General features: G+C 45.7%; 1 protein-coding gene across 2 annotated transcripts; it reads left to right on the forward strand.

The window, feature by feature from the left end:
* The first annotated feature begins 13,378 nt into the window (after positions 1-13,378).
* On the forward strand, positions 13,379-87,395 carry Dcun1d4 (defective in cullin neddylation 1 domain containing 4). 2 transcript variants are annotated; one of them, XM_057772370.1, is made up of 11 exons: positions 13,379-13,509; positions 38,674-38,744; positions 38,916-38,955; positions 47,446-47,560; positions 50,173-50,264; positions 59,711-59,781; positions 63,124-63,215; positions 71,875-71,983; positions 82,177-82,281; positions 83,994-84,096; positions 84,268-87,395. In XM_057772370.1, exons 1-11 carry the CDS (start codon positions 13,485-13,487, stop codon positions 84,321-84,323), a joined length of 879 nt encoding a protein of 292 aa, XP_057628353.1. In that variant the 5' UTR covers positions 13,379-13,484; the 3' UTR covers positions 84,324-87,395. The 2 variants fall into 2 exon arrangements, with proteins under 2 accessions (XP_057628353.1, XP_057628354.1); XM_057772371.1 differs by lacking the exons at positions 38,674-38,744; positions 38,916-38,955 and having other exon boundaries at positions 13,425-13,509.
* Positions 87,396-116,143: the final 28,748 nt, after the last annotated feature.

Here is a 116,143-nt window from a genome sequence, read left to right on the forward strand (position 1 = left end):
CAATTGCTGAAAATGTGGATTCTTAAATTGGATTTGATGGTCTAGATTTGGGGCAGGTGGTGCAGGGACTTCCCTGTTGAGGAATACTAGCACAGCTGTCTGGTGAGAAGAATGTACTTTAGTGTTGTTGGGTGGTAGTGGCACACGCCTCTAATCCCAGCACTTGGGAGGGAGGCAGACGCAGGTAGATCTCTGAGTTCGAGGCCAGCCTGGTCTACAGAATGAGTTCCAAACAGGGATACACAAAGAAACCCTGTCTTGAAACCCTACTGCCCCTCACCCACACAAAGACTTTCAGTGTTAATATGAGGGAGAAGACAAGACCTCAGAACTTTCTTTTAACACTTGGAGAGAAAGGCTTGATAAATAATTTCAGGTGATCTAAGAGTGCCATTTCCTTTACATAAAGCTGACTGACAGGAAGAAAGCAGAATGAATTGTGTATCTCAGAGTGCATGACCACTCGGCGAACAGAGCACAGTTGTGAGCGCATGCGGGTAAAGGGAAGAATGGAGGGAAAGAAACTGAAGCAATATTGTCATAGGAAGACACTCTTGATTGCATCTGGTCACAGCAAATGCTGTCAGTATATTCTAAATTATCTGCTTTATCAAGTATTTTTATTGAGGTGAGATTCACATAACACTAAACTGGCTGGCTGTTTGAAAGCAAACATTAGGCGTTTCCTGAGGTTGTGCAGTTAGCACCAACTTATAGCTCAGAAATATTTCAGCACCGTGATGAAAACCTCTCAAAGCAGCTCCTTCCAGTACTTTCTCTCTGTAGTTCCTTCCAGCCACCACAGCCTCTGCCTCGGTGGGTTTCCCGTTCTGAATATCTCCCCAGAGGTCCATCATACCATGTGTGACCTTGTCTGCCTGGCTTTTTTCCCTTAGCGGGTGTTTCCGAAGGTTTCCCTAGTCCAGCATGGATCCATGCACAATTCATTCTCTTTTATGCTAGTGATGTCCTACTTAAGGGCAGATTGGTTGATTGATTTGTTTGTTTGTTTTTATTTACCCATCTGAAAACATTTGGGATTTTTTTTTTTTGGCTATTTTGAACTGTGCATTGTTTGTGTGCAGGTACCTGTTGAGAGTTTTTTTTTTCTTTTTCCTCTCTCTCTCTCTCTCTCTCTCTCTCTCTCTCTCTCTTTGAGTACACCTCAGACCAGAGTGGCTGGGTCAGATGGTAAGTTTGTGTATAATTTTATTTTATTTTTTATTTTTTTAAAAGATTTATTTATTTATTAATTATGTATACAGCGTTTTCCCTACATATATGCTGCAGACCAGAAGAGGGCACGAGATCTCATTACAGATGGTTGTGAGCTACCATGTGGTTGCTGGGAACTGAACTCAGGACCTCTGGAAGAACAGTCAGTGCTCTTAACCTCTGAGCCATCTCTCCAGCCCTATAATTTTATTTTAAAAAGAAATGTCAAATTATTTCCCAGAGTGGCTGAAGCATTTTATACTGAATCGGAAGTAGAGAAAGATTTAAATTTCCCCACACCTGACAGCTGTTATTTATTAGCTTTTAGCTACAGTCATCCTCTGAGGAATGTGCCGCTCCTTGTGGTTTTGATTTACCTCTCCCTGAAAACTAATGGCCAGTATTTGATTTGCTTGTTGATAATTTGTATTTATTATTTGGGGAAATGTTTATTTGAGACTTTTGTCCATTTTAAAATTTGTGGGTTTTTTTTGATGTGGTTACATTGTAAGAGTTGTGTGTGTGTATGTGTGTAGGTGGTGTTGCTGTGGATTGAAGCATTGAGTGCATCCTTTCTCTCTCCATTTAATTTTGAGGTAGGAGCTCACAAAGTTGTCCAGGCTGTCCTTGAATTTGTGTTTCTCCCGCCTCAGCCTCCCCGGTAGCCTGATTACAGGCCAGCTACTACACCAGGTCTGGATGCCAGGCCTTTGACAGATATGATTTGTATATATTTTCTTTCAATCTGTGAGTAATTCTAATTATTTTAGATAGATTTAATATCATCCTTATTCTACAACAAACTCACTCTATTGCATTCTGATATTCTTTGTTCTTTGTTTAATTTAACTGTATCTGTCTATTCTTTGAGAATTTCATACATGTGTACAATGCATTCCCATCATAACTGCACATTCTGGTGGACGAACTGGTTAGGGCCAGCCACAAATACATGAAAACTAAAGTTATAATTTCCTCCTTTAAAATTTTTTTTTATGTGTGCTGGTGTTTTGCCTGCATGTGTCTGTGTGAAGGTGCCAAATCCCGTGGAACTGGAGTTATAGACAATTGTGAGCTGCCATGTGGGTGCTCGGAATTGAACCCAGGCCCTCCAGAAGAGCAGCCAGCACTCTTACCCACCAACGCCCCTCTCCAGCCCCTGTAATTCCCTCCTTCTTAATCCTAGTAAATGCAGGAAACAAGTTGCTCACTGGAATCTGTTTTGGAATGCATAAGTGGAAAAAGAAAAAAAAGGAGATTCATAATTGCTTTTCTAGAACAAACGTCCAGATTCTTTTTTTTAGAAAAGGGGGGGGATTTGCGAGAGGTGGTGGTTCACACCTTCAATCCCAGCACTCAGAGAGTGGTGGTCTTTCCCTAAAGCTGGAGTTCTAGTAGTTGGTTGCTGGGAGCCCACAGAAGGAATCGACGCTTCGCCTATTTTTAAAATTCCAGGGAAGGAAGCTGATTGGCCCAGCTGAGGTTACAAGCTCTCTGGAGTTGGGGCGGGGCTTCTTGGTTTGAGTCCCCTCACCGTGGCTTTGTTTAGAGTGCTGCAATTTCTGCAAAGAAGAGTCCTTCCGAGTAAAAGATGGGGTGTTCTAAACAGCAACTATTGGTGTCCCCCATCTACGCCTCTGCAGGCGGCGCTGGAAGCTTCTGGGTCCTTGTTTCCACCCGGACATGGCGGGGAGAGAGCTCTCTGAGCTCAAGTCCAACGTGGCTCAGGCCCCTCGTTCCATCCCCTTTGTCCTGGTTCTGTTATGAGGCAAAATTCTGTTCCAGTGTTTACAGGCGATCCGTGCATAAAATCATGACTGTGAGCAGCGTTGGTCAAGCAAGGCTTAATGGAGGTGAGGGCAGGGAGAAGAACAAGGGGTGTGCGTGTGGAGGGGGCGGTGCTGGAGGAAGTACAGATTTCTTACCTGATCCCTGCTTTCCCCCAACCTAGTTTACCCGAGAACAGCAAGCCTGTCATCCACAAGGGGCTGAGGAAATGAGACATTGGAAAGGTAAGGTCTGACAGGCGCTAGTTGGTCGAAACAGCCATCCATAGCCCCTTTAGTGCTCAATCTAACTGGCACCCTGTAGGTCTGTACTCTGCTGGGAGTGGATGGCGCTAAAGTAGCCAGAACCCAGGTTCTGTATGAGGAAGCCTTCTAATCGGAAGTGAAATAGCAGAGATAGTGAAGAGTCAAGGTTTATTTGGTGCCTGGTCCCTCTGTTCTGGTCCGTGATTGGTTGGCTTGTTGTTTTGGGCCTGTGGTAAGGCAGCACACCACGGTAGGAGCTCCTAGCCAGCCGCAAACACTCCCATTGCAGGGAACACACAAGGTAAAGGAGGAATTGGAGTCCTACAGCCCTCTTCAAGACCACGCCAGCTCCTCCAGGACCCAACTGTGTCTAACTGAGGATTTAGCCTTTACATCATGGGCTTTTGGGGGTAGAGAGGCATCCCGGATTCAGAGGAAAGCAGGGGAGGAGGGCAGCGGAAAGGAAGTGTCTCCGCCTTGCAATGTTAAGCTGCAAGAGACTCTCTGTTCCTGTAACCAGCCCCAGCATCTTCCTAGAATCATTAAAGTTGGACCGCCTTGGATCTTGTCTGTTCATGCTCCAATTCTCCAACCTCCCCCTCCCCTCACCCACCCATGGCTCTCCTCCAGGCTGTTGTTCAAGCTCATTGTATCCTTTTCAACACAGATAGGGAGCCCTGAAGCTTGCCTTCACTCACTGAGGGTGCAGTCAGCAATACAGGTCAAGCTGGGAAAGCCATTGGCCAGGTATCCTGGCACCTGAAAGGGGAACTGGGAAGGGCAGAAGCTCACAGGTAGGAGGATGGGGGCACAGGTCTGCCCATGCCCCTTCTGAGACAACAGGACTGCTTTGAGTCCCACTTTAGATCTGCTCAGCTGCTTGACAAGGACGGTAGGAAAGGCTTCTGTCCTGGACCAGAGATGTATCTGTGATTCTTGTCAACACTTGATTGGGGGCAGAGAATGGGTTCCCCCCAAGGACTGTGCTCAGTGTGTCTGTCTACCAGGGCTAGAGGAACAGACGCAGACCTATCCATTTTGTACACAGAGACTACTCTTTTGTTTCCCAACTGCTCAGCCCCAAATAATCACACAGAAACTATATTAATTACAACACTACTTGACCTATTAGCTCAGGCTTCTTATTAACTAACTCTTATATCTTAAATCAACCCATTTCTATTCACCTTTGTATTGCCACAAGGCTGTGGTTTTCTGAAAATTTCTAGGTCCTTCTCCTTTGGCAGCTACATGGTATCTCTCTGACTCCGCCTACTCTCTCTCTCTCTCTCTCTCTCTCTCTCTCTCTCTCAGCCTGGCTATATTCTGCCCTGCTACAGGCCGACACAGCTTCTTTATTAAGCAACGGTAAAAAATAAAACATATTCATAGCATGCAGAGGGGAATCTCATATCACATCCATGTTCCAGGGCACCGAGTAGGTTTTAAGGGTGAACAAGCATTCCCTACCTAAAATATTGTGGAGAGAAATGATACAGTAATGGCGGAAAAAAGATATCACCAGAGGCAAGCCTGCTGGGTTTACTTCTCCAAGCACAACACTGCATTGCTGTGTGCCTTTGGAAAAGTTACTTTATCTCTCTGTGCTTTAGTCTCCTCCTTTGTGAAATGGCTTGTACAAAAGGACTTACTTCTCAGGACTGTTTGTGGGAGTCATTGAGTTAACATGGGGGTTCAGAACAGTACCTGGCACTAAGTGAGCAGTGAGCTGTTTAGTAATATTGCTGTCCCCAAAGCTGTTATCTGTGGTATCTTGGGAAGCTCTGCAAAGCTGAAGTTACAGAATGTAGAGTTTGTGGTGTTAGAGCTTTGGAGCCAGAACAAGTGACGAGGTGGAAGGATACAGATGACAACATGGGCCAGTGTGGGTCAAGGCTGGGTTCAGGGCAAATGGCTATAACTGCCTGGCAGGGACAGGCCAGGGAGGCATCCTTGTGCTACTGGCTTTGGGGGAGGGGCCAGGAGTTGACCTGGGGTCCTGGAGCCAGCAGCCATTGGATGCCGCAGAAGGCAGGAGAACTGCAGATGGAGGACACAGAGCCTGGGTAAGGTGGCCTCAGAAAAGGTCACACTGGCTGGGGCCCAAAGCAGTTCCTTTATTAACCAATGATATTCACAGCATAAGGAGGGGAATCCCACATCAAGAAAAAACTGGAATGAGATGAAGTCTATTCTTGTCATTTCTGTCCCAAAGAGCAAGTCTCCTCTTACCCGGTGCCCAGGCTCTTCCCACTGAAGGTGCTGGCAAGAGCCCTTTACCCTATCCTTCAGCCTTGTCTCCCAGCCTTACCCCCTAGCCTTGTCCCCCAGCCTTGCCCCCCAGCATTGCCCCCCAGCATTGCCCTTCTTGCTCCCCAGTCTTGCCCTCTAGCCTTGTTCCTCAGCCTTCCTCCCCAGCCTGCAAGCTGCTGCCTTTACCTACCAACTCCCCAGCAAAATTCTTGTTACTCGAGTGCAGGAATCACTGTCCACAGTGCTCAGGCGGAAAGCTAACAGAAAGGAATTAACCCCACCCTGACAGAATTACAGATTGCCACCAACTGTGCCTGAAGCTTCTGGACTTCAAGAAGGTAACAAATGTCTATTCTAATCTAGGCATTCTTTTCTTCTTCTTCTTCGTCTTCCTGAGACGTCGTCTCCCTCTGGTTGTCCTGAAATTCCTTCTGCAGACCAAGCTGGCCTTGAACTCAAAGAGATCAACCCACCTCTGCCTCTCTGGTGCTGGAATTGAAAGTTTGCACGTTATGCCTTGCTTGATGAAGTTATTCTTCTTTTTTATTTTTTATTGATATTTATTGAGCTCTACATTTTTCTCTGCTCCCCTCCCTGCCTCTCTCCTCCCTCTTCAATCCTCCCCCAAGGTCCCTATACTCCCAATTTACTCAGGAGATCTTGTCTTTTTATACTTTCTACTTCCCATGTAGATTAGATCTATGTAAGCCTCTTAGTGTCCTCATTGTTGTCTAAGTTCTCTGGGATTGTGGTTTGTAGGCTGGCTTTTTTTGCTTTATGTTTACAAACCACCTATGAGTGAGTACATGTGATAATTGTCTTTCTGTGTCTGGGTTACCTCACTCAAAATAATGTTTTCTAGTGATGTAGGTATTCTTTTTTTTTTTTTTTTTTTTTTTTTTGGTTTTTCGAGACGGTTTCTCTGTGGCTTTGGAACTTTGGAACCTGTCCTGGAACTAGCTCTTGTAGACCAGGCTAGATGTAGGTATTCTTAATGGAAGACGGTGACGGGGTGATTATGGCTGGGTTTTATACCTTTGATAGAGAGTTATCAATGACTCTGAATAGGGCCTGAGAACCCCCAAATGCTAAGGACATTGCCCCAGCCTATCTTGGCTAAGGCAAGAAACTAAAGTAGCAGGTAAATATCTGGGCTCGTTGAAGGAAATAGCCTTCAGGGAGATCAATGAGTTCTGTTGTAGGTGAGCAGGCCCGCATTTGGACTACACAGGCATGTCTGCGTGTTCTGTTCCAAGTTTGGAACCACTGATTTTTCTGGAGTGTAGAGGAAGCTTGGCTTTCCTCCCAGCAACATGGCCCCCGTGGTGGTTTGTAGGTAGCAGCATCCACTGTGGGGGCGTGTGTGGTTGGAGGCGAGAAGAGACTAAGGCAGCTTCATCCTGGTTGTAGGTGAGATTGGAATCTGCTGAGTCAGGGGTTTGGGCATCCTGCATGCCAGAGCTTTCTAGAACAGGAAGTTCTTACCCGTAGTGTAGTATCACCAAGAGAGTGAGCATATATTTTCAAAGCTCCTGCACTCGTCTCCACCTTCCCCCTTTCCTACTGCAGTCTGCCTTCTCCATCCAGTCTCCCAGAATGCTTCACTCTGCCATAATGAGATGCTCGGCTGCTGCGCGGCCACTGAGATCTGGAGATGGATGGGGTCTCCTGTACTGCCCTGAGAGGGACGTTAAAAAGACATTGTATTCATGAAAGCCGGCTAGAGGAGGCAGAGGGATGGAGAGCCTGACAACACACAGAAGCCATTGTCCAAGGAAAATAGTTATTCTTTCTGCCCATCTCCTGCTAGCTGCAGTAATTGAAGACATGTTATATTCATGGAAGTCACCACAAGGGTCAGGCATTGTTTAGACTGAATTGGAAAATTATTCCTTCTGAGATTGAATTAAATGCAACATCATTAGGACTTGATTAGCTCAATGTGGAGTAAGGAGAGAAAATCCAATTCAGAGACTACGTGGTAAGGAATGAATCCGTTTTTTATTCAAACCCTATTAATTCCCTAGGCAGGTGTAATCTCAAAGTAAAAGGTCCTGGGTAGAAAGGAAGCAGCCAGCTTAAGCACCTCATATCTGCTTTAGAAAAAAAAAAAAACAACAACAACAACAACAAAAAAAAACCAGTTAGTTAAAAAGGTCTATGAATGCAACCTGATAGTTGTGTGACAAGAAATCTTGGAAGTTAGAAATATTTAAAAAAAATTAAATGAGAATTCCTTTATTGCTACTAGAGGCAAAACAAATTCATCCAGCCCAACGGAACCTGGATGTTCAGTCTAATCGGAAGATTCTCAGTGCTGTTAAAGGATCCTTGAGATTCCTGCTTCATCTAGAAAGATTTTAGTTGAAATTATTCTTGAGCTGGGAAGTAGCTGACTGTACCTCCGAGCCATGCTTCAGGTCACCATGGAAAGAGGTCCCAAGCAGTGGGAGCTCAGATCCTTCTTCTTCCTTCACTCCTCTAGTCCTAGAGGTTATTTTATAGACGTGACCCTGTCACCCTTAACTACTCCTTGATGAAATTATTCCTGTTTTTTATAGATGAAGGAACTGAAACCCAGCCAATCTGGTGTATTGATTTTCCTTTTAGATAAGCCCTTGCTATGTAGTCCATGCTGGCCTTATCATCCTCCTGCCTCAGTGTCTGACTGCCATCGAACTTGGTTCTCAGCTAAGCTGAGTGTGCTCATTTGATGCTTATGAATGGTAGGGTCTGCCTAAATCCAACTTGGCTCATGGGCATTTACTTTCCCTTCCAGTTTACCGATTATGGGGGTCTAAAGCAGGACTGAGAAGGAAGCTAGGTGCTTTAGTGTGTGTCTGTAATCTCAACACTGGGAAGGTGGTGTCAGGTGAATCCCTGTGACTTAGCCTTTCTAGGTGATCAACAGGTTCAGTATGACAAACTATTTAAAAAAAATATTGTGGAGAACAATTAAGGAAGGCATTTGATAGCACCCTCTGGCTTCTACACATGTGCACTCAAGTGCGTGCTTTTACACACATACGCACGCACACACGTGCACACACAGAGTGATGTTAGTAACTGTGGCTCTCAAGGAAAAGTAATTTCTTCAAAGTACAAAGAAGAGAAATTATTCATTATGGGAACACAGTATGAGTCTCTAGTCATAGAAAATCTTCTAGAATGTACTACAATTGGCTTTTTTTGGATGCCTACTTTCTATACTTCTGTGTGAATTCCCAATATGAGCACAACTTTTTCTTGATTAGGCAAACGTTTGCATCTTCTGTCACAGTAGGCTGTGTTGGTGGCTTGTCCCAGTGAGCATGATCTTGCGTCCCTTTCTCTACCTTCACTGTGCATTTTAGAAGCTAGAGAAGAAAGAACGCAGGTATCCCTGTTAAGTATTTGTTGTTGTCATAAAGAGTGGACCAAAAGCAACTTGGGAAGAAAAAGGTTTATTTGGTATTCATATCTCAGTCATCTAGGAAATCCAAGGCAGGAACTTTGAGGTAGGCTCTGAACCCAGGTATCTTAGAGTCATGATGATTACTGGCTTCCTCCCCATGGAGGAACCAAGAACATGGTTCCAGGGATGGCGTCACCCCAGTGGGCTGGGTTCTGCTTCATCAATCATTAATCAAGAAGATGCTTCACAGACATGACCACAGGCCAATCTGATGAAGGCAAGCCCTCAAAGACATTCTTCTCCCTTTCTCAAGTAACTTTAGTATGCGTCATGTTGCCAAAATCCAACCACCACAACAAGTAATTAAACATAGTGACTCTCCAGCGAGGGACTATCTAGCTAAGGAGAAAAGAGAAAGATGGTAAGAGAATCAACCTGTGACGGAATGTGACGGGTGCTGCAGCCATGTCAACAACCTCACCATTTCTTAGGGGACATTCACTGGGCTTGTGTTCTAGGACCCAGAGTCTAAAGTGTCAACCATTATTACAAGATTGGGCCATGGTATGCCAAGTATTATAAACAACTACAGAGTCAATTGTTTTGTTTTTTGTTTTTCGAGATGGTTTCTCTGTGTATCTTTGGAGCCTGTCCTGGAACTCACTCTGCAGGCCAGGCTGGCCTTGAACTCACAGACATCTGCCTGTCTCTGCTTCCCAAGTGTTGGGATTAAAGGCTTGCACTACCACCATCCGGCTTGTTTGCACTATTTGAAGAAAATGACAAAAGTGATCCCAGGCAAAAATATCTAGTGAGGAGCAGATTTGATGGGTCTTAACAATTCTGTGTGTTAATTAAAAAAAAAGTCTTTAGAAGATATGTTATAAATACTTACCTTTTATTTTTATTCTGTGTCTGTGTGTGACTGTGTGTATGCATGCTCCCCTCCCCCAGGAGGGGCAGAGGATCCCCAGATCTGAGTTAAGAAGCTATTATGAGCTGCCTGACATGGGTGCTAGGAACTGAACTTAGTTCTTTGCAAAAATAATACTCTTTCTTAACCACCGAGGCACCTCTCCAGCTTCTCATTTTGAGGATGTATTATAGATACAATGGTGGCTCACGAGAAGCGTCAATTAAAGTGTATTTTAAGCTGGCGTTCCGCTAACATCAGTTCTATGAGTTACCTGCTGCTTGTGACTTTGAGGAACTCAAGTGTCCTGCCCTCTATGAATACATTTAAATTTTTATTCAGTTTCATTTTCATATCCTTAATACTCACTTAGCCTATTTTTGATAACTTGTGGAGTTCACGTACTTTCTCTGGAATCAAAGGATACATTAATTCCTCCATGCTATGTTTCCTTTCTTCCTCCAAACCTCACCAGGGACACATTTGTTTATCGACTAATCTAAGCAGGTCCAATTCTATTCCCGTCTCCCGGGCTAAGCTGTTTTCCATTCCATAGCCCAAACCTAGCACACATGGGACACGCATATCTATTGGGATTTGTGCTATTAAGAGCAAAGTTTAAAGCCAAAAATGTGTGCTCTTCTTGCTCTCACTGGACTTCCATGTCAAATTCTCATCTAGGCTTCAGTTCCTAATGGATGTTATGGAAATCAATACTATATAACTAACAAAATAGGAAGTTGCTGATTAAAGACTCAGTGACTTGCTCATATTGTTTTAAATCTGTAACCAAGCGCAATGAAGTGACATGCTGCACTCCCAAGTCTTTCTATCCCAGTCCCCAAGACACTCAATTATTCTCCCCTGGGATTTGAATTTAAAAGTTATTATTTCAGGAAACATCTCTACAGGGACCTTGTTATTTGGGAATGTTACCGAATGAGAAAAAAAAATTAAAATAACATAATATATTGAAAGATTCCTCACTGGATATCATGAGAAGGTCATATTCCACATATGAAGAATAGAGTTTGGATTAGCCTGGTAGAACTTTCAGGTGGGAGGGGACAGTAACCTCTTGGAAATCTGAGGTGTTCTCTCATTGGAGCAGTAGGTAGACAGGAGCTGGAAGCTTGAGGGGTTTTTGTTTTGTTTTGTTTTTCAAGACAGGGTTTCTCTGTAGCTTTGGAGCCTGTCCTGGAACTAGCTCTTGTAGACCAGGCTGGCCTCAAACTCACAGAGATCCACCTGCCTCTGCCTCCTGAGCGCCTGGATTAAAGGCATGTGCATCACCACCTGGCAGGAAACTTTTAAATACTGCTTTGTTCTTGTCCAACCGGATGAGTAGGATTAGATACTTAACCCCTTTCAAGTTCAAGTCTCATATTCTTATAAAGAGGAAGTTGGACTTGGTAATCTCCACAGTTCTGATATCAATTTCTTGATTCGTCATCATCTAGTTAACTCGTAGGGACAGCGTGTCAGTGTCCAGTCTTGGAAGCCATTGAACTAGGTGTTGGAGAACTGCAAACGTAGCTCTAACAAGCTCCCTGACCGTGGAGAGTTATCACCTTGTGGGTGGTTGAATTGTCACAGAGCGTCATGTAGTTGTATTCGTGAGACTTACGGAGCAGTGAGGCCCAGCTGACTAAGAGTGTTGCCTCTCAGTTCTCAGGCTCTAGCTGACTCACTATTGTCATCTGAGTAAATTAAATCTGCATTATACTTGAAAATAGTTAGATTAACCCTACTGGTATGTAAGCTGGAAAACAGCAAAAGTTGTGAGTTCTACAGATTTTTTCCTCCCCGAGATTGTATGCATGAGTCAAGGAAGAGTTGAGAGCTAGGGAGAAAGCAAACTGGTAGGCCTTTTAGAGCTGATCACACAACAATAAAGTTTGCTGCAGATAAATCAAGATAGAAAATTGATAGCTAAAATAAGTCAAGGGCTTATTTTAATTTAGAAGTACCAAGAAGCAAACCCTTTTCTGTGTGAAACAATATGGGAAGCAAAACTCAAGCGCATACAAATATACACACAAAATTTCAGAAGCATGAGTAAACTAATTCTTGATTCTTTAGATTAGACTGAAGTCAGAGATGGAATAACGACACAGGAACATTACTGAGAGTCAGCACTTCTTTATTACAGGGGTCCCCTACATAGGGCTCCACAGATACTCTCCTTTGTCTATGAGGCTGTCTTGTTAACGGGACCCAAAAGGATGCTCTATGAAGGATTCATGTCTTCAGGTGTAATTCTGAGATTCTGCAATTTGATGAAGTGGCTTTTATGCATTTGAGTGATAAATATGAGAGATAAAATTGTAGGGATGCCATCTATTACAAAGAAGTTGGGGATGATGATGGAGCTTGTCACAACTAGAGTGATGAAGAGGACAAGGACTCTCAGCTGACTTGCCCTTGTAAGGTCTGTCCTGATTTCAGAACCCTGCAGCTCAAAAGTCTAGGCTGTAGAATTCCGAATCCTAACGCCCTACCCCTTTGTTATCTTTGGTCATGTCAACCAGTCTCCGTGGCTGGACCTACAGAATGTCTAGGCTGTGGTGGGGTAAGGGTTATGGGAGGTGTGGAAGTGGAGTGTTTGGGGGTGGGGCAGCCTTCCACGAACATCTCTAAACATTATTACATTACCATAGAGATTGTGAAGAACTGATTTTCAAGTACTGAAAAACGCAGAACGGAACTTAAAAAAAATATACAGAATTTTGCTTTAGGACTCCTAAGGACTAGAACCCCATTAATGCTTCCCTCTGCCAAACAACAGCGGTCCACTTTCCGGCCAGGCTAGACTTAGGTTTCTTAGACTAACAATCTGGGGACCTGGCTTGCCCGGGTGCCAGGCTGAACCCAGAGCCTAATGTGGCACTGGGTTTTTCTCTCTGTTTGGACCGCAGAGGTGTCTGACGGACAATGCCTGCAGCACCAAATCTTTGGCGCAAGCAACGCGTGACTCTGAAAAAGAAGCGTTATTTCCAAAGTTGGGGATAGAAAGCTTGTGGAATAAAAGGGAGGGTTTAGTTCGAAATGAAGAAGCGGAGATTTTCCTTTTTTCTAATTTCCTACAATGGGAAATGACTGATGAGAACCGGCGCGAGCCGGACGCTGGCAGTAGCAGGATCGGGCCGGTCTCTTAGGGAGAACTGGTCCCGGTGGTCCCAAGCGTGGCCCCAGGTCACTCCGCCTGCTTTGTTTCGGACTCTTTACCGGGCTCAGGGTTGGTCTCCCGCTCCAAAGATCCGCCCGCCACAGGGCGGGGCTTCAGGGTCAAGGTGGACCAATTTCCCAGCCTCGCCCCTCCACGCGCTTTCGGACCCAGAGATGACTGACAGCTGCTGGGTCCAACCTGCGGCTCCATAGCGTGGCCTCCGCCAGGGGCGGTCGGAGGCGAGGCGCCGGGGCCAATCGCATTGCAGACTAGGGGGCGGGGCCTTCTTGCCAGCTCCAGGCGGGCGCAACCAGCCTCCTTCGGTCAAATGAGAACCGGAGAGGGGCGGTCCCCCGGTTGGGGTCCAGCCAATGAGGAAGGCGGGATGGGCGGGCCGGAGTGGCAGCCGCCGGTCCTCTGCTGCGAGCTAAGGTTTGGAGAGTCGGTGGGGGGACCGCGAGTGGAGCGCGGGAGCCCGGGCGGCGAGCGGGTGTGAGCTGCCCGAAAATGCACTCGGATGCTGCAGCTGTCAGTGAGTAGCGCAGCGCCAGCGGGCCGGATGCGGGCCCGCATACCCCGTCCGCTCCCGTCCTCCCCTCTCCGCCTCTCGGGTCCCGATTGAGCTGGAGTCCCTGGTCCAGGAGCGGGCTGATTCCCTCCTGGAGCCCGAGGGCCGTGACGCCGCGGGCGGCTGGGGCGGGGGCAGGGGCGGCGGGGAGGGGGTGGGGATTGGCTGGCTTTGCGCGGTGGGGGAAGGGGGGGGACATGCTCTGAAGGCCGGGGGCCGAGAGTCTGTGGTGCATGGAGGTGGAGACGGTGGCGGGCGCTGGCAGCTGGGGCCGGGGGTGGCACGGGCGGGCAGGGAGCGGGCCTTGGTCTGGGTGCAGGGTGAGGCTTGCGGGGCCCGAGCGGTGCGGTCGGCCGGGCAAGGCGGGGGAGAGCGAGGGGAGCGGGGGCGGGGACAATGGGAAGGAGGGCTGGGGGCGGGGGCGGGAACAATGGGTGGGGAGCGGGGGCCGCGGCCAGGCCGGTGAGGGGCTGCAAGCTGATGTAACGGGGGGCACGGAGTGGCGGCACCGCGGTGGGATGGGATAGTTGAGGAGTCCGGTACACCGGACGGCGGCCGGGGGTGGCGAAAGGGCTTGGGGGCAGGTGTTGGGACGTTGGGGTCCCTAGAGAAGAGGATGGCGGATAGCGCTGCCATGCAGTTTAGGGACTGGAACAGGGGGCAGGGAGGTGTGTGGAGTGAGTTTGGAGGAAGAGGAGGTGGGGTGGGGTGGGGGAGTGGGGACTAGGAGGGCTGTCATTCCGGGTTCGGTGCTCACGGGGCGGAGTGGGGGGCGTTGGACTGTGCACTGGGGGAGGTGCTTCCTCTCGGGAGGGGCCAGGTCCTGCTTAGGAGGGGACCGCCCTGAGCCTGGGGGTGCGCGGAGGGGAGGGGGCGGGGCCGGGTACCCGGGAGGTGTCCCGAGGCTGGCAGTGGCCACCGCGTTTGAGGAGCGGCGGCGAGCGAGGTCAGCGCGGGCTGGGGTTGTGGGACCGGGAGGCGGGGCAGGGACGCCGTCTGCAAGCTGACCCAGCCCGGTGGGGTCCTGGAGACGTGGTGAGGGGGCCAAGCATAAGGGGGTGTTGGGGTCCTCGGCGGTCCGTAGGTTTGGCAGTATGTGACGCAGTTGTCTTAATTTCTGGCCATCAGGTGTGGAGGCTGATGAGTCAGGACCCGCTACCCTGTATGAAGGGCGGGTTCGGAGGCTCAGCACCTTGCCTGCAGGAAGCCACCTCGGCCCGAAGCACCTGGAGGGCGCTTTTGGGGTTTCCTTTAGGGTCTGGCTCCTGGAGCCGGTGTGAAGGGAAAGGCAGGCTCGCGGAATTCTGGGACTTGTAGTCCCAGCCGCGCCGGGCCGCGGTTGGGTTGGGTGCACGTGGGTAACTGTGGAAACGAGTCCCAGAATGCAGCGCGCCCCTTGGAGCCTCCCTGCTTGGCTAACTCGTGCTTTATGCCGCGGACATCCTATGCGTTCTCTCCGGGGTTCCTTGGGACAGTGTCCGTCGCAGAGGGAGAGCCCAGGCCAAACCCTGGCCCTTTTCTGAGTTAATTATTTTTCCCTGCATCTGATACCCTTGCGGAGCGAATGCTTAGTCTTGAACCATCCTGCACACACTTCGTTCTAACGCAACGTTTAGCGTGGAGCATTTAGAGTGGAGTCAGCGTATGGAAGCCTAGGGTGAAGTGTACAGCCTTACATAAGTATGGGAACTAAGTAGAGACATGTATATCCTTTAAGAAGAAAATACAGAGAACTGTACTGGTATTTCGTGGGCTGTTTGGTTTGCCCAAGAATTAGGGGATTTTTTCTTTTTTAAGTGAATTGAGAAGAACAGCTTAATGAAATTTGGGGTTGAAATAGTCTCATGCCCGAACCTGAAATGAACCCCTAAAGGTGAACAAAGGGAAAGTATGATGTCTTCCGCTTTTAAGTAAGTGCAAAGCAAATGAGGCTATTGTTTGCTCCTTAGCTGCCCAGATTGTAAAGATTTTACCTCTTGGCTGTTACAGGTCTCTGAGTTTGTTGACTTAAAGCCACCACATCCTTGTAAAAGGACACTGCTCATTCCTGACTGCCCAGACCCAAGTAATCACACAGAGACTATAATAATCACAACATTGTTTGACCAATGACCCAGGCGTATTTCTAGCTAGCTCTTACATCTTAAATTAACCCATTTCCATTAATCTGTCTATCACCATGAAACTGTGGCTTACTGGGTAAGGCTCTGTTCTGGCCTCTGTCTCCTTTGACAGCTATATGGCACCTCTCTGACTCCGCCTACTCTCTCTCTATATATCTCTTCCAGCCTGGCTATATTCTGCCCTGCCATAGACCAAAGCAGCTTTATTCATTAACCAATAAAAGCAACACAAGTACGGAAGGACATCCCACATCACATTCTTTGCCGGTTCTTTTTAGTGATCACTCCCAAATCTAATGTAGGGGCTATAAGATTGGCTCAAACGTGACCAATTATTTTTGTATGGTGAATCAGATATTGTGAAACTGTTGATAATAGTTAACAGAGGGGTCTTTTAATGACCGAATGATATACATCTTGCAGACAAGTTTTAAGATTTAGAAATCACTTAACATGGTTAAGACAGTCCTAAACTTGCGTATATATTTCACAATGTTTGTAAAATTTTGTTATTATTTTGTTATGTTTATGTATGTGTGTATGTGTGCAGATGCCATGGAGATCAGAAGGGGGCATGGGATTCTTTAGAACTGGAGTTACAGGCCGTGACTGTTGTGAGCTGCCCAACATGAGTGCTGGGAATGGAACTCAGGCCCTCTGCAAGAGCAGTAAACACTCTTTACCGCTGAGCTGTTTCTCCAGCCCTTCCAGGATGGCTTCTAAAATAATCTGAGAGACTGGTTAGTGTGTGATGCTTTGAGGAAGCAATTTATGTCTCTCCTGTTTTGACTATATTGGCAAAATCTCTCAGAAAATTCTTGTAATATGTGTGTGTATGGAAATTTTTTCCAAAAAGTATTTAATCTTGGGATTTGCTCTTGCCAAATCATAAGGCCAAAAAAATGCATGAGATCTATAACCGTCTTCAAAATTTAAGGAAAGTATTAGTCTGCATTTCTTTTATTTTCATTTGTTCCATTGTATCCTGAAGGACAAATGCTCTTTCCACACATTTTCTTCATCCAGTCCACAAGCCCAAAGCCCTAGGCAGTGTCGAGCCTGCACTGTCCACTCTAGTTTTGGGGGACCTTTGCTCTTTGGCTCTTGGCTAGGTCCTAATTTTTCTTTTGGATTTTGCTCTGCATTAAAACAGTTAAAATATTTTATCAATTTTTTTTCTCTTTTGTATCAGAAAGGATTTTTGGGGGGGCAAGGAGGGGAAGGTAGTTGTTTTAATCAGGGTTCTAGAGTAACAGAATGTACAGAATGAATTTCAAGGGAATTTATTAGAGTGACTTACAGGCTGTGGTCCTGCTAATCCAACAATGGCTGTCTATGTGCAGAAAGTCCCAGAATCTAGTAACTGCTCAGTCGCTGAGGCTGGAAGTCTCAGCTGGTCTTCGGTATCTATCCTGAAGAAGTAGGCACTAATGATGGTGAAGTAATGGACGTTGTTGGCAAGAACAAGCAGGTGAAGGCCAAAAAGTTCTTCCTTCTATGTCCTTTTGTAGGCTTCCAGCAGAAGGCATGCCCAGATTAAATCTCCAGCCCAGAAGTGTCTTCCAACTTCAAAGATCCAGATTAGATATGGATCTTCCCACTTCAAAGTAAGCAAAATCCCTTACAAATTAAGCAAAATCTCTCATAGACGTGCCCCTCCATTTTGAATTTTAGTTAATTCCAGATGTAGTCAAGTTGACAACCAAGAGGAGCCATCCCAGTATTCTTTCTACCGTGCCAAAGAGCAAAGCTCTCCCGTCCTTCTGTGGACATTGACGCTTCTTTCCCCTTCCTGGGCTCGCAAAGGTGCTTGATAGCATCCTATTTTTCTTCAAACTTACCATATCTCCTCTGTTGTTATCTTGAGCTACTGTAACTTCCTTCCTTCTTGTTTTTTAGTCTCATCTTAATCACCGTCATGGGCATACTCATAATTGTAGCTAATAATTAATAGCTGGTAATCTTGCTGACACAGCAGCAAACCGCCGTCTGTCAGAAACCTGGTTCTTCCTGGCCTGTCAGTGTGCCTTCGATAAGCACTGACTCCAGGGACATCTAGACTTCGGGTTGTGCCAAGGTGCGTCCATATATCAGATGGAGGCTGTTTATTTGGCCTAGTTCTGTAGTTAGGCCAGGCAAGAGGAAACCAGCACTGGTTGATTTTGTACATTTGGTTCATGAAGCCGCAGTAATTTTAGTCACCCTCGTTGGAGCCTTAGATACTTCTCATCTTTTTTTCCTGTTTGGTAGTAGAAGGGAGAGTGTGTTTTCAATACTTATTTTGTTACTGTGACCACATTTTTGAGAAAAGCAACTTGAGGAAGGAAGTTTTTTTTTTTTTTTTCTGGCTCACAGGTTTGATTGTATCTATAGCGAGGAGAGATGATTTGCCATTTTTATCTATAGTGAAGAGAGATGATAGCCATTGTAGGGGTCACTTTTCTTCTTTTTTTGCAGTTCATTCATGGACCCAGCCTATGGGAAGGTGCTGCCCACAATCGTAGTGGGTCTTCCTTCTTCTATTAAACCCTCTGAAAAATGCCCTCACAGAGATTCCACAGTGTGTCCCTTAGGTGATGTCAAATCCAGGGAAGCTAGCGAGAAGATAAATGACCGCGAGCGGTATCTCTTTCTATCTCTACAGTTATCCTCTCTTCCCAACTCTTTGCTAATGTCTTGGGTCTGACCAAGACTTTTTTTCTGGTAACCAGTGGTCCTGTGTGAGCTTAGCCTGTGCTGCATTGGTCTCTCACCAGTTGAATCATCTTGGCTTTTAGTATATGTGCTGCAGAAGCAAGCACAGATAATCTTGGCTTTTAATATTTGCTTTCCTGCTCAAAAACTCTGAGGGCTTCCAGGTGCTCGGTTAAGTATGGCCTCCTCAGAACAAGAACTCAGGAGAGTTCAAGAAAGGCAGATGAATCTCTCTGAGTTCGAGGCTAGCCTGGTCTATAGAGTGAGTGTCACGACAGCTGGGGCTACACAGAGAAACCCTGTCTCGAAAGCAAAACAAAGTAATTGAAAGGTACCTAGTGGTATAACATGGCTTTTGTAGTTGAAGTTTGGCTCCTCCTCCCTGCCTGCCCTCAGAGCACATGACAATAAGGGGCCGGGACAATATTATAGTCCCTGAGACCCATTGCCAATGACCTACTTCCTCCAGAGGTTCCATAGGTTTTACAACCTACCAAATACTACCACTCCCTGGGCACCAAACATTTGTGATATGAACCTTTTGGGGGCATTTCATATTCAAACCATAATACAGCTATATGTAACACTTAATTTTGATTGAAGAGTGTCTAGTTTGGAGAGATTGACATGTGTTAGGGACTAGCGAAAGTCTGTTTGGGACAGAAGGTTGGAGCTGTCACCAGGTTTGTTTGGGAGATAGGCTGGTGTTAGTTTGATTTTGTATTTTTCTGTCTTATGAACCTACCCTGGTATTAAGGCTTTATTTCTTCATGAAATAAAGCGAAATAGTGAGCCAGGGGTTGGAGGGCTCAGTGGTTAAGAACACTGGCTGCTTTTTTACAAAGGACCTGGGTTTGGTTCCCAGCACCCACATAGTGGCTAATCACAGTCTGCAATTCCAGTTCCAGAGGATCTGACACCCTCTTTGGCTTCTGAGGGCACCAGACACACACATGCACAGACATACATGCAGGTAAAACATGCATGCACATAAAAACAGGACAGTGCGGTGAGATTATTAGCCCATCCTCCCTCCTGGGGTCCAGTGTGTAAGCTAAAGCTAAAGGTGACAGGCAAGGACTCGGCTTGAGAGCCTGAGTTGGTATTAATGGCTTCCTGCAGTTTGTTCTTACTGTGAAATTCAGGTTATAAGTACTCTTGAGAATTATTATTTTAAGAACGCATTTTTTTTTTTGTAATGAAATACTGATGGCTTGTTTTATTTTTTTTTCTTGCTGATTTTTTTTATTAATTAATTAATTTAATTATTAAAGATTTCTGCCTCTTCCCCGCCACCACCTCCCATTCCCTCCCCCTCCCCCAATCAAGTCTTCCTTCCTCCTCAGCCCAAAGAGTAAGCAGGTTTCTCTGCCCTGTGGGAGGTCCAAGGACCACCCACCTCCATCCAGGTCTATTAAGGTGAGCATCCAAACTACCTGGGCTCCCACAAAGCCATTACATGCAATAGGATCAAGAACCCATTGCCATTGTTAAGAACGCATTTTTAAAAAAATGTGTCTTAGGAAGAAAAACACTGAAATGAATTTTAAGTGGGATTGTGTGCTTTAGTGTCTGTCACAGGGCAGTTTTAGTGCCAAGGACATTTATTTATTTATTTATTTATTTATTTATTCTGGAGTGCCAAGGACATACATTTATTTATTTATTTATTTATTTATTTATTTATTTATTTATTCTGGAGTGTCCATGATTCTGCAGAGTGCCTATTACCTGAGGTTTGGATTGCTTTTCTTTTAATTAGAAACGAGTTATTGTCACTTAGAAAGTTGTTTTTGAAACTAGTGACTGTTTAGAATAAAACACAAGATGATAAGAAAAAGACCCCTCCTCCTGGGTGGCACTACTTCTTGGTGTGTGTGTGTGTGTGTGTGTGTGTGTGTGTGTTTAGTGTTGAAATGGGAGCGGCGGGGCTGCTTCCCACCGCCACCCGGCTAACTTTACCCGAAATAATTACACGGAAACTGTATTCTTTTAACCACTGCTTGGCCCATTAGCTCCAGCCTCTTATTGGCTAGCTCTTACATATTGATCTAACCCATTTCTAATATTCTGTGTAGCACCACGAGCTGGCTTACCAGGAAAGATCTTAACCTGCATCTGTCTGGAGTGAGAGAATCATGGCGACTCACTGACTCGGCTTCTTTCTCCCAGCATCCTGTTCTGTCTACTCCGCCTACCTAATTTTCTGTCCTATTAAAGGGCTAAGGCAGTTTCTTTATTTAACCAATGAAATTAACTCCTCCATCATTTTAGGGGGGTAGGTTGTTTTTTGTGGATTCTTTTTTTCAGGAATGTCTAGCAAAGCTTTCTCTATCTGCTGCTTATATCTGCAAGGCTTGCAGATCAGGGAGCCATGCAGCCTGACAGGGACAGCCTGTCTTTCCTAGAGGGCTGTGCCTCTTCCCTGGTGAGGGAGCTTTACCTTAGCTGTGAACTGATGGTGGTACCCCTCCCTCCTCTCTACAACCTGAAGGCAGGAGGTCAGCAAAGGAAAGAAAGCCTGGGGAGAACCATTGTGATGGGTCCTCGGCCAAGGGCTCTGTTGGTTTCAGAGGCTGGTCCCAGCCCTGGGCCTGCCTGAGGAATCTCGCCATGTGCCTGTGGGGGTTCTTTTGGTTGTGTGGTTGGTTGGCAAGCCTGGCTTTCTAGTTTTCCAAGTGAGTCTAGTGCTATATTTAAAGCCTGAACCCAAACAAAATGAATACTTTTCTGTTTAAACTCGCCACAGTTGGTTTCCAGTGCTGGCAACTCAGACATAGCCCTGTCGGTGGTCAGTTAACCTGGCAGAGGCTCTGAAGAGGAGTGGTGGACTCCTTTCAGTGGATCTGCCCGCAGGCTCCACTTAGAGGTGACCAAAGACTGACCGAAGGGTTCATGTAATGTCACTTGTAGGTGATGGAAGCCAGCATTGTAGTGTTCAGGACTCTGGATGTCACCTGGAGCCATGTACTCCTGTCCCCAGTGGCGGCCAGCCACTTTTGTCTCTGAGAAAACCAGTTCAGAAGGTGGGACACGCAGAAGCTGGCCCTTAATTCCTTGTGAATATTCTGATTCGAGAATTCTAACTGGAAATATTTGCGGGTTTTTTTTTGGGGTGGGGTATTTTGTTTAGCCAGAAATAATCTTGATAGTTCTAATTGTTCCTGGTCAACTTTATTGAGGTTATAATTTGCATATTATGAAATTATGGCCATATAAGTATATAGTTGGGTAGACTGGTAAGCAAAGACCCTGGCAGAGCGACTAGTAAACCAAGATACAGAATATATTCATCACTCCAACAGCCTCTCTATGTCACGCCCACCACCTAGACCCCACCCCAGATACTTGGCTCTTCAGATGTGTCTCTGGTCTCCTTCATGTTGATGCTTAGTTATTTTTCTTTTCATGGACATATTACAGCATCACACACCGAGTTAAAGGAAAGTGTCCATGCTGTGTGAACTGTGCAGGTCAAGATTGGTGCTTTCACTGCAGGGATGATTCCTCCACAGGTTGCCCAGTGGGTTGCTTTTCTGCAGCCCAGTGACACGCCACGCCACTGTTCGCTCTTGGATGTCTTGGTGTCTTCCCATTGCTTTGTGGAAGGCGGTCTGGGAAGTGGGAAAGGGCTTGGCAGGTGCCAACCCTCGAGTCAGACTGTTTGGACTCACGCTCTTGCTGTGCCACTTACGGTTTGTAAGATTGTGGGCGAGTTACCCCGCTCTTTGTGCTCAGAGATTTCACATTTAGAAACTGCCTTCCCATTTAGGCAGAGGGCGGTGGCGCACACCTTTAAGCCCAGCAGTCGAGAGGCAGAGGCAGGTGGATCTCTGAGTGCAAGACTAGCCTTGTGTACAGAGTGAGTTCTGGAACAGCCAAAGCTACAGAGAGAAACCCTGTCTTAAAAACCTAAAAAAAAAAAAAAAACCATGCCATCTTCGGGGGCATGGTGCTGTTGTCGCCAGGTGTGTTCACCAGGTGTGAATATCGAGGACCTACTGTGCACAAGGCCCAGGTCTTCATTTGTCTGGAAGTTTTCATTCTGGTGTGGGTGAGGGGCAGATAGTAAGCAGGTCTGTTTTGTGGCGCTAAGTTGTGTAGAGAACAATAAAGCAGCAAAGGAAGCACGTGTGGGGGGTGAGGGCAGTGGGAAGAGAGGGACACAGCACACAGGCTCTCCGTGTGTGGCAGCCTGATCTGAGGAACAGCAAGGAGACTGGGATGCGGGGAGAAGAGATGAGAGAAACCTTCCCGAGGAACCTGTGCTGCACCCCCTCAGGTGCTTCTGTGGCTGTTGATTCGTGATGCTGGCCTCCTCGGTAGGCGTGGCATCAGAGAAGCCAAGGAGGAAAAGAGACATTCTGTTATTTGGGCGACTGATATGTCAGTCAGTTGTCCCCAGACCCTGCTGTAACAGACAAGGTCCCCTGGAGCCTGCTTCTCCAGAGAATGTGCAGGGGACAGAGGCAGTGGGCAGGTGAGGGATGAATGGCAGCTGCTGGGTTAGTGGCTGTCCACGGCGTTTGGGACCAGGAGGAGATGCACAGCTAGACTTCCTAGCAGGGTAGGAAGGGGCGGAGTTGCCCTGTCAGCTTAGCCTTTGGGGTTTCATTGGGAAAACAGTTCATGAGTGGGTGCGCTTGGGAGGACAGAGGGAGCGGGCAGACCTGTGGCAGCCCGGTGGGGGTGTGGGGATCCGAGTGCAGGAGAAGGTGAGGTTGCAGAGTGGGACCTGTGGATTGCCAGAGTGGACAGGAAGCAAGAGAGGGGAGGGGAGACAGGACACTGGGAAAGATATAAAGGGACTTGGGGGGGGGCGCTAAGGTCTCTTACCCGTGTTCTCCACTCCCACTCAGAGTAGATCTGCTGCACCCACATTTCACAGGTGAGGAAGCTAGAGTACAGGAAGGGTAACCTCAAGGTCGTGAAGCTTTTATACAGTGGCTTGAGATTTAACTGGGCGTTCTGGCTCCAGGTTGGGGTGCTCCACACTGCAGGTGGACGGGCCCCAGCATTGCATGCTTGTTTTAGCTGGGCGTTCTGGCTCCAGGGTCGGGGTGCTCCACACTGCAGGTGGACGGGCCCCAGCATTGCATGCTTGTTTTAGCTGGGCGTTCTGGCTCCAGGGTCGGGGTGCTCCACACTGCAGGTGGACGGGCCCCAGCATCACCTGTTTGCTTTTCAGTTCCGCCTCCGAGGGAGCATGCTGTCCTGGCCATTGATGGTCAGGTCAGTGCCCATTGGCACCTCAGAGTCTTCCTCTTGGGGTGACTTAGTGGGTAGGGTGCCTGAGGTCTTACAGCTTGCTCCTCTACACCCTTTTCTTGGCAAGGCCACTTGAAGTGGCAACAGGAACTTAACCCTGCTGGAGAACTGTGGCCCAGAAAAGTACTCTATACTCTTATTTGTGGTGGAAACAGTCTCAGTTGCTGAGATTTCATCTTAAATAGGTGTATGTGGAAATACTCTTGTGAGTTTTAGAATATAGGTGATCCCTAGCAACAGTGCAGAAAAAAGCCAGAAAAATGCGACTTTCCTTAGAGCCACTCAGTAGCTTTTATAATTAAGTTAGCCTCACCCCCACTTTTCATCTTAGGTCCTGCTTAAGTGCTTATCTTTAACATCTCTAAGATGCCATTCCCCAAACTATTCCATAGACTTCTTGTCCTGAGCAATTAAATGGGACAGGGTGGTTGTCGGTCAGTCCAGGGGTATTGTACTAATGGCCTTAAAGATCCATCCCCTTGTGATCCCCTCTGACTTGTCTTTCTGGCCGTTCTAGGTCCAGGCCAGGGCTTTTCCAGATCACGATAGGGGGAGGTGGAGTTGATGTGGAGTGTGGGCTGTGGAGCTGGCGTGGGCTGTGGAGCTGGTGTGCGGTGTAGGCAGTGGAGCTGGCGTGGGCTGTGGAGCTGGTGTGCGGTGTAGGCAGTGGAGCTGATGTGGGCAGTGGAGCTGGTGTGGGCAGTGGAGGTGGTGTGCGGTGTGGGCAGTGGAGGTGGTGTGCGGTGTGGGCAGTGGAGGTGGTGTGCGGTGTGGGCTGTGGAGCTGGCGTGGGCAGTGGAGCTGGCGTGGGCAGTGGAGCTGGTGTGGGCAGTGGAGCTGGTGTGCGGTGTGGGCAGTGGAGCTGGTGTGGGCAGTGGAGCTGGTGTGGGCAGTGGAGCTGGTGTGGGCAGTGGAGCTGGTGTGCGGTGTGGGCAGTGGAGCTGGTGTGGGCAGTGGAGCTGGTGTGCGGTGTGGGCAGTGGAGCTGGTGTGGGCAGTGGAGCTGGTGTGCGGTGTGGGCAGTGGAGCTGGTGTGGGCAGTGGAGCTGGTGTGGGCAGTGGAGCTGGTGTGGGCAGTGGAGCTGGTGTGCGGTGTGGGCAGTGGAGCTGGTGTGGGCAGTGGAGCTGGTGTGCGGTGTGGGCAGTGGAGCTGGTGTGGGCAGTGGAGCTGGTGTGCGGTGTGGGCAGTGCTCTGCCAGTGTGCATTGCACACCAGCTCACTGATGCCTCCAGGAGTCTATGGAGAGGATCCTGCCAATCTGGCTCAACAGATGCGGGAACTGAGGTACCATGAGTTAGGTTGGTGATATATGAGGTATCTCAGCTGGGACCCAGCAGTGGAGTTGGGACTCTGGCCTAGAATGTACCAGACCTGACATTCTTTCCTCTAAACCTGGCTCCTGCAACCTTATCAAGATTGAAGGGTACTTTGTCTCTGAATGACCCCATGGAACTGTGTTCTCAATGGTAGACAGGGTGAGGAGACAGAATCTGGAGTCTTTTGTACCTTGGCACATTGGGAACACAGCCAGCTAGTATGTCCTGAAGTGACCGGATCCTTTGAGATGGAAGTGGCGTGTGCAGACACTGGGTGCTGGGTGACACGCCTCCTCTTGGGGTGGCTGGTTGCTTCTGTCAGCCTCTTCCCTGGGTTCTGTGAGAGCGAGGGGGAAGGCGCCCGCCAACTGGATGCTTGGCTGGATTTAATTTTGGATCTTGTACTCTGCAAATGCAGTGACTGCTCGTCAGTATTCCTTCTGTAGCTCACTCCTTTGGCTTTTTGTCCAGTAGCGAGTGTGCGCCGAACAGATGAATGAAGTTAACACTTTCCTCCCTTGCCTGGCCCTCCCTGGGTCTCGACCCTTCTCCACAGGGCGCTGGGTTAGTCTTCTCTGCAGAGTCCTGGTCAGTGGAGAGGCGTTGGCTGCTGGCAGGTGATGGCTGAGTCAAGGTGCTGGGTGTTAAAATCCACTCCCCCATTTTCATTCATTGACTGGGTCAGACCCTGCTCCTCTGGGTGTCAGACCCTGCTTCCCTGAGTGTCAGACCCTGCTTCTTTTCTGGGTGTCAGTTCCTGTTCCTCTGGGTGTCAGACCCTGCTTCTCTGGGTGTCAGACCCTTTTCCCCTAGGCCTATAGGCTACTTGAGTGTTACTTACGTGGATAGCAAGCTGGGCTTGGTTTGACTCCGATGGGAGGAGGTTTAAAAGGTGCTGCCCCTCTGACTTGTAGCCAGCACCTAGTTGTCACCTACCGTGCCCCAGGCACCGCTCTCTAAGCATTTTAATTGTTGCAACGTCCTTGTAAGATGGGCACCACTAGCCGTTTAGTAGAAGAAGAAATGTCCACTTCTGGCAATGAAGGCCATGCAGTGTGGAACTGACTGTAACCTGGCTTTTGGGGTCTCCTACCTAGTTTTACAGCATGAGAAAGCCTTTTCACAGCACTGTTTTTCCTTTCCTTTCTTTTCCTCTCCTCTCCTATCCTCTCCTTCTCCTTCTCCTTCTTTTTTTTTTTTTTTTTTTGTAGCCCAGCTGTCCTGGAACTTGCTCTGTAGACCAGGCTGCCCTTGAATTTACAGAGATCCACCTGCCTCTGCCTCCTGAGTGATGGGATTAAAGGCGTGCACCGCCACTGCCTGGCTAACACATTACTGTGTTTTAATAATTTTGCCTTAAAAGTAAGAATGTGCAAATAACACACATGGAAGACCTGTGCCATCTCATACAGCCAATAACTTAATTTGTGTGTGAAGTTGTAAGTTGGAATTAGATCACTTAAAACATTTTGTGCTTAGTTTTCACAAGAGTATAGGCTTCATTTTTAGAAGACACCATATATCCCAAGCCATTTTGGAATGAATTTATTTTACTATAGTTTTTTAAAAAATTTCATAGTGTACTTTTCAAATCCTGTATCCTGTGTATCTCTGGGCTTAAGTTCTACTCAGTAATGACTTTTGATTCAACCTGCCTTCTGCCCAGCTCAGACTGGCCTTGATCTTGGGATCCTCCTGCCTCTGCCTCCTGAGTTCTGAGAGGGAGCAGCATTTTAAACAAGTTCAAGCCTCACCCTCAGCCACATACAAGTCTGCTTTGCCTTCAGAGCTGTGCATCTTGAATGCTCTGGTCACCTCTGCCCTCCTCAGCCTGCTGGGTGCTGGCCTCTGCTCTGTCACTGCTGTCTTAACGCTGTTGGCTGTGGTCTAAGATGTTCAGAATAAGCGAATCTGTAGAGCCAGGAAGGAGATTGGTGGTGGCCTCATGTTGAAGGGGAAGGGGACAAGTGAGGACTGGTGGTGAATGTGATAGAAATGTGGTGACAGCCGGATAACTCCCTGAACATGCTAAAGCCACTGCATTGGCTACCTCCGATGGTGGATGATGTGGAATGAGAACCGCATGTCAACAGAGCTGTTCAAATACCATCCCAACAGGTGGCGAGACCTGCGAGGAGGCCTGATCCTCCTGGAGGGTGACGGTCTGCTCTGGGTGGGGAGGTCAGAGACGAGGAGGACTTGCTCCGGTAGATAACTCAGGGAAGACAGCCGCTGGGCCTGTGAATTCCAGGTGTCAGGGAGGCAGAGGGCAGAGTAAATTGCAAGGCCCTGCAGTAGGGCGGTCTGCTCTGGGTGGGGAAGTCAGATATGAGGAGGGCATGCTCTAATAGATAAATAACTCAGGGAAGACAGCTGTTGGGTGTTGAATTACCTCGATTTGAGAAATAACCAGGCTAGCTAAAAGATAAAACAATTGCATTTTTATTTATTATAAGGGGTAAACTCACGAAACAGGAACGAGAAGTCCAAGCTCAGCTGTGTTGCCAGGAACCGCAGAGAGAGCACACTGGGGCCTTGTGGCATTTTTCTCCAGTCCCAGAAAGCCACACCCTAACTTGGTCCCACCTCTTAAAGATAATTGGTTGACAAAGATGCCCCATCAGTTGGGCCTGTGAATTCCAGGGGTCAGGGAGCAGAGGGCAGAGTAAATTTCAAGACTCAGCAGTAGGACATGACTTCAGTACTTGAGGAAGAGTGTGGTTGGAGCAATGGAATGATCCAGAAGGAACAAGACAGTCAAATGGGGCCTTGCATGGACTTGTGTTTCTAGAGGGAAGGAAGCCAGGTAACCTTAACAGTGGCTGTCACTGAGTTTCCTTCTATAACACTTAGAAGGTGGAGGTCCTTCCGTGTGTTGGCGTTGACCCCTGTGGGAGAGGCACAGCCCTGCACCGCATGGTCCCTGTGATGCAGTGATTTTGATGCCTTTCCTTCTGTTTTGCTTTTCTGGCAATACTGTGACTGTTATTCTGCTCTTACCCAGAGCTGCTCCCCCCTGCCCGCTCCCCTGCAGGGTCACCTCATGATTTTCATTGTCACAGAAAAGGCATTTATTGTGAGCACAGTGGCGTATTTAAGATGTTTGTACCTGAGAACGCTGCTTGCCGTTTGGCAGGCTGGAGTTTAGATAATAATCAGATACCTTTGTGAGTCTTCGACCAAGAGAACACGGCACACTTGAGATGTGAGCGACGCCGTCGTGCGCCTCTCCTGTGAAATGCCACAAATAACTGCTAGACAGTTGGACTGGCTTAGCACAGAGTAATAAACGGACCGCAAGACGGCGCGCGGGGGGGGGGGGGGGGGACGACACAGAATAGACATTATTTCTAAGCATTGAGTTTTTAAAACTGTATTTTTAATTTTAACTGACATAGTAATTGTACATGTTTTGAGGGTACAGCATGGCATTGTAGTGCATGTGTGTCATGAGTGGTGATCAGATCATGGAGTGATTAGCATGTCTGTCACCACAGACATACCATTCCCGTGGGCCTATTCAAAGTCCCTTTGACTGGGTAATTTGAAATATGCATGTATTTGTGGTCAAGCATATTGAGCCTCGTGTCCTATGTAACGCAAGAACTGATTTCCCTGGTGTGGCCTGCCCCAGACTCTTGAACCATCTCCTCTTCATTCTTCCCTCAGACCCTTGGTAGGCTCTGCTGACCAATATTCTGTACTTTCTGGAGCAGGATCTAATGCTGTAGTCCCCAGTGGCCTACTGCTTACAGTGTATACCTCATTAAGCTGGCCTGGAGCATGCTCTGAGGATAGGCTGGCTCTGGACTCCCACTAGTCCTCCTGTCTCTGCCTCTCAAGTGCCAGTATTATAGGTGCACACCACCATGCCTGACTTGGTCTTTGAGAAGAGCTTCTTAGCTTTTACACATACGTCTGAGACGACAGACATACCAGTCACCCTGATCTGATCAACACATTATGTATATGTTTTATGATGTCACATGGGACCTCCAAAACATGTCCAGTTGTTGCTATGTATCAGTTAAAACCAAGTGAAAATGCAGTATTTGTCTCTTTGTACCTTACTTCTCTCTAAATGCCCTCCAGTTCCATGTGTGTTGCTGCAGACGCCAGGGCTTCATTCTGTTGTTGCTGTATAGTGTTCCACCGCGTACATGGCTGTGTAGTGTTCCACCGTGTACATGGCTGTATAGTGTTCCACCACGTACATGGCTGTATAGTGTTCCACCGCGCACATGGCTGTGTAGTGTTCCACCGCGCACATGGCTGTGTAGTGTTCCACCGCGCACATGGCTGTGTAGTGTTCCACCGCGCACATGGCTGTGTAGTGTTCCACCTCGCACATGGCTGTGTAGTGTTCCACCGCGCACATGGCTGTGAAGTGTTCCACCGCGCACATGGCTGTGTAGTGTTCCACCGCGTACATGACTGTGTCGTGTTCCATCTCGTACATGCACCACGTTTTCTGCGTTCATCTGTTGCTGCATGCTGAGGCTGACTGCTTGCCTTAGTGAGCAGTGACCCATAAATATGCTGAGACCCCCTGTGTCCTTTTCCCTTCAGCCTCTCTATGTATACCCAGCAGTGAGGGCGCATCATATGGGGCTCCATTTCCTAATTTTTGAGGAGCCCCACACTGTTTCTTAATGGCTGTACTAATATATTTCCACTAGGAACATTTAAGAGTTTTCCACATCCCACACAGCAATGCTTGCTGTCTTTTGGATAATTCTTTTTTTTTTTTTTTTTTTAAGACAATGATTTCTCCGTGTAGCTCTGGCTGACCTGGAACTCACTCTGTAGACCAGGGTCTACCTCTGCCTCCCGAGTGCTGGGATTAAAGGTGTGTGCCACCACTGCCCGGCTGGATAATACTATTTTAACCTGGTGAGATAATGTCCCATTATGACTTTGAAAGGCATTGCTCTGGTTACTGATGTTGAACTTTTTCATTTTTCATGCATTTGTTACTCATTTGTCTTATTGCTTAAGAAATCTCTTGAGCCAATATCCATTCAGGTTGTTTGTCCATTTTTAAATCGTGTTTTTCTTGTTTGTTCTTCTTTTGCTGTTGGCATGTTTAAGATCATTCATGTCTTAAATTCCCAGGCAAGTGAAGAGGCTTGCAGACACTTTCTTCTCTTCTGTAGGTTGTCTCTTCCTGCATTGACTGTTTCCTTGCCTTGCAGACACTCTCTTCTTTTCTGTAGTTTGTCTCTTCCTCCATTGACTGTTTCCTTGCCTTGACTTTTCATTTGCCATTTGTCAACTTATGCTTTTGCTACCTTTTTTGTTTGTTTTTGGGTCCAAAAACATGTGTGCCCTGAAGCACTTTCCCTATTATTTTCATAGTAATTGCGTAATTTGGGGTATATGTTTAAGTCTTTGACCTATTTTGAATTGATTTTTAATTAATTAGTTAATCAATTTTTTTGTTTATTTGTTTTTGAGGTATGGTCTCACTATATAGCCCTGGGATCCTGAAACTCACTATATAGACCATGTGGGGCTCAAACTCACAGAGATCTACCTGCCTCAGCCTCCAGAGTACTGGGATTGGAGGCATATACAGGCCTTGATTTTTTTTTTAATCTCTCTCTCTCTCTCTCTCTCTCTCTCTCTCTCTCTCTCTCTCTCACACACACACACACACACACACACACACAGATTCATTCCTTTAAGTTCTGTGACTCTAGAGAATGCCAGAACATGCTATTTTGTTTACTGTTGCTTTGTAATTTCTTTGGTTTTTTGTTTTGTTTTTGTGTTTTCAAGACAGGGTTTCTTTGTATAGCCCTGGCTGCCTTGATCACTTTGTAGACCAGACTGGCCTGGAGCTCAGATACCCACCTGCCTCTGCCTCCCGAGTGCTGGGATTAAAAGCGTGTGCTACCACCCAGCTTTGTTCTGAAGTCAGGTATTAGAGCCTCGAGCTTTTTTTCCCTTTTTGCTTAGGAATTTTTTTGTTGTTCAGTCTTTTGTGAATTCCACACAGATTTTTAAACATTTTTTCTATTTTTGTGAAAGGTGTTAATATTTTAATAGGAATTGATTTGTATCTTGAGGCTGCTTTGGGTAGCAGTATATTTTAGCAATATTCTAGTCCATGAACATGGGGTATTTTTCTGTTTTATGTTCTCCCCAGTTTCACCAGGATTTTGCAATTTTCAGTGTAAATTATGGTTGATTTCCTTGCAGATATTGTGGTCTTTGTTGATGCTTTCTTGGTTCTTCCCAAACAGTGATGTTCTTGCTGTTGAATAAAGGCATTGCTCTTTGCATGCTGTTTTATACCCTGGAGCATCACTGAATTTATGAGATGTAACAACTATGGTATTAGTTATCTCTATGACCTGTCTGTCTCAGTCAGTTGAGCGATCAAATCTCTTGTCTGCACATGGATAACTTGGATACCTCCCTTGTTTTATATTTATTTTGTTCTCTTATGGCTCTGGTCCACTTTTTCCTTAAAAAGTTGGTGGAGTGTTTTCAGATTTAACCAGTTTTAATATTTTTTAATATTGAAATGATTTATGTACTTGATAACTAAGGCAGTATATTTTATGTGGAATGTGGTCTTATCTTCATAAGGAGGTGGAGTGGAGGAAGTAGCTGTGAGCTAGCAGTGTGTCTTAGTCAGCGGTCTATTGCTGTGAAGAGACACCATGACCGTGGCTACTCTTATAAAGGAAAAACATTTAATTGGGGCTGGCTTACAGTTCAAAGGTTTAGTCCATTATTATCTTGGTGTGACATGGGGGTGTGTAGGCAGACATGGTGCTGGAGCCTAGAGTCCTATGTCTTGATATGCATGCAACAGGAAGTGTCTGAGACTCTGGGCATGGTTGGAGCATATGTGAGACCTCGAAGCCCACCTCCACAGTGACACACTTCCTCCAAAAAGGCCACACCTACTCCAACAAAGCCATACTTCCTAATGGTATCACTCCCTTTATTCTATTTCCTAATCTGTTTATCTCCTTGAGTACAGGCCTTAGCTCCATTCCACTCTGGTGCTCCTTTTCCCTTGTTCAGCTTGCTCCTTTTCATTATAGATCTTCCTTAGAGTTAACACTGATAACCACACCACAGAGTCTATACTAGGCTGTTCTGAGATTTCCCCTGCTACAGGAATTAATCCAAAACTCTTCACTTAAGACTCAGACAAACTTTTCGGACAAGGCCACAGCAGCCACTTCCTTCACCAAAATATCACAAGAACAATCTTGAGGCAGCATGCTAAACACTTAAGCCAGCCGCTCACAGTCCAAATCACTCTTAACAACATTATCTCATGCTTTTACTGGTGTGACCCATTGAGCAGTGCTTAAAGCATACAGCTGCTTTTCTAATCCACAGTCCCAAGATCCTTTATCCTTCAAACAAAAGCATAGTCAAGCCTATCACAGCAATACCTCTGTCCCTGGTTCGAACTTCTTCCTCAGTTAGGGTTTCTGTTGCTGTGAAGAGACACCATGGCCACAGCAACTCTGTTAAAGGAAAACATTTAATTGGTTTACGTTTTTAGAGATTTAATCCATTTTCATCATGATGTGATATGGTAGCGTGCAGGCCTTCATGTCTGCATGGTGCTGGAGAAATAGTCAAGTGTTGTATATCTTGACTTTTCGGGCAACAGGAAGTGAACTGTCTCACTGGGTGTAGCTTGAGCATACATGAGACCTCAAAGCCCATTTCTACAGTGGCACACTTCCTCCAATGAGATCACACCTACTCCAACAAGGCCACACCTCCCAATAGTGCCATTCCTTTTGGGGGGCATTTTCTTTCAAACTACAACCACATGTGACTTATTCCCAGCTTGGCCAGTGCTACCATCTGGCCCGTTATCTGAGATAGTTAAAAGGAAAAGCCATCTCAGTTTGATCGCCTTTCCCCCGTGCATTCCAGTGAAGATTTATGTGCAGATCATTTCCTTGCTAAGGCGAATAAAGACTTCATATTGGCCTCATGAGGCCATGTGTTCTCTGAAGGAGTTAGCTAGCAGCAGTCAGTGCAGTAGATGGTACAGCAGGCATGCATGCCAGGCACTGGGAGCCTGGTGGCACCATGTGTAGCTTTGTGCCATGCTCATGTCAGCTTTCAGGTGAAGGTGTGGTAGATAAGTTGCCACTGGGTAGAGTTATGTCGTGTGTACCTGCTCCATCTGTATGCCCTCTGGCAGGAAAGTTGAGAACACAAAGTCTTGGGATGCTCCTTCTGAACTCTGAAGCAGGGTTCACAGGCTCATTACTTACCTTTCTCATGTCACTTGTCACATTTGAAGACGACTGGAAACACCCCCGACCATATCACAGTTTGTTAGCTCTGTACCTGCATTCATTCGCTGTCCTGAATCTTTGTTGAGCACTTTATACGAGCAGGTAGTGTTCTGGGTATTCGGAATACAGCAGAAGACCAGATCCTGGCTCTGGAGTCGAGACAGTTTATCAGCGTATGGTATGTGCCACAAATGTAGCAGGGAAGAGCAGAGTGTCCATGGTGGCAGAGCGCAGATGACATCCTGTCTGTTGGTCTACAAGATTGGGTTATTTAAATGACACACTTAAGTGTGAAGACACACCATGTTGTTCTTAGTGGGAGGAAGACTCAAGGCCAGGGAAGCATGTGCAAAGACTCTGAGGTATATGCGTGTGGTGTGCTCATGTACGCTTGTGGTGTGCTCGAGGACATGTGTGTGCTCATGGATGTGTGTGCTGTGCTCATAGATGGGTGTGCTGTGCTCGTGGACACATGGGGGTGTGTGTGGTGTGCTGGTGGGCACGTGTGGTATACTAGTAGACATTTGTGGTGTGCTCATGGATGCTTGTGCTGTGCTTGTGGGTACCTGGGTGTGTGTGGTATACTAGTGGACACTCGTGGCATGCTGGTGGACGGGTGTGGCATGCTCGCAGAGTGTCAGGAGATGGATCTATGAGCTGCGGATAAGGCGAGTGCGTGCTCTGGGCCCAGATACACTGCTGTCTTTGGCCTTGAACACCTTCCCTTTCCACTGTGGCTGAGGTGGGAGTGAGTTTAGTTTGCTCCACATGCTCTCTTATTATTCTCTGTTCTTCTGAAAGACAACCTCTTTCTATTGATTAGCATGTGCCTTTAATCCCAGCATTTGGGAGGCAGAGGCAGGAGGATCTCTGTGAGTTTCAGGCCATTCTGGTTTATATAGTGAGCTCCAGGCCAGCTAGGACAGTGTGTAGAGAGTTGGTGTTAAAAATCAAAAAGAAGGGCTCTTTTATCATGTTAATTATATGCATGTTTCTACACAGAGACCCATGTTTATCTCTTCCCTTCCATCCACTGCAGTCCTGCACAGTCTACTGTTGTAGCTGTTACACTATTTTACCCCAGGCATTGGCAGGCAGTGACCTAGGGGTCAAGTCCTACCCACCGCCTAGTTCCTACAAATGATATTTTGTTGGAAAACAGCCTCACTTTTTTGCTCATGTACCAGTTACCTGCACGGGAGCTGCAGTGGCCAAGTATGTGCACCACAGACCTATGGGATCCGCAAAGCCCCAGGTACATGCAGTCTGACCCTCAGCAGTTTCTCTGCCTCTGCTCCAGGCTTCATGCTCTTCCCTGTTTATTTCAGGCTGTTGCTTGGCAGAGCTAGCATCTTTGTTTTTAGAATTGCTTCCAAGTCTTCCTTTAGCCTGCTGTACTTTTTTTCCAGGGGTAGGAGATGGCTGTAGGGGTTGGGGTAAGGATGGCTGTGGGGTAAGGGATTGCTGTGGGGGTAAGGATGGCTGTGGGGTGGGGGTAAGGATGGCTGTGGGGGTAGGGATGGCTGTGGGGGTAAGGATGGCTGTGGGGTGGGGGTAAGGATGGCTGTGGTGTAAGGGATGGCTGTGGGGGTAGGGATGGCTGTGGGGGTAAGGATGGCTGTGGGGTGGGGGTAAGGATGGCTGTGGGGGTAAGAGGGTGGGGTAGGTGAAAAACTGCAGGACAGGCAGAATAGGAATTTGATTGCTTTTAATTTGTAGTTTACTGAAGGGAGAAGCCATTGCTTCATAATGTTGGCATTTTCCCTTCCAGAAATAACCATCTTTACAATTATGTTTTTCACTGAACATGACTGTTTCTGCATTTGTTTCACATTTTGGAGTTTATTCCTATGTGTATTATTGCTTTTTGATGCTATTATAATTGAGATATCTCAGTTATATTTTACAATTGGCATTATGGTAGAAAGGAAGGATTGTGTTTACTGTGCATTTAAATTGTTTCTCATCGTTACAGATATATAAAGTATTAGAAATTAAAGTGTTGTTTGATGGTTATGGCTGAACTTAACCCGAGATCACGTGATCCCTGATAGTGATGTGTCGGCGAGTGCTGCAGAGTTCTAATCTACAGTGGTTTAGTGGAGTGGTCTGAGCCCTCCCTTTCCTTTCATCTTGCACAGATCACAGCAAATGGTAATTAAATCAGACGACATTTTCATACCCAGTCAGCGTTTGTTGGTGGGTTTGAAAATACCCAGAAGATTATTTAGGTGATGTCTTCATCAGACGGGCTGTGCTGTGCAGAGCTGACTGTGGCCTTGCTGTGGACTGTAGAGGGGCGCCCATCACCTGCAGCCAGCCCACCCCGCTCGCTGTGCAGAGCCTTTGGATCCTGGAGAACAGTTGACTTAACCTTCCATTTATCCTTTGGAACTGAAAGAAGAGCCAGAGATTTTTATGAATCTGTTAGTGCTTTCCTGAATTTATTCTCTGTAAAGCGTTTGATCTTTACCCTGACATCTTTGCCTTAAGGATGTGAAATCTATTTTAGATTTCAAGGTCTATTACTTGCCCTGAGCTTGGAACAGATGAACCATAAATCTAGTATCTCTTAACCTCTGTGAATTTATCTTTTATTGCTATTTTTTCCTGCTAAATTCATGTCGTCTTACACTTTGAAACTAAAGGACTATTGGTTTTATTGGTTTCATCTGTTTTTCCTTTGCCTTTTTCAGTGCAGTGACAACCTAGTGTTGTGGTAGGAACTGGGTATGGAAATGGATACTTGACATGGCACGAGACTTGTGAAATGGACCCTTTTCTTGTCTTCAGTGAAGTGAGACACTTATATAGACTGTAACTGTGACCATTCCTGTGTCTCTCAGTGTGTGGAGATGTCCTGCCTCCACACCGCTATGTAGGTGTGCCTATACTTCTGTGCATATCAGTGCTGGTATGGGTTGAGCTGTGTCAGACCCCTTGCCGCAGTCACATAGTTCTGACTTCGGGGTCTTTGATAGGTCTTTGGAGTTATACCTACGTAAATAGAAACTATTTCCTGTGGCTTCTTGGTGTGGAGTTGGTAGTTTAAATTGAGTGCTCCAGGCATTTGTTTAGGGCCTGGCCCATCTTGGCATTGTGTAGGCAGCCAGTTGCTTGGTTTCATCGTTATAGCACTATACATGGTAACTTGTTTTAACTAAAACTGGTGGACTGGCGATTTGGACCAACTTCTAGACCCATGGTCGGGATATGAAGCACAGTGTTGCTTTTGGCTTACACCCCTGTGGACTGGGTTGAGTGGCGAGGGGAGAAGATGGGTGTGGAGTGGGAAGAGAAGGATTTGTGGGCTGGTGTGAAAGACACTCAGAAGCCAGGGCAGGTGTATTAGCATGACAGTGGGGTCTCCCTGTGAGGGTAACCTGCTTCTTCTCTCATGCAGCTTCCATCTGTAGTATAGGAAAGGGGAAGGTTGAACAACCTCGGTTTGTGTAGGCATGCTAATGCAAAATCTGGCGTGGGCTGAACAGCAGGTTAGTGAGGTGACATATGGTGGCCACAGGGATGTGTGCTACATGTGTGCTGACCTTTGACATGTCCTTTCTGCCTTCCCTTCTGTTGTCCTCAGTGACAAGACAGTCCATGGTCCAGCCTTGGTTTCCGGTTGGGGTGGGGAGCAAAGTGATAATGGAATGTATAGGCCTGCCTTCCTGCTCTAAACAGGATGCTGAGATGTTGTGTTGTGGGAGTTGTGTATTTCAGCTCCCCACTGCCTCTTGTAGGCCAGGTGAACACCGTTGTTTCTGGCTTGGAGACTCTGTCCATTTTTATTGAGATAAACATGAGGAGGTATGTGTACTGAGCACACACATGCACATATATACACTCTTCCCATGTGTGCTTTTCTGAGCCTTTCCTGTGCAGTGTGTGAAGTGGGTCATCTGGATTGACCCTGTGCCATTTACATCAAGCATGGCTGGCAGGTTCAAACAGTTAACAGGGGACTTAGCTTTTGTTTGTTTGTGTTTCTAAGATTGGGTCTTGGACATGGCCCCAGTGCGCTGGGATTTCAGGGGATCACCACCGTGCCTGGCCAGCAGTCCATCTTTCAGGTCTATTGCAGGTTCTAGACGGCAGCCGCTGCTCGAGCAGTGCAAGTGTGCATGTGTGTCATCTGTTCCTGTGCCCCCCTGTGCATGTTGGGGACATCTTGTTGCCTGGCTCCCAGCCCTGCAGGGCTTCCCGTGAAGGGATTCCTAGGGCAAGGGAGCCTTTTGACAGATTGAGAGTAGCGGCCCATGAGTCCAACCCAGGAGACAGCTCACAGGATCGCATCTGACCCTGGGAGTGCTCTGCAGCTGGTGCATGTCCCCAGTGAAGTGACTTAGAATGGTGTGACTCTGAGAGTGCCTCTTCTAGGCTACTTTTGGTCTAACACTTGTGATTGGAAAGAAATGGAATTAGTGTTAATCCTGCTATTTATAAAAATACTGATACTTTTTCAAATATCAAGTTATTAATAACCTTTCATCTCCTTTCTGTAGGCTGCATATCTGGACATACTTTATAAATCTTGTCTGCATGTGTGTGATGCTAGGGATTGACGTAGGACTTCATACGTGCTAGGTCAGGATCTACTGCCACTAGATCCTCGCCTATGCGAACGTTTGTGGGAGATTTCAAAGCCTGGTAGTGCACTGCGGTTGTTCTGTGCAGGTTCTGGCATGGAGCAGCCTCCGGAGTCTCTCATGCCTGCCATAGCGTGCAGTCCCCAAGTAGTTAGAGGTGGCACATGAATGCTCCTTAGCTTGGGGCCTGCTTCCTCAGGAGTGTGACTTTTCAATCTGTGGTGTTCTTTCCTGTTGCAGGGCCTGCAGGTCACTGCACACCACCTGTGCTCTGGAACTCCCCTCCCATAAGGCCATTCTTTTCTCTGTGTGTTTAAGGGAGGTGGAGGGGTAATGCCTGTGACAGCTGGTACTGTATAATCAGCCACAGAAGAAATATGCTGTAAGGTTGCAAAGTGCCGAATATTGGGACACCATTCTGTCATTTTTCTGTCTGCGAGTGTGCTTATCATAACAAAATTCCGGGGAAGGATGGGAAAGCGAGCCCATTTCCTCGGAGATCTGAGCCATTTTCGATTTGCATGGCTCCTTTGAGTTCCTGACATCATTTATATCTTCCAGGGAAATGCAGGTTGGCTGCTGGCAGGATTTCGCAGCTCCTTGCAGTCTTTTCTTTGTACCTTAGAGTTGACATGAACTCCCATGACCGTTAGCGTTTGGTTGCAGATGGGACTATAGGTCCGAGCTGGTTCTGGGGACTGAGTCAGTAGTTGCATTTGTTGTTTACCTGTAAGTATCCTGCTGCTCGAGGCACCGAAACAACTGCTTACGTTTACTTTTGAGCTTTTGAAATTTCTTACTGTCTGAGAACCAGCTAACACTGATTTCTTTTCTCCCTTTTCTTTTAAAGACTTTCAGCTGAACTCTCATCTCTCAACACTGGCAAACATTCATAAGATCTACCATACCCTTAACAAGCTAGTAAGTCAGTCTTTAAAGATACAGTTGCCAGCTTTGATGTGGCTGCTTTGTGCAAACGCTTTTGATAAAAGAATTTACGCTCTGGCTGTCAATCGCTTATGAGAATACTGAGTTTTCGTGCTTGCTGTAGGGTATGCAGTTTCTTGGTGTTAATGATCATGTTTCTTACAGAATCTGACAGAAGACGTTGGCCAAGACGATCACCAAACAGGTAAATGCAAACACTACTGACTTTTAAGTAAGGATGCTGAGGAATCATGGCGAAAGGGAAGCCGTGGCCACAGAGGCTTTGAGTTATCCACCTAGTGCCCTCGTTGTCACTGTTGAGGACCCCAGGTGAAAAGACAGCAGGGAGTCTGTCTCGAAGCTCTGGATTGTGCTAGCGCTCCATTTCCGCAGAGGGCCTGAAGATTCTTTTGTAGGTTTCAGGAGCAGTCCCTTTGCTCACGCGGAAAGGCACTGGTAACGCAGCCCAACGGTCTTCTTCAGTTGCACAGCTGAGGTGTTTGTGTCCTGTGGAGGTCCTGAGAGAATGACTGCTCCTGGGTATGGTGGGGAAGAAGGTTTACTGTAGATAAGAGGGAGAGCATAGCCAGAGGCATCTGGAAGGGTCTAGAGTGACCAGCTGACTGAAGTGGGCCATCACAGCAGAGAAGGGAGGAGAGAGGGACAGAGGGGAGCCAGGAGCAGAGGGCAAGAGGCCAACAAAGGGAGGTTATGGAGGAAAGAGCAGCTGAGGGAAGGACAGCCCAGCCCAGCCTCTGGGCTGCAGAAGTTTAGGGTAGGGAGGGTAGGGTAGGGTGTGACAGTGGATTCAGGGCCCGAGGGATGCTGGGAGAACCCGGTAGCCACTTTAATAGGCACCTCAGCCTTTTGTCCTGGATTTGAGACCTAACACCGAGGGTTCCTGAGTGGGAAAGTGAGCACCTGCTTCTTAAAGTTGTTCTCTAGACCTGTGGTTCTGAAGGAGGAAGTAGCATCATGCTCTCCTCACTTTAGCCTCTTCTGTAAGTTTGGGGTATGGGTTCAGTGTTTGCCCAGCTAACCGGCACCCAGCCCATGATGCAACTGACCAGGGCGCTGCCCCCTGAGAACCACTTCTCTAAGCTAGTCATTCTACAAACCAGGAGCATGCATGTGAACTACAGCTACAAAATTTGTGGCAGAAATGATTAAAATGTATTGTGAAATAGAAAAATTACTACAGTTCTAGGTTTGTGGATTCAGGCTGCTGCGACAGAATACCCAAGAGCAAGTGATTTATAGTCATGTATGACTCTAGGTTCCAGAGGCTGGAGAGCTAGTGACTTATAGTCATGTATGACTTTCGGTTCTAGAGGCTGGAGAGCTAGTGACTTACAGTCATGTATGACTCTCGGTTCTAGAGACTGGAGAGCTAGTGACTTATAGTCATGTATGACTCTCGTTAGAGGCTGGAGAGCTAGTGACTTATAGTCATGTATGACTCTCGGTTCTAGAGGCTGGAGAGCTAGTGACTTATAGTCATGTATGACTCTCGGTTCTAGATGCTGGAGAGGCAGGCGGCAGATCGCTGGTAGCCTTTTGCTGTGTTCTGTGTTCAGGAGAAGAGGCGCCTTGCAGGATCTTTTCATGAGGCGGTTCTCAGTCGTCAGGGTTTCAGCTTATGATACAGTCAGCCCCAAAGACCCCAGCTCTCCATCCCAGTACCCTGGGAAGTGGACATCAGCATTTGAATTTTGGAGGGTCACCTTCAGGCCAGAGCTTGTTGAAGAAATTTGAACGGCCCCAAAGTGAGTGGCGTGGAACTTGTTGGCTTTGGATTTCCGAGTCTACCTCTTTCCCTAGTCCTCTGTTGAATGTTGTTTTTCCCCAGATGTTTTTATGCATGTATACATGTTTGTGTTTTTTGAAACATCCGTAGTATTTAATTTTTCATTTAATGGTAGATTGTTGGCATGTAGACCTTACCCACATCGTCCTTCCAGATTGATTCAGAGCCGATTGAAATATAAGCATAGGAAGGAGCTTGAAGAAATAGTCTGTTGGAGTGCACTGACTTCACAGTACTCCCCGGGTCCAGACAGACACGCCTGCTGTGTACTGTACACCAGCCCATGATGGAGACAGCTTCCTGCTCTGCGGGGAGTGAGGTATCTCAGAGTAGCTGGGCTCTCTCTCTGCTCAGCTTCCTCTCTCTGCATCCCCAATTAGACCAGGCAGGGGAGGATGGGATGGGGAACAGACCGTGCCAGGTGTGTTGAGGAGGTCAGGGGCAAACATTTTCAGTAGCATGTTATAAAAGGATATGTTCTCTTTTGAAATTGCTGCTTAATTGTCCAATTCATGGACATATCATATGTTCTCCAGCCTCCTGATGAGTGTTTGTGCTTGGGTTTAACTCTCAGCTATTTTCAGTAATACTGGAATAATATCTCCAGGGTCAAGTTCATAATTAAGGAAAGAAACACAGCTTTCTACTTGAAGCTGTTGGTGGTCATGAAGATTTTTTTTTGACTTAACAGTTGGTGGTGTTGTTTTAGTTTTTAAAATAAGATTTTGTATTAGTAAGACTCTAAGATTGTCTTAGCTATGGTAACAACACATTTCTGATTTCTGAATATTATATAGTTAATTTTGGAGTTTAGATTTAAATGAGTAATGGTTATTATGGAAATTTCATATCTAAATGTTTAACTTAAAAATGACAATATAATAACTGTAGGTTTCAATTAAGGAAGGCGATGGAGGAAAGAGTGTTTGGTCCTGGTCCCCAGCTGTGTCTGAGGGCCTGGACAGTGTCGGTTGGTGCTCATGGTATGTGTGTGTGTACTCTGTGCATATGTGTGTGTGCTCATAGAGTGCATGCACACTCATGATGTGTGTGGGCATGTGTGCTCATGGAGTATATATATGTTCATAGGTTTTTGTGTGTATGCTATAGTGTGTATATATATGATATATGTGTGTGTGTGTATATATATATATATATATATATATATATATATATATATATATATATATGGTATGTGTATATATGTATACAGGGTATACATGTGCACAGAGGGGCCAGAGGTTGACATCAAGATGTCATCACTAGCTTCTCTACCCTATTTTTTTTTTTTTTTTTTTTTTTTTGAGATAGGGTTTCTTTGTAGCTTTGAAGCCTGTCCTGGAATTAGCTCCTGTAGACCAGGCTGGCCTCAAACTCACAGAGATCCTTCTGCCTCTACCTCCTGAGTGCTGGGATTAAAGGCATGCACCACCACTGCCCAGCTCTGTACCCACTGGTTTTGGCTAGCCTTGGTTGGCCAGCAAACACCCAGATCTGCCTGTCTGTCTGCTCCCCTGGGGCCAAGGTTACAGGCACATGCCACTGTGGTCATCTTTTTATGTGGGTGTTGGCAATCAAACTCAGGTCCTCATATTTGTAGGACAAGCACTTTACCCATCAAACCATATCCCTGGACCAGGGCTTATTTACTAGTCTGTTGCCACAGTTCCACATCTGGCTGTGGCATCTGTTGTGTTTCCTACTCTACAGCATACACTGTAAAACTTAGAGTGGAAAATGAGTGAGGCTTGGAGATGAGCAAGTGTGTTGTTTCTTTGAATGTCTTGGCCCAATAGGAGTCTGAGCACCTACCATACCATAAGCATTGTGTGCGGGAGATGCCAGAAGGTGGGGCGTCTCATCCCCTGCCTTGTGCTTCTGCTCTTCCACAAGGGAGCTAGGGAGGTGAGGGTGAGGAAATAGAGAATTGAGTTAACAAAAGAAAAACAGAGCAGGGAGCAAGTCAGAAAAGTGATTCTGCGTGCCAGAGTCAGGGTTCTTTAGAGATAAAAGGAATTCCTTTTGTCATAAATAGCAGGAAATTTTGTTCTTTTAAAAATTGCCAGTTTTGCCAGGCGGTGGGGGCACACGCCCTTAATCCCAGCCCTTGGGAGGCAATGGCAGGCGGATCTCTGTGAGTTCGAGGCCAGCCTGATCTACAGCGCGAGTTCCAGGACAGGCTTCAAAGCTACAGAGAAACTGTCTTGGAAAACTTAAAAGAAAAAAAATTACTAGTTTTATTTGAACAGGTAAATTCACCCATATGTTCAAGAAAATGAAATAAAGTCCTAGGTACTGGTGAGATGTCTATGTATTTGTCAGCTGACACTGCGAAGTCTCCGACATTGAGTGAACAGCGCAGCAAACTTCATGGAAACACTTGGTGGGGCACAGTGAGCTGCGTGCAGTGTTGTGACATGAGACAGTGCCGTGGAACAGCAGGCTCACCAGCGTGAACAAGGCAGATTGAGGTGTGCGTTTTGAATGTGTGGTTAAGTTTGGAAAGTCAGAAACAGCCTTTCCCTCCTTTGGGGATGTGTGGGAGGACTAGTAATTGGGCCCATGAGTTGGTGGATCTTATAAGAGATTAACTCTAGCAGGGACTCTTGCTGAGGCCGGTCAAGTAAAATGATCGCACGAAGCGGGAAAGACCTGCTCAGGCATCAGTTCAGAGTAGCATGCCAAATTAAACTGTTAGGAAAGCAGCAAGGTGGATAGATGATCCAGGTGACTTCAAGTTGCCATTAAAACTTGATTTTCTGGGACAATACTAAAATAGACCTATTGAAAAATGTCAATAGTATTTTAAACTGTTTAATATGGAAAGAAAGACTATATTAATTGAGTTAAATGAAAAGATAAAAAATAACTTGTTCTCTTAAAATACTCCCCCCAAAATGAATCCGAACATTCAGGTAAAAACCTTTATATACGATTGGGTTTTAAAGTTGTGTGTAGTGTGTGTGTGGTATGTGTATGTATGTGTGTGGTGTGTATATGTGGTGTGTAGTATGTGAATGTGTGTGTGTGTCCGTGTGTGTGTGTGTGTAAGGTGTATGTGTGGAGGCCAGAGAACTTCCTGGAATAGGTTCAAATTTTTTTTCCACCTTTATGTGAATTCGGGGGAGTCAGACTCAGGTTGCCGACTTTTGGTGACAAATCCCTTTACTGGATGCACCATCTTGCTGGCTCTAAATTTTATTTTTATTGTCTCTTTAATGATTATCTTAATGCCATACCATTTAGAAGAAACTTGTGTCTGTAGTTTAGCTTTCTGGAGGCTGAGCAGAAGGATCCAGGGTTCAAAGCCAGCTGGTGTGCTGGTCTGAGTAGAACATCTGCCTGGCTTGTGTGAGGTCGGGAGACCGCGCTGCCAGGCAGAGAGTGCTCTGTGACTGAAAGCCGCAGAGTTGTGGCCTTGAGTCCCCCACCTGAAATGCCAGGTGGACTGTAGCAAAGAGGACATAGGAGTTCTTGACTGTATTACATACTTTTGATTTTATTTCTGTAAAGATATAGTTAAATTAAGATAAAGTATATATTTAAGCTTCGGAGCCTAAATTTATTGAGATAAATGAATAAAACTTGTAGACCACTCATTTAGACTTAAGGATTTATTTTAAGAAGCACTGTATTGCCAGTAAACATGAAGTTAGCTTTGCTGACGAATGGGAGATGAGTTAGCCATGATGGTGTGTTCCAGGTATCTGGAAAAGTTCTGATTTTAGGCAGCTTGATTTGTACATATTGTAGGAACACATTTATTCAGTAAATACTTCATTGTCTGGAGAACTCAAAGTATTTCTTTACTATCATAAATTATTATATAGATGAATGAACTTAAAAAGAAACTATAAAGAAAGATGTACCTTTTTCCTTTCCTGTGTTGTTGTTGTTTTGACACAGTGTCTTGATCTTCAACTCGATTGGCCTTGAACTCTCTTAGGTAGCTAGTATTGGTCTTGCAACCTTTCTGCCTTAGCCTCCTGAGTGTTGTGTTGCAGTCCGAGGTGATAGGCATTGACCACTCCTGCCCAGGAAGCACGCGTGCCTGTGCGCTTTGCAAAGTCCTCGTAGGTTCTCTTGGCTGTGATCTGATGGGCAAGAGAAGCAAGAGAAGGAGCAGAGGAGGCCGGAAGCAGGTGTGCAGCAAAACCTGTGTATGTTATTGACTCAGGTCTTGTTGGGAAATTGTTCTTTTAAGTAAACATGCAAAACACTGCTTTTTCTGTAACCTGGAAAGCTCTCCCTGGGTCTGTGTCCTCCCTGCCTGTGCTGTGAAGCAGCTATGCAGGGGCAGACTTGTTGTCTTTGGAGAGGGTTGACATGGCTTATTTGTGGAAAATGGCTGGTAATGGTTACTATGCCAATACTTAGAACAGAGATTGGGGAAAAAATCATGTCTGTCTCTTAACTAGGAGAGAAAAGTGTTGAATAAAGTAAGGTTCCAAACTTGAGGAGATGAGTAAGGTCTACACAGATATGAGATATTGATGCATGAAACTTATAGAAGAAAGCAGTCCTTGGTAAGAAAATTAGTTGATGTAAGGTGTTTGTGTGCTTACCCAAGATGCCCTGCTGGTGAAAGCAGTCTTGGTGCTGCTGTTTCTAAAGAAGCTGGTGCTGAAGGAGCTAATAAATTACCTTTTATTGGAGGAGACATTATTTTCAAGTGCTCATTTCTCATGGACTGAGGAGATAAGTGCATTTTCCTGTGTTCTGTAAATACTGTGGGAGGGAGAGACTGCTGCCAGCCCAGATGCTCTTGGAAGGAACTGTCTGTCCCTCTGGTGTGTCCGTATCTAGGGTGACTGAAGCCCGCTTGCAGTGACAGGCATGTCTTAGTTCTGGACACTGTTTCGGGATCTATGACGAGGTAGTGCCAACATTTTCCTTCTGCAGGCCTACCCGAGGCATCAGTGAGCAAGGATAACATCATTATACATGCTGATCATCTGCAGGAGCTCAGGACACTGCAGTGTTTAAATGCTGGAGTTCACTAGTGTGGTTTGTGACCAGGGACACTTACCTGTAGGGAAGGTGAATGAGTGTGTGGGGTGGTAGGCACCCCCTCTTCACCCCCCACTCTTTCCCTCTTCTCTGCTGCCGTTGTGAGAGGTAGAAAGAACTCCGTGTCTCTGAGGAACCTTCCATTCTTGGACAGAAGATGTAGTTAGGCTCCAGGCAGGGTTTCCGGGTGTGATATGCCTAAGCCTCCTGGATATCAGGTTCTAGACTGAGGAAACAAGCAGACTCTGATGCCCAGGGACTGTGCAGTTCCGGCTCTGGGCTTGAGTCCATTTGGGACCCTGGAAGCATATCATCGAGGAAGTGCAGCAGGATGGTAGAAACCTAAAAGTGGGGTTTGGTTCCAGCTCACCATTGCTCACAGCAGGTTGTGACTGCGGCTGCTGACCACTCTTGCCCTGTCTCTCAAGCCTCCCAGTTGACTGTGATCTGACCTCGAGCCATCTTCCTAGTTCTTTACCAAATGTAGCTTGAGCCTTTGTTCCTCACGCTGTGGCCCCTATGTGGCCGTGGAGCCACTCCCGCACCCCAGACTCTCCTCTGGCTTCTGGGACATCATAGAGGCCGTTACCTTTCTTTCTTAGCCCTTTGATGGCTGCACTCCCTAGGGCTAGGAGTTATAGAGCTTGAGGTTGATAGTGACTGATAGTGGCTATGTCACCGACCACCAGTTCCCTACCCTACACATAGTGTGTGCCATCGGGTGTTTGTTGAATGGATGTTCATTCTCAAGAAAATTCTGAGAGGGCCAAAGAGAGAGAACACCTTTCCCATTCTTCAAATGATAAATGAAGAAGAGGCCTAAACTAGGCTAACAGTTGCCCAGACTACAGTTGAGTGTCCATCGAGTGCAGATTGCCAAGCCTAGCGTGCTTCCAGATGGATGTCCACAGCCTTTCAACTCAGGGGTGAGGAAAGAGGGCTGGAGGAATATGTGCAGTCGTTCTAGAGACTGTGGGAAGTCACCCAAAGCCTGCGCTGTGGTTTCTCCCAGCTGTTATGTAGAGAACTATCATTGCCCATCATGCACAGGGTTCTTGTGAGAACTAATTGGCATGTCTGGGGCACTTATGCCCAAATGGGGCATTTAATATCATCTAGTGATGGTTTAAGACAGTGTGCAGTGAGACTGCCCAGATTTTACCGTTTACTTCATTTCTCTCCTTCCTTCCTTTGCTGGGGTAGTAGTGCCTTCCTTCATAGTCCTTTTCATTAGGGGTGAGTTATGCAAGACTTATAAATAGAACAGGCAGCACCGTGTGTGTGTGTGTGTGTGTGTGTGTGTATTCCCACTGTTACTGAATATTGTCAAATTTTCATGTCCTTTTCTAAGTTACAGTTAGACAAACCCTGTCTGAAGTTGGCAGTCTTTTGCAAGTGACAGAAACAAGGACCAGTTACTATGAAACTTTGTTTTGAAGTCTGATTTCTGTCCACCCTCCCAGTCCCCCCCACCTCAATATCCCTTCAAGCCTGTGTTAGTACTGGTGTGCTGGTTAGTCTGCTTGCCGCATGAAGTGTGTGTATGTGTCGGCCAGACAATTTGTCTTGAAGGAGCGTTGACATGTAAGAAGCAGGGCATCTCAGTGACTTCTGTGTGCAATCTTTCCAGTAAAGCTCCCTCTAGGCAATGTGGGGTGGTGGGGAGTAGTCACTTGTGTAATGGCAAGGTTTATTTCTTGATAGAACGTTTTCTCAAAGAGGGGCTAAAAGTCATTTTCTCTCTGTAATGGTGTTGACTGATACCATCTAACCACTTCACAGGTAGGCAGGCCCCGGGGTTATTTATTTAGCAGTGACATTGTTTGGAAGTCGGTGTGTGCCATGCCTTAATTTTGTGTTGTGTGACTTTGTCCGTAGGAAGCCTGCGGTCCTGCAGTTCCTCAGACTGCTTTAGTAAAGTGATGCCGCCAAGGAAAAAGAGAAGACCTGCCTCTGGAGATGACCTATCTGCCAAGAAAAGCAGGCATGACAGGTAGAGTGCAGAGGCTGTCGATCCAGGTTCAGGGCGCGTGCATGGAGGTTACAGGTCTTCATGCAGTGAATGCAAGTGCTGACTGAAGTAGTCTTTGCTTCTGTGGGTGATGCTTCAAAGTGCAGTTATTTAAGGATGCTTATTGTATGTCTTGGTCTGTAGAACTTAAAAAGAAAACAGGCAATTTGAATTATTAGAAATTAGTTTTATCTTTTTTGGTATTTCAAGACAGGATTTCTCTGCGTAGCCCTGGCTGTCCTGTAACTGCCTCTGTAGACCAGGCTGGCCTTGAACTCACAGATTGGCCTCTGAGTGCTGGGATTAAAGCGTGGCCTTTAATTTTATCTTCATTATCCTCTGTAACCAGCGTGGCATCAGCTTCTTTACATGACGCCTGGATGGCAGAGCCTGGAAAGGCAGACCCTGGGGAAGCCGGTCCTTTGGAGAGGGTCTCACTAGCACAGCCATAGGACCGAGCGAGGCAGCTGTTCTGAGTGTCCTCACCCACCCAGCGCGCCAACCACTCGAAATTTCTTCTCATATTGCTGAGAATTTAATGAAAATGGAAAAACAAGGCTACTGAAATCACATTCAGACAAATCACGTATTACCTATGATGATGCCAAAGTCTGTTCAATGTTTTTCTTAGGTGTCTTTATTGTTTTGCCTTGATCTTAATAAGTAACTTTTTATTTAATCACATGACCAATCATATGTCTTTTCTCCTCTTTTCAATCGCTCCCTGTTCCCACTCTGGGTCATTTCATCATTTCACGAGTGGGCTGCATTCCGTCTTTAAACAGAGGGACTGGGATGATTTTTGTCTCTTTTCTTGCTGTGCTGCTTCATGTGTTACAGCTCATTTGGAGGAGCAGAGACAGTGAAAAGGAAAGCAATGCCACAGTTACTATCTCAGCAGAGATATAACTAACTGTTGTCAGAAGAGGGGTTCCTAAGACCCCCACCAGCTGTCTTCTGGCCAGTGTTTTTCAGGTTTATGAGGCTAAGTACCTTGCATCAGGGAACTGATAAATTCTCACACTCATGTAGCGTTCTGTGCTATAATTTTTTTTTTCAGTATAACTTGGTATGACACTAATGGACTATGAAAAAGCCATTTTAAAAGCTGGCAGCAGTTCAGGTGAAGCTTTTGAGTTTGATTCTTGGCCTTTTAAGAACTTAGTTTATATACTGTGAAGTTGCTACATTTTAAGTGGATAATTCAGTTTGTTTCTAGTGTTCACTGAGTTGGATAAGCTGTCACTACGATCCAGTGATGGACATTCCATCATCCCAGCCAGTCACTCCCAGCCCCAGGCCATCTTTCTACCTTATGGGATCGCCTTGATGGCTTCTTGTCTAAATGGCCTGGTTTCACTCCTTACAGTTAGCGTGATGTTTCTGAGGCTTGTCTGTATGATAATGGGCACCAGTGTTTTGTTTCTTTTAGCTGCTGCATTATTTTTCCATTGTATGGTCTTAGATAAATTTTATTTCTAGGGAATTCTTACCTGGTGCTGCTATTCGGGAGAACTACAGTTTTTTGATGAATTATCGGCTTGGAGCTAAGATAGGAATGCTCTGTTCCTTTCTCTTTGAGCCCCTGGTTGGTATCCACTGCATTTACATAGGAGAAGGAAGATTTGGGGTTTGTAGTTTCAATAACTTAGTACCGTCCAGCATGGTATCCTAGCATGATAGCTGCTGAAATTTTTGTCAGAGATCTGCACTGGCAGTCAGTCACTGTCTAGGCCATGGATCAGTGTTCATGAATAAATTTACTAAAATGGAGAATTGTCTATGCTCTTTATCTTATTATATAAATAAAAATTATTATCCACGAATGTTAATACATCTGTATATATGTGATTTGTTAAAATATATACACGTTTTGTAGCCAAGTCACACTTGAAGCTCCTGCCCCTGCCTGCTCCATGTGGGATGCTCCCCTCAGTCCTGTCACGAGATGCGGGGCTCCTGAGTTACAGAAGGCTGCTCTGCTTCGAAAGCCAGGCCTCCAGCGCAGGCTGCCCAGCACACTTAGGATGGGCCCCAGGAGCCGGGGAGCTGTTCTCCCTCTCCCAAGAGACTTTTTAAAGCCTTGCACCGGGATCAGTTTTGTTCTGGAAGCTTGGACATGAATTGATGTTTACCTTTATTTGCTTAATGCTTTCTAGAATAACTGACTATTGACAAGTTCCTCGTCAGTCTGTGCCTGGGCTTAACCCCATTTTCATGATGCAGAAATTAGGAGAATTTAATGGAGAGATAGGAGTAATTAGTGTTTTAAGGGTCCTTATGAATGCTTTATTTGACATGTTTTACTTAGAATCATCTCTAGTAACTACTAGTGAGGCAAGTTTATCAAGTAACTAATATATTTTATTCTTACTGATTGTTGATAAGTTAGTTGTATTCCTTACTGTTCAATTCTTTATTAAGATATGAAGATAGTTATGAAACTGCTTATGCTTGAAAAAGCAAAACCTTTAAAATGTATTTAAAATCCCGGGTGAGTAGATGTCTGTCTTATACCAAAACCTGCTATGGAAAGTACCTGCTACCCGAACTCAGTGTCTTCAATAATGTAAAACTGCTTTTTCAATTTGTAGCATGTATAGGAAGTATGAGTCCACGAGAATAAAGCCCGACGAAGAAACCTTCTCCAGTAAGCGGTGTCTGGAGTGGTTTTATGAGTACGCAGGTACGTAATGACCTGTGACGTGTAAAGCCGATCCTTAGGAAAATGGGAAGCATTTTAGAAGAGATTGCAGAACTCTAGAACATGGAGTTTTCAAATTGTGTGTGTGTGTGTGTGTGTGTGTGTGTGAGAGAGAGAGAGAGAGAGAGAGAGAGAGAGAGAGAGAGAGAGAGAGAGACTTTGTGTGGGGGTGGGGCATAGAGGCAGAACAGAAGCAAGGGATATAGTTGGAGCCAATCACCAAATATCCTATTTATAGCCAGCAGCTATAAATTCAGAACCCTTGGTAGGAACTGAAAAGATGAAGTACACTTGGGAGCAACCCTTCAGATTGCTACGAAACCTAGTCAGAATACTGATAATGGGTAATTACTTGGTTTGAGCATTGAAGTAAGCTTTGCTGTTTTGAACTTGGGATTTCCTTACATCGAGTGCCGCTATTCTGAAAGATCACCTGACAGAAACTGCGCTCTTGTGTAAAATGTCTTCGAATCTCGCTGCCTCTTTGCAGTTTCTGTCACCGGTTGGACAGCTCAGTGGCATCCTTGGCCTTGTGATCACTGCCTGCTGCTGACGGAGGGGAGGAAGGTCAGACAAAGTTCCGGCTGTGTGGTTTTCGACCTTTCAACTTTCTCCCCATGTTTTAGTCCTTTCCAATGTGACTGGTGAACTTCAGCACGATCCCCTTGACTGTCTCAGCAGCCCTCACCCGTTTTCTCGTCACGGGTCTTGGTTCCAGACATGTGTCTCTGGTTGTCTTACTTAGAACTAAGCAGATCAGCTCATGTGTGCCGTGCTCTGACATTATCCCCTCCTGCCCGCCGCTTAAAACATCTCAGTTGTCTCCAGGATACAAGGCCTGGCTCTGCTGTCCTCTGCTGGAATGTTCTTCTCTTTCCCCTCTGATAGTAACTGTTCTTTTTACTTCTTGCCGTATTTGCTGACCATGAAATCTGGGCTGGGGGCTCCTGAATTATGTTAACAACCTTACGGTCTTCCACAGGGCTTTGGTATACAATATAGGATCTGTGTTTTCCCTTGGTTGAGCTCTACCCTTTGCTCTCATGAGAGACTTGCTCTTCTCACCACAGAGACTGATCCGGGGCACCAGACTCTCCTGGGCTTTGCAGGCATATCCTGAGAAAAGAGCATGTTTCTTTCGGGTATGAACCCGCACAGGGCAGGTTGAAAGGATACAGCCCCTGCTCTTAGTGTTCACTCGTGTAGAGCCTTTGTGAAGTTGAAGTACCGCTGTACTTGTAGTGAGTTCCTCTTTCCTAGGTCCAGCTGGATTTTGTGTGCAGGGCATGGACACTGGGGCAGACACGTCATGGTATTGGAGTGTATCTATTTTCTACCTTCCTTAGAACATGAATCTTTGAAGACAAGTTTAATTTAATGTAAAAGTGGTTGACAGTTTCCATGGGCTCAGCAAAGGTCTGAGTGGATGAAGACATATTCTAATTCTCTCTCTCTCTCTGTTTTCTTTCTTTCTTTCTTTTTTTTTTTTTTTTTTTTTTTTTTTTGTTTGTTTTGAGACAGGGTTTCTCTGTGTAACAGCCCTGGCTGTCCTGGTACTTGTTCTGTAGATCTGACTGGTCTTGCCTGCCTCCACCTCCCAACTGCTGGGATTAGAGGTGTGTACCACCAAGGCCCGGCTGGTGTTCTGCATTCTTAATACATTAGGAAGATCTTTTGATTACCTATATTGATTCACATTTATTTCTTTGAAAATATGTTATAAAATTATGGAAATTTAAACAAAACCTAGCAGAGTAGCACAGCAGTTTTGGTGTATGTGCGTGTGTATGTGTGGTTTTTGTTTTGTTTTTTAAGAGGGCAAGATGGAATTGCCTTTTTGCTTGCTTTTCTTTGACTGTAGAAGGTGACATTTTGGAAATAAAAATAAAGACACCTTATTTAGGTTCCTTGGGGGTCACTCATCCTTTTAGAGTTTGTGTGGATGAGTTTATGTGTGTATTTAAGTCCCTTAGCCCTATCTCCCCATTGTTAGCCTTCTCTTCTTGTGTGCCTTATCAGTTGGAAAAATGGCTTCAGACTGGGAATGACCGCGAGTCCCAGTTGGCACCCTGTTCGCTTTGACTGTCTCAGACACAGAACTGGAAGTGCAGGTTGGGCACAGGCTCTGAGAGGCACCCGGTGGCCTTTGGTATGCGCTGTGGGATGTCTGTAGGAGAAGTCAGGAGGCTCCACGAGGATGACCTAAGAACAGATGTGCTGATTTGAGCTGAGGACAAATGCTGACTCCCCGCCTTTGAGGCATGGTAGGGCCTCAGGTAGAGTCGTTCACAGGGGTGACCTTTGGTCCTTTTCAGAGCCCCCGTTTCACCCACGGCCCAAAGCCAGCGTGGTTTAACACACGCTGGTGTGGAGTTTCTCACCTTTCCACGCCAGTGTAAACCCAGTTACTGATTCCAGAAGTTGGATGAATAAGCCCTGTCGTCTGGGACTTCACTGTGTCTGGTTGTAGGCTTATTCCCCATTCTAATTCAGAACCGTTCTCTTTGTCAAAATAGGATTGGCCAGGGCAGAGGCAGTGTTTAGTTTCAATTTCATCTGAAAATGGAAATGTTTACCTTTTCATTAGAATGAAAGTAGCCAATTTACATCAACAGTCTATCAGGTGTCTTCTAAATTACAGTCGATGTGAAAATAAGAAGTCGGAGTAACAGGGGTTTTTGTTTTTGTTTTAAACAGGACTCCAGTATAGCTCACATGTAGGTCATGTGATTTCTGTAGGCCATGATTGTAAGCCTTTAGGTTATTTTGAGTTAAGTTCTATAGTATTTGTCCTTTGATCTGTGAAAGCAGGATTAGAGACCAGAAGAGATGGTCACATAAGACATGGGCATTTATAAAAATGCTAACGTCTGGTTTTGGAAGATAGGTTAAAAGCTACCAAAGAGACCCAAGGAGAGCTTCTTTGCTGCAGTGGCATGTCCTGTATGGCCATGAGAATGCCAGTGTGATGGTCTTGGGGTATCATAAATAGGTATGTTTAGTTAGAGGCCCTGTTTAAAGGGGCAAGGGTCAGGGCATCACTTAGCTTTTTGACTTTTCTCCAAATCTGTCATTCCCAGTGTCTCTCCACCTCCTAGTGAGCCAGGGTATGCATAGCTTCTTATTGGAGATACAGATGCATTTGTTGTCCTGTCTCCCTCAGACTCTACTTTCAGAGTGCCCTGCCCAATCCAATGGTGTATATTCTTGGCGTAACTTTGCTTGACAAAAGTTATTTATTATCTTACTCTAGAGATGAATTGATAGATTTATTCGAAAATTCCATCAAAATCCCTCTGTTAGGGTTTCTTTTGCGTCGATACACATCATGACTGAAAGCAGCTTGGGGAGGAGCTTAAAACTCGCAGGTTACATTCCATCGCTGAGGGAAGTCAAGATAGGCACTCAAGGCGAGAACCTGGAGGCAAGAACTGATGCAGAGGCCTTGGAGTACGGCTTGCTCAGCCTGCCCAGGATTGGTACCGACAATAGTGAGCTAGGAGGAAATACAGAGAAACAACTAAAACTCAGGGCCATTTGAGGGGTAATATACGTACATGAAGGCGCTCTAGATGAAGTTGCCAAACAATGGGGGAGTCAAAGCCCACTGGCTGTCTCATGTCACCCAAGAAGCTTCCAGTCCAGTAATTAGATTGCATCTGATTGAGTTGTTGGCCACAGGCGTCTCATGGAAATCCCCAAACAACCCAGGCTGTTGCAAAACCTTAAGTTGTTCTCCACAAACTGATAACAAGGCCCCATTGCTCAAAACAACACCTAACATTGAACATGGAAAAGTCAAGCTGGTACCTACATAGAGCCTTCACTCCTACATTCTAGCATTTTTGGTACAGGAAGGTACTCTGCATGCTACCAAGAACACCATCCAGCCACAAACCCTGTGATAGTGATGTCCTGCCTGAAAGACACACTAGGGCAAAGATACACAAGGCCTATGGGATTAACCGGTTAGTATCTGATTTGATTTAAGGCCCACTCCATGAGGCAGAATGCACCCAACTCTGCTTAGTATGACAGAGAACTTGAGACTAAACACCTAGGGTAAAACCAAGTACTACTGTTCCTAAAAAAAAAAAAAAAAAAAAGAAAAGAAAAGGAACAATAAAATAGCTCCTAATGATATGCTGCTATATACTCATGGCTTCCTCCTGAAGCAGATGGGCTTAAATGTAGAAACCACAACCAGACAATGTTCAGAGAGTAAAAAGCCTAGGACATCCAGTCCTAAACAGGGAGTCTATCAAATCTCTGGCCTTGGGTCTCAGGGAACCCTGAGGAAGAGGAGACAGACAGAGGGGTTGGAGACCATCAGAAAAACCAGGCCCTCTTAAACCAGCATGATGAAAGCCCGTGTGAGCTCACAGAGACTAAAGTAGCACTCACAGGGCCTGCCTGGGCCTGCACCACATCCTTTGTGTGTATGCTGCGGCTTCCAGTTAGTGTTTTAATGGTGCTCCTGACTGCCAGTGAGTGGTCTCTATTTCCTGTGCCTTTTCATGGGCTCTTTTACTTCTGTTTGTTTTGTACAATTCCAATATGTCAGTGTTTGTTTAATCATATATTTTATTATATTAGTCTATTACAGTTTTTATGATATAAGACAGTTTTTAAATTTAAATACATTTTGATCATATTCTTCCCCTTCCCCAAGTCCTTCTAGATCCTTCCCCCTGCAACTTTTTTGTTCTTTCTCAAAAATAAAAAAAACCCCATACAATAATAAAATCTTTCAAAACCAAGAAAAAAAAAATAAAACTACACCCAAAAGAAACAAAGCACCAAACTAGGACCAAATAAAAGCATCCAAAAAAAAAAAAAAACTACAAAAACCAGTTGCTCCTGAGCATGAGGCCTCTCATTGAGTGACTCAAATACCCAGTGTCACTCTGGAGAAAATGGTTTAAGTGACAGTTCAGTTGTTAACCTTTACCCTAGTGGATAGGTTTTTACACATTCAGTCATTAAAGAAGATGTTCTATAGACTTGCCTCTATGTCCTATGGGGGCATTTCTCATTTAGGATTCCTTTTTCCCAAATGACTCTGGCTGTGTCAAGTTGACATAAAAATTAGCCAGCACACTCCCAGTGAGCAGTCTGCTCACAACTAGATTGAGAATGGTGTTAAATGGCAGAGTGATGAGTATATTTTAAGTAATATGTATTAAGAAGCTAATGTTTTACAATATTTAGAATGCTTTTGACAGTAAAGCATTATAATCTATATGGTGAATTCATAGTTTATAATACACAGACGTGTGTTTGTAGCTAATACAATGATCGTGTGTGCAAAGAGTTTGTAGAGTTGGGGTCATTTATGTCATCACTTGCAAACTTTTTTTTTTTGTAGGGGGTTCTTTTTTGTTGGTCCTGGCTGTCCTGGAACTTGCTATCTTGACCAGAGTGGCCCTTAACTCAACATAGAGTGCCTGTCTTTGTCTCTCGAGTGCCCCAGCTTGTGCTACCACACCCAGCTACAAGCTCCTGCTGCAGGATTTCTGTAGGGTTCATTTCTAGTGTGGCTAGCAGGCTAGTAAGTTGAAAACCATCATTTTTTTTTTTTTTTTTTTTTTTTTTTTTTTTTTTTTTATAAAAATGTGGACGATAGTGTCCAATTGGAGGCCCCAGAGGACCAAAGCAAGCAAGACACAGGGCAGGTGCATAGGTTCAGTGGTTGGTGTCAGTGGAAGTTTATTTTAAGGTCAGGTAGAATAGGAACTCGAGGAGAATGAAACAACAGATCCCAAGAGTATCTGTGGATAGCAGAAAGGCAGCTGTTCCTCAGAGCAACCCTTGTAGCAAAATGGGAATAACAGGCATTTCCTTAGGTCGTCTTCAGTCTTCCAGCCCCTGCGCGTTGGCAAGAATAAAGTCAGGGTCACAAGGACAAAACCTGAGTTTCAGGTAAAGGGAGAAAAGGCTTTAGAATCGTCTGCATTGTACATTTGCACGCACGCAGTGTGAAACCTAGGAGGATGGCCTACCTGGTAAGGAGAGGGAAACACAGCTTCCAGTTTTTATACTGTGTATCTTTTATACCTGGGTATTTTGTCATGTAAGTGCATTAATGTGTAATTCCTGTGGGAGTGCACACATGTAGACATGTGCACTCGAGCCTGATGCTCAGGTTCATCCTTTGGAGAGCAGCACTGTGTGCTTTTCCTGTGGCTTAGTCATTGTTCTGATGTTCTTCTGCCTTGGCAGGTGCAGGGCTGAGGCACCACTGCCCCCTTTGAATCCCAAGCATCGCCACAGTGCATGTCCTGTGACTTGTCTGATAAACGTTGCTTGATACAGACATAGGAAGATGATAGATTCTTCTGTACTCAGCGGCTTACTGGATCCAGGTGCAAAAGGAGATCGTGTGGTACTGAGATTGCTACTTCACTCATTGAGTAAACTCTGAGGTTGTAGGAAGAATAAATCAGTCTCACTCTTGAGCTTTTGGGGAAGGAAAGATGGCTGGCACTTTTGATTGCAGCTTCCCGAGTGGAGAAAACCATTCCCAGCGTTGCATGGAGTCACGATGGACATGGTTAATGTGGCCTGCAGGTGGAGTTGGGGGAGATTGTTTGGATTCACTCTCAATGGTTGAGTGAGTTATCTGGGGAAGAAAGAGAAGGACTGAGAGGGAGGGCAGGCTGAGACACAAAGTGCATTATGACTTCTAGCATATGTAGTGCATGGTGAAGCCACACACAGGTCAGTAGGTGTTTCTGGAGCTTAATTTCATCTATCTGTTTTGGGTTTTGAGAAAAGATCTCAGCACAACCCATGCTGGCCTCATCTGTATAGCTGACCCTGGGCTCCTGATCTTCCTGACTACTGCCTAAGTGCTGGGATTACTGGCTTGGACCATCATATTACCCTCATCCGTGGGGGGGTGTGTGTGGGTGTGGGTGCGTGCGCGTGCACATCATATTAATTACAAGAAATTGAACCCAGGGTCTTATTCATGCCAGGCAAATATTCTGCCATTACACTGTATCCCCAACTCCCTTACATTTATTCCTTCAGGAACAGTTAGTGTCTGATGTATTTCTGAGACGCGTTCTTTGCAGTTGGAAGATACAAAGCTGAAACTAAGTGTGTGTGTGGGGAGGGAGGCTGCTAACTCACAGAGAACCTTAGCTGCTGTGCCAGAGACTTAACTTTAGGAAATGGAGAGCCACTGGAGGAGCCTGAACCAGCATGGGGTTGGTTTGGGGGAGGATCTCTTAGTGACTGTGTGCAGGCTGGGTCAGGGGTCTCAGAGAATGGCGCCTGAACCAGGGCTGTACAGGAGGGGCTCCATTAAGTAACACCAAGAAGGTAGGCTAGTGAGGGAGAAGGGAGGGTGACTCCCAGGCTTGGCGTGGAGAGGGCCAGTGTCTCTGAGGTGCGGCTGGAGAGTGAAGTGCAGCAGCGGTGGATTTGGGGCAGAGGCTAATCTAGGTACAGCTGTGGATTCAGAGTGGGTGGTCATGTGGGTGTTGCCTGCGGTCAGGACGAGAGGTGGGTAGTAGCTGAAAACTAAAACTTGCAGTGGTTGGAAATTTTGGATGAGCATCTAGAGCAGCGGTTCTCAACCTTCTTGATGCTACAGCCCTTTGACACAGTTCCTCATAGTGTGGTGACCTCCGGCCATAAAATGATTTTCAGTGCTACTTCTTAACTGTCATTTGGCTACTGTTGTGAATCATCATGTAAATACGGGGATAGAGGTTTGACGGAGGGGGTCACGACCCACAGGTTGAGAACCACTGCTCTGAAGACTAGATATTGAGGTTGACCTCTGCGAATCCATTTTAATGAGCAAAAGAACTCACAGAGAAGCCAAAAGAGGAGAAAGAAGGAGGAAAGGCAGACGAGAAGATTATTTCTGGAAGCCATGGGAGGAGAGTTTCTTGAAAAGAATGCCTCAAACCTCCAGAGCTCAAATAACAAAGGTGGAAAGTGTCCATTGGATCCGACAGTTGGGGAGGGAGGTGACTTTGGCATGAATTTCAGGGAAAGATAGATGGACAAAGGAGCAAATTTCAGTAGTTGGAAGAAGAAGCATGAGCTGAAATGGAGGCATAGGCTATCCCCAGAAAGGGCAGGCTGGGGTGTCCTTTAATGGGCGCAGTGATCTTAATCTTATCTACTTAATCTACTGCTGTCTGAACCAGCAATGCAGCTCTGCAGTTATTGACCTGACTGCTCAAGCTGCAGCCTGAAGAGAATTCTGCTTCTGCAGGCACTGGCCCATTTGCTGCCGCTAAACTAAATCTCTCGTTATAAATAAGACTCAAGATTCAAAGGCTGGGCTGACAATCTCTGAGCTCATAGTGGCTGAGTAGCAACTAGCTAACGCTATACCAAACTACAAAAAGCCAAGCCCCTCCAAACCCCGCCCTACTACTTCCTGTGTCTCTCTATCTCTCCCAGATGCCTCTGGTGCTCTATGATTACCTTCTATCAGCTAGTTGCTCATGTAGCCTCCTGACCCAAGGCTAATTTTATTTAATCAACGCAGATGCAAACTCAGGGCTCACGGTGTGATCCAACACCCCCAACAGTACTTATCCGCACTGGACAAACGGACAAAATCTGACTGGGAAGATGGGCTGAGTTTCCAGGGCACCGAGTTTGGTTCTTCGCACCCATTTGTGCTACTCCTAACCACCTATGACTCCAACTCAAGTGAATCCTATGCCCTCGCCTAGAATGCATGCACACATGTGCATACACACAAAATCGTAAAAGAGAACAGAATGATACTTGTGGGACATGAATCATGGCTCCAGGACTGGAGGGGACCAAATTCCACAGTACTCGGGTCTCTAATGTCAAACGAGCTAGTAGCTGAATCATATGACCAGTGAAAATCTCCTGTCTACTTTAAATCATTTCCAGATTTTATTTATAATACTAAATATACAGTATCTTACATATACTGTGTCAGTAGATAATATGTCCTATTTAATGGCAAGAAAAAAATCAGTATGGATTTAATTAGACAGTCTTTTCAAATACGTTGAATTTAGAGATGTGGAACTTTATTTGGTTGTTTTTTTTTTTTCTATGAAAGAAACATATATTTTATAGAGACCGGTATGTGATTCTTTGTGATGATCCTAAAATTTTTTACATATGTTTATTATTGGTATCATTGCCATATAAGAATGTAGAGTTTTTAGATACTTTAAAAAGAAGTTGTTGAAATGGCCTTGTCCTTAGATAGCATTGACTGCTTTATCCAAAGGTTGGAGGATACAGTGGTGATTCAATTGAAAGTACAAAATAGAATTCCTAAAGACTTAATCCTTATGGGTTTAATTGAGTATTTTCCAATTTGTACTTGATTTCTTCCCAAAGGAGTTAGTAACGGCCTTCGATTATATTTGATACAGTGCCAAATCTAACTCATGTGACACCGCATTCTACAGGAACTGACGATGTGGTGGGTCCCGAAGGCATGGAGAAATTCTGTGAAGACATTGGTGTTGAACCAGAAAATGTAAGTCTGCCTTCCAGGAGAGCAATGTGCTCTTTCTCGTCTTTATTTGTCTTTTCCCAAGTAAGGCAATAATAAAAGAAGCTTGTATTGAAGTTTGTGTAAAGACGCTTGTGTTGGCTTGCATTGTGGTTCTAGTCCAACCCATAAGTGAATTTTTTTCTTTCTGTTTATTTTATTTTATTTTATTTTATATATGTATGTATGTGTGTGTGTGTGTGTGTGTATATATATACATACATACATATATATATATAGTGTATATGTATATATTTGAGGCAGAGTTTCTCTGTGTTGTCCTAGATATCCTGGAACTCACTCACTCTCTAGACCAGGCTGGCCTCAAATTGAAGAGATCCACATGCCTCTGCATCATGAGTTCTGGGATTAAAGGTGTGCACTATGGTTAGATTTGGGCGGGAGGCTGCTAGCTCCTAAATAATGACATGGAAACTTCCTATTAGTTATGAAAGTTTGGCCTTCAGATTGTTTGTCTCCAACTAGCTCTTCTAACTTGAATTAATCCATTTATATTAGTCTACATTCTGCCACGAGGTGTTATCTCTCTTCCATCTTGCACATCCTCCATGTCTGAGTGGCAACTCCATCATTCCTTCTCCCAGAGTCCTCTCTGTCCCTGGAAGCCCTGCTTTACCTCTTCCTGCCTAGCTGTTGGCCATTCAGCTCTTTATTAGTCAATCACAGTGACACATCTTCACACAGTGTACAAATATCCCACCACAGTTCACCAGCACTGTCTATCCTGAATATTTCCCTTTTAAGTCTTGTGGTGTAATTGTGGTCATTTGCTGGTTTGGTTTCTTGTATCTAAGAGGTACATTAAGTGATTAATCTTGATGTGTAAGAAGGGTGTGGGCACACATACCCGCAGTGGCAGATGAACAGTGGGTACCAGTCACTGTGTGCTGTGTACCTTTATCCCCCTCAGTAGCTATTTCAACTTAATACAGAGTTCCGGATTTTAAATAATTACCCATCAAGGGTTGAGTAGGTGGTAATTACCATAAATTTCCCACAGGTCTTTCACTTCTAATTGAACTTAGCTCAGAAAGTGACTGATTTTTAGTGTAAAAGCACTAAATGTTTCCCTTAGAATTTGGAGGTTTTTAAATGTTTAATTATTTTTGCCTGGTTCTTTGTCTAGTTCATGATAGTGTTAAATAATCTTTCTTGTTCTCACATAACATATTACACTAAAATGAAAAATTACGTTCACGCATGTGCCCTGGTTCATAAATGATGCAGCTTAGTTTTACAGTAGCTGCCAATATAACAAGCATGGCAGATCCTAAAGGAGTCTGTGGTCTGGATGAGGCCTCAAGGGACCATCTCCTTTGTTGAGACGTTTAAAGACTTCTGCTGCCCACGGTGAATGCTGTGCTTTTAATAAAAACTAGGGATTGAGGTTTTACCCCTTTTAGTCTTCCTTTCCCATTTCACCCGTGCTGTTTCTGTGGCCCTCTGGCTGCTCTCTCCCCACAGCGCCACCAAGACAACAGTTAAATGCTCTAAGGTACCTTTGCATGTGTCCCTTATGTGGGTTTTTGTCTTGTAATTTTTCAAAATTATTTTTAGGGTTTTTTTTTTTTTTTTAGTTCCATTATTTTGATAAATCATTTACCTGGGTGTAGAAGTTTAGAGACGAACAGGTTATTAGTATTTCACCTGCTGGCATCCATGGGTACAGGGAAAATGGTGCCGCTGGCATTCAGGAGGTAGTTTCTCCAGGTGTTAGCTGAAGGGTGGAAGGGAGAGACGGAAGAGGGACGGGCTGCAGGTCAGAGGAGAGTGGGAGGCCAGGGTTAAGCTGCAGAACTCTGAGGGATGGGCTGAACATTTAGCCTGAGGCGGAAAGCCTGTCTCTGTGTGGGCTGCCCTGGCATTGATTCTGACTGGAAAAGGAAAAGTGCTCAAAGCTCCTCGCCCGTAGCGGTTCTCAAGGAAAGGCCGCTATTCTTGCCATCCTTGTTGGCGGTTAGGAACCTTTGAGAACTCTGTTTCTGTAGGAATAGAGACAGTCTTGATGTGTGAAATTATCTCGAAGACCAAAAGACTAAATTCAGCACTGGGTTGTTTCCAAGCATGTGTTAGCGTGCTTCCTTTCTGACGGCAGAGAAGAAGGGGTGCTGTTTCACATCCCTAAGAGAAGAAGTGTTCAGTAAGCCCGATAGCCATCATCGCCCCTTTGCCTCCACTAGAAAGCACTTTAAAGGTGTTTTAACTCTCCACCTCCTGGTAGTATAGCTAGGATATTTTATCAGGCCAGCAAAATTCAAGTCTCCTTTCTTTTACCTTAAAAACATGAAGCTTTCTTACTGGTTTAAACCAAGGACATCTGCCGGGTTATTTCCCCAGTGTGACTGTCCCCTGTGGCTGTTTAGCCAAACCTGGTGTGTGCATGTGTGTGAGTGTTTGTGTTTGCAAGTTCACGTTCCTTCACCCTCTCCTTCTTATTAAACACAATTTTATGTAGAGTGTTAAAAACAAATGCATCATTTCCTCCTTCTCTTTCCTTCCTCCAAACCCATCCATATAGCTCCTCTTTGCACTTTCAAATTCATGGGCTTTTTTTCCATTGGTTGTTGTTACGTGCACGCACACATTTGTGTGTGTGTGTGTGTGTGTGTGTGTGTGTGTGTGACACTCTTCCACAGGGAAGACTATTTCTCTCACTCTCGGTGGTCCTTACTGGCATTCCTTAGTTGCTTGAAGTTCTTTGAATGGGGTTAAGGCCTTCTGCACATTCCCTATCCACGTTAGCATGTTCATTGGTGCCATCCATGATCTGCTCATTCCCTATTCACGTTAGCATGTCCATTGGTGCCATCCATGTTCTGCTCATGTTTGTTTTACTTTGTGCCTGAGTTTTGGGCTAAATAGAGGCATAGCTTGATAATATGTGTAGTTTACATAAGAATGTGGGTTGGTTCACCTGAGGAAATAGAAGTTAACATGTCAGAATTGCAGGACACCTGAGCTGTGGAGAAAATCTGCTATGTGTAATCTGAAGAACATCCCTTTGGGAGGGATGTTTTCTTAGTAGCCTGCTAATCTGTAAATCACATTTTTTTTTACATTTTTTTAAACTTAGCAAACCCTACTGACTTCTTAAATTTAATGTTTTAAAATAAAGATAATTTTATCACTAGTTTTTTATTATATTATCTGACATTTTGTAGGTGTTTGTCAAACCCAGACTAACTCAGTTTTAAAGCCACCGTTCATACATTGGTGACTGGACCACGGTGAGCAGAAGGTCTTGTAGGACCCTGGAGTGGTTAGTGGCTGAGGTCTGCTTTGTCACTGTGTCTCTGATTTTAACAGGTGGTCATGCTTGTCCTCGCTTGGAAGTTGGATGCACAGAACATGGGCTATTTTACTCTGCAGGAGTGGCTGAAAGGAATGACTGCTCTCCAGTAAGTCCCGGGGCAGCAAGGGTCACGGTGGTTAGTAGTGGGAGTAAGAAGATGGCTGGGATAAAGGAAGGGGCTCTCCTGGTCTGCTCTGGTGCTTACCTCACCCCTGGGAACTCAGGATGTGGTAGAGTCGGAGAGAAGAGAAGCCTGCTAGTGTGGCAAGCCTCCCTTCGGCCAGAGATGGAATACACCCATCCTGAGGACAATGATGGGTGCCTTTTAGTAACTGAAGTGTTTATATATTGGTTGTGTGGCAAAGAGAGCATTAGTATTTTCCTGGAATATCTCTGGGAAGAGATTGGTCTGCCTTCCCCATGCGTGTGAGCCATGTATGTAATATAAAATTTTATAATAGCCAAATTTTAAAAAATTGACAGTTTTCACAGAGAAACCCTGCCCCTAAAAATAAATAAATCAATCAATAAATAAATAAATATTGACAGTTTCAAACCTTTTTATTTCATCAAAGATACCCAAAACATTATTATTCTAATATATATCACTCTTTAAAAATTAAGCTATTTTCTTTCTCTTTAAATTTTCAAAATTTAGTGTGTATTTTATATTTTCCAGTCAGTCTTATTAACTATGTTGGACCCCTTAGTCCAGATTAAGAAAAAACAGTCAGTAGCTTTATGTATTTACTTGGTGTGTGTGTGTGTGTGTGTGTGTGGTGTGTGGTGTGTAGGTGCACAGTTGCTTAGAATTTCATTCAGAAAGACACATCCTTCTACTAACTAGGAGGGAGAGAGTTGTGGGGGACCTCCAATTCAGATGGTGTTGAAGATGAAGCGCTGGCTTTGGCCTAAGAACCAGGAATGTTTATCGTTTTCTTTCCCCCTAACTAGGAGTAATGGACTTGACTATTGCTGGATTAAACTTGTAACTGAAATGGTTTCCTGATTTTATTTAAACCATGGTGGGGTTGTCAGCTTTGCTATCACTGCCCTGTTGATACCAGCCTGCACTGTGTATTCCGCCTTCATAACTCATGCCCTCCCTGCTGTTTGCCCATCTGAACCACACGGTGTAAGACATGCCTGGCTTTATTTTGACTGTGGCACAGATGAGGAGACCGGGGATTTAAGGACAGCTATGTGCAACTCGTGAAGGTAGAGCTGGGAAGAAAAGCCAAGACGTTTGGTTCCTAACACACAGCCGTGCTTGAGCGTGGCCTGTGGCAGAGGACTGTTAGGCGGAAGTTACCGTCCTTGTACAGACACACAGTCCTTGCCTGTGTGTGCTACGGTTTTGGGGTGCTGGCCTCTGGATCCCCTGGGTAGTGCTGTCTGTCACGGTGGAGAAGGCCGCCGCAGGACTTTGAAGCCTGCTGGCTCATCATTTTCCTTGCTGCCGTCTGAGATTATCTCCCACCTGTCCTTTTTAAGTGTCCTTGTGACGCAAACGCATGGCCATGTCACTATTCGGCTTCAAGGCTTCAGAGGCAGCCGAGGCATCTTTAAGGTTCAGTTTCATTTGTACTTAGGGAATAAGATGCCCATATATATGATTCTCTCAGATGTTTATCTTTATAAAAATTCTTATCCATGCCAGGCCTTGCCTGTGTGTCTGAGTGCTGCACTTCCTGGAAGAGGCCTGTGTCTCCATCCCAAGGGGACAAGGGAACCCACAAAACACTTAGCTGTGAGTTCTGGTCTGTGGTGCGGTGCACTTGGTGTCGACAAGTGGATTATCAAAGGTGGCGATGACCTAATCATAGAAATTCAGGGTTCAGGAGTATGACTCACTGTGAAAGTGGAGGAATCTGCTCTCTCTCTTTTGTGGTTTAAAATTTGGAGACTGGTTTCCTTATCCAAGATGGAAGTAATCATTTAGGATAGAATTACTACAGTCTCAAGTTTTTAAGAACCTTCTATGCAGCCGGGCGGTGGTGGCGCACGCCTTTAATCCCAGCACTCGGGAGGCAGAGGCAGGCGGATCTCTGTGAGTTCGAGGCCAGCCTGGTCTACAAGAGCTAGTTCCAGGACAGGCACCAAAGCTACAGAGAAACCCTGTCTCGAAAAACCAAAAAAAAAAAAAAAAAAAAAAAAGAACCTTCTATGCAGGAAACATTTGAATGACACTGAAATGCCAAGTGCCACATCCTGGGCAAAGGAAACTGAACAAGATCAAGATCCTATCTCAGTGGTTCTCAACCTGTGGGTCACAGTCTTTTTGGAGGGCAGGTCGAATGACCCTTTCATAGGGATCACCTAAGACCATCAGAAAACACAGACATTTACACTACGGTTCCTAACAGTAGCAAAATTACAGTTATGAAGAAGTAATGAGAATAATTTTATGGTTGGGGTTACCATAATATGAGGAACTGTATTGAAGGGCCGCAGCTCTAGGAAGGCTGAGGACCACCGCTCTGTTGTATTGCCGTGATCTGACAGGTGTGCTGGTTTAAATGAGAATGTGCCCCACAGCCTGGATGTTTGAATACTTGGTCCCCAAACTGGTGGCACTGTTTAAGGACGTTTAGGAGGTATGGCCTTGCTGGAGGAAATGTGTCACTGGGTTAAGCTTCGAGATTTTATAACCCTGCCTTGCTTCTAGTTAACCTCAGTGTTAACAGAGTTCAAGCCCCTTTCTGGCCAGACTGGCTCGGCTCTGTCTTCAGCGCCAACCATATTCCCACTCCTTTCTTCCTGCTCCCCTGACTGTAAATGTGAGCAAATGCAGTGAACAGGAACTATGCCACAGCTTGAACATCACACTGCCGTTGATTGTCTCCAGTCTAGTTTCCAGAGCTGTCTGTGTCCATCCCCCACCCCACCCCCAAGAGCTGGCAAGTGCAGACTTTCCTGTATGCAGCTCTCTTGGCACTCTAGTCTTCTATGCTTTGGGTCAGGATCAGCCACTAAGGTCCGTCTATGGCATCTAGGACTTTTCCTAACCCCTGGCTTTAAACCCTTTTACATTCCTCTAGTAAACCCATCCAGAGACATCTGAACCACACTGTCAGATGATCAGCCTTGTCCATCTTTCTTTTGGTTCAGTTCAGGACTCCAGCGCATGGGGCGGGGTGGGGGTTCGTCCCTGAGTCAGTGCGCTCTGGAAATACCTTCCCAGGCACTGAAAGTTATGCTTCCTGGGTGATCCTAAGTGCAGCCAGGGTGACAGCGAAGGGAACTGTCCCCAAGACAAAGTCCATCGGGGGCAGGGCCTGGAAATAACACTTAGAGGTTCAGAAGTAGTAGTCACTGTGCTAGGTGAATCAGCTAAGTCCTGTTTATAAGATGGCTTTACCGAGGCCACAGGAAACACGGGAACACACTTTCATTGCCCGGTGGAACACGGTCTGACTTCCATCTGTTACTGCTTTTGTCATGTCTTAGATTTCTGTTTAGAGATCTGTTTTTTAAGAAATCTGTCTTAGATTTCTTCTCCTGGTTTTAGTCATTTTCTTTGTTTGTTTGTTTGTCTGTTTGTTTTTCTAGTCAGGGTTTCTTTGTGTAGCCATGGCTGTCATAAACCTAGCTCTGTAGACCAGGCTGGTCTCTAATTCAGAGATCTGCTTGCCTCTGCCTCCTGAGTACTGGGATTAAAGGATGCGCCACCACTGCCTGGCTGGTCATTTTCATTTTGTTAAATCTGTGCCATGAAATGCTTTAGACTGAAGTTGCAGCTCATGTACATTGATACAAACCTGTGTTTATACGCAGTGACACACATTTTACTTAATCCCTATAGCACAGCACCAGACACAGAGCTGCTTATGAACAATGGGAGTTTATTTCTTACAGTTCTGGAGGGAAGCCCGGGCCAAGGCTCCAGCGGCCCTGGCACCTAGCAGCAGCTTGGATTTGGCTAGTTGTGTGTGTTGAGGGGTGCCTTACTGTTGCTCTGTGCTCACAGGTGGTTAGGGCAAACAAGCTGCTTTAGGCTGCTTTGTTAAGGACGCTAATCCCCTTCATAAAGGTTTGCCTTCATGACTCAGTCACCTCCAAAACTTTAAAAATAATGGTCTTATTTACTTGTTCAAAATCCTATGAACCATTTTTACAGTATATTCTGATCACTGCCATCCACTGCTGTTCCCACTGTCCCTTGGTGCCCTCACCCCGTCTCCCTCCTAGCTTCACGTCCTCCCTTCTCATTTTTTGATTATTAATTCTTCCCTTTGTGCCTGGATGTGGGGCCACCCACTGAGCAGGATGTCCACATTTTATACGATTGTCTTGGGGGTTAAGATTCAGCATACAGCTGTGTGAGTGGGAGAGGAGGGGAGACCAGGGAGAGGCAGTAGTGATACCTTGGGTAAGAATGGCGGGCTCTTAGGTGGCTATTGCCCCACGGTGGGACTGCGTTAGAACTAGATGTGCCTTGAGCTCGGAGAAGAGTTAGATCAGTGGCCAGTTTTGTGTAAACTGAAAAGGTGGCCTAGAAAAATACCTTGGACTAAGTGAAGGGGCTGTAGAGAGGGCAGTCTGTACTTAGAAGTGTGTTTCACTCACTGGATTTTGTGACTTTATCCTGTATATACAGTTAAGGTGGAAATATGGCCACTTCTAGAAAGGTCTCTGGTTCTTCACTCTCCCTTACCTATCTTATCCTGGGAAAGGGTCCTTGTTGAGTGGCCACTAGATGGCAACCTATTGTTCCAGGCAGGGTGAGCTTGTCTCCTCGTGGCATGTGTTCTGAGTTTATAGGGAAGCGCCTGTGTGGCAGAAGGTACCTACTGGATACATGAGGTGGAATTCTGTATGTGCATTTGATATTTTTCTCATTTAAAATAAGAGATTTGTTCATTCTCACAATTGGATGTAAGTTCCAGGTGTCTTTCAAATATGGGGCATCTTTCTTTAGGGATGCAAAGGTCACGCCCACGCTGGGCGCAGATCCTGGGTTTGGTTTCAGTGCTGTTCTGCCCAGCACCCAGGGCTACTTTGTCTTCTGGTTCTTGTGCTTGAGTCTGTGAAAACGCTGTCGCCTGGGATTAAACTAAACAGTCCATTTCAGTCTGGCCCTTGGGTTTCCTTTCCAGTGAAGAGTAAACTTGTTTTAGATATACTGGCTTCCTCCTCCGTAAGCCACTGCTGTTTATAATAATGCTACTAATTTTTTCTTTAATAAGATCTTGGTTCTGCAGTAGTACATCCAATGCCAACTAAGCCAGCTGCACTCCTGCATCCCAGACATACCCGCCCGTATGCTGCCTTGGGTGTTTTTCTCATCTCTGCCATCCTCGTTTGGGTCCTGACGTTAGGTCTAAGGTTAGACTCTCAGCATCTCGACTCTTCCTGCCCCCACACTCTTGAGAGGTTCCCAGAGCTGTGGAGAGTACAAGCCTGACCTCTCCCGTGGTGGGAGGACTCTCCATGGTGGGCTCTGTTTGTAGGACCCAGTGTGAAGCCTCGCACAGGGGACCATGGGAGACTTGAAGGTCTGACCCTACCTCCTCCTCTCCGTGTGCACTTTCCCTCTGTTTATCTTCTCTAGCGCGATGCATTGTTTTTAAGCTTTAAGACCTGCCATGCTCCATTTGCCACTGGTGCTTTGCACCTGCCATCCCTGAAATCTAGAGAACCCCACTTCTCCAGAAACATGCGTCTTGTTCTTGAGTATTTCTCAGCTTTCATGTTAGTCCCTTGAAGAAACTTTTTTCTTACTTCTAATTTTAATATTTTATTTTTTGACACTGGAAGAAATACGGGAATTCTAGATTGTTCAGTTCTTGAGAAGTAAATCCTCTAGTTTTGGGATTCTAGACAGTATATTTTAGGAGAGAGATGCAAGACTCACTTATATTTGTACTTTGCCACCAAAAAAGAGCTTTTGCAGATTTTACTAAAAACAAAGTAGTGTGCTGTATTTTAAACTATATTATAGTTTTTAAAGTAAGCACTCATTTGATAACAATAGATTATATAGTATCTATTCTAGCAAATAAATAAAGGCTCTGCAGAGAAACACAAAAAGCCACCCTCTGCATCGGACAGCTTTAGTGTTGCTGTGGAAAGGGAGTTGGTGTGTGCAGGCACACGGGTCACTGTGCATGTGGAGGTCTAATCTAGACAGTCAGGAGAATGAGCCGTGGTAGCCATCCTTTTGGTTTCGAATGAGTGAGTTTATTAAGTATGTCATAGCAGATGTAAGTAAAAAAAAAAAATAAGTCTATAGTAACAAACATCAGCAAACTGGGTGTGCAAACCATCCTGCGGGATTGACTGGGAAAGCCATTCCCTGCCCGCGGAATTCCTGATAGACAGAATCCCAGGCAGGGAATACCCCTTGGATGACACTTCCATAAACAAAAACAGCAGGAAAATTAAGTCCGGGGCTTGCACAACCCAGCAGCATTGCTAGAGTTCCTGATTGGGTGGTCCAGGCAGAGCAGTGTCCCTCTGGTGGACTTCCAAGTAAAAGAGCAAACAGAGACCTCATCAGATCTTCTGGAAGCAGACTGGATTGGAGAACTGAGGCCGCCAGCTGGAGTCACTCGTCCACCTTGAGTTGTGTCCTGTCCTGAACTTTCAGCCTCTCCCTGGCCACCTCCTCTCCCTGACTTCAGGCCCTTTTATATTTTAGGGTACCCCGTGGTAACCCTGGTGGAAGGAAATGCTTTTTGCCTTCCAGCACTTTTTATACTTGACCTGTTCTGTTGTTCTGCTTAGTCCCTGTCACAGTTGGGGGTGGGCAGGCGCATCCATGCCCCGGCAAGCATGACTCTTGACATAAAGTCTGTTTGAGTGAGGGCTGGGACCAGAGGAGAGTCAACCCCTCTTCCAGAGCCAGCTTCTCAGTGAGTTCAAACAGTACAGGACAGCTCTCCAGTAGAACACAAGGTCAGAGGAGGACTTTGTAGTTGATTCTTGGTGATGCTAAGTGAGTTCTAGGGATAGGACCTGGGTCATCAGACTTGTGCCACAAGTGGTCCACCCCCCCCCCCCACCTCCCCACCAGCCATCCTGTTGGCTTGGTTCTCATCTTTAAGGCTTATGTGTTGCAAAGAGAAAGTTAATTTGTAAAAATAACTAATTAGCGTGCTTCCTTATCAAAAGTATAAACACTGTCGCTCACTGGTAAAAACACGTTGTCATTGTTAGGGCTCCCTGGAGAAACAGCTGTTTTCAAGTCTGGGGCTGGAACATTCTGTGCCAGAGAGCAAGGAAGTGCTCAGAGATTGGTAGAGGCATGTCAGGAGGATGCAGACATGGTCAGTGACCCCCCTGTCCAAACTGAGACTGTTTGTGTATTGCAGAGAATAGAGAGAGCAGCAGATGGAACCTGCTCAGTGAAAAGAAACGGCACACTAAGTCCACAGAGAGACAGAGAGGACGGTGTAGCCCAGAGCTCCTCAGGGTCGCAGGTCAGGAGCTGTTGCTCTTCACCTTTGGGGGTGGCCCTCGCAAGGCTATCAAACAGCTGTGTGCGGATGAGTTGGGGTGTGGAGTGACCATCCAGCCCCGCTGCCCGTGTTGCACTGGGAGAGGCCTGGGAGATGACAGAGGCTGGGGTGGGGCACAGGGGTGGCACTTGGAGTGACTACCAGGTGCATTCACTCTGGACTATAGGATAGCACCAGCTGAAGGCATGAGGGGTCCTCACTGATGTACCCGAATGTCACTGATTTGCAGTCTAAATCAGTATCACTACGCTAGTCCGTCTTTCTGATCTAGAAGTGGATTTACAGCATACTTATGGGGGTGTTGAGGCATCAGAAAAACAGCAAGTTGGAAAAAAACCTGATGAACTGGGTAATCAACAGTCTTGAGATGTCATCACACAGCTCACTTTGTATTTTAAAGCTAAGAAAAGACTTTGAGATGGACACTCCGGGGCTGGGGAGAAGACTCGGTTGATTTGCTGCACATTGCAGTAGGGTTGAGTTGCTCCTCAGACCCCATATAAAAAGTCAAGCACAGTGGCATGTACTTGGAAATCCGGCACAGGGGGATGAAGACAAATGGGTTCCCTGGGGCTCCCCGACAAGCCAGTCTAGCTTACTCAGTAGATTCCTGGCTAGTGAGGCCCTGTCTCCACAAGCAAGGTGGACACCTGAGAAATGACAACTGAAGCCACCCTCTGGCTCCTGCATGCATACACATATGAACACACAAATAAATACTAATTGGGGAATCCGATGCTTACTCCTCCCCCCAGCCGTACAAATTGATTTCAGCAACAGGGAACAGCTTGATGTGGCAAGTCTCCTCATGGTATGCCCTGGAAGGACATGGGAACACAATGCCATGTTCCCATCAGCAGCACGCATAACCACGGGGAAATTACCTGACAGAGTGACAGGCTACAGAGACAGCTAGAATGGTCTCTAAAGCAGCGACAAGGGCACTTTGTCAAGCAGCTAGCGATGATCCAGCTTGTGTGCTTGCTAGCTGAGAAACATTGGCAGGACACCGAGATGGCATGAGGGTTGATGGGAAGTGGCATTGAGGCTTTCAGGTGGCACAGCACAGGCGCACGCATGTGAGAGTGTAAATGTGAAGGGTGTGTGCATGTGTGCTTGGTTGCTGTGTATCCGCGTTCCTATGCCTTTATCACTTACTAAAGAGCGCAGAGAGCAACTGGTCATGATGGACATAGTCCAGCTTCTGGCGTTTTTATTCTTTTGGTTTTATATTACTCCAATTTTAAAAAAAGCAAGCAAACACCCACTCAGGTTGTAATTTGCCTTTATTCTGTTTCCTAGATGTGACACAACAGAAAAACTCAGAGCTACTTTGGATTACTTAAGATCATTATTAAACGATACAACAAACTTTAAGCTCATTTACAGATACGCGTTTGACTTTGCACGGGTGAGTTCTCTGGAACATGTCCAGATGTCCCCCCTCCCCACCCCTCTTTTATTGCCTTTGGAGATTTGCTTTTTACAAAGACCTTGAAAAATTACTCCCAGGGCATGAATAGGTTTCTAATGCTTTGAAAAACCGATTCTGGGCAAAGGTGTGTGTTAGCTAAAAACTTCAGTGGCAGCCATTCCGAAATCTAGCTCCTGTGCCTGGCTGAGGCACAGCTGTGTAGGAACACGTGATACCAGAACGGTCAGATAGGTTTGAAAGGCTGTCCCTTCTCACACCACAGACCTTTGTCCCACGAGGGACTAGAGTACCGATCAACCTAATCCAGTCTTGCTTGGAAACTGTTACTGTATTTGGAAAGAATGTGAATTCAAACCAAGGCTGATTTCCTGTTTGTTTCTTTAGTGATTCAAGTCCAAGTTTGTGGTGTTCCCCGGGGTGGGGGTGGGGCGTGGAAAGTCTGCTGTATGCTCTCGGAGACCCGCCCACAGCCCTGGTAATTGTGCTTTATTCCAGATTAGTGTTTTCTGTGTGTTTGTATGTTTGTTGGGTTCAGATGGCTAGACTTCACTCGACTGCTTTCATAATAGTTCTGTTTGTTTTTTAGTAGTGAGGAGGGCTTCTTCCCGTCTCTGTGCTCTTTTTATTCTTCAACTCTTTGGCTTTACCAGTTTAGTACCAAAAGTGTATTCCATGGTGAATTATAGTTTGTTTGCAGCGCTACATTAGTGCCGCTCTGTGGAGCCCTAGTTCTTGTCATGCTGCCACCCAAGTCACCGTGTGCATGGAAATAACGCTAGAAATAGAGAGATTACATGTAATGTTTGCCGGAACGGCATTTATGTAATTATATGTAGGAGGTAGAGGCCAGGTACCTTGACTGTCCTGGAACTAGCTTTGTAGACCAGGCTGGTCTTAAACTCACAGAACTCTGCCTGCCTCTGCCTCCTGAGGACTGGGAATAAAGTTGCACCACCACCCGGTTCCCCTGGTTCCCCTGGATTTTTATAATACGTGTCGAGGTCTCTTCAGGAATATCCTAACTTTCTGCACACAAGTCAACTCTTTGTGACTTCCCGCTTAGGTGTTAGAATTCTCTTAGCTGCCCTCTTAGATTCATGTCTTACCGCTTCTTCCTGGCTTCGTTCATTCTGGATCAGTCCCTGTGGCCCACCTGGCAGGAGCTCCTTGGATCTCCTCTTTCTTGGTGCTTCCAGACCACCTCTCATGGTCAATGTCATGGTCTATATACATGGTGTATGTTAGTATGTGCATCCTTTTGCCCCCATGACAACCAGGTGTTTAATCCATGTTATACAGGAGGTGGGCCAGAAGGAAATGGAGAAATTGACCTCTGTCATGCTGTTAATAGACAGTAGATTGCACTGAAACAGAAGACTTAACAGAGAACTTGAATCTGTGGCTTCCTCCAGCCCCAAATAACCATGTCCCAAGCTGCTTGCCTTGTGATGTCACTGTGATGTTGTGGTGTTGCCTGACCATCCAGCCTGTCTGCTTTCTGCTTCTGCTTATGGTCAGCCGTTCTGCTCATGGTGGGCCATTCTGTTCACGGTGGGCCGTTCTCCTCACGATGGGCTGGTCTGCTCACGGTGGGCCGTTCTCCTCATGGTGGGCTGGTCTGCTCACCGTGGGTCGTTCTCCTCACGGTGGGCTGGTCTGCTCACGGTGGGCCGTTCTGCTCATGGTGGGCCATTCTGGGCCGTTCTCCTCACAGTGGGCCGTTCTCACAGTCCTGTTGTGCTCTTACATTTCTACACATCTCCAGGGCATCGGCCCAGCCACTTGCAGCCTCCTGGGCCAGTGTGTCCTGCAGGATTTGTGTCACAGTCACTTACACAGCACCAGTGATTGCTTGATGTGCCATTGGGGTTTGGGTTCAGGCTCTTCATGCTCCCAGTAGATTGATGACCATGAATTTTATGTGTGTTCAGTAGAGTTCTTTGCTTTTAAGGAACATCTCAGTAGATACTGGTGACCTTTCCTTTTTATATGATGATGAATACCAACTACTCATATTTTATCATTTAACAACCAAAACAATTCAGTCCAGCCTGAATATACGCTAAGGCGAATTTATTAATAAGCCTTTATTTTGTTTAGCTATAGCCTATGAGTCTGTTGTAGGCACCCAGGTTGATGCTGCTTCTGAGCTCTTTTCTCTTGTGCAGACCAGTCTCTAATACCGAACCAGACTTCCTTAGCAATCCTTTTAGGACAGAGCTGCTGTGGAGGAAGAGGAGGAGGAAGTATAAGAAAAAGAGGAGGAGGAGAATTTCACTAAGATTTTGACTTTGCCTTCAATTTTGCAAGATGCTTCTCTGGGTACAGACTCGGAGACTGACACTTTGCCGTTCCTGTGATGTCTTTCTGTCATCTTCAGCACTGTAGCTTCTGGTGTCATTCCCATCTTTATTTTTTTTAGCATATTGTGTGTTTACTGAGATAGTTTTTCTCTTTTCTCTGCTTTCCAGCAAGTAGTCAATGATGCTCTGGCACAGTCCTCCTGGTTATTGTTCTGATTGGGATTTGTTGGGTTTTTTGAATCTGTGGGTTCATAGTTTATACTAACATGGAAAATCTTTTAAGTGTTACCCTTTAAATGTATTTTATGTTCTGTATCTTTCTTCAGTTACAAGATGTTTGTTATGTTTCTTGATACTGTTCCGCTGGCACTGATAGCACATTCTGCTCATTTTAAAGTTTTATTGCTGTGTCTTCTGTTATTTATCTTTTACATTGTCCAACCTCCTGTTAACGTCTTTCATTGCAGAGACTATTTTTCATTTCAGAAGTTCCATTTTTTTTATGCCTTCCATTTTTCTCTTCCTCAGGACAGTATCCTTGTGCCTCCTAAAGCACCTAGAGTTTGTTTACTAGAAACACTTGACAACTTTATCTGCTTTTTCCAGTGTCTTCTGGGTGCTGTGTTGGGCACGGTTCTCTTAATGGCTACTCTTGCTGTAGGGTGTGGTCACTGCCCTGGTAGTTGCCTTGGAGCGTGATGTGAGTTCTGTGTTGGCTGCCGGGTTTGCCTTGCCTTGCCTCTGCTTGGAATCGGTGTGACTTTGAAGGGGTGGTGCAGAGCCTTTGTCCTAGCGGTGACTTGGTGTGTCAAGGCAGAGCGTGCTCATGCCCAGCGTGGGCACTTCCCAGGCTGGCTGTGGAAACCCCCCCATCTTCAGTCCTTGTTCCACTCATTTTCTCCTTAGTTCCCATAGTCCTTCTGGAGACTGACTGCGCACAAGAAGTGTGTGGCCAAAGACCAGAGGAGACGGCTCTAGAGACTTCCAGCTCCTTTCCTTCTTCAGCCTCCAGACTTTTCTCTAACGCAGGAAAACCCTTGAGCTCTGATTGAGTTTCCTTTTCCTTTGCTGGGGCCTGGAAGCCTCCACAGTGAAGGTGTCCTGTAGGGCTTCCCCCGTTTCCTCATGGGAAGTTAGGGTCTATTTTCAGAGTGGGAGAGCAGGCACTTCTGTTTCCTCGTGGGAAGTTAGGGTCTATTTTCAGAGTGGGAGAGCAGGCACTTCTCTCTCCTTTCAGTTTCAGAAAACAACCAGGGTTGTTTCTAAGTGAAAGTAAAGTCTGGACTTGGTTGACGGCAGAGTACAAGCTGTATCAGGCTCCCTGCGACCACCAGCTCCCTGCCGTGGCTCTGATACTTACTGTTTGCTATGACTGTTCCACCTTAGCTTAATGCTTGTCCCACCAACTCTTATCACCTGTTTCTCTTCATTTATGTTTTACCTCAGGGCTTTTTACTTTCTTTCTCTCTGTCTATTCCATGTCTGTCTGTCTGGAGCTGGGCATCTCCTTCTCTTTCTCCCTTCTCTAGTTCTCTGTCTCTTCCTCCTACTTGGCCTACTTCCTCCCACAGCCCCGCCTATCCCTCCACTGCCTAGCTATTGGCCATTCAGTTTTTGTTAGACCAATCAGGTGCCTTAGGCAGGCAAGGTGAAACAACATATTCTATATAATTAAACAAATGCAGCATAAACAAATGTAACACATCTCTGCCTCGTTAAATTAATATCCCATAACAACAAACCTCTTTCTCCTACTGTCTGTTTTTTTAACCTACTAGAAAAATAACTCCAAGGAGTAATAATTAACACAACAGATCTTTTTTATTGCAGTTTCAATGAAAATTGAAATAGTCAACAATGTTAATAGTATCTTGAATATTGAAAAACAACTGTATATTAAGTATTGAGTGGTACTTTAATATACTAGAAAGGGACTATAGTACAGTGGCTCTCAACCTGTGGGTCGTGACCTCTTTGGGGTTTGCAAGCAACCTTTTCACAGGGGTCGCCTAAGACCATTGGAAAGCACAAGTCTTTACACTGTGATTCATAACAGTACCAAAGTTACAGTTATAAAGTAGCAACAAAAATAATAATTTTATGGTTGGGGGTCACCACAACATGAAGAACTTTATTAAAGGGTCACAGTGTTAGGAAGGCTGAAAACCATTACTATAATATTAGAAAATGATAAAATGGTTCTTCTGACATCTCTTCACCAAAATCGGAGTTCCAGGGGAATCATTCTCTCACTTTTAAAACTTGACTCTGAAGAGGTAGTTCATTAGCCTGCTTGTTCTTGCCCAGGACCTGGGTTTGGTTTCCAGAACCCACATGGCAGCTCACAGCCCTATGACTCCAGTTCCGTGGGTTCTGATGTCCTCTTCTCTCCTCTGAGGCCACTTGCACACATGTGGTACACATATATAGACACATGCAAACACTAATAGACATAAAATGTTTAAAAATAACATTAAAAATTTGCAGCCAACTAGAAATGAATCCAGCTATAAGTTTGTATTTTTTCCTCTGAGTCTCACTTTCCTGTAGTTTTGTAGATGTCATACAATTATGATGCTTCAGAGGTCTCCTGGCCCAGTCTTGTCAGTACTTGGTGATGAAGTAGTGTCAGACTAGAGGGGCAGCTGAGAGCCTTTGCCCTGCCAGTCCTTTCCACAGTGAAGCTGCCTTTCCTGACTCGCTGTGCTTGGACCAAGTTTGCCTGCTTGTGTGCCTGTGTGAGGATACCAGATCCCCTGGACCTGGAGTTACAGACAGTTGTGAGCCACTAAAAGGGTGCTGGGAATTGAACCTGGGTCCTCCGGAAGATCAGTCAGTGCTCTTAACGGCTGAGCCATATTTCTAGCCCTCCTCTGGGGTCTTATAAAGGGAAAAAATAAAGGAATAAAAAACACAAAGTCTGCAACAGTTCTCTTCCGTAACTGGAATTTTCTCTTAGTATTTCCTGCATAAGATTCCTCCTTGGTATGAGTTGTGTTTCTTATATAACTGGCACTATGTGGCCTCTTCCCAGTTGACAGTGTTTCCCCTCAGTTCCCTTGGGCTTTTTAAGATGGCATCTTGCAGACTGATCCCAAACAACTGGTCCTCCTGCCTTAACCTCCCAAAGAGCCGCAATTGCCTCTGCCACTGCAGATGGCTTTGGTTCCTTTGAAAAGGACCTGGTGAAAACAACTTGCTATTGGCTGAAGAAAATGAGATAGAAAGCTAAGTAGAGTAATTTTTCATTTTGATGTGAGACTGACAAGTGTATTTGGCTCTTTTATGTTCTCCCTAAGTGGAAGCAGGGTGCTGTGATCAAAGGCGGGAGGGTTGGCATTGTGAGTACTGAGTAGAATCTGGCTGCTGTTAGCAGCAGTGGCAAAGGCCGGATAAGAGCAGAGGCCATGAGTTTGCAATGTTGCCGGGGTCCAGCGTCCCCCAAGAGAGGGTTTCCTCCAACAGAGCCTTCCTGTCCTGATGCAAAACAGCCACGGCCTCGAGAGAGAAGTGTGTCAGACTTGGAGCCCAGGAGTTAGGAGGGGCCTGGTGGGGGATGCACTGAGGGACACTTGGAGGGAGTAGGCTTGGGACAGAGCTGGTCTGTGCAGAGAAGTGGGCCTTCAAGATGAGGAAGGCCGAGAGCAAGCCAGCCGGCAGAAGAATGAGTGATGGGCCTGTGGGGAGGTGTCTGTTTTCCTTCTTGACATAGGCCTTAGCATTTGAATGGAGGATTTTTATGGGCAGAAGATGCATGCATGTTTGATGGGAAAGGATCCAGTGGCAGGTTAGCTGGATACCGGATCGTACTGATCAGGGCCTTGGTGTCCTCTCCCTGTTTGCAGTCGCTGTCAGTCACTGCTGCTTAGCAGCTCTGCTTAAGTGATTTGGGAAGTTGAAGAGTTTACACACAATCAGCAGTACCTTCTCCCTCCAAGGACAACACACTGCAGCTGATTATGGATGCCACAGGCTACACTAGGTCTTGTGTTTAACAGAATTCTTGTTCACCATAAGCAGAATCTGCTGCGAACATGAGGATTTCCTTCTCTAATCTCCACTGAACTCACTAACCAATATATTCGCCTAGTTTCTGCACAACCCCCAACACAGACTGTGACAGCTGCCCCCACCCCCATAGTTTTCCCTCGTACCTCACTATAAATTGCAGGGAAAATAAGCTAGGTCTGGCTGGGTGAGAGACAGGATGGGGATAATAGGACCCTGTTGTCTACTCTCAGGCCTGTAACCCCCAGAACCAGGTTAGTTTCAGCTTTGGACTCTTCTGTGGGTACCCAGTTTGCTCAGCAGTTGCTTGTCCAGCCATTGTGAATATCTTCGTACTCCAAGCTTTCCTCATGTGGGCCAGGAAAGTAGTGCAGGCACCCGAGTGACCGCTCAGGCCTGAAACCAGAACACCTTGAGTGTGGATCTCCAGTTTCTACCACCTCCAGCTGCCACTCCCCATCCTGGGGATGAGAGCGATGTCTGTCCTGACCACGGTCGTGAGTTGAATGAGTTTGATTGTAAAGGTTGGAGATACATTCACAGAAGTGGAAGTAGCTGTGTGTCCTTCTCTGACACAGGCCTCAGGAAAGTGCCTCTGTTTGCCGAGGGCAGTGCTCACAGTAAGGGAGGGAGGCAGTGCCTGCTGGAGGCCAAAGTTGAGCTTACTTAAAGCCTTGCAAACGTTGTGATCTCTCTGTGCGCTAATGTTGTTGGCTCAGTTCTAAGCATAGTTCTTTTTAGTTTTAGTTTAGTTTAGTTTTTAGGTTTTTTTTTTCAGTGAGAGGGTATTTCTCAGGTTTTGTGACTGTACATGTGTGCCTTTAAAAAAAAATATTCTACTCAAAACCAAACCAAAACAAAACTGGGTTGTCATATCTTCAAGTTTCATGAACTGAGTCACAGTAGTGAAGATGTTTTGGAGGGATTTTTCTAACACTGTAACATTGAAGTTACTTTTACTTCCTTAAGATTCTTTGTTTCAGTTTGTGGTAAGGCCTTTGTGCCACTTGAGAAAAAAATAATTACCACACCTAACAAGAGGGTCTGCCCAGAGGTGCTTGACACAATCAAAGGCACTTAACAGCCCCCCCTCAGCAAAGCCTGATTATTCCTGGCGTCTGCCATCAGTGTTCCTTCCAGGCAGCATGGCGTCTTGGACCAAGGTTCTGAGGTTGAGGGCTGCCGGAGAGCTTGTGCAGCCGCTGTGTTTATTCTCTGAGGAAGATGGGATCCTGTTAGAGCGTGAGTGTGGGGAGGGGTGTTCAGACCTGCTGTGTTTCTGTTACTTGAAAATTTACTCTCTTGTATTAGAAAGTTAGCATTCCCAAAGCATTTGGATCTGGAGGTGGGTGTGAGGAGAGAGGAGAGTGTGCTTCCTTCTCCTCCAGCCCTGTTGTGCCTCCTGGGATGTGACCGAGGGCCATCTCTGAGCTGTCGCCTTCTGTTTGACCTGTCTGCCTCTGCTTCTCTGTGTCCAGGAGCAGTCACTCTCAGACCCATGGCTACTTGTGCTACTTTATTCCCTTACCAAGAGCTCTTGGATGACCCTGCTGTGTCCCTTGAACTTAAAAGGTGATTTAAAAAAGAAATAGAAAAAAAAAAAAAGCCCGTTTATGCTGATGACTACCTGGTGGCATCCTGGCAGAACCATTTTATTTGAATCAGGAGCTCCCTTACAGGTGTGACTTCAGGGACCGTTGCTGTTGCAGGACCCCCAGGAGTGTCTTTGTCTCAGTGCACGAGAAGGCTTTCGCTGTGGCCCTTCACCGTGGCGTTTCCCCGGTATTTGTGATGTTTACCACTTTGGTTACTGCATTTAGCCACAAGGCTAGCATGCGAACTGTTGGTTGTCAGGGAGAACTGTTCAGGTGGTGAGTGCATCCATAATACCTCTCTCTTGTTTGCTAGGCAGAAGATGGTGTTAGTGATTGGGAGCTGCTGGCTGCACCCTGCACAGCAGGAGTGAGCAAGTGCTGTTCCGCTGTCCTCCTGTGAGTCTCCTGCCCTCCTGCCTCCCTTCCCTCTGTGTTCCGGCCACCCAATGTGTGCAGCGCAACCTTCCCTGAGTAAAGCTTGTCGGGCAGTCACAATGTTGCAGAGTCTGTCCAAGTCTTCTGTACCTTTTTTTATTTTCGTTCGTCTCCTGTATGACAAGGCTGTTGATGATGAGAGAAGTCACAGGTAGTTCAAGACCAGATGAGACACTGGGGGCAAAGGAATGGTTATAAACTCCAGCGAAAGGGAACTTTGTACAGTGCCAGTGTGGTCAGTCGGTGCCGAACACGATTTTGCTAAATGGTCTTTGGCTAGATCTTGTGGTCCCACATGTGTTTCTCAGTAACTTACTAGTTTTCTTGTGGCTTGCTTCACGGCACAGTGCATTGTTGCTGTCTGCCACATTCACTTCTCAGGCTAAGCGATGTTTTGTATTTACTTCTGCAGTGCTCATAGAAGCAGAAATACAGCACACCTTCCGGGGTCAGTGGAAGACTGCCAGTCTTTAGGTCACCTCTGCTGTCCTCTTCCCCTGACAGAGCTAGTGCTGCCAAGACATGATGGACCGTCTACTTCACCAAAGGATAGGCAGAGGACATTGTATAAAGTAGCATGCCACCCCCATGCACAAAGAGCTGCCACCGGGATGTCTTCCCCCGTCACCAGGCTTAAGTTGCGTAGCCGTTAACAGGGAAGGGTGGTGCAGTGCTGTTTGACCTGGCTTGTTTGTGAACAGCTTTGTACTTAGCGACTATGACCAGAAGCCTTTTTGAATGTCTTTCCTAAGTGGCTTGTTGAACGAGCCTCACATAGCTGTATCGCTTTAATTCCGCTGGAGATCAGTGGCACAGATGGGAAACTGACCATGTGCTAAACAGCACTTGTGTCAGAAGGCACATGTGGCCAAGGGTGGTTGTAGCGTGGTTCCCTGATGTGGTGAGGTGAGCACTGACCTGCTGCAGTGGATAGCCAAGCACCTCTCTCCCTGTCGTAGACACGGCCGTCCTCTTGCAGACTTCCCCTCCAGGTGATGGGCCGCAGGAAGGAGCGCCGTAGATGTGTGATTGCCTCCTGGGTTTGAGAACACATTTTTCCCCTGTAGGAATTGACCGCTTAAGTTTTAGAATGGAAATGTGTAAGAAAAATATAATGAGAAGTACAGTCTTAGAAGTAAAAGTGGAGTAAGCTTACTTTGTGTGTGCACGAGGGCTGTCTGCAGCTTCCCACAGTCACTAGCTGCTGTCCTAGGAGTCACACGTGACCCCGCTAGGTAAGTTCTGTGGAACTGGAGACCCCGTTGCCCTAGAGCAGGTGCATGAGCATGGCTTCCGATCGGGAGAAATGCTCCGGGGCTCCAACCCTTTCGAGAGCTGCATAGAGTTCCAGTATATTTAGGAGGAAGAAGAGTATTTACCACATGAAGTAAAGCTGTAGGAAAACTGAGTCTCTGAGGAAAGCCACTTCTAAGCTCTTAAAAGCAGTCCACTTGCACGCCCCTGAGTCCACCTGAGGGCTTTTGGATCAGCAGGTATAACTCTGGTAATTATTATAATTTAGAGCAAGCAGGCTATGGTTTTTATTTGCCAAGGAAATGATTGTAGCTACTACTACATAATGGATTTGGCATTAGGGTAAAGTTATTCACATCAGTCTTTCTCAAAATAAACTTCTATGTGACATTCAAATGTCAGGCCTTCCATTGTGTTTGGCTACCATTTCCTTAGTCCCCTTCAGGGTTTTATGCTGTGTCATAAACGAGCTATTTGTTTGCCAATTTCTTGCTGAAGTGAAATGCATGTTTGAGTTATCAGAGTTTGTGATTTAGAAGCATCTGGCTTACTCTTGTTTTTGTTTGTTAAACAGGAAAAGGACCAGCGCAGCCTAGACATAAACACTGCCAAATGCATGTTGGGACTGTTACTAGGGAAAATCTGGCCCCTTTTTCCAGTTTTTCACCAGTTCTTAGAGGTACCAAATTTATTACTTTATGAAATGTGTGTTTGCTTGCTTAGGACTACCGTGTTTCACCTGACCATTTTATGTGATTTTTCTTGTCGTAACTTTCTGCTCATAGGAACTATGGTTGCTGACTGCTGTCAGTCAGCAGCTGCGTGTCTTGGAGTGTGTGCGTGCATGTGTGTGTGTGTGTGTGTATGCGTCCGTGTGTGCGTGCATGCACGCATCCGTGTGTGTGTGTGTGTGTGTGTGTAAAGTTGTGTGTATCTGAACAGTCAAGCATTCTTCTCTCAGCCCCATGTAGAGACCCCACTAGTGTTAGACTCCCGGCTCTTTGTAACAACAGAAATTGAGATTTACTTTTTTTCAGATGAATTTCCAGTTTTAAGCCAGCAGTAAATATCAGCCACCAGCCTCTCACTAAAATGAGTTTGTAATTTGTTCTTAACTACTTTCGTCTCCAAGTGCCTGGTGGAGTTCTTGGATAGTTGTGAGCACTGGATTAGGCGTGGCATCTGCTATGCCCCCCTCCCCACGAGAGCCCCTTAAACATGACCTTTGCTTTCAAGAATGATGTAGGATCTTTGAGAAAAAACGTGTCTTGCCCAGTTCCAACTCCTACTTGAAATAATCTCCCTTTACGACTTGCTTTATGTAGTGGTCCAGAAAGCTGAGCAACTGATGTGATTTTTGAAGATTGTCACTAGAAACCACTTGTGACTACTAACTGGGACTCCATAAGGCAGTAAAAGCTGCTCGCTAGTATAAGTACCCTTGATGTGAGGGTGCTCTCCCTGGGGTCTGTCCCAGCTTCTCTGTCCATCGCTGAGACTAAGCCCTCACTGTCAGAACAGGAGTAGGCGTGGTTCTTGGATGCAATGAGTCTGCAGTGAGTCTAGTAGGATTTGAACCTTCAGGTGAAGGGTCTTTGGTTAAAAGACGTGGCTCTGAGTAAGTTTGACATTACTCAGTTCCAGACACCTAACTGGCTGTTTTGAGACTGATTTTCACTTTTGTGCTTCAGAAGTTAAAGTCTGTGCTTTGCTCTTACCTAAGATTGTGTTTTCCTTTTAGAGGGTGAAAGCAACCCTTCCATCCCAGTCCATCTCTTGCCTGCACCCTCAAAACCATCAGCTTGACTCTGCCCTTTTAAGATTTATATTATTTTGCTATTTTTGATTTTATTTTTTTCCACAAGGATTTTTAAAATGTTAGCTTTGGATTTTGCATTTAAGTCTTTAGGATACTGTATTATTCCCCCTGTGGCAGGTTTCTTGTTTAGGAGTGATAGAGCTACCACTTCATGGCTATCCCAGTTTCGTCCATGATGAGACTGGAGGCCGCATGTGCATAGCTCTCAGCAGTGACTGCCTGACGCATGCCCTTGAAGTAAGCAGCTTGGCAGTGGGCAGGACTGTCGGGCAGAGTTGCCAGTGGGACCGACGCCTCAATTAGCACTTACTTTGTGCTTTATATAAACTATGTGGTCCTCTCATTTAATCTTCGCAGCGTTGCTGTGTAGTGCACGCTACTACTAGCTTAGGTGTGTCCTTATAATGATATTGCCATGAAAAATTCTACTCTTGCTCTGTGTCACTGTTTCCTAGACTGCTACTTCAGTTGAGTTAACCCTGCACGAACTTTCTTATGTGGGTTCATACAGAAACTGAATGCATCCCACTTGTTCATTTTTTGTCATTAACCATATTGCTTTCCCCCATCAGCAATCAAAATATAAAGTGATAAACAAAGACCAGTGGTGCAATGTGCTGGAGTTCAGCAGAACCATTAGCCTGGACCTCAGCAACTATGATGAAGATGGAGCGTGTGAGTACTGGCTGCTGGGTGATCCCTCTTTTGCCCCTCCCCTCCCTCCCGCTCTCCCTCTCCCTTCTCCCCTCCCCCCTTCCAGTTGAACCCAGTGCCCCATGCGTGTTAGTTAGGTGCCGTACCTCCACAGCACCTCCAGCCCTCACACTGCTGCTTGTCTCTCTCCAGGGCCAGTTTTGTTGGACGAATTTGTGGAATGGTATAAAGACAAACAGATGTCCTAGGACTGTATGCATAGCAGCAAGAGAGTCACTGTTACCACGGTTACGTCACCCATTAGCCATAAACTGCTGTTTGTATCGAAGCGCATGCTGCTTTTCTTGCACAGTCTCCCTCCTGCAGGGTGTTTTGGTGTTTGCAATTGAATGGGCCTCTCTGCTTGCAGTGTAGCATTGTTCTCTTGGAGGCTGCTCTGCAGTCCATTTCACACTACAGATTGGTGAATTGGCCAACGTCCTCACTGTGATTATGTGTACATTGCTGTTTCAATTTTGTATATGTGTATAAAATGAAAAGCTTCACCTAGAGATTATTTCTGCAAAAATGTATTGTAAAAATAATTTTGTGGCATATTTCTAGTCCCTTTTTTTTTCCCCAAATGAGCCAATTATACTTTATTTGGTCTCAAATGTAGCATTTCAGAAAATGTTGTAACTGTCCCCATGAGCAGATATTGCCAGAATTAACCTCATTGCTTCTGGAAGAAGTGGGAGTCATGACTTACAGTGGCACATGCCAAATCTGACTTGGTTTCCATGACAAGTTGGGTATTTTAAAGTGATAAAAAGTTATAACTATTTGAGCACACAGACATATAACATGCTACAAAGCATTTCTAACACAAAACTATATAAGCTTATGGGTTTCTTAAATTATTATTTTCTTCATTTTTTAAATGTTAACAATGTTAGTAGCTTGACCATAGTAAAATTGCTCCTTTTAAATTTTAAATTGAAGCTTAAGTTTCCCTAACCCTTTTGCTGTTTCTCCCTTTGTGTTCCTCTAGCAGTGTTTGGTCTGCTGAAGCTCCCTGTGCCACTGTAAGTAAAATGTCCTTTGCCACCCCCGTGAGCCTACTGGCTTGCTGGCAGTTCATAGCTGCAAAGCACTTTTAACTGTGTCTTGAGTTTCCAGTTACTCTTTTACAGTGTCTGTAACCTCCCAGGGTTTTGTTTTTGTTTTTGTTTTTTTAAAGACCACAAGTGAGAGCTGCTTTGTTTTCTGTCTTTGTTCTTCTGTGCTAGGCATTTCCTGGCAGCATGTCCATTGCAGGCAGTGGACCCAAAACCACCAGCATTGAGCTAACCCTGTTCACACTGGGACCTTTCCCAGAGGGGCCACTTGTCATTCCCTGAGTCACGTGTTCAGAAGGGTGATAGCCATTATGTGGATAAGAAAACCAGAGCAAACACAACGGTGTTTCTAGGTTTGTATTTTATGTCTTTCTTTTGTTTGTTTGCCTTGCCCCTCTTGAGGAAGTGTGTAGTTAACAGGCTTTCCCCCAATCATTTGGTGCTATGACTCACTCAGTCCCCGAAGTTTGTGAAAACCCATCTGAAGACTTAGCCCAGTAAAGAGCTAATGGCTTGTTTGCCGGGTGAATGGTGTAGCGGGGTAAGATCTGTGCCTGCCCAGGCGAGTGATGACCAGAAGATGTTGGGCCAAAAAAAAAGCCGTCTCCATTAAATGTGAACCTTTAAATGGCATTAAATGAGTGAAGCACACAGACAATGCTACCCTCGATCACTGTTTCAGTTCCTTTCCAAAGTGTTGCGATTTTCATCTTATTTCGTTCCCCGATTGAACCGCCAAAGACAGAGATGTTGTGTGTATATATCGTGTGCGTGCATATACAAAACCGGGATGTGGTAGAATGCAACTACTTGCCTTTTCCTACCAAATAATGAGGTTTAGTTTGCTGTGAAATAAACCAGAAGTTTTTTTTAAAAAAACAAAAAAGCAACAACTCAATATTGCTTTAGCTTCCCTCATCGTCCCTTGTCTGTAATCTCACAAATTAGTATCAGAACACAATGTAAGCTTCCTGGGAAACCACAGCTGTTGAGACTGCTACGTGACAGTGGGGGTCCCGTGGAGGGTGATTCCTTTTCAGGTGCACCCGAGGTGAAAGAATCACTCTTGAGTTGGATCAGCTGTTGATTGCCTCAGTGCAAAGACGGATCATAGATGGAATTATTTTAAATGTTGCGTGAGAATCTGGAGAATGTTTTAAACACTAAGCACAGCGATTCTGGGAATAAAGGGTTGTTACTAGGGTGAAAAATTGTATTTCATCCACAGTGAACATTTTGATGATAGAGACTCAAGTAACAACCCTCAGGATATATGGTATGGAAACCAGCATTCTGGAGGGGATAATCAATATTTGGAACTCCAAATACTCTCTAAACTGCCGTGAGAACGGAACCTCTGTGACTGCTGCTTGCCCTTGGTTTTCTCAATTCTGCGGAGCTGTTTTTAAGGGAGGCAGACCAAGTCATAAGACACCTTTTCTTGAAGAATTGCCAAGTCATGCAAGTTGAACGATCACCAAGAGCACTTAGGGCCGGCGTTGGAAGAAGTCGGGGGCCTTGGGGTCGCCAGTCCCTGAACTCCCCGCCTTTCCTCTCTTCACTTGTGTTCCAGCGTGCTGCAGTGCCCTCTGCTAGGGATACGGCTTGTAGATGTTTACACAGCACTAGATAGAAGTCAGCTGGCTAGATTTCCCAGGTACCCTGATAGCCTTAGGCGCGCCCCTTTTGAAGTATGAACTCTGAGTTCAGTATTTATAAGTCTAACTAGACAAACCTCTAGGTTCCTGTTTAACAAATTTCTATTGCCTCTGAGTCTCCACCTAACCATACTTTTGAAGTCTATACAGAAAGCTTTAAGAGTTTAGTTTGTGCCCTTGGTTTTTATTTTTTACAACTGCTAAAATACCTCTGTAAGCCTTATCGTTTATCCTTTCATATGTTGTATAAAATTGTATAGAATTCATTGACCAACTGATAATGTTGGGTATCTGTAAATGAGACCAAAATGTGGGTTGCTTTTTTTCATCAAATAATTTCTCTTGGGCGTTGCTGTGAAATGAACAGCAGCCAGCCTATAACTGTGAATGCCTTGTGTCGTCAGTATTTGCATTACATTCATGAAAGTGCAAGTCCTGTGACTCCCAGCTTAACTAAAACACTGTTATGCCACCTAACGAGCACAGCAAACTGGTTTAGGTTCTAATGGAATTGATGTAAAATGATATTCCATAAATAAACAGATATTTGTGTTTGGTTTCAGAACTGATTTTTGGGTTCTTTGTCCTCTTGGTTTCTCCGCCCAGAACATTTTAGGGTAGTTTAAAATGTTTTTTTCTTACAACCGTTTGCTTTCTACCAGACTTTTCTATTAAAAAATTTTTACAGTACAGGGGAATAATACAATGAACATGTATATTCCTGTTACTCAGACATATTTTATGGCATTAACCTGTGTGTGTGTGTGTGTGTGTGTGTGTGTGTGAGAGAGAGAGAGAGAGAGAGAGAGAGAGAGAGAGATTCTCTGTTTACATCACTTTCTAAATCATTTGAGAGTAAATTACATTATAAAACATCACACAGGCCGGGTGGTGGTGGCGCACGCCTTTAATCCCAGCACTCGGGAGGCAGAAGCAGGTGGATCTCTGGGAGTTCGAGGCCAGCCTGGTCTACAAGAGCTAGTTCTGGGACGGGCATCAAAGCTACAGAGAAACCCTGTCTCGAAAAACCAAAAAAAAAAAAAAAAAACCACACAGATTTTGGAATAAGATAGAATAAGATATAATCTATACCACTGTGTGTGTGTGTGTGGTGTGATGGGGTAATCTGTATAGTGGTAACACTCTACAATGCTCACACTCAATTTTAACAATGGTAATGTTGCTTGATACACAGAGTTGATATTTCCCTAATTGTATCAACGGTGGTCTTTATGGGTACCTTATTTTCCATCCAAGGATAGGAATTGTATTTGACCTTCATAGCTCCAGTGTCCCAGAGTCAGAGGCAGAGGGATCTCTGAGTATGAGGCCAGTCTGAAATGCATAGTGAGTCCCAGAGCAGTCAGGGATAAATAGACAGTGAGACCCTGTTTGGGAGAGGTATTTATCATGTCTCATTCATTTCTTTTGAAAAGAATGTTTCCACATAGAGCATCAGAAATGTCTTGGCAAGAGTCAACACTCCTCACCAAATTGTGATGGCAGAACAATTTGCTGTCGTCTATTGGTGTGTTTCTAAGTGTTGAATGCTACTAAGAATTGACATGGCCAAGAGCTAGGCAGTAACGACCATTTTACTGCCCTAAAGGGCACCATCCAGTTAAGCTGTTTGTATCAGCCTGCTTTCCACTCTGTCCTGTACTACACAGTGCCAGCCGAGGACAGGCCTTTGCCAAGTCCTGGAGGACTAGAAAGCGTGTGTGGAAGAAAGCAAGTCTGGCAAAGCACTATCAGCACATAAAGGCATCCAGGAAGACCTGGATGCGAAGAAAGTCCAGGAAGTGATAGCTCTTGGAGTCCCATAAACTTCAGGGAGGAAGAAATTAGCGAAATAGATGAGAAGTGAGTCCAGCCGCACACTGTTCAAACTGGTGACATGCGTGGTTCTTAACACTATCATTTGGCCCGAAAGCTAAGGGTCAAGCCAAGAAAGCCTTATTCTTCCAGACTCAGGAGAGAAGATAGCAAGTGGATATACAAAGAAATTTAATCTCAAGTTAATGGGAAGGAGCATGGGTTGGTTCTGGCTTCCAGTAGGGCATGAGCCTGGGTGTGACCAGCAGAGAAGTATGCAGTATGTTATCTAGTAGTAGACCCTTGGACAGTGTTGCATGCACATGGAGAGAGACACTGCACACAAAGCTCTCCAGCAGTGTGATGGGACCAAGGTAAGTGGGAACAATCACCAAGGCCCAGTCAGAGCAGCTGAGGTGCATTGCAAACACGGGTGGGGAAGAAAGTTACAAGGTGGTTCTCAGGGACTTTTTTTTAGGCCCAAAGAGCTGGGCATGGGACACGGGGTAGAAATTGGGGCTGAAGATAGAGCTTGGAGATAGGGTACTTGCCCAGCATGCACAAGGTCTTGGTTACAGCAGCACACATGAGATTCATGCTAAAGCAGTGGTTCTCAACCTGTGGGCCATGACCCCTTTGGCAAACCTATCTTCAAAAAATATTTACGTTATGATTCATAATTCTAGCAAAATTACAGTTATGATGAATCAACAAAAATAATTTTACAGTTGGTCACCACAACAGGAGGAACAGAAAGGGTTGCAGCATCAGCAAGGTTGAGAAGCACTGTTCTAGAGCTGGATTTTACAGTGGGCAGGGTGGTATGCATGCCTCTAAGCACTTGGGAGGCTGAGGCAGGATAGCCCTGAGTTTTAGGCCAGCTTGGGCTACAGTTTGAGACCCTGTTTGAGAAAATTAAAAAAGAAAACCAGGACTGGAGAGATGGCCCAGCAGTTAAGAGCATTGGCTGCCCTTCCAGAGACCAGGTTCAATTCCTAGCACCCACATGGTGGCTCAGAATCGTCTTTAACACCAGTTACAGGGGATCTGATGTGTGCTGGCCTCTGCAGACACCAGGTCAAGCATGCACATGGTGCACAAACATTCTTACGCAGAAAATAATTTGTTAATTTTTTTTTTAAAGAAACAGATGAAAGAACATTGGGTTGAACCCAGGGTTACAGAAATGAATAAAGTCGGCACTGTGTGTGATCTGTTTATACCTAAGAAAGGCATGGTTCACTTTTCATGGATGCTGGTGTGTGTGTGTGTGTGTGTGTGTGTGTGTGAGAGAGAGAGAGAGAGAGAGAGAGAGAGAGCATACCAAATTCTTATAGCTCCAAATCCTCCTATGAAAAGCAACTTTTATGCAGAAATTCAGAGAAAAGTGTTCCCAGTTCTGTTAGAAATGACTTGTCTTTACAGTTAGTTCTGTCAGTCAGAAAGACAACAAATGACGCATGTGGACATGACACCTCGGGCTTCCTGACTCCAACCACAGCTTGTGAGGCAGAGGGCCACCCAACAAGGACACACATACTACTTTCGGCAGAAGAGTTTAATTTCTTTCCTGGTTTAAATTCATTCCTGGTGTTTAATCTCCAATCACTTTAACAGAAAAGAAGTACGTGTTTAGATGTTACAGAGGCCCTGGTGAGACTTGGACACTGAAGTAACTGGGGAATTGTAACGAGCACGTAAAAGTCCCATCCTCAAAAGAAATGTTTAGTGCTCAAAGAAATTCCTTTGAAGGCACTCTAGACAAAAAAAAAAAAAAAAGTTAGCTCTCCAGGCTCTGGGTGTTTCTCCTTTAGAAACTTTGAAATGGGGACATTTTGGGATTGCCCCATTTTGCAGTTCTAAGATGACAGACTCATGTTCCTCAGAAATTAGAATGGGTCCATGAGGAGACGCTGCAGCTGTCCCTGCCACCAGTGAACTGCATCGCGAGAGGGCCAGCTTCTCAAGCCACACTCCATGTCCTTTCTCTGCACTTAGTCATTCATTGGCGCTCCTTGCCCTGTGGTGGCTCTTTGTGCTCCACCCTGAGAGACGGCTGACGCGGTAATCCTTTGGTAGTCTGAAATCATAGCGAAATATCACCCGTTTCCTGGCAGCCTGTCTGCAGGTCTCAGTGCTCGTGAGACCTAACGTCTACTCTTCCACCTCAAGGTCGATTTTCAGATTCTCAGTCAAACTTCGATTGTGTATTAGGCAGAATATACATGAGAAATTGTTAAGAATGTGTAGAAGTGTCCAAAAAGTTGAAATTCAACAAACTGATGATTGAGAGGGCCACTGTGGTGCTATTTTATTTGTGATCTAACGAATAAAGATTGTCTGAAGATCAGAGTACAGAGCTAAGCCACCAGTTAGCCGTAGAGGTCAGGCAGTGATGGCACACACCTTTAATCCCAGTACTAGGGAGCAGAGGCAGACAGTTCTCTGTGAGTTCAAGGCCAGCCTAAGCTACACAAATTAATTCAGTCTAAAAGAGAAACAGCCAGGCAGTAATGGCTCACATCTGTAATCCCAGCACTAGGAAGGTAGAGACAGGAAGGGGTATGGCTGGGCTGAGAGAGGAATATAAGGTGGGAGGAGACAGGCAAGCAGAACATACATTCAGTCTGAGGATTCGTAGAGACAGGATCGCCTTTCAGCCTGAGGTTAGAACTCTAGTGACTGGCTGCTGTGCTTCTCTGATCTTTGAGTCCCTGCCCCCAATATCTGACTCTGGGTTTTTATTATTAAGACCGACTAGAATTTGTGCTAGGGAGCAGAGGCAGACAGATCTGAGTGCAGTCTTAAATCAGGGGTTATTAGTTATTTTCTGTTACTGAGATAAAATATCATGACTGAAAATAACTCAAACAAGAGTTTATTTGGGCTTGTGGTTCCGGAGGAATGAGCCCATCATGGCTGGGAGTCTAGCAGCAGGTAGTCATGGTGACCAAAGCAGGAAGCCAAAAGGTCACATCCCTAACTACAAATAAGAACAGAGAACTAGAAGTAGGGTGAGGTTCTGTGATCTCGAAGCTCAGCCCCAAGTGATGTACTCCCTCAAGCAAGGTTGTACAATCTAATCCTCTCCAAACAGCAATATCAAGTGGAAACCAAGTGTTCAAATGTCTGGGACTATGGGGAACATTTCTTGTTCAAACCACCAGTGGGCATGCGCCGCTAGCCCTCAGTAGACCAGAAGGACACTGACTCAGCTCGGCTGAGGCACCCTGCTGTGTAGGCGGAGGGGTACGTGGAGGATGCATAGAGGGTCTCCTCGGAGGTCAGATGAACACTGTGGGTCTAGCTTTGCTGGTTAGTGTGCAGTCTGGGTGTCTGCAAGTTGTGAGTTCACAGATGAAGTTGAGTCTAGTTGGTGGCTTACCGACACAACAGCTGTCTCTTGAAGACAAGACAGACAGCCAGGCAGGGAGTACTCTACTCTGGTCTCTTGACTGTCCTATAACATTTTAGGAAATATATAGAGCATTTTCTATACTACCCATTTGGGTAAAGAGGGTGATATATTTAGTTTTTTGTTTTCCTACATGGTTCTTGAATTACCCCTCCCCAAGGCAGGCCCTACAAGCTTAGAACATCTCTTACTCAAGTCATGGAAGCTCTTGGTCTTGGATTAGCCATGTTGTCTGATAGTCACAGACCTATTCCTTCTAAAGCAGAGCTTTCCCATAACCTGGAGAGAAGAATTCTGTCCCAGAGACCAAGAGGAATCTGGCCAGGCCTCGCTGTGTTTCAACCCAGCCCACTAATGCCAGAACATTTACTTCTCCCGTCCCGTTTCAATGCAGTTCCCCATGTTAAAGCCCAGCCAGATCCGAAGGACAGGAGTTCTTCAACACCTGAACATTGGCAGTTACTGGGGTGTGATGGTCCCCGAGAGGACCTGGGAGCTCCACACCCTTGCCATCCCATTTGTGGCATTTGTAGCATCCTTTATACTGGTAAATAGGAGTGTATCCCCAAGTTCTGTGACCTTACACAAGTTAACTCACGGAGCAGGTGTGGAAACCCCTTTAATAGCCAGCCAATAAAAAGCACCAGTAAAACATGACTGACATTTGAAAGTCAAGGAGAGAATCCTAGGAACTGAGCCTCCACTACAGGAGCTGACGCTATCTCTAGGAAACAGTGTCAAAATTGAATTACAGGACATCTGGTCGGTGTTTGTGCCAGCACCATCTGTGTTGTAAGGATTTGTTAGAGAAAAATGATTTCTTTTTTTCCAACACAGAATATAGCTTTTTTCCCCCCTAAGTTAAGTCCTTTATCTGAACAATTGGGGAGCTGAGATTTCTTTCCATTCCTGTTTGGTACGAAAGTTAAAGATACTACAGACATCCGTCAGGAGCTAGGAAGGTTGGAGTGGGTTACCTCTGTGGGCTGCTTGGTTCACTTGAGGATCTCACATGCCCTCTACAGGAGTCCTATCTTTCTTCTGTCAAGCCTTTCTTATCCATGCTTTCTTCCCTCCCTGAATTTTCCAGAATGCCTTATAAATGGAACCCTGTAGTAACTATTCTGGTTAACTTCCAAATGAGCGCTAAGGCTGAACAGAAAGTAGTCCTGGACCTCGAGGACTAAAGCCCAGTCCTAAATCAGAACACTCCCTGGTGGGACTGTGGTGGTCACCCCAGCCTAAGTCTTGCCACAACCAAAAATAAAGCCTTTCTGGAAAAAAAAAATCTATCACCCCTAAGTGAACTAAAGCTCTGCTTGGCCAGTGAAAAAGAATTCAGAGTCAAAGCAGTGAGATGCATTTTCACTTCGTGACCCTAGCAGGTGAAAACAAAACCACAAAATCTAGTGACAGGCACACAGCTCGTTTCATATAACCCCACAGTGTTTTTCTTCCCATCCGCTGAGGTTTTCCTCTAAGCGCTATCATCTCTCTTGGATGTTCACCCTTGTCTTTCCTCTATAAACGACTGACCAGCGTGCATAGTTATCTTGGGGTAACTGCTGTGTGCGGTCTCAAACATTGTGATGGATTAACTTGTGATTTATTTTCCCAATTTACAATAGTACAAAAGCATTATGCATTTAGAGGAAAACACATTTTTGGTTTTGAATTTTGATTCCCCGCCGCCCCGGGCTCATGATAGAAAGAACAACCTAAATCGGCCAGGAGGCTGCGCAGTGAAACGATCAAAGAAGAGTCCCAAACCTGTGTGCAGAATCTGTCCAAGCCTCCAAATAATTGCTGCACCATACCTGTGCAGGACTGATTGCAGCCGGCTCTGGTAAATCTACTCACATAAAATTGGAGTTGTCACTCAGTACCCAGAGGCTATTATTTGAATCAAAGCAAGTTTATTAACATGCTTTGGAGGAAGTGGGTACAGTCTAGAGTTTTCTTTTTTTTTTTAAAGATTTATTATTATATATACACATGCCAGAAGAGGGCACCAGATCTCATTACAGATGGTTGTGAGCCAACCATGTGGTTGCTGGGAACTGAACTCAGGACCTCTGGAAGAGCAGCCAGTGCTCTTAACCTCTGAGCCATCTCTCCAGCCCTAGAGTTTTCATCTTACGATAATCACCGGATCCAGGAGGGAAATCTGTATGAGTAAGATGTAATTTCCAGAGATGAGACTATCAACAAAGACTAGGGGAGCCAGGGTTAGAATGAATGGAAAGGAGTTTTAAAGAATGTAATTTTATTACCTACAAAAAAAGAAAAAGAGAGAGAGAAAGGAGGGAGCAAGGGAGGATGGAAGGGAAGAAGAAAAATACGGTAATAAAAAGTGCCAGGTGGTGGTGGCACATGCCTTTAATCCCAGCACTCAGGAGGCAGAGGCAGGTGGATCTCTGTGAGTTCGAGCCCAGCCTGGTCTACAGAGTGAGTTCCAGAACAGTCAGTGCTACACAGAGTAACCCTGTCTCAAAAAGCTAAAATAGTAATAATAGCAATAAAGATAATAGTAGCAGCAGCAGCAATTGCAGCAAAGTGGAAAAAGAAAGCGCCAGCAGAACTGAAATATTAACTATGGAATGTAATTCTAGGGCCAAAACATGCATTGCTGCAAATACTAAACCCATGGCGGAAAAAGTCAGCGGAACCAAAGATTGGTCAGTCAGTCCAATCTGACGGACAGGGTGTGGGGAAGGATTGAAAGACGAACATAGACACAGAAATCTGTGGTATAAAAATCTGCTCTGCAGGTTATAGACAGTGAGAGAAAGAAGAGAGAGAATTGATAAAACACAAATATTCACAAATTAAAGGAGACTGGAAAACCCAAAGTGGTATGAATACGTATGTATGTGTATATTTAGTGCGTACATTTGCACCTGTAGAGATCAGTGGTTCTCAACCATTAGTGCCACAACTCTTTAATACAGTTCCTTATGTTATGGTGACCCCATAAAACTAATTTTCTTGTTACTTCATAGCTGTAATTTTGCTACTGCTATGAAGTATAATATAAATATCAGATATGCAGGATATCAGGTATGCTACCCTGTGAAAGGGTCATTCGATATTCAAAGAGGTGAAGGGTCTTGGCTCACTGGTGGAGAACTACTTGTATAGATCATTGTCAACCCCCTGAACATCAAAGAAAGCAGAGGCAGTAGAAACAACTAGTTATGGGATCCCAGCACCCAGGAGGCTGAGGCAGAACAGTTGTTGGAGGGTAGCCTGGTTATATAGCAAACATGAGGAAAGCCTGGGCTATACTGTAAGACCTTGTCTCTAACAAAACTAAACAACGAAAGAAGGAAAACATGATAGAAGTAAAAAAGAGAAAAAGATGCATCTCCAGCCCAGAGGGTCATGCTAATATGTTTCTCCATTGATATGCCAGGACAAGCAGATAGACAGACAGACTTTAAGGATACTTAGCTTTTGAACAACACAATCACGAAAATGTCACACTGCTTTGCACAGCCTCAGAATAAACATTTTTTTCAAATGTGTACAAAACAGTCCCAACCTTATGCTGCATCAAAGAGCAAGTCTCAATAGATTCCCAGTAATGTGTAAAAACAACAGAACTAACCCATAAGATTAGAAACCAAGTGTGGTGGTTTGAATAGGAATGGCCCCCATAGACTCGTGTGTCTGAATATTTGATCCATAGGGAATGGCACTATTAGGAGGTGTGTTCTTGTTGGAGGAATTATGTCACGCTGGGGGTGGGCTTTGAGGTCTCAGAAGTTCAAGCCAGTTTCTTTCCTGCTGCCTACAGATCAAGATGTAGAACTCTCAGCTCCTTCTCCAGCGCCATGTCTGACCATTTACCATCATCCTTCCCGCCATAATGACAACGGACTAACTCTGAACTGTAAGCCAGCCCCAATGAAATGTTTTCCTGTATAAGAGCTCCCGTGGTCATGGTGTCTCTTCACAGCTATAGAAACCCTAACTAAGACGTTGGAATAGTAGTTTCATTGGCCATTGTCTTAGTCACTGCTCTACTGCTGTGAAGAGACATCACAACCAAGGCATTCATAAAAGAAAGCTCTTAACTGGGGGCTGGCTCACAGTGTCAGAAACTTAGCAGGAAGCAGACAGGCATGGCGCAGGAATAGTAGCTGAGAGATTTACATCCTGAGCTGCAGGTGCTGGGGGCTGGTATGGGCCTTGAAACCTCAAAGCCCACTCCTAGAGACAGACCTCCTCCAACAAGGACACAACTACCCCAACATGGCCATCCATACCTACTAATTTTTCCCAAACAGCTTCATGTAGTGATATTTTGTTTGTGATCCAACGAATAACGCTTGTCTGAAGATCAGAGTGGAGAACTAAGCCACTAGTTAGCCATAGAAGGCAGGCAGAGGTGGCTCACACCTTTAATCCCAGCACTAGGTAGGTAGAGACAGGAGTAACATGGCTGGGCAGAGAGAGAATTATCAGGCAGGAGGAGACAGGAGCTCAGATGCAGTCTGAGCATACAGTCTGAAGATTCGTAGAGACTGGATCACCCCTTTGGTTTAGCACTGGTAGAGGCAAGAACTCTGGTGTCTGGTAACTCAGTTTCTCTGTTCTTTCAACTTTCATCCCCTAATATCTGTCTCTGGGTTTTTATTATTAAGAACAGTTAGAATTTGTGTTATAGCTTCACTTTCTGGTGACTAAGTATTCCAACATGTGAGTCTATGGGGCCATTCTCAGTTATGCTGCAACAGCCCTGGAAGTGAGGACCAGAGGTGAGAATTTGGGGTGCTGCAGTGCTTTCTTTCTCCATCTAGATTCTCGTCATGTGACTGTATTCAGTTTATCAAAAATGTATTGCATTATCAAGTCTGTGTGCACATTTGTGCACATTCCTATATGCTTTGCTTAGTAAGTGTCTTGGATAGTTTTATGCTAACTTGACACAAACGAGTCATCAGGGAGGAGAGAACTTCTGTTTTCAATTGACATAATATCTTTATAAGATCAGGTTGGAGGCAAGTCTTTAGGGCATTTTCTTTTCTTATCTTTTTCCTTCCTTCTTCCTTCCTCCCTCCCTCCCTCCCTCCCTCCCTCCCTCCCTCCCTCCCTCCCTCCTTCCTTCCTTTCTATTTTGGTTTTTCATGACAGGGTTTCTCTGTAGCTTTGGGGCCTGTCCAACCCAGGTGACAGCTGAGCACTGGCAAAGAGCTGAACATTTATGTATTCACTGGAATGAAGCTTGGCTGAAGACACCCAGACTCTTGTAAACATTGCCCAGGAATGATCTCAACACACAAGACCTGCTGCTACTTATGGCTCATCTCAGGCAATTTAATTATGTAACAACTGATTTTAAGAACACCCTAACATACCGAGTCAGTGTAACAACCAAGTTCCAATTTCTTTTTTCTCCTATCATCAATTTGATAAAGCAGAGGCTTAGAAATGCCAGGTGTACAAGAGCCAGCGCTTCCTTGGCTTGTGCGTTTGTTTCTTGGAAGTCGACTTAGATTCTCTTAATGACTTGGGCTCTTTTCTGATACCGCTGGAACCAAAGGCGGGTTCCCATCTCCATGAGAGCAAAGCTGAAATAAGAGCAGCTGACATTAAAAAGGAAGAACAGAGCAAGATTTATCACCTGTAGCAGTGTTCCTCTCCAAAGGAAGCCTGAGGCTGTCATTCAGGGGCCCAGCGCATGTCCATACAAGGACCCGTCCATTCTTAAACCTACTCAGGTTAAGTTCATGGAGATTAAAGCGAGCACGGGAGATTAAAATGATGGACACACTCAGCGCTTGTACCATTGAGTTCACTCCAATAAATGAACGGGCTCTTTGAAGGTTAACTGTTCCTAGTGACCGACGCTGTCCCCGAACAACAGCAGTGACTCAACAGTGTGTAACTGAGATCCTTTGATTACTGCTCATGGCTTAGCGACAATGCCATTTTCTGTCCCTCCCAACAGCTTTACCATCATTTTACTAAAATAGTGTGAATGTGGCCCCATGGATTGAGTCATTCACAAAGGCTTTTAATGGAACCCCACAGCCATCTGCACCGCCACTCTCAGCTTGATTCACTGCCTGTGTTCACATCCAAGAGCGTTCTCTTGCCAATTGTTCAACTCTTCTCCCGTTTGCATTTCCCGCTGATTCATTTTACTCAGTCGGCTTGTTGTGGGCATGTTCCTGAACATTCGGAGACTTTACGGTAAGGGATGAGCTGCCAGAAAGATCCTCACATTCAGCTCTTCCTGAACCTGTCAGAAGGCCCGGGCTGCCAGGCCAACAGCTGAGAGGAAGAGTGGGCCGTGAGCAGAGCAGCTGCTTCTGGACTCCATTCAGACGGGTAAGACTGCCACTAAGATACTCAGTACAATGTGGAGGAGTCGGAGGATGCTGGAAGAGCAGCCCAACACGCTGTCTCCTTGCTGACTCTACCAAGCGCTCACCAGATAGCCTGCGGCAGGGGAGGAGCGATCTGTGCCATGGCCAAGGAACTCCGAAAGACAGAGTCAGCCTCCTCTACAGCTAGCTGCTGGGAAAGATGTCCCTTCATCCCTCAAGCATCTCCTTGGTAACGGGACCCCAGAGAAGTCGCCTGGGACAATGATGAGAGCATCATGTTCTTGAACTCATGGCAGACCACATGACAGTTGCCTTTCCCGTAGTTGCAGTCTCTATGGACATGGCTCAGAGCTCTTTAGAGCACAGAGTTGTCCAATACACAAATCTCAAATGTCACTTTGGAGCAGGCTTTGTGTCCCAGGCAAGAGAAACGGAACCCGAGCTGGAACCAGAGACTAGAGACAGAGGCCCTTTGCTTGGGGTAATTTCTCTGGATGTGGTGCCCGTACTATGTACTATGGTACTATGCCTGCCTTGCTGTGCCTGCACTACAGGACCATTCACTAGCCGGGCAAGGGCCTGGAGATTTAAACACACAAAGACACAGACAGAGACACGAGTCATCCTTAAAACAGGAATGCCCCCAAGAATGCCCCCTTTATGTATCTAGGGGCAGCTTATATAGGGATCCTTAACCCAGCCAAACCCACCAGAAACCTCTCCCCTGCCATCAGGAACTCCTGAGGGTCTCGTGCTCAGAGCAGCTGCAAGCATAACACGTTGTTCACAAGAAGTTCAGGATCTGGGGGTTCACAGCTCCCAACACTGGATGAGGTTTGTGATGACTAGGTGATGGGTCAGTATCCTTGCCACACTTCAGTCTTGAGGTATTCCTTCTTTTACAGTCCCTCATGAGGGGGATAACACCATTCCAGGCCTGGCTTGTGTCCATCCACTCCTGAACAGTCATAGTTAGTTTGTGTGAGTGGTTTATGCTGGGGAGATCATGGCTATTCATCACACAAACAACGTACAAAGTCTTTCTGCTGAGCATCCATGCTCACAACGGGGCATGCTCCTGTCTTCCAGGATGGGGTCAGTCAGAACAAGATGCAGAGGGAAAGCCTTGGGCCACACACTAGAGTAGCTCAGATGGGAGCCCCGCTTAACCTTCCCAATGGGCAAAGCTTTTTGTTCCGAGCAAACGTTTCTTGTTCCTGGTGTTTTATTTGCAACTTAGTTTCACTTCGTCAGCTTCTGCTGGGAGTCTGTCACTTAGCGATTGAAAATTGTCAAGTGTCACAGAATCACAGCCTTTTAGAACAAGAGAGGATTTGGGCGATGATTTAGTCCATTTTTTCTGCAGCAGAAACCAGCGCAGTGTCCTGGAACCAAGGTCGTTACGGCACGGGTCAGGGCTGTGACTAGAATGTAATCCGAAGCTGTTAAGAGTGAGTCACGTGGAACTTCATGGATATTAACCCAAGCACCAAATAACCAGGTGTCCATCGCCTCCATCAAGCAAAGGCTTTTGCTGCGTGTCCAAGGCTGAGTGCGAAGCATGTGGAAGGATCCGGAGATTATGCCACCATTATCATCGTACTTGGCTTTGGGCGACTTACAGAAACCTGACTCTTGAACCGGGTGGCCCCGAGAGCTGTCACAGAGCTGCCGCCTGTGTGGCGCTCTCCCTGGCATAGGTGGAACTCTACTGCATGCTCCTCCCCCACTTGTCCTTTAATAGAGGGCATCAAAACTACAGAGCGAGAAGATCAGCTTCCACAAAAGTCATATGTTCCACAGCGGCAGCATGAGGATGAGAATTATTAAGCGAAAGGAACAGAGATGTGAGAGAAATAAGAGGCAGAAACACAGCACAGCATCGGGAGGGACATTCGGTGAACACGGAATCCGCCTCGTTTATTCTCCACACGCTTATATACTTCACCCCAAAACGGGAAGGGGAGGCTGAAGACTTCATTAACATGGTATGAGGAATAGATTTGAATTCTCTGACCTTAGGTCCAGGTGGAGCGGATCCACCCTATATCCAGAATTAACCACACCCTAGGTCAGAATCTCTTATTTGTAACCACACCTGTTGTCAACAACTTTGAGGGAGTAAAAGTAAGTTCAGACTCTCTGACCTCCAGTCAAGGTGGAGCAGGCTCACAGCTCTGTGGGCCCTCACACATCCCCAGATAGGGAATCTGCCAGAACCATTATAAATTACCCAGTTGATACTTTGTTATAACATCTCATAGAGACCAAGCTAACCTCCATGTTAGTCTCACATTAACCCATCACTCATTCATTCAATGGACATCATAAGGGGCCCTGCCATGCTCTAGGTAATCCCTCTTATGTCCATTTTCCCACACCTTCCTATTGCTGTGATAATTTTCTCAAACCCAACTATACTGCAATCCTATTTGAAACCATGAGTTTGGGAATGAGTCGAGGAAAGAGGGAATGTGTAAGAGAGGAAGGTGGGTATCGAGTCAGCATGGCCAGACGGCTTTGCTACTTCTTGTTGAGTCTTCCATTAATTGTGTGCTGTTTTGGCAACATGATGCTTTCTACACACCTGACTTAACCACCAGCAAAGTATGAGCAGCTATGCCTAGACCACCAGTATGCATGGTACATCCTTCTCAGCCCCATTAGGTGTGGGGAAGTTTGAACCCCGAAGCCCAGGGCTTCTCGATGGAAGCTATTCCACTTGAACCTAGGACCTGGAAAGTGCTAGGCAAACGCTCTAACACCGAGTTCCACCCACAGCTGGCTCTCGAGGGGGCTTCCCCCACCCCATCACTGTGCTTCCTTCTCTCTGGAAGAAGGAGAGGCTGGTCACCCTGAGACTATAACCTGGGATGCCCAGACGTTGCTGAGCTGAATGTCTATGAATGTTAATTTTTCCCTGAGGCAACCAGCTATTTTATGGGTTTGCTGGCTTCCAGACTTTACAACTCTGTATAAGCTCCCCTGACGTGGTAGGAGAAAACAGAGGCTGTCCTTACCTTAAAAGTGTGTAAAGTTAATTATTTATGCCAGACTTGTGTGGATGCCCTTGAGCAGAGGGTAAGGAAAGGTGTTTTTCCACTTTCTCGGTCTGGTTCCTCCTCCAGGTCCACATCGTTACTGCAACTTACATGCTCCTCCCTGGCTTTCCAGTCAGGCTAGTGGCCCTCCTCCATCATTCCTGATGCTTCAGGCCACTTTGCTTCCTATCACCAACCTGCTAGAACAGACTGTTGGTCCACAGCAGCAGGCTGGGGAATTTACAGAGTAACCTCAGTTAAGAAGCTAAAAGATAAGGCTGGTATTGACCTGTTCTTCACCGTTATAACTCCAGGTGAAACCTTGGCACCCATGCCCAGCCTCCTCTCCCCTGGAAAGGTCCTCATCAATGGTGGGGCACCTGGCTCAGGGGCTCGATCACTTTGCTAGTAGGTGGCAGGCACCCATTCAGCTGATTTGTCCCTAGCTTTCAGAAGAGTAGAGTTTCATTTGCCATCTGTCTATACAATCATGTATTCTGGTGTTCAGAATTCTTGGAACTGAGGATGGATAGAGACGGACACTTGCCCTGCCTGGGACACATACCAAGGCTCCTCCCACAGAGCTGCCCGGACACTGTGCTCCTTTCTGATTGAGGCCAGACTGCTTTGCTCTGTGCCTTTGCCAGCCTGCATCATAGGCATGAAGCCTCTTGGTCCAAAGGTTCCCAAGCAGGTCCTGGAGCAGTGCCCATGTGTCAAGAAGGTTTCGTCGGCCTGCTGAGACGGCTCACGTAGTCATGGAAGTAGCCGATAGTGCTTGCTGCTTCACATTGATGGGCACTGGTTCTTTAGAATCTTCTCACACTGAGAAGCCGAATCTCTTAGTCCCTAAATAATTCTGAGTCCTCTCCTTACCCAGACCCTGCCGATCACCATGTCCCCTCTGTCTTCGTGAAGCTGATCCTTCTGGGCCCTTGTGTAAGTGGAATCACATGGCATTGTTACTGTGCACCACCTCAGCTCCTTACTGTGCCATGCACCAAGTTCGTTTCCATAGCACGTGCTAGTCAGAATCCGCCCTCCCCCTCTAAGACTGTGTTTCAATGGTCGGGACCTCACAATGAAGCCCAGGCTAGCCACCATGGTACTTTGACTTCAGCTTCCCAGAGTCCTAGATTACAGGTGTGATTACAGGTGTGTCAGCCACCACACCCAGCTCCCCTCCTTTCGAAGGTTCATTTGTGTTTTAGTTTCCTTTCTGTGGCTGTGATAGAACACTCTGGTCAAGAGCAGTTTAGGGGAAGAAAGGGTTTGTTTCAGTTTGCAGACTTTAGTCCATCCCAGATAAGTCAGGGCAGGAAATCAAAAAGGCACCTGAAACAGAAACAATGGAGGAACCGTGCTTGTTGGCTGGGCTGCAGACTCATGGTTAGCTACCTTTCTGTTACAACCTAGAACTGTATGACCAGGGAATGGTGCCACCCATAGTGGGCTGGGCCCTTCTACATCAATTAATAATAAAGACAGTACCCCCACAGACACCGATCTGATCTGGAAAGTTCCTCAGTTAAGACTCCCTTTCAAAGTGACTTGTGTTGGGGAGTTAAAGCTTGTCAAGTTGGTATCCGGCTAACCAGGGCAATATTCCATTGCATGCTCACACTACCCTTTGCTCGTCTGTTTCTCTGTCGATGTGCACACAATAGAATTGCTTCCACCTTTGGGCTCCTGTCGAGTTTTACAGTGATTGTGCATATCTGCCTGAGTCTCCATTTTCAGTTCTTTGGCATCTATATCCAGAAGCAGAATGGCTGAATTGTATGACAATGTCATTTTCCTTGTTTTGAGGAGCCTGCACCCAGTTTTTCACAGTGACTGAACCATTCATTTAATGACCTTACTGATTGTGCATAAGCATTCCAGTATCTCTTGTGTCTCCTTTCTAATACTTGCTATTTTTACATTTCTTCTTAACAGTAACTGTCCTAACAGGTATGATTATATAGATGATTGTATGGGTTTTTTGTTTGTGTTTTTGAGACAAGATTCCTTTTTGTAGCACTGACTGTGCTGGAACTCACTCTGTAGACCAGACTGGCCTCAAGCTCACAGAGATCTTCCTGCCTCTGCCTCTTGAGCTGGGATTAAAAGTGTGTGCTACCACTACCCCCTCCTCTCTCGCTCGCTCTTGCTCTCGCTCTCATTCTCTCTCACTCCCTCCCCATCCTCTCTTTCTCATTGTTTAGACAGTCTGCCTTTAAACTCACTATGTAGTTGAGGACGGCCTTGGACTGGAGATCCACCTGCCTCATATTCCCGGATGTTGGGTTTACAAGTCTGTGTCACTACCTGGCAGGTTTATTACTTCCTTGTTCTCCTCCTCCCCTCTTCTTCACTTTCCATTTTCTGCTTAAGCTAAATTTTTTCTTTTATGGCAATTGTAGGTCATCTTTAAAAAAATATTCTTACTTGGTCAGGTATAGTGATGAGCACCTTTAATCCCAACACTCGGGAAGAAGAGACAGGGGGATCTCTTTGGGTTCAAGGACAACCTTGAACTATATAGTAAAAAAAAAAAATCCTGTCTCAGGAACACACACACACACACACACACACACACACACACTCACAGTCTCCTAAATAAAAAAAGTTGCTATCATTATATTACCTCCTTAAGACGAAAGACAAATTTCATGTCATGAACTCAAATTTAGGAACCTGCAGGAAAAGAGTAGAGGGATTCTGCAGGAAAGAGCAGGCCATCCCTCAAGTATTGTCGGGGAGCAAAAGAAAATAATTAGGAAGAGAGAGCTGGTGGGGGGCAGCTTCCTCGATAAAATGCTTGCCTTGCAAGCAGGAGGACCATGTTTGATGCCTGGGATACACATCAAAATGCCTGTCACCAGTGGTATGCTTGTGACCTCAGCCCTGAGGAGACGGAGATGGGTAGTCTTTTGGGCTTACTGGATAACCAGCCTAGCCAACCAAGAGATTCCCCAAGCCAGAAGGCTGGGTCTCAAAAGTCAAGGTGTGTGGAGCCTGAGGGAAGACGCTTGTGACTGATTTCTGTCCTATGTATGCACCCCTACAAATACATGTGCACTTGCGCACACACAGACACAAATAAAGAAATAAAAATTCAGAGAAAAGTGATAGAAAATGAACTTATTCCAACACAGATTTAACAAGAGACCGAATGATTAATAGGTTTAAAGTCACTCCTAACAGCTTTGACCTACCGTGGTTATTGGATAGACACGGGCAACCCCAGGGTAGCGCCATCTTCTCCCCGCCCTCATCTCCAGTGAGGCCAGAAGTCACAGAACGATCTGTTCCATGGACTGCCTCTCAGATTCTTTTCATTTCTTCCTGCCTCAGTCGCTTACAGAAGCCGCACTTCTTGTGTGGCCTGTAACTATGCCAGGACGTGCTCCAGGTCTCAGGAGTGAGGGGGAAGCTGCATAAGACAGATGCTGCCGATACTGCCAGATCACACACAGCCACCAGCACTGCAAAGGCCTGCAAAGATGATCTAATGTGCACGGATCCTCCTTCCCAGGCTTCTGCTGTTTGATAAGTGCTGTATCAAACAGCATTTTCTGTGGACATCGTTTCCTTCAAGCCTCTGTCCCTTGTGGACAATTTTCAGCGCTAGAATAAAAGATGACTGATCTCATAGGGCAGAATCTATAAGGGATAATATCACGGTGTGACCCAGACTCTCCAGACCAGGTAAAATTAATGAGGTGGATGGAGACTCACATTCGTGACAGCTTCTTTTTTCATTTCTTTCTTTTTTTAACTAATAAAAACATGAGCAGGTGGATTGACGTGTATCTTTAAATGTTGTTGCCTTGAAGGCTCTGAGCAAAGCTGCATGGATTCTGGACCACCCTCCCCCAAATGATTCAGGCAGTGTAACACTGTACAATCGGGATGAATGTGGATTCTGAAAACAGGCAGAAGTGGTGCAGAGCCTGGTGAAGATGATAGGGACCATGCCGGGAGATGCCAGTTCAGCTGCAAAATAACCTGAGTGATTTGTAAACCTCTTTGAAAGTGATTCTAACAGAAGACATCTGAGAATATTTTAGGCAATGGAAATTCTATCAGAACAAAGTTTCCAGGTATCCCAACTTGCTCACTCTAAAGGAAACTGCGAGTGTAAACTATGGTGTGACTATCTGGGGAAAGACACACACACACACACGCACACACACACGTGCGCTTTAATCTCTGAGTAAAAGGGGTACTTGATAAAGTGTACCATGATGGTTGAGTGTACACTTGAGTCTGAATCCCAGCTCTGCCATTTCCTATTTGGGGACCGTGTTCAAGTTCTTTGACCTTTTGCTGGAAATAATTCAGTCTTTTCTTCCTCTTAAAATAGGGCCAATGACAGCAGCTCCTATGTAAGGACACTGTGAGCTGCGAATGAGATCAGCTACTTTTAAACATGGTATATATAATCCAGCGTGGAAACACTGCCTTTTCCGTCTGCCATAATTAGACTGTCACTATCCTGTGTGGACAAGGCGGAGTTCCCCACCCCAAGACCCCGCTGATTTATATCTGCCAGCTTTACCCACCGATATTACATGCCCAGTCCTCATAGGCATTTGTAGTTTGCAGTCCCTGAGTTACAATCATGGATATGATCAGACAGACGAGAAGTAAAGTGTTAGCCTCATGGCCAAGTAGCAGATCAGCATGGCCAACTTCTGTCTGTCCAGGGTCATTTTGGGACCCCTAATCTCTATGACGCTGTGGAATATTCCTTTACACTCTGCAAATATGTGTTGCTATGATTGGTTTAATAAACAAGCTGACTGGCCAATAGCTGAACAGGATACAGTTAGGTGGGAAAGCCAAACTGAGAATGGTGGGGTGAGGAAGGGTGGGTGGAGTCAGAGGAGCCGCCAGCCAGACACAGAGAAAGCAGATGAACATGCCATGCTAACAAAGGTGCCACCACGTGGCAGACCATACATAAGGATTATGGGTTAACTTAAATGTAAGAGCTAGTTAGTAATAAGCCTAAGCTATTGACCGAGCATTTGTAATTAATATAAGCCCCTGAGTGGTAATTTGGGAGCAGGTGGGTGCGAGAGAAATGTCTGACTACACCTTGATCTGTTGTGGGAGCTGCGGGCTGTGATCCTGCCGCCCCAGCTCCTGGGCCGCCTGGCTAGCTTATGCCCCAAAATAACAACACACAAACTGTATTCTTTTAAACACTGCTTGGCCCATTAGCTCTAGCCCTTACTGGCTAATTCTCATATCCCGATCAACCCATCTCTAATAATCTGTGTAGCACCAGTCTTACCGGGAAAGATTCAGCATGTCTGACCTGGCAGCTTGCTTCATTGCGTCTGCTCTGGAGAGGAGAGCGGCCTTGTATCTGCCTGGGAGAGGGGAGCATGGCGTCTGAGCTCACTTCCTCTTCCTCCCAGCATTCTGTTCTGTTTACTCCACCCACCTATGTTCTAACCTATGAGAGCCAAGCAGTTTCTTTATTTTTAACCAATGACCTTCCTCCATCATTGATCTTTGCCTACAGTGGATTACATCAGAGTCTCTGAATCACACTTGGCACTCAGACCTGCAAGGCAAAGGCCATTTTTTTTATTTCATGTATATGTTCTGCCTGATTCCCATCACTTGGGGTAGCAGGGGTGACTTAGCCTGGGCAATGAAAACTGCTCCTAGCTCTTTCCATCTAAATTATCAACTTTTTATTCAAAACTTTAATCTCTTAAAAATTAATTGACTTTCTGTCAACACTGCTGGGACAGTCTCACCAGGACGACACTTATCTCTGCGACGTTCACCTGCCCTCCATTTCTCCCTCAGGTCTGAGGAGATCAGGCCACGCTCTGTTGAGGGGCGATTATGGAGAAGTATCTTCAGATCTGGTATTGCAGGAGTTAGCTCAGGACTGTCCAGTGGCTTCTCGTCCCATTGTCACTCTTTGGCTAAAAGCAGCGGTCACTTGTGTCTGCTTAGTCAAGGTCTGAAACTTTCTCTGGCTAAACCTGTTGGTGGGGTCATTTTGTTGCACAGTCGCCAGAGCCCGAGCTGCACTATCACATAGCAACAGAGGCTGCTCTGGAAAACCTGCAGCCAGTCCTCCAACTTCCTTATCAAGTACACTCCTGAGTCTCCTCAGCTGTCCTGGGGCTGTTCTTGCCCAGGCCGCTGTGTGTGTGTGTGTGTGTGTGTGTGTGTGTGTGTGTAGCCTCTGAGGTAGTCCCAGGGCATCGTCCCCCAAGTTCTCATAGAGTCTCCCAGTGTTTCTCCAATCTGCACCTCACTCTCTGCTCCTTCTTCTTCCCACCTCCCACAATTCTCCAAGCCTGGAAGGGGCAGCTTCCTAACTGTTCACTCCATCTCTTCACAGCCTCCCTCCTCAACAACTTTATGGCCTGGACATCGAGGGCCCAAGTCTTCCTGGGTCAATAGAAGAAACTCTGAGTCCCGTCCTTGGTGACACTGTTGAAAGAGGTGACAGCCATGCAATTCCCTGCAAACCCTTAGTGAGCATCCAATGAATGTGCGCCTCTTATCCCTGTTCCAGGTCACTTTCCAGGGAGGAAGTGACACCACCCCCAGCAGAGATCAGCTTGGTGTAGAAGAAGCAGACTCCCTCCTCTCTGGGTTCTCTGGGCCAATGAAAGTGCCATTTCTATTTGGTTCATTCAGATTCAAGACTTATTTATTCAAACAGTAAATATGAATAATAGATTAATTACTGTATGCCAGTCACTATCCAAGCCTGGGAACGCTGGCTTACTATATTGGTCTGCTATAGCACATAAGGTTTTTGTCCTTATTGGGAAAGTCATGGAAGAAAGCGTCATTTTGTGTATCATTCTGGGCAGTGCAAAGACAGTAAACACCGAAGCTGATAAAGATTGTGGGTTTACTGCCCTGGACACGGTAGGACAGAAAGACTCGTGTGCAGAGGTGAGAAGTGAGCTGGAATCTTCACTACAATATAAAACCTGTTGTTTGTTTGTATTTGTTTTTTATGGTAGCAGGGGTTCAGTTTATAAGGTGCTTGCCCCACAAATATTAGGACCCAAGTTTAATCCTGGGATCCACATCCAAGTGTGGTACATGAGTTTGTAATCCTAGCACATCGGAGGTGGAGTCAGGAAAATCCCTAGGACTCGCTGGCAAGCCTCACCTAATTAGAGGACCCCAGGTCTCTGTGAGAGACTCTGTCTCAGTGAAACAAAATAGCCAGAACACCTGAGGAATGACATCCGAGGTTGACCTGTGGCTCCCACATGCACACACATATACAAATATACACACTCACACACACAGAGACACACACACAAAGGAAACCATAAGCAGGAACTATAGATGATACATCCAATACTGAGAAGATGGTGAAGCAATTGTCATGCTCCAGAAACAGAGAGGAGCCAATGCACTCTAAATGTTGCACCAAGAGGAACAGCAAATGATAAGGCCAGGGTGGAGCTGGCCAGGGCAACTAGGAAGGGCCAGGGGAGAAGCTGAGCTAGAAGGTTTTCTATCGGGCAGCAGCTTGCTCAGATTGCCCAGTGGAAACGTATTGTCTCTGCTGCTTAAATGGAGCATAAGAAAGTCCATCTGTGAGTTCGCCTCAGGGTCAGAATTCACAGTGCTCTTAAAGGAATTATTTTATTTCTCGTTTAATGGTAATCTTATTCATATACAAATGAGTGTACATTTTCATTTCTTCCAGCGTGTTGAATTTTGCCCACATATTGAGTTTTAGAATATTACATGCTCAAAGACAGAATTTCTGCAGGCTTCCATCTGTAGATTTAGATTGTCCGAAGTTGTTGGATCTTCATAACTAAATGTAAATAGAATTTTGTTCATGAATTTGCAAATTGATTTTCTCTTTAGTGACCCAAGTGGGCCTGTAGCTCATTTTCTTCTGCATGCAATTTTACTTCTATTATTTAGATGTGTGGTTTAAACAATACACTGGCATTCCCTCTGCATAAATCCATAAATTATATTAAAATGCCAGCAGCAGTCTAGCACATAGCTTTCCACCTCCCTTCCTTCCTATTCCCCTTTCCTCATTCCTTCCTTCCCAAACCTGAAGCTGATCTCCCTCCATGGCACATGCCTGGATTTCTGGAAAGTCTCTCCTACTAATACTAAGAATCCAAGCTCTCTGGAGGCAACGACTTGGTCCAGTCTTTACATCCTGCCTCCTTTACATCCCACCCTCATCCTGGGGGTTCAGGAGCATTGTTTACATGGGCACCATGCACATTAGAAGTGTTTGGCTTGATTGACTGATAAATACCAGAGGGTTTTCCCTGTGCACATACTTTAGCAAGTCAGAGAAATGCTTACATTAGTGTAGGGTTTTTCTTTCTTTTTCTCTTTGAGATGGGTTCTCACTTAGCCAAGGGTGATCTTAAACTTCTGATCCTAAATCTCCTAAGTGCTGGGATTACAGGCAGGCACACACCTCCTGGGATTGCGGGCATGCACCTCCTGGGATTGCGGGCACGCACCTCCTGGGATTGTGGTTATGCACCCCCTGGGATTGCGGGCATGCACCTCCTGGGGTTGCAGGAATCCACCTCCTGGGGTTGTGGGAATCCACCTCCTGGGGTTGCGGGAATCCACCTCCTAGGGTTGCGGGCATGCACCTCCTGGGATTGCGGGCATGCACTACCACTCCCAGTTAATGTGATGCTGAGAATTGAACCAGGGCTTCCTGTAGGCTGGGCAAGTACTCTACCAAGGTGAGCTACGCCCCCAGCCAGACTGTAGTTTTCCACGTGTTGTGTAGTGAATAAAATGGAGGAAGGTAATCCCTCTAGCTTGCTGAGTCAGCCAGAATCAAAACTGATGTGTCTTGAAGCCATGAGGTCCACAGGGAGGTGAAGGATGGTCTTTGATGTCTTTAGTTAGAACTTAATAGACTGGGAGGCTCTCGGGAAAGCTCTTTGCAAACTGCAAGTTTTACCTGACCCACTCTCTCTGAATAACTCTGCTTCTAGGCAAGAGACCAATCACATTTACAAATATTTCATTTTGTCACATTTTGGTTTTCCTTGGCAATCGCAGGGAGGACTTGGTAGTCTAAAATTCCCCACCCGGGTCTGGGTGTGAGTGAATTTCTGCTTTAACTACCGTGTGAGTCATTGGTCAGACTCTGACAGAGGCATTTCTGCAAGCAGGCGTGTCTGATGCCACATGTAGGCCATCCCAATAGCTGAAAACTTCTTTGCTACAGCAAGGGAAGGTCATGATTCTCTCTTTCTTCCACCCTCGCTGCAAGTGCAGAAAGGGTTCTCACATTGCATGGAAGTGGTGTTTTTTGTTTCTTTTGTTTCCCGGTTTGTTTGTTTGGATATTAAAATAAGGTTTCCAGATAAAATACAGGTCACAAAGCAGAGCTTAAAGTTCAAATAAGCAACACATGATATAATGTACATCGCACATGCTTAAATAATAAGAAAGTATTATTTATCTGAGATGGGAACTTAACTGAACAGCCTGTACTTTTATTTGTTAAATTTGGCAGCATGAACTAAAAAAAACAAAACAAACCATTGCTGCAGCCAGCACTGTTAGCTAAATGCTTCCCTTGGGAAGCAGAAGGGAATTGATGGAACATCTTTCTTTCTCAGCATCCTCTGAACTGCTGTGTCTTTCCTTGGAAAGGGAGCAAAGCCTGCTGGGTATAGACAGTCAGGCTGGCTGAGCTGACAGAGACCCGGATAAGGAGGCAGACAGACTGATGTTAGTGGGAGAAAGGCCTCCCCTAGCTGCCTTGAGACTGCTGAAGACAGTAACGATTTCAGAATAAGCACACGTGAGTTGCTAATATTAAAAGGTAAGGGGGAAGGGCCAATTAATGCATCTGGTTCATGGTCGTGGCTGCTGCCTGGTATAATCTGTGTCCAGGTAAACCTGGGGGAAACCAGTAGTGGCGAATTGCAGGAAGCAGGAGGGAGTGAGCCACAAGGCTCCCTGCATCTGAAGGGTAGTTACGGGGAGGGGAGGAGGAGAAGAAGGCAGAAGCCCTGGCATCCTAAATGGTTGGGCTCTCCAAGGTCATCTCAGATGGCAGGAACGTGATGGTGCAGGCTGGGAACTGTGGATGAAATCCACCTGCAAGACTTAGCCAGCTGTCACAGTGAGGGGGCAATCAGGGCCATCTGCCACCACAGATAGCTGCTTATTTCAGGAAGGAGTGTCTGCAGCATGCTGTACCATCCTGCAGAGTCTTTTAAAAGTCACCTGGTCCAGTGGGCAGGCGAACAGCAAGGGCGGTGACCGTGAGGAGAAAGGGTAGGGCAGATTCATTTGATGCCAGGCACCCCAAGGGAATTCTGGTTGGAAACAAGAGCTGACCAGGCGACCTGGGCACAACACGTTACAGTCTGTGGTTCAGGTTCCTCATCCTTAGAGCAGGGGCTGATCGGTCAGTGGCTGGCTATGTCAGACTGATACCACTGTTCCACTAGGAGCTGCTGCAAGCTGGAATGATACCTCGCCAGTGTCAGTTCAGGTACGACATCAGCTATGAGAAAGAACAGATGGGCGCACCAGGAAACAGAGCCGCAGGGGCGAGGTGTTCTTACTGTCTGCATAATTCTCACATCTCCTTCCACCTGCCAGCATCAGAACTTTTCTTAATTGCTGAAGGGTGTGAGGAGGGTACCCGGGGGATGTGATAAACACTTACGAACTGATGTTGAGGCAATTACCATATTGACAAGGTGTCTGAAGAGTCCGGAAACACCTATAATACGTTTCAGACGGAAAATATTTAACATTATGTGCCTTCTGGGTGTTATGCATATCTTCTGTCAGTAACTGATGAGTGTGTACAACATTTATTACATGAAAATTTATGAATCAGGAGTGTCTACTTTAGGTTTGTAAACCCAGCACTCCTGGGGCTGGAGGCAGGAGGATTGCCACCAATTTGAAGCAAGCCTGTGCTACACAGTGAACTCAAAGTCATCCTGGGTTATATATATAGCAAGACCCTGTCTTAAAAACAAGCAAACAAATTTATATATATATATATTTATATATATATATATAATACGAATACTGTTTTTTCAGAGACAGAAACATATATTCAGAGAGAAGAACACAAGTTCTGGGAAAATATTAATTGGAAAATCCAAAACTGTTCATAGTACTGGGGATGTGAGTCAGGGATTCACTGTTGGCCTTGCATCCTGGAGGGCCTAGCTTTGATCACCAGCAACACGGTGGTTATAAATTAAAAAAAAAATTACACTGTCAATTGTGGTCACTTTGAACACATTTATAATGCATGCAGAGTCACCAATAATGCATTAGTGCCACATTAAGGAAATAAATCAAAGCACTTCCTCTTACTGTCAGGGGGAACCAAGATTTCAATTCTCTCAGCTCTCCCTGTGTCTTCCTTTCATCCTCTCTGTCTGTTATATGAGTCAGAATCTGTGCCTGCCTGAAGGCTGGCTTGTGAATCTGTCCCTGTGCAAAGGGCTTTGCTCTCTCTCTTATTGCCACATGGGGAAGGGATGAGGAACACTTTACAGAAATATTTAAAAGAGTTTTACAAGGGATTAGGTTACTGACTCCAACTGACCACAACTGACCTAATAACAATATTGCAAACATCATTGTTTATCAAGCAACATCTGTATATCACATTCAACCTTTTTGGTGATATTTATTTTATAAGGTTGTTTTCCACCTATAGTTGCTGTTTTCAGCTAATGATGTCCATCACACACATGCATTACTCTTGGGCCAGGGGCATGGAAGAGTAAGTAGTTTCAGATTGCAGCTGTGAGTTAGCTTAAGTTGTAAAAGTTGATTACATGGGAATTCCAGACAAGTAAGGCTGGCTATTTGTTCTCCTCAAGGCAGGTTAAACAAGCAGACTGAGCACACAGTAGAAGAGCAGTCTTAAGACCTCGAGACCTGACTTTAACCCTGGCTGTGTGTTCCAGCAAAAGTTCCAGCTCTTAGAGAGGAAGCGATATTTTTATCATAAAGCATTGCCACAGTCAATGAAGGTGTAACTCCATGTTTTCTTCATAGGTGCATTTAGGAAATTACTAAGCAGTCAAATAAATAGAACTTGAGTGAAAAATTTATTACTGAGATATAAAAATGATAGCAATATTTGCACTGGGGGTTAAGGACATCTCTCGTAGAGGATGAGATTTCACATGAAAATAAGGAATTTATGGAAACTGTCAAGGACTCATAAGAAGCCATGCTCCCCAAAGATACATAATTTGGAACTTTCCATCTGGTTTGGAAGCATTGCTAACCTCTATGCCAAGTCCTGGCTTGATATTTTGGGACTCCTGGGTCCATTCGTCCCAGCTCCATCTTCACTGAGTGTGTTATGATAAATGGGTTAATGACTAAAATGTTGGAGGAAGTTCTGCAGGCTCTCCTTGTCTACTTAAAGCAACAACGTCACTAGCCTCCATGGCAATTCCCAGTTTAGTCAATCAAGATCAGCCAAAACAATATTGGCCTATTTTCTGGTTAACTGTGCATAAAATGAGCAGCTTCAAAACAGTGACTTGTTATGAATTCTCAGAGCTTGGAGGTGGATGGTGCAAACCCAAGTTTTCAGAAGGAGAAAAAAAACCACACCTACATTGAAGACTCCGTAAGGCTGATTGACTAGGCAGGTCTTCATGACTGTGGGAAGATCAGTGCTACAGATCTGGAATCTTGTGGGCTGTCTTTAGTAGCCATCCATCACCTACCTCTGTATCTAACATCCTCCCAACTATTAGGCAAAGGAATGTAGTAACTTAGCAGAGCACCAACCCCAAAGCTGAGCAGGTTGCCAACCAACATGTGAAACCTATGCAAAGATTTCTCTGGTTTGCAGTAAGCTGCCTGATGCACCCTCCATAGCATTTGGTATATACCTCATTCTGTGACTTTCTTTTGTTCTGTGACTTGCTGTGGGACAATGGTCTTGTACGCTGTAAAGATTTGTCACTTGTACTGGTTTAGTAAAATGCTGATTGGCCAATAGCCAGGCAGGACATATAGGCAGGGCGATCAGAACAGGAAAATTCTGGGAAGAGGAAAGGCTGAGTCTGCAGTCATCACCCAGACACAGAGAATGCCTCATTGATAAAAGTTACCAAGTCATGTGGCTAACACAGACAAGAATTATGGGTTAAAGTAATATGTAAGAATTAGTTAATAGAAAAACCTGAGCTAATAGGCCAACCAGTTTATAATGTAGGCCTCTGTGTGTTTCTTTGGGACTGAATGGCTGTGGGACCGGGTGGGACAGAAACCTCTGGCAATAGTGACTATAAAAGTTTGTTAACCACTTCACACTGTAACACGCTGTCTGGGTTCCTGGGCCATAGTCACTTATCCTTGGCTAAGAATGACCTATCTCTCATTCCCTTTGAGGTGAGAGCTGTGTTTTCACACTGACAATGGGTTTGGCTACTTTGTTCTTTTTGTTCATTTGTTTGTTTGTTTTGAGAAGGAGTTTCACTGTGTAGCCTTGCCTGTCCTGGACTAGGCTGGCCTCAAATCGAACTCAGAGAGCTCCTACTGCCTCCTGAGTATTGGGATTAAAGGCATACACCACCACCACCTGGCTACCTTATTCTTTTTATAAGCTTTATCTCACTTTTATAATCATCTGTGGCCATGGCAGAAACCATTGTCATATTTAAATGTTGGTACCCAGGTTAGACTGTCTAGATCAATTTCAGCATGATGTCTTCATGGTTCTTCCACTGAACTCGTTTGCATTTATTTTTTTATAGTTTGGTTGTCTCAGGGTCTCTGGACCCCCACACAGAGCAGCTGGCTTCATCCAGAACTTTCCAAGACACCCAGCCCAGGTGTGACCTAGCAGTGTTCCCGAAGTGGTCAGTTCAGGTTCAGGAGCAAGAGGAGCAGGTGTGTGTGAGTGTGTGTGTGTGTGTGTGTGTGTGTGTGTAGAAGGGGAGGTTGCTAGATTTACAACATGTGTTTCTATAGTATTAATTAGTTCAGGAACACCTATCTACACAATAGCCCAGGGAAGCCTGCAGAGGGGTAGCCATGCCAGGCCACTTTTGGGTCCTGTGCTTAGGGTGCCCCTATAGTAAGTCCTTTAGTATATATTGTCCAAGCATCCCACTTATATGAGTGTGTGTGCGTGTGTGTGTGTGTGTGTGTGTGTGTGTGTTAGGCCAGAGGCTGACACCTGGTATCACTCTCAATTGTTTTCCATCTTACTTTTTGAGACAGTCTCTCACTGAACCTGGAGTTCACCATTTCATCTAGACTGACTTACCAGCAAGCCCCAGGGATCCTCCCATCTCTTCCTGTCCAACAATGGGATTGTAGGCTGGCTTGTGCAGAAAGCCCTTTACCGACTGAGCTGTCTCCCAGCTCCAGTTGATGTGCATTATAAATCTATGGGTGCAGCCTCTCCCTGCCTCTCCCTGCCTCTAGCTGCCTCTCCCTGCCTCTAGCTGCCTCTCCCTGCCTCCAGCTGCCTCTCCCTGCCTCTAGCTGCCTTTAGCTGCCTCTCCCTGCCTCTCCCTGCCTCTAGCTGCCTCTCCCTGCCTCTAGCTGCCTCTAGCTGCCTCTCCCTGCCTCTAGCTGCCTCTAGCTGCCTCTCCCTGCCTCTAGCTGCCTCTCCCTGCCTCTCGATGCCTCTCCCTGCCTCTAGCTGCCTGCCAGGGTAGTCCCAGGTCATTTCTAAGAGGCCAGTGACTCT

The sequence above is a fragment of the Chionomys nivalis genome, chromosome 6 (genome assembly GCF_950005125.1).
Source record: "Chionomys nivalis chromosome 6, mChiNiv1.1, whole genome shotgun sequence".
NCBI lineage: Eukaryota > Metazoa > Chordata > Mammalia > Rodentia > Cricetidae > Chionomys > Chionomys nivalis.

Bases quoted from the DNA above. Each gene is read 5' to 3' on its own strand.
- Dcun1d4 (XM_057772370.1), top strand. From the start codon at position 13,485: ATGCACTCGGATGCTGCAGCTGTCA. The intron at 38,745-38,915 runs GTAAGTCAGTCT...TGTTTCTTACAG, and splicing joins ACCATACCCTTAACAAGCTA to AATCTGACAGAAGACGTTGG. The intron at 50,265-59,710 runs GTACGTAATGAC...CGCATTCTACAG, and splicing joins GTGGTTTTATGAGTACGCAG to GAACTGACGATGTGGTGGGT.